General features: G+C 49.1%; 2 protein-coding genes across 2 annotated transcripts; both read left to right on the top strand.

Annotated features, from left to right (window-relative positions):
- The first annotated feature begins 46,587 nt into the window (after positions 1 to 46,587).
- On the top strand, positions 46,588 to 117,359 carry LOC144944714 (dual specificity tyrosine-phosphorylation-regulated kinase 4-like). Its single transcript, XM_078873072.1, has 14 exons — positions 46,588 to 46,693; positions 47,096 to 47,150; positions 47,825 to 47,924; positions 59,234 to 59,391; positions 62,769 to 62,905; positions 94,711 to 94,857; positions 96,134 to 96,272; positions 104,555 to 104,636; positions 110,410 to 110,582; positions 111,541 to 111,601; positions 113,139 to 113,256; positions 113,837 to 113,900; positions 116,016 to 116,214; positions 117,349 to 117,359. The coding sequence occupies exons 2-14, from the start codon at positions 47,148 to 47,150 to the stop codon at positions 117,357 to 117,359; spliced, it is 1,392 nt and encodes a 463-aa protein (XP_078729198.1). The 5' UTR covers positions 46,588 to 46,693; positions 47,096 to 47,147.
- Positions 117,360 to 122,218: 4,859 nt separating this feature from the next.
- Positions 122,219 to 141,567, top strand: LUC7L3 (LUC7 like 3 pre-mRNA splicing factor). The gene is made up of 12 exons (XM_078872993.1): positions 122,219 to 122,384; positions 125,593 to 125,659; positions 126,331 to 126,370; positions 127,568 to 127,718; positions 128,395 to 128,472; positions 129,501 to 129,605; positions 129,978 to 130,139; positions 130,815 to 131,036; positions 133,280 to 133,407; positions 134,222 to 134,772; positions 135,872 to 136,081; positions 140,948 to 141,567. Exons 1-11 carry the CDS (start codon positions 122,286 to 122,288, stop codon positions 136,042 to 136,044), a joined length of 1,776 nt encoding a protein of 591 aa, XP_078729119.1. The 5' UTR covers positions 122,219 to 122,285; the 3' UTR covers positions 136,045 to 136,081; positions 140,948 to 141,567.
- The last annotated feature ends 2,612 nt before the right edge of the window (positions 141,568 to 144,179 follow it).

Here is a 144,179-nt window from a genome sequence, read left to right as displayed (position 1 = left end):
AGGGTTGCGTATGATCAATAAGGAGGGCGGTACTGCGTGAACAATATTGAGTATAATCATTCATTAAAGTTAAGGTTTTTCTTAGCATAGTATTTGCATGTTTAACGACTCTCTCTCTCACTAACAACCATCGCGTTATGCGGGATCCATGTGCCGTTGTCAAAGTGAAATCAGACAATCATTGATGGTACTGTATTGATGCCGTGTTGACGTTCCGGGATTGAGAGTTCGCATACTATATCATAGTTGAGGTTGAATTAGTAATAAATTGATTAATACAGAAGTGGTTGTGTGATTCCTTCCTGAAATCTATGCATAAGATCTGCTTCTGCGTTGAGATCTGAACTTGGTGACCTTAATAAACACACTAATACATACTCAATAAATGTTAAAGCGATAACGGGGTGAACCGGGGACCTAAAAATATAAGCGAGAATGAGACGAACCTAGACAACGATGCCGAGTTAATCTAAGTTAATCTTGCATACTTACACCACACCTGCATAACTGCATACGATTAATTGCCTTATTCCGATCGATAACCCACCCTCGTCACCGAGGCGGGGTCTGGTTATCATAACGACTTGCATTATCATAATTACACCCACTCGCATAATTACTACGATTACCTCTCGAATTGGCATAATTAAATGTGCATAATTACATAAATTAACATAGTTCCGGATAATTACACATTTGGCCAAATTTCATTTGATTATTATTATTTTCACTGAATATTCATAACCCACATATACGACATAATAATTTCACCCACGCACGCATACAACACATCAAAATTTTGATACCCAACATATACAACAGTGTGTTGGTGACGCGCGCTGACGGTGAAGGATCATGGGTCAGCGCGGGGTCATGGGTTATGAGGCGGTGATTGGCTGGGTATCGGTGACGCGTGCTGACAGCGAGGGGATCGTGTGGCAGCGCGTGGGGATTGGTCAACTAAGGGGGTGCTCACGTCGCGGTCCGCATACGCTCCGTCTCCCGGGAGCGGAGGCTATATAAGGCGGTGCGCACAGGCGCACGGGGAGTTGGTGACCAGTGAAGACAGAAGACGGAGGAGGAAGAGATAGGGCCCTGAGGCACCTAGTCTCGCTGTCCTTGTGGGGACCGGGGCCCTGTGTGGCTCAGAGGCGGGACCTTGGGACCCGGGGCCGAACGTCCGTGTGAGGGCCGGCCCGCGGGACCCAGAGGTCGTGACCCACGCCCAAGCTGGGGTGGGTCTGTAGGCTCCACGGACGCTACGGGGCTGGAGTGCCCGTGAGCATGCACCGTGAGCGTGTAGCGTGAGCGTGAGCGTGCAGCGTGAGCCGTAGTAACCACACGTGTCAAGTGGAATGTGCAGCGTGAGTTGTAGTGACCACACGTGTCAAGTGGAGTGTGTAGTGTGAGAAATAGTGACCACACGTGTTATTGTGGAAAGACAAAATTTAATAAAGTGTGCTACCCGTCAAGTGGTTTCCCGCCGTCATTCCGAATACTTCACCTGTGTAGCGGCATTGTTATGCGCAACATGTTTACTTACCAGCGTATTGTATGGGTCACGTACGTCTAGTGGCGCCCTCAGTGTGTAGGGGGCACAGAACAGCGAAGGGGGCTGTTGAGTGACGGGTGTACGACCCAAGACTACAATAACCGTTGAGGGAGGGGGCTGGGGGGGCCAACGGTCAGACCCAGACCCTCTCGAGAGAAGGCGGGTGGGAGAGAGGAGTATAAAAAGGGCAGCTCTCCCAGCGTGAGTCAGTCCGCACTCACCTCAAGACCCGAAGACATCTAGATAGCGCCCTGGCACTTCCGACCCCCGGCCCTTGTCAGGGCCAGGTCTGAATGGCCCAGTGGCGGCACCCGTTACCCTGGCAAGGTCGGGTGAGCATAGGCTCCCCTAGGTCCCTTAGCGGAGGAATTCCCGATAGCAGAGTATAGTGTGAGGGCACACCAAGTGTGAGGACGTGTCAAAGATTGCTAAGTTAGAATTTAAGTGTGAAAATTCTCTCTTTGGAATTTTCACACTTAAACCTTGCGTCCGCCCTGGAGGACAAGCGAGCTGCCACCAACTCCCTACCACCCCCAGCAGCATCACGCCTCTTACGGACGACCTTTGTTCGCGAAGGGGCTAAACCACCGAAGAGCAGCTCTACACCATTAGAGCGAGACCAGCTGCGCTTGGCCCGCGACTGGAAAATGCTAGCTGACATTGGCCGGCAACTTGTGTTTCCTCCGGAGATCGCAACCACCACCCTAAGACCTGACATGGTGCTCTGGTCCCGTTCGCTCAAGAAGGTCTTCATCATTGAGCTCACAGTACCCTGGGAGGACTCACTAGATGAGGCTTATGAGCGAAAACATCTGCGCTATGCCGATCTAGCTGCCGAAGCACGGCACCATGGCTGGAACACAGAAGTCCGACCATTGGAGGTGGGCTGCAGAGGTTTTGTGGCAACATCTACAACCAGACTGCTTAGAGACCTGGGGATTAAGGGCCAGAGCCAGCGTTCGGCAATCAGAGCCGTATCGGAGGCGGCAGAAGGCAGCAGTCAGTGGCTCTGGATGAAGAGGAAAGACCCCAGCTGGGCCCCGAAGTGAGAGGGCCGGGAGGTATGCGGTCAACAATGCTTGACTCAGGGAGGACGCCCCTGCCATGCATAGTCCCATGGGATGTTGGCTATCAACAACAAGGCAACTCCAATGACTAATTGGGAATGGGACGCAAGCGTAGGATTGATCACCCTGTCGCTGGCCGCCTTTGGGGAGGGTGTATAGTGTGAAAGGCCGAAACACTCTAGGAACCAAAGGTACACTACTGACGATGCGCTCCCCAAATTTCACCAGGCTCACTGTTCATGAACTCTTGGAAGTGCTTGCACAAAGGATAGTAACATCTCATCCTGTGTTCTTGGAATCTGAATATCTGGACTTGTCCAGTGACTGCTGAGAAAGATCAGCTGACAACAGGGGAAAGTCCTTGTGGCGGCACGGAGAGACGGCTGACAGGAGGGAATAGACCCCACTGGGACAGTCATGGGTTAGCTTCCCATTTCTGTAGTTTCCCATGCTTCGCAGTATGTTGGAAACACCCGCTTTAGCTACAGAAAGTCAACATACGAGAATACCCCTAGAGTCTGCGAGAGCGGGGGTGGAAGATGACTCATCGGCTGACAACATGGTAACGACTGGACCGGAAACGACTACGAGTAATGAGAGCACAGCACAAGAGAACACCACATCAACTGTCACAAGTTCCACTGCAACAGCGGACCACAAACAGATGCAGGTATGTGTCTGTCGTTGGAGGAAAGTTACATCACACCATGGGTTGAGGATCCACCAGGGGAAGAAGGGTTGTTTGGGTAAAGAGAGACAGAGGCCTCGCATTGATTACTTTCTGCGAAAGCGATCAAATCAGTCGAATGAAGCACAGCAACTGGACGCAAACCATAGTTTGCAGTGCATCAGTACCACTGTCATGGAGGACGAAAACTCAAGCACCGAAGTAACAACTGAGGTGGAACCAACAACAGGAGTGGAACTCACCCAGCCTCCCAGACCTGCAGTCGAGAGGAGACTACCAGGGCACAGACCGTATGTGAAGTGGCCTGGCGCCAGTGACAAGAAGTTGTGGGAAACAGTGAATACTGACCTTACCTTGACCCTCGAGAAACTTCGAGGCACAGTGGAGAAGAAGTTGGAGAGGATGGGGGACATCATCTATGAGTACGGGGCAGAAAGCTTTGGAGTGCAAGAGGCAAAAGGCGGGAGAAAGGTTCCAACCCCACCAGTTTCCAGGAGGCAACAAGAAATCAAGCGCCTCGTTCAAGAAAGGAGACAACTTAAGAAACAGTGGAAGAAGGCCTCGGAAGTGGAAAAGGAGGGCATAGAGGCACTTCAGGCGGACATCAAAACCCGGTTGGCATCCCTCCGTAGAGCAGAGAACCTACGGAAACGCAGAAGGAAGAAAGTACAAACTAGAACTCGATTCTATAAAGATCCCTTCAAGTTCCTTAAAAGTCTCTTCACAAAGGAAAAAAGTGGAGCTCTAAAAACAACAAAGAAAGACCTAGAGGAGCACCTGAGAACAACAAACTTTGACTCAAAGTGACATGAACATCTGGCCATCCCATCAGATATCCCACCCATTGAACCCCCAGAACATCATATTGAGACCAGCCCTCCGACATGGAAAGAGGTGGAAAACACAGTTCGACGGGCAAGAACAGCATCAGCCCCGGGGCCAAATGGAGTCCTGTACAAAGTGTATAAGAACGCACCAGACGTCCTGAGGTTCCTCTGGAGGCTTATGAGAATAGCTTGGCAAAAGAAGATAATACCCAAAGTGTGGCGTCGGGCAGGCGGGGTCCTGATCCCTAAGGAGAAGGATGCAGTGAACATCTGCCAATTCCGCCCAATCTCCTTACTGAATGTCGAGGGTAAAATCTTCTTTAGAGTCATTGCCCAGAGGATGGCCGAGTACCTGCAAAGGAATGCGTACGTCGATACATCTGTACAGAAGGCAGGAATATCAGGGTTCTCTGGCTGCTTGGAACATTCCAGCATGATCTGGCACCAGATCCAAATGGCCAAGGTGGAGAAAAGGGACCTCCATGTAGTCTTCCTCGACCTCGCCAATGCATTTGGCTCTGTGCCCCATGAACTCCTGTGGTCTGCCTTCAGATTTTTCCACATACCGGACACCATCACAACCCTGGTGAAGTCGTACTTCCAGGATCTGCAGTTCTGCTTCACCACCTCAAAGTTCACCACCTCATGGCAGTGCCTGAATGTAGGTATAATGGAGGGATGTACCATTTCTCCGTTAGAATTCATAATGGCAATGGAGGTTATCATCAGATCCTCAAAATGGGTTGCTGGTGAACAGCGAGTCGACTCTGGTTTCTGCCTCCCTCCACTCAGAGCGTACATGGACGACATTACAACATTGACCACCACTGTCCCATGCACCAGGAGACTGCTCAGAAAACTCGAGGAGAACATCAGCTGGGCCCGTATGAAGATAAAACCATCCAAGTAACGCAGCATCTCGATTGTGAAGGGAGTACTCTCCGACCTGAAATTCTTCATCGGAGATGACCAAATCCCAACAGTGTCTGAGCAGCCGGTAAAAAGCCTTGGAAGGTGGTATGATGCAAGCCTGAAGGACAAAGACCAGGTGCAACAGCTGCGCACAGACATCAGTAGTAGCCTACAGTCCATCGACAACACCCAGCTACCTGGAAAGTTAAAGGCCTGGTGTCTGCAGTTTGGTCTCCTACCCCGGGTGTTGTGGCCCCTAGCAGTGTATGAGGTTCCAATCTCAACAGTGGAGAAGATGGAAAGAGAAGTCACAGGCTACTTAAAGAAGTGGCTCGGAGTTCCACGATGCCTTACCACCATAGGCCTCTATGGAGATGGTGTCCTCAAGCTGCCCCTCACCAGTCTAACAGAGGAATTAAAGTGTGCAAAAACCAGGCTCCAGATGTGACTGAATGAATCTCGAGACCCAGTGGTGAGCAACAACGCGCCGACCTTGGCAACTGGGCGCAAATGGAGGCCAGGAAAAGCAGTCCAGGAGGCAACAGCAGCCCTCAGACATGCTGACATTGTGGGTCATGTTCAGCAAGGGAGAGGAGGCCTTGGGCTAACTAGCCGAGCGGCGGAAGATGGTAGTGCAGGAAGTACGCCATCAGGAGGAGGCTGCAAGGTGGGCCAAGGCAGTCTCTCTTGCCAAACAGGGACAGTGGACTCGATGGGACAGTGTGGAGAAGAGGAAGATCAGCTGGAAGGATCTGTGGGCTATGGAAGCGAGGCGGTTGAGCTTTTCCATCAGAGCAACATATGACGTCCTTCCAACACCAGTTAATCTTCACCAATGGTATGGTGAAGATCCAGACTGTGCCTTCTATTCCATGCCAGCCAACCTCAGGCACATTCTCACAGGGTGTAAAACAAGCCTCACCCAAGGACGCTACACTTGGCGTCACAACCAAGTCCTTAAAAACCTTGCGTCCGCCCTGGAGGACAAGCGAGCTGCCACCAACTCCCTACCACCCCCAGCAGCATCACACCCCTTACGGACGACCTTTGTCCGCGAAGGGGCTAAACTACCGAAGAGCGGCTCTACACCATTAGAGCGAGACCAGCTGCGCTTGGCCCGCGACTGGAAAATGCTACGTGACATTGGCCGGCAAACTTGTGTTTCCTCCGGAGATCGCAACCACCACCCTAAGACCTGACATGGTGCTCTGGTCCCGTTCGCTCAAGAAGGTCTTCATCATTGAGCTCACAGTACCCTGGGAGGACTCACTAGATGAGGCTTATGAGCGAAAACATCTGCGCTATGCCGATCTAGCTGCCGAAGCACGGCACCATGGCTGGAACACAGAAGTCCGACCAGTGGAGGTGGGCTGCAGAGGTTTTGTGGCAACATCTACAACCAGACTGCTTAGAGACCTGGGGATTAAGGGCCAGAGCCAGCGTTCGGCAATCAGAGCCATATCGGAGGCGGCAGAAGGCAGCAGTCAGTGGCTCTGGATGAAGAGGAAAGACCCCAGCTGGGCCCCGAAGTGAAAGGGCCGGGAGGTATGCAGTCAACAATGCTTGACTCAGGGAGGAGGACGCCCCTGCCATGCATAGTCCCATGGGATGTTGGCTATCAACAACAAGGCAACTCCAATGACTAATTGGGAATGGGACGCAAGCGTAGGATTGATCACCCTGTCGCTGGCCGCCTTTTGGGAGGGTGTATAGTGTGAAAGGCCGAAACACCATAGGAACCAAAGGTACACTACTGACGATGCGCTCCCCAAATTTCACCAGGCTCACTGTTCATGAACTCTTGGAAGTGCTTGCACAAAGGATAGTAACATCTCATCCTGTGTTCTTGGAATCTAACTTAGCAATCTTTGAAATACGTGATCGACCAGGCAATGCGTTAATTGTGTGTTGACCGACTCTCTGTGTTGTATTACATAACATTTCGATATTTTGCTAGGTTATTTAATTTAGTGTGTTCTTTCTCCCTCTCTCCTAATGTTCAAGCTTACGTACTTTACCACGCGTCGCCATACTCATTGACATGTTGATTTTTTCTCTAACCCCTCCCTCTCTCCGCCCCCGCCCCCCTCTGTCTATTTAAGGCCTCGCCACAGAGACGATCTCCCTCTCTGTGCCTATGTGTTACTCTCTCTCTATGTATCTTGGTGATATCTGTCTGCTTATATGTCTGTCTATAGTTTTCTGGTTAGATTTTTGTTGCTATTTCATTTATACCTGATGATGATTGCTTGTGTTGCAATCGAAACGTCGTATGCTATTATTTAATTTATTATTTTATCTTTATACGTGACTTTACCGAAAGAACCAAAGAGTAATTCCTGCAGTCACGAAAGCTCCAAATTAAGATTGATGGGAATGTGTTCAGATCTTTGAAGGATTTATGTTCTCCTCACACAATTCAGCCTGGTTAAACACAAAATGGATATTTGGTTCTTTCGGTAAAGTCACGTAGGTGTTGCGCCATAACAATGCGCTGTAAGGAGCTTACCTGCCACCACGCTCACGGGCCGACAGGGGGCAGCCGAGAGAGAGCGAGGTGGGAGGCCCGTGATCGGAGGTTGACACCCCAGACCCCCCAGGGGCTGGGGGCTGGGGAGGATGGGCTCCCCCCACCCCTTCCTAAGACCCCTTAAGATTTAAGACCCTCTAAGACCTTCCAGAAGGTTCTGGAGGGGGGGTCATGAGGGGAGGGGTAAGCCCAACCTGGGGATAAAAAGCCGACCCTCTGAACGGGTCCAGCAGTGTTCGCCAACTCAAGCTTGAAGACATCTGAAGACCTGAAAACTGGACCAGCACCCGGGAACCCTCAACCGAGGCTCTCGTTAGAGCCGGGTTGTGGCGGACCCGAGGTAGCTCGGACACCCTGGGACCCTCCCCGAGGCTCTGGTCAAAGCCGCGGTGTAGCGGACCAGGGGTAAAGCCCCGTACCCTGCCTGGGACGGGTCGGTCCAGTCTTCCCTTAGCCGCCGTGGCAAGGGACCGGTGTGTAGAGTAGCCCGGAGTGTGTAGGACACGCTAGAAGGGAGTATGTACCTCCCCCTTAGGCTATCGGGCTGAAGGAGCCCACTTCAGCAATTGTTTCTTGCTGTGGTTGTCCCACCTGATGACGGATGCTTGTGTTACGCCCGAAATATCGTGATTTAATTTATTTTATTTTATACCTACGTGACTTTACCGAAAGAACCAAAGAGTATGGATCCCTGCAGTCACGAAAACTTCAAATCTAGATTGACAAAATGGATCATAGGCAGGCCATCCTGAAAATTTTGAACCAGTGCAGATATTCTATGAGAGGGGTCCACATTCCGCAAGCAAAGAGAAGGGCAAGACTGTTTCCGAAAATACCGGGATCTTCGTGTCGAGTGACAAACCAGGTAGCTTCCACGCAGCGTTAAGCAGCTGATCAAAATATAATGCCGCTCGACTGATTCGGAGTGAGAGCTCTGCTGCCAATCCGGAGTTGGTCATGAGCACACAGCCCAGGTATGGACACTTCTCTACTCTCTCCACAACTGCACCATCACGGTGGGGAGTTGACTCAGTGGAGTATTGGATTATACAAAATACTTGAGCAGGTGCTTAATTTGGTGGGGCTGATAGTAAGGCCTATCTCTTAGTGGCACACTGCAGGTTCAGCAGCAGAACCTTCAACTCATCAGCGGGCAGCAACCACCAGATCATCACTGTGCATAACATGGTTGACCAGGAGGATCAGCCTCCCATTGTATCTGTACCAGATTATAATTCCACAGGTACAGCCATGGAAGGCTTCTCGAATTACATGGTCGAACATGATGTTAACAATGTAGGAGCCAAATGAGATGCTGTCGCACCCCAAGATGAACAGGGAACGGCTGCGAATGGTGTTGCTAATGAGCGGGAATTTAACTCGTGTCGCCAGGTTCATAGCGCACACACATACTCATGCATGCAGTTGAGGTCACTTACTTTGAGAAGTCTCATGGAAGCTGCAACCAAAGTATGTTACCCGCACGGTCCCAGCCATGGGGTCCTTGACCAACATGTTGGCCTAGACCAGAGCACGGTAACGAAAATAACAAGATAAAAAAAATTATTCGGTAAAAAAAACTCAATCTTTCAAGAGCCGTAATGCACTGTGTGGTGAATACGAGATGGTGGTCCTGAATAAATAACGTTACGAAGCAGTCCTTAAAAAGCCACACACGGCTCCAGAGATGCAGGTTACCGATCCCTGCCCTAGATGAAGGGGCAGAAGTCGTTCACGCTCAGAGGTTACGAAAATCTAAATTTCCGGAAGCAGAGGATGAATCATTGTAAAGGTGTCCAATAAAGTGAAGGTCTGTCGACTTTAGAAAAGGGAATATATTTTTTTTCACTTGCCAGGTGACCTTTGTAGCAACTTGACGTTTGGCCGATAATACTCCGCACACGCTCGCAAAATAGCCTGTGCCGCTTACTTGACAGCGGACGTTAAAGATCCCACGACGTCACTCGTCACGGTCCAGGTTTGGCCCAAATATAAAAGGTTACACCAGAAATCACTCAATTGGGACAAAGATGAAGATCCCCGGAATGGAACAAGAAGGGCGTGAATGCCAAATGTGTTAAATTATTCGTGTTGATAATAATAAAAATTATAATTGTTATTGGCGAGATCACCTTCGGGCGAATTGTTGATGAGGGGCATGCGCGCACTGGACGGTTGATGATCGCAGTCCGGGTCACCTCCCTGCTCAGCTCTCCCAACAGCTGCTTTGGGTGGGGCTGCTCCATACACAGAGACAAAGGGGGCAGGTGAGTGATGGGTGAATGATGGGTGAGTGGTGAGTGATGGGTGAGTGATGAGGGGTGAGGGATGGGTGATGCTTGAGTGATTGGTGAGTGCGTGATGGTTACACGAGTCGTGAATGAGGGGTAAGGAAGGAGTTATGTTTTCGTGAATGGTGAGGGGTGAGTGACCGTTGGGTGATAGTTGAGGGGTGGCTGATCGTTGAGTGGTGAGAGATTGATAAATGATGATTGAGTGAGTGGTGATGGGTCAGTGAAGAGTGGGTGATAGTTGATTGATTGGTTGGTGAGTGAGGGCAGTTGATGGTTGGATAATGGGCGAGTGAGGGGTGAGTGATTCGTGAGTTGCCCCACCTCCAGCTCCTCCGTCTCCTGCTCCACCATCGCCATCTCTGTCTCGTTCACCACCTCCAGCTCCTCCTATACCATCTCAAGCTCCTCTACCACCTCCAGCTCCTCCATCTCTGATTATCCACCGTCTCCTCCCCTCCACCACCACCACAAGCTCCTCCATCCCCTCCCATTCCTCCTTCTCCATGTTCCCATCTCCCACTTCTCCATCATTTGCCACTCTTCAACTGTCTCCCCCTCTTCGGCTGTCTGCCACTCTTCCTCCGTATCGCTGCCCGCCCCCTAGAAGAGACTCAAGTGCCACACAGAGGAGAAGTGCCTCAGAGACAATTTACTCAAGAACCGCCTCATTGAAAAGCACCTCATTGAAGTGAAGTGCTTCAGTGATCAGAAGCGTCTTTGTAAGGTGAATTGTCTCGAGGAGAAGCATCGGGAGGAGAAGCGTCTTGCCAGGGTGAAGTACCTCGGAGAGGTGAAGCGTCTCCAGGAGAAGTGTCTCAAGGAAGCGGAGCGCATGACTGAAGAGAAGCGCCTCGTTGAAGTGAAGCGCCTCGCCAGGGTGAAAAACCTCACACAACAGAAGTGCCTCAGAGACAATCTCCTCAATAATGTGAAACGCCTCATGGAAAAGTGGCTCATTGAGGAGACCAGCTTCATGGAGGAGAAACGCCTTTGTGAGGTGAAGCATCTCAAGAAGCGTCTGGAGAAGCATTTCACCAGGGTAAATTACCTCACCGAGGTGAAGCGCTTTGCCAACATGAAGCGGGTCGAGGAGAAGCGCCTCATGGAGAAGACGCGCCTTGTTGAGGTGAAACTTCAAGAGGAGGAGGAGCGCTTCATGGAGGAAAAGCACCTTGTGGAGGAGCAGCGCCTCGCCAAGATAAAGCAACAGTGGCTCCGGACAGCTACCACTAGCACCCCTGCCAGCAGCACCGCAAGCAGCACCACCACTGCCGCCACCACCGCCGCCACTCTTATGCAGGGCCCGATTGCTCCGAGCTTTGGAGAAGAGGGCTTCCAAGAAGAGAATGCAAACTCTGGAGCCATTGAGCCACAGTAAATCACTCTGCATGTCCTATGTGTGTTTATTTATTTATTTTGATACTTGTTTTACTCAGGACGAGCCTCCCTAAGTATCAAGACTTTTTCTGCAGGGTCCTGCCAAGTTTGCTCGCAGTAGGGAATGAAGTTACTGTTTTGATCCAAATTAGGCGATTTGCATTGCTTATGTGGATCAGTTACAGGGAGAAAGGTGCAGCACCCTTCCAGAATAGGGGGCAACACACTCCACAGAGAGAATATAGCCAAACCTGGAAATCAAACCCAGGTCTCTCTTGCTGTGAGGCACAGATGCTCCAGCCCTGCCACGTTTACAAAATAAACAGACACAGCAAGCCCAACGCGTACATTCGGCTATACTGTGGACAGATTTATTTTCCATAATTGGTGTCTGGGTTAGACCACATAATGATTGCGGCCATATCTTCACCATGTAACCCTCCATCCATCGTGATATGTTGGCAGACTAAGGCCTGTTGTTTCCAGGCCAGCTGCCAAGTTGCCTTGTAATGCACAGAGACAGCTACCACTGGGGTGTCCAATTTCAAATGCATTGAGACGAGAGATGCGAGATGTGAGTGGCTCATCGCGTGCAAGCACTCTGAGATGCCTTCGATGTCAAGGGAGGCGGCTCTCTCTACCACAAATCACTGTCAGATATCTTTCCGAAATCGTGGATGAGTTGACGCGGCCAAAAGGTAGCACACTCATCGTTCACCACTTACAGTTCAGATCTTGCTTCTCGCCCTTGCTATTACTGCCACCGCATTAACCACAAAGATACACAGCCATTCCATCACAGTGGACTTTCAAAATATCCACCGATATGTTCAAGGGATTAATTAGAATATACATATAAACAATAATTTCACGACAAATGATTCAGCTAAATTTACACAGCAACGCCACCCAGTACTTTGAAACTACAGCAGTCTGTGTGAGACACAGCTGCACCTATCTCAAGGATAGCCTTGAGCTATGAGAATGACAGCGCCAATACAAGCATACTCACTGGCCATGTCGTTATTGCTGTTTATATGAAGCTCAGATAAATCCGCCACACATTCCACACACGGACGATGGAGAGATGGCGATGTCTGCCGTAGCAGGAAGGTGGAACGGTGCCGTATTTTGTCTCTTCACAGATTTGAACCAGCGCAGCCTTCCTCCTCACTCATCCAGGCCTTTGAAGCAAAGACAAAGGTTATGGAGGAGACAAAGGAAGAGGTGAAGGAGGAGGTGAAGGAAGAGATGATGGAGGATGAGGTAGAGGCAGAGGAGGAGAAATCGAAGGAAGAGAAGACAAAGGAGGACGAGATTGTGATGGAGACAATGGAGAACACAGAGGGAGAGGATAAAGACAATATGGAGGTGGAGCACCAGGACAAAACAAAAGATGAACAGATAGTTGTGGTGGGGGAGATGGAGGAGATGGACAAAGGGGAAACAATGGTGGTGGAGGAGGAAGAGAAGACGGTGGTGGAGATGGTGCTGCAGCAAGATGAAGAGATGATGAAGAGATGGTGGTCGGGAAGGGGGAGAAGATGGAGAAGAAGACAAAGGTGGAGCAGGAAGAGAAGAAGGTAGAGATGGTGGTGAAGGATGAAGAGAAGGAGATGGAGGAGGATGAGACAGAGGAGGAGAATATGTAGGAGGTGCAGGAGGTGGTGATGCACGAAAAGAAGAGGAAGCGAGGAGGCTTCGTTCACATGGCGAGAGCAATCACCTCACTCCTCCGCCGCGTGCTGCTTTGTGGCGGTAGGTCCACCGTCCAGTAGGGGTGGTCGTGGATTGGTGCCAACCATGACCGCTATCACCACACTACCCACCCACCCCATGATACACGCCACACACACACCACACGGTTCCCCAGAGAGACGTTGCCACTGGGACCACAGCTGGGAAATGAAGCTGAGCAGCCAGGATTACAGGGGAGAATGACTGCTACCAGGACACCTCACATTACACACACACACGGGACTATCCCAATAGCACAGCCAACCCCACACTGGGCCCCTTCCATGCTGGTTTTCATCCAGGCAGTCCTCATGGGATGACCTTGCCATGGTTTCCAGGACATGGAAGGAGCAGCTGATCCAGGGTGAGAGAGCTGGAGGGGTCAGATGCAGACAATGAACAAAACCTGCACGTGCCAAGTTTCAAGGCCACCCTGTTAAGAATTAGGATAAATACTATTGCTGTTACTATAAACTTTGTGAAATCAACCTTTGAGGACACAGCATAACGTTGCATTGCTTGTGAGTGCTTCCTGGGTTGGTTAAATGGGCCTTGGCTTGTGTGTGCAGTGTCCCGGCTGTGTGTGCGGCGGTACAAGGACACATATATAATGAGACGTTTTGGGAAATGGTCCTTCTTCAGAGCACATACAAGCGGTGATGGGAACACATTCAGGTGATTTGCCTTCTTAACGACAAATCCACCCCTCCTCTGCCCCATGAATCAACTGTTCCACTGCTCCACTGCCCCATTACTTCACTCTCCCATTGCCCCACGGCCCCTCTGCTTCATTGCCCTTCTGCTCCACTGCCCCACTGCTCCACCATCTGGCACAGCAGTTGAAACAAATTATTGAGTATCTTAAATCCCCCTGCCTGTCCACCAAGCAGTGAAAATGGGTGTGCCACAATCGTGCGGCAAGATGTGTGTGGTGGATTAAAGAGAAAGCGGATTTTCAAGTCTAGCGAGTTAATGGTCTCAGCCTGGTCGTCATTGACTGCACAAAATAAACCATCACCTGGCTGTAATGTGGTTCTCCATGAAATTGATAAATTCCAACTGTAAAATGTAACAACATTATTATAGATCAGTGTCTCTGACATAGACACTCATCCCAGAAACATGTCTGTACACATACAAAGACCCCTTATATAGCCCTCACGAGACTTTTAGGGAAAGTGTTGTTAGCAAGCACAACTACGAAGCGGGTGGCCAGCACAACGTTCGACCACCTTTCAATCACTAGTGGCGATGTTTACACAGCACGCGATGTACTCCTTTAAGGCTGAATCGACCTAGGGGAGACCCAAGACCAAATCAAATAATCGTCACTGCGCTTAGCCATGGGTGGGATCCAAAATCGGGTCAACGGGTTCGTAGCCCAGAGCAGTAACCGCTATGCCACCACTCCCTACATAGACACCCACAAACACAAAGATCCCCTTTATAGCTTTAACAAACTGTTGAGGCAAGTGCCTTTAGTGAGCAACACCTATGAAAGCTGAGACAGCACACGAAGGGGTGGGTGGACAGCACCACGCCCCACTGCCATTGTCGCCGGAGTGCTGATTGTTACACACCACACGTATGATAAGCCTAAGCCCAGTTCACATAAATCACCACCGAAATTAAACGTGAGCAGTGGCCAGCAATCAAACTTGGGCTCCCAGGTTTGTAGCACAGCACCCTACCACTGCACTACCGCTCTTCACGCAGACAACCGGGTTGGTGGGTCCAACCCGACTCGGAGTAAAACAAGTACCCGATGCGGTGCGTAAACATACGCACCTTCAAGATAAAGAAAATCTGGCGTAGTGCTGGCCACAGCTCTAATGCACCATGCCGGCCTTCATGGTGCTCGCTAACAGCACTTGCCAACTCAGAACTGCTGCTTGCATGCTCACCATGCCTGGGTACAGGGGGTGACACGCTTCATGACGCGGCTCCTCCGCCCGGCCCATCCAGCGCCCTGTGGGGCCGAGACTCGCGGCGCCGGCGTCACGCGATGCTCCGCCACCACCACCACCACCAGCTGTGCCAATGTGCGATTTGGGATGGAGTGGCAGAGGACCTAGGGCTTTGTTACAAACACACAGGGGGTTAATGTTCAGTAGCTGGTAAAATAAGTCAACTTTGCCATCATCATCTTCATCAACCATCATCTGCTGAATAAAGGCCTCCGAGTCATCACCATCTCTCATTGGTCCTGTGATGCAACACAGAACCATTTAGCTCCTGTACAGCAGTTAGCACACCGCCTTATGAACCCAGCAAATCAACGTTGGATTCTTGGCCAAGATCAACATCAGAGATGAGCGATGTCTAAACTGGTCCTGAGTCAGCAGCTTCCCTCACCATCCCGCAAAGAGTGACATGGCAACATTCAGTCAACTAACCTCGACCTGCACGGCGTGGGGAGGTCCACGTCAAACAATGGATTTACCAGGTCTGCAATGTGTACGCGAGCATTGGGGGGCCCTGCGCTTCAATATCATGGAGGAGTCAGATGCAATACTTCCGGTCGAGTTTGAAGGCGTCGGGGGGCCCACACTGTGATTTGCCCTAGGCCTCACAGCCTGTATGGACGGCCTTGTGTTTTATTTTTCAGTCTGTCACATGCCTTTGCCACACATATTATGGATAATGAAAATAAGACGCATCACAGGACTGTGTAGGGCCTGGAGTCTGAGCCGTGTTGCGTTCTGAAGTGCTTGCGGGTTGAACCGCGTGTTGTTCGGCAATACTTCAGTGTTGATGACGGGAGGATGAGCATCAACAGTGAGACAGACCCGGATAAGTGTGGGTAGAAGTGAATGTGACAGTGAGACAGACCCAGCTGAGTGAGTGTAGGTAGAGAGGTGAGTGTGACAGTGAGACAGACCCAGGTGAGTGCGTGTGGTAGAGAGGTGAGTTTGATAGAGACAGATCCAGATGAGTATGGGTAGAGACAGGTGTGTAAGTAGAGGTGAGTGTGATAAGGAGACAGACCCAGGTGAGTAAGTTTGAGTAGAGAGGTGAGTGTGACAGAGACAGGCCCATCACAACAGCAACATTCATCAGTCACCACCAACCACCACCACCATTGCGTCATCTCAATCACTGTATGATGTTAGTCATCACCATCATCACACTGGAGCACTATTAGACATCACCATCATGCTCATCATCATATAAAGAAAAAAGATACCCCGTATATACTTAACTAACAGACTGTTGAGGCAAGTGCTGTTCGTGATCACCTATTAATGCCGGCACGGTACACGACGTTTGGTGGCAAGCAACACGCCTTGACCGCATTTTTCTCCCCAGTGGAAATGTTTACACACCACACCACGTACTCATTGGAGACTGAGTCGACGTCGGGGAGGCCCAGGAACAGTTCAGATAATCGTCACTGTTGTTGGCCGTGAGCATAAATCGAATTCGGATCGATACATTTGTAGTACAGCGTGTTAACCTCTATACTACCGCTAGCACAACCATCAGCCACCACCATCAATATTAACCATCAGTCACCACGAAGTCACTATCACCACCAGTCACCTTCACTACCAATCACCCCCAGTCATCACCATCACCACCAGTCAGCAGCACCACCGGATGGCAACCAGGCTGAGATGCATTAGCACTGAACTACTCGGAGAAGTACGTCTTCCTGCACCGCCTGTGGGGGAGGTGGGCATCCTGCACCCGATCTTGCGGGGGATCGGTGGAGGAGGTGCAATGGGTTGGACCACCCCCACGAGTCACCACTGTCGGACCTCGCACCCGCATGGCACAGCCTGTCGCACCACTGCAACGACATCCTGGAGGGGAGGGCGGCGAGCTGGGACCCGTGGCAGCTGCGTGCCCCCTGGCGAGACTCAAGCTTGGGACCAGGATAAGGAGCTGGGAGAGAGCGAGCGAGGGAGCCAGGCTGCCCAATGTGGGGAGTGTTCAACATGGGGCTCACGGCCCGGCTGCTCGTGTCACTGCTGCTCAACAATGGCTTCAGCATGGAGGCGCTGTTGCGCCGCACGCGCGGTGAGGCCGAGCAGCTGGCGGCCAAGGTGCGCGTCCCCTTCTCCAGCAGCAACTGCATGGGCGGCGTGCCGCTCCACCACCTTGGGGACCTCATGCGCATCTTCAACCCACAAGAGCTCAGCTGTCAGATCGCGGTCAAGACCCTGGGATGAGTTCCCACTCGAAAGAGGTCCTCCCCTGGCTGCTGTATGTGCTGCTACTGGGCTATTTAGAATCGGTAGAGCAGACTGCTGCTTGTCTTCCACCCAGTAAATCAGCTGTCTTTTTACCCCATTGTCAGCCAACCCAGCAAACTCTCTGACAATGTGACCTCATTCATCAGACACAAAAAAACCCATGTACTTTCTCAAACAATGCATCTCCTATATTATGCTCATTTTGTTCTTGCAGTCTACAATATTCTACAATTCATGATATTCGTTTCATACGTAACCTCCTGTTACATGAAGCTTAAATATAAATCACAAACATGCCTCTCTACATGCCGAAAAACGCCATTTAGGACGGCACTCTAGTAGAAATACATTCTAAAACATTAAATGTTTACATTCTTGATTATGTTGGGAGTTGAAACCAATCCTGGTCGCATTAGTGACACACCATCCCCATCACTCACCATGTAACTTAATAGATTTCAAATACCGACAGGGTCTTGGCATTGCTCACATCAATATTAGAGGCCAGAAAGCAAAATTTGAGCAACTCAAGATTTAATTCAATCATCTTTATCCAGATATATTCTGTCTGTCTAAAACATGGCTTACCTCACGTATAATTCCCTAGCCTAATAGAAATTTAAGGATGGAATATATGTTGATGAGATGGGCAACCAAGAGGAGGTGGTGGCAGTATATTAGCAAAAGTGCAAGTAAATTGTCTGTGTGAGTGTCTATGGGTCTCTGTGAGTGAATGTGTCTGTGTGATTTTATGGGACGTGCAAGTAAATTGTCCCTGTGTGAGTCTATGGGTCTCTGTGTATGTCTATGGGTATTTGTTTGAGTCTATGGGTCTCTGTGTGAGTGTATTAGTCTCTGTTCGAGTCTATGGGTCTCTGTGGGATTTTTAAATCTATGTGTGTCATTGGGTCTCTGTGTATCTGTGTCTATGGGTATTCGTGCAAGTATATTGTCCCTGTGTGAGTCTATTGTCTGTGTGTGTCTTTGGGTCTGTGTGTCTATGGGTCTTTGAGCAAGTATATTGTCCCTGTGTGAGTCTTTGGGTCTCTGTGAGTCTATGGGTCTCTGTGTCAGTCTATGGGTCTCTGTGTGAGTCTATGGGTTTCTGTGTGAGTCTATCGGTCTTTGTGCAAGTATATTGTCCCTTTGTGAGTCTATTGTCTCTGTGTGTATCTTTGGGTCTATGTGTGTCCATGGGTCTTTGTGCAAGTATATTGTTTCTGCGTGAGTCTTTGGGTTTCTGTGCGAGTCAATCTGTCTCTATGCGATTCTATGGGTCTTTTTGTAAGTACATTGTCCCTGTGTGAGTCCATAGGTCTGTGTGTGTGTGTATGTGTCTCTGTGTTATGCAATGTTTTTTTGTGAAAGTATATTTTTCTGTGTGAGTTTATGGGTCTCTGTGTACAGTATGTCTATGGGTGTCTATGGGTATCTGTGCGAGTACGTGTCTCTGTGTGTGTCTTTGGATCTCTGTATGATCATATAGGTCATTGTACAAGTGTAATGCGAGCGTAAACTGGGTTCGCCACTGGGCTCTGGCCCAATCATACGGCCCGGGGTATATGGGAGGGCCCGCCGTTCACCTCGGGTCCAATCGGAAGCGAGGTGAGTGGGGGTGGAGCCAGCAGGGGGTGGAGCCAGCAGGGCGCTATGGGAAGGCCGGATCTGACAATCCGGAAGGGGAGAGGTCAGGATCACATGGTGAAGGGGATATAGGTGGGAGCCCGAAAGGGCTCCGCGTCAGTTGCTGGAGTGAAGAAGCTGAACCACGTTGGGTGGCCGGAGGGGATCCGCGCCATCAGCCACGTGGCTGGAGGAGCTTCGGCACACCGTCGGCCAGCGGTGTGCAGAGTGGGAGAGCGGAAGAGCCGACGAGGGAGCGCGTTCGGGGCGCGCACGAGGAGACGCTGGTATGCTGTCAGGACCAGCGGGGTGCGAGAAAGAAGCTAAATAAAAGAGCAACGGAGACCAGCAGTGTGTGACGAAGTCTTTTATTACATTGGGGTCAGAAGTGCTTCGAAATGTCAAAACATCTCAAGAAGAAAAATCTACCTACGCCTTCTTCAGAAAACGAGGAGGACCTTCCCCTCCAGCGGTGGCGGTCCCGAACCCTGAGGGCGCGGGCGGGTCGGCGGCGAGCGACACGACAGGGGTACAAGATGTCGTCGCGGGAGCCGGGCCGTCTACGTCTTCGGGTGGCGAGGACGGCTGGTGGCTCGTGGCGGAGCAAATTGATTCGCTGCGGGCCGTTTTGATGAACTTGGTCACCCTGGTCGCACCAGCGACGATGCCGGGACAGCCACGGGTCAGGCCTCTCCGGGGAGAAACTTCGGGTGGGGCCGAGACATCCGCCATTGCGACCTCTGCGAGGCTTCCCGCCTTCCCCGACACGCGGAAAGACGCCGCCATCTTGGGCGCGGCCATGACTGACTGGCGGGAAGCTGCCATCTTGTCACCGCCACGTGGGGCGCCCGCTTCGGGTGACTCGCAGCCACCGACTGACGACTATTAAAGAATTTCCCGTCGGCGGGGATTGGAGCGCATTCGCTTGGCGCTTTGAATCGGCTGTCCGCTCCGCCAAGTGGACGGATGCGGAGGCCTTGGAAGTTCTGCCAACACTCCTCGATAACAAGTCCTTAAAATTTTTCCGCTCCATCACGGCCGCGTAGAAGGCGATGCTGAAAGGGGCTTTCGACGAGATGGTGGAAGCATACGAGCCTCCGGACGACGCACACCGTCGATTTGTCCAAAGACAACGGGCACCGGAGGAATCACCTGTGGCCTTCCGTGGCGCTGTGGTTGCGCTGGCCATGGCCGCGTATCCCGAGACCGAGCCCGACTTGTTGGAGCCCTTGATACTGGGGATAATGTTGGAACTGTCCAAGGACCTGGGCATTCCACTGCCCGTGTGCGGCCACGAGCAGCTGACCTCCCGGTTGGCTGCCAAGTGCCTCGACGCGCAGTTTAACTTGCGCCGTTGGGTGCAGATGGCCACCTGGATGGGGGGTCCGACCACGGAGAAGGCCGTGGGTTGGACACCATCGAAGGCCGTATTCGTCCCGGACGAGGCGGGGCCTGGCGATCTCACTGCGGCGGCGGCCCAGTGGGTTCCACGGGGGGGAGCGGTGTCGCACTCGGGGCCCTCGTCGGTGGATCGCCGGGACGCCGGGGGAGCCGGGCGGTGGGCCGACTTGCCGTGTTACCGCTGCGGACCTCTCGGACATTTCGCGCATGACTGCCGGAGTCGCCCTCATCCACCTCTTCGCCCGGAGTCCCCGACCAAGGACGCGCCATCGACATCGGACGGTGACCCGTGTCAGGCAAGTCGGCACGCATCAGACACCCGCCAAGGCCTGTCACCTCATTCATCGTTGTCGGAGTACGTTCCGGGGCCTGTTCTAATGGGGGGACTCTAAGGGATCCGCGTCAGACGATGACACAGTGGCGAAACTAGCTCGCAGGGTCGTTGCAGCCGCCACTGGGTCTTCGACCGTGCCGGGCTCTATACAAGGGATTGACGTGCGGATTTTAGTCGATTCAGGCGCATCCGCCACTATCATCTCGGACGTTATATTCCATCTCCTATCCATTCCGCCGTCACGGGTACGTCCGGTTTTCGATTTGTGTGTTGCTGCTAACGGGGGGAGTATGGGCATCGTGGGTCAGGTGGAAGTACGCATTTCCGTTAAGGATGTGTCGGCTTCGGGGACGGTGTTGATCTCCAGGTCCCTCGATGTGCCTTGCTTATTGGGAACCGATTTCCTGGCGAAGATGCCGATTCAGAAAAGGGTCGATCTGAGTTGCATTGAGTTACCGGCGGGCCGTAAGATTTTCTTTTTGCCATCGCCGTGGGGCCGGTCCACCCCGGACCTCCAGGTGCAGGCGCTGTCCGACGTTTTGGTCGACATTCCGCCGGGCTCGCAGATGCTCATTCCGCTGCGCTATCGGAAGACCGTGCCTGGGGTTGAGGGGGCAGCAGGGTGTGTTGTTGTCGCCGTCCAACGCTGTTACGGGCGGCCTGGCGCTGGTCGCAGCCCGGACGATTGTTCGGCTGGGTCAGCCTCTGTTTTTGCAAGTGTTAAACGGAGGCGCGGACAATGTTGTGGTGCCGGCCGGTACGGTCCTGGCCCATGCCACGACCGCTTTCACGGCCCACGATGATCCAGATCGCCAGGGTCTCGTGGCGGGGGTTTCGGCCTCTACGTCGCAGGACGATCGATGGATCACGCGCTGCTGTCCAAATATTCCGACGTCTTTAGCAAAGATGATTTCGATCTGGGACGCACCTCGCTGCTCTCCCATCACATTGATACCGGGGATGCTAGTCCTATTCGGATGAATCCGCATGGGTTGAGCCCAGCGGAGAGGGATCATGTTCGCGCGCAGTAGATGATATGCTGGCCGCCGACATTATCTCTCCGTCCAACAACCCATGGGGGCGCTCCGGTGGTCCTGGATGATAGCCTGCAATTTTGTGTTGATTTTCGGAGGTTAAACAAAGTGTCGGTTGCAGACGCTTACCCCCTGCCGCGTATGGATGATTCCCTCGATGCCTTGTCTGGGGCGAATTGTTTTCGACTCTTGACCTCTCTTTGGGGTTCTGGCAGCTCCCCCTGGACGAATCGTCGAGGGAAAAGACGGCTTTCCGTACGCCGCAGGGCCTGTTTCAGTTTAATAGTCTCCCCATGGGTTTGAACGCCGCCCCCGCTACGTTCCAGAGGTTGATGGAACTCGTGTTGACCGGCCTGCAGTGAGACACGTGCCTGATATATTTGGACAACGTTATTGTTTTCAGCCGCACGTTTGAGGAGCATCTTCAGAGATTGGATGTTGTTTTTGCTAGGGTACGTTCCGCCAATTTGAAATTTAAGCCCAAGAAGTGTCACCTTTTGCAGCACTCCGTGCGCTATTTGGGTCACATTGTTAGCCCTGATGGTGTGGCCACGAACCCAGACAAAACGGCGTGCGTTCGGGACTGGCCGACTCAAGCCACGGTGATTTGTTCCAAATTTTGCTACGATCGCTAGGCCGCTGCACCTCCTTACGGCAAAGAACCAGAGGTTCAGATGGGGGCCGGCGGAGGAGGCGGCGTTTCACGGCCTACGCGATCACTTGGCGTCAGCGCCGACGCTGGATTACCCTGATTTTGCTCTGCCTTTTATTTTGGATACCGACGCTAGTGACACGGGTATTGGCGCCGTCCTATCGCAGTGTAAAGGTGGCGTCGAGCGCGTTGTGGTTTACGGGAGCCGCGTTCTCTCTCCGGCGGAGACCCGCTATTGCGTCACCCGGTGGGAATTGTTAGCTATTGTGCATTTTGTCCGACAATACCGCCCGTATTTGTATGGCCGGAAATTCATTGTGCACACGGACCATGCGGCCTTGCAATACTCCCTGAAAGTTGACTAGCCATCTGGCCAGCTGGCACGATGGCTGGAAACTTTGCAGGAGTTCTCGTTTGATGTTCAATACCGTAAGGGCTCGCGTCACGCTAATGCGGACGCGCTCTCCCGACTGCCACAGGGGTCCACCTGCGCGTGTTGCCTCTGGCTCGAAAAAAGTGCACGTGGGTGCCACAGCCCCCGCAGCCTGTCGTGTCCCCTGTGGAGATGCCCGTGGCTTCCACGTGTCCGGAACCGGCTGACGGGGTTTTGAATTTGCCGCGTTCCGTGTGGGTTCGTGAACAATTTCTCGATGACTTGCTTGGGGCCTTGCCGAGTCAGGCTGCGAAGTCGAAGGGGTTATCCGTCATCTGATGGGATGCCGGGTGCAGTTCTCCGTGACGGGTTGTTGATGTGGAGAGAGGGCTTGCAGGGTCGCTGGCGTCTTGTTGTGCCGTCGTCGTTGCGATACGAGTTGATTCGGATTCTGCACGCCGAGAAGTTGTTACATCTCAGGGTGCAGAAAACCTTGTTGACGTTGCAACGTCATTATTTTTGGCACGGCATGACGACTGACGTCGTCGGGCACATTCGGGCGTGCTCCGACTGGGCCCGGCAGAAGCCGCCCAAACAACCGTATGTTCCCCCGGTGCAGTCGATTAAAGTAACGCGGGTAAACGAATTGGTGGCGTTGGACATTCTGGGCCCCTTTCCCCCATCCGCTCGGGGGAACAAATTTTTGCTGGTTGGGGTCGAATATCTTTCACGATGGCCAATGGCTTGGCCTTTGCCCGACCAGTTGGCGTCGTCTATCACGGAGGCATTCCTGTTCGGGTACGTCATGGACAAAAGGGCGTCGGAAAGGCTGCTTACGGACCAAGGGCGAAGTTTTTCTTCACACCTATTGCGGGATGTGTGCGACGCACTGGGAACTAAGAAAGTTCGGACCTCACCCTACCATCCACAAACTGATGGGATGGTTGAACGGTTGAACCGGACCCTGTCGGCCATGCTCTGCCATACGGTTAGCGAGAAGCAGGCCGATTGGGATTTGCATATCCCGAGAGTGCTCTCCGCTTACCGGATGGCACCACATGCGTCGGCGGGGTATTCACCTTTCTTTTTGATGTACGGTCGCGAGAATGTGCCGCCTGTGGAGGTGCAACTTGACACGCGGGCGAAGGGTCCTGTTAAACCCCTCCCCGAGTATATTCGCGAATCCGTTCGGCGCGTGGCGGAGGCGCGGGACGCGGCCCGATTGGCTACGGCCAAGACCCAGGCCAGGAACGAACGGTGCGCCCGGCGCTCTCATCGTGGGTCCCCTTGGCGAGTGGGGGACATGGCCTGGCTCCACTGCCCACAGGTGCCGGTGGGGACCTCCCCTAAGTTGCACAAACCCTGGCAAGGGCCGGTGGTGCTGATTGAGGTCCCTAGCCCACAGTCCGCACGCGTTCGGGTCGGGTCGCGACGTTGGTAAGTTCACACGTCCCGATTGAAACCCTACATTGTCCAGCGTGTCGATGCGTCATCTCCTAACGTTGCCTTGCTGGTGTCTGTCGCGTCTGACGCTCCACTGCCCTTGCCTGTTCAACCTGCGAGCGCGCCTGTCGTGCCTCCTGTAAACGGGCCAGCGGTGATCCAGCCGGATAAAAGGATTTCTGCACTGGGTGGGCCTACCACGGCGACGGGGGCACCTGCTCCCGCTGCCCCTCCAACGCCGTCGAGGAAGGACAGGCCTCCACCAGTGGCAGATGATTCCGTTTCCGCCGCTCCTCAAACCCTGTCGGGACTGCGATCTCCGAGGGCGCCGCTTCTCGTGAAGGACAGGCCGGCGACCCGCACTCGTTCCAGATCCCTTCCCTTTCGTTGATTGTGTTCGTCGTTATTGTGCTCTCCCTTGTGTCGGTTGTGATTCATTAATGTGTTGCCGTGGCTCGCATTATTTTATCCTGGTTCAGCCAGGACGGCTGGTCTTTTACATCAGGGGGGGGGTTTCATGTAATGCGAGCGTAAACGGGGTTCGCTGCTGGGCTCTGGCCCAATCATACGGCCTGGGGTATTGGGGGGCAGAGCCCAGTATGGGGGGCATATGGGAGAGCCCGCCGTTCACCTCGGGTCCAATCAGAAGCGAGGTGAATGGGGGTGGAGCCAGCAGGGCGCTATGGGAAGGCTGGATCTGACGATCCGGAAGGGGAGGAGTCAGGATCACGTGGTGAAGGGGATATAGGTGAGAGCCCAGAAGGGCTCCGGGTCAGTTGCTGGAGTGAAGAAGCTGAACCACGTTGGGTGGCCGGAGGGGATCCGCGCCATCAGCCACGTGGCTGGAGGAGCTTTGGCACACCGTCGGCCAGCGGTGTGCGGAGTGGGGGAGCGGAAGAGCTGACGAGGGAGCGCGTGCGGGGCGTGCGCGAGGAGACGCTGGTCCGCTGTCAGGACCAGGGGGGTGCGAGAAAGAAGCTAAATAAAAGAGCAACGGAGACCAGCAGTGTGTGACAAACATATTTTATTACACAAGTATATTGTCTTTGTGAGTTTATTGGTTGGCGTTGAATATTTTACGCGATGGCCTATGGCCTGGCCCCTCATCAACCAGTCGGCAGCAGCCATCGCTGAGGCCTTTGTCTAGGGCTACGTCCTCGACAAGGGTACTCCGGAGCGGCTGCTGACCGACCAAGGGAAAAATGTATCCGGTAAACTTCTCCACGAGGTGTGCGAGCTCCTGGGTACGAAAAAGATTCGTACCTCCGCATATCACCCGCAAACTGATGGGATGGTGGAGCGTCTACATTGGACTATCACGTCCATGCTGTCTCACCAGGTATCTGAATCCCAGACCGATTGGGACCTTCATATCCCGGGGGTTTTGGCAGCCTACAGGATGGCTCCTCATGCGGCGACCGGATTTTCGCCCTTCTTCTTAATGTATGGTAGTGAGGCTGAACCGCCTGTCGCGACCCAGCTGCGCCGCATGCTAAATCCAAATTGGCCGACCATGTCAAGTTCAACATCTCTAAATTGGCAGAGGTGCGGGAGGCGGCCATCCAAAATTCAGACCTCCGCCAAAAGGCGAATGAAATGCTCAAGCTGGGCCGGGTACATGTGCACCGGTGGAAGCCGGGCGACAAAGCGTGGTTGCATTGTCCCCAAGTTCCGCTGGCAACCTCGTCGAAACTGTTGCTGCCATGGAGGGGGCCCGTGGAAGTGGTGTAGGTCTTGCGGCCACAATGTGTCCGTATTCAGTGGGGGAAGCGTCATTGGTTCGTGCACCCCTCGCGGTTGAAACCGTTCGTTGCGCCCCATGTTCCTACTCCACACACACATGGCCGAACATGTGAGGTGTCCACTGACTCCCGGAGTCCGACTTCGCTGCATGCGCCTGATTTACCATTGACTCTTCCACTTCCAGGTGCACCGGGACTGACGCGCTCGCAACTGCCAACCCCTCCCGGGGGGGGTCGGGGATCGCTCATCACTCGTCCGAAGCCAGACGCTCTCGCACCCGAACTGTGGACACGCACCGCTGGGCCGACCGGGGTTGCCCCTTGTGACGGTCCCGCTGCAAGAATGCGTGCCAAAACGCGCCGACTTTTATGAGGCCGGCCTCTTGTGTGGCCCTTGCTGCGGTCACGGGAGAAATCCGTTCGGGGTGGGAAGACTTGTATTGTATATATGTTAGTTTCTTTATGGGATGGGGTATTTATTGGGGGTACGTCGGTTTTGTTTCGGTGTTGTTGTTCTTGCTGTTGTTATTGTTGTTGCTGTTATTAATGCGAGGCACACACGGTTTTGGGGGGTTTCATCTTTTATTGTTGAATTTTGTTGCAGCCGGACAGGAGGGGGGGGGGTGATGTAGGGGTGTTACGCGAGGGCAAACAAACACACAAGTGATGTTTGCGCCCGCACGCGTAAGGGTGCCTACATCCACGTCCGCAACGGTTAGCCCTGGGGGGCTGTAACGGCGCTGTGATCCCCCACGGCCCCACCCCTCAGGGGGGAGTTGCTATATAAGGCGGGGAGCCGGTGGGCTCGGGGTCTAGTATTACAGCTTAACCAGCGAAGAATGAAGACCAGCAGGATAGGCCCTGGGACTCCCCTGGCTCGCTGTCCTTTTAAGGACCGACCAGGGCAAGCCAGCGGCGTGGCCCTGAGAGCCTAGAGCCGATGCTCTTGTAAGAGCCGGTCTGGTTGGCTAAGGGTGCCGAGATCCTAGCTTGGCCAGAGCTGGATCAGTTAGCCTCCCCTAGCTCTCTAGTGGAGGACCTGGGAGCAGACTAGCCGGGCTAGCGCTAAGGGTGTCTCCCTGTTAGACGGGTGAAGGGGCCGTTACCCCTTCAAGTATTGTGTTCTGCCCTTTGGTTGAATAAATAAGTGTGCCTCCGACTGTCGTCTACGTCTCCTTGAACTCACTACACTATTATTAAACTAATCAGTTGGCAAATCTTACTATAATGTTAGTGTGCAGATAATAACTCAGGTTCATTGTTTACTATTGTAGAGAAGTCCCGACGGACGTACTCGGAGACGGAGGTAAGTTAAGGGCTTCCTCCAGGGTTTATTAAAGCTTATCAATAATACACAGGGTACACAACTCCCAGGGTCTAGGGGTCCTACTCTGAGTCCGGGTCCCTGCCGGCTAGCTCCGGTTTCTCTCTCTCGTGTCGGATCGTAGACTCTGCCGACTCCACCGACCGGAGAGAGAAGCACCTCTACGGCTACCACCGGCTTCTCCCCAGACTCCCTATTCGATCCCTCTCTCTACCCTTGGTTCCTTCTTCACCCTGCTTACTTTACCCGTTCCCACAGTGACCCCGCTTACATCACGGGGTATCCCTTAAGTACCCTAGGAGACGTGACGTCATCGCACTGAAAGGCACACCTGACGTCACATCCCTATTTTACTCTCTACACTATTATGAAAGAAGTTGACAGATGTTACAATAATTATGTTTGTGTGCAGATAACAACTCAGGTTCATTGTTTACTATTATGAAACAAGTTGACAGATGTTACAATAATTATGTTTGTGTGCAGATAACAACTCAGGTTCATTGTTTACTATTATGAAACAAGTTGACAGATGTTACAATAATTATGTTTGTGTGCAGAAAACGAATATTTCATGATTAGGTTCCTAAATTTCTTCTTTTTTACCTGTGTTTTTCTTACGCTGCGACGGTGTACTGCCAGTCTGCGATGTGGCCTGCTGCCTGCTGATTAATTAACATCAGTGCACTGCCCATTATGAGTGTATGCCAGTCTATAATTTGTTGCCCGCTTCTTTACCTCACTAAGTGTACTGCCAACATTTCATGTCCACTGTATTCTGATTTTTCAGCTGCTGCCCGTATTGCAAGCTTTTTATGCCGATTGTAGCAATGCTTATGTCATTGAGTCGGCGTACTAGCAATCTATAATCTAGACTGTAGCCTGCTTCTCTACTTACCTGTGCGCACTGCTGCTCTTAAATTTACACTCATTTGAACTCATTTCTTCTATGCATTTCTATTTCGATTGCTCACGTCACGCTATTTACTCATACGTTGTACTGCGATGCTGATAGCTGTGCCATCGGGGATTGCTGTGCACGTCCATGTGTGTGTGTGTGAGTAGATGTGTGTGTGTTTGAGTCGATATGTGTGTGCATGTAGGTCAATACGTGTGTTTAAGTCCATGTGTGTGTCTGTATTTTTAGAACGAACAACGCCCAATGTGTGTGACTGTACGTCTAAGTGTTTGTGTGTCACAGTCCAAGTGTGCGTATCAGTCCATTTGTGTGCGTATCAGTCGCTGTGTGTGTGTTAGTGTGCGTATCAGTCGCTGTGTGTGTGTTAGTCCATGTGTGCATGTTCGAGTGGAGAGTTTCCCATACCTGGGCAGTGTGCTTATGACCGGCTCCAATTTTTTTCATCGGTTGCGTAACGCTGTGTGAAAGCTACCTGGTCTGTCGCTCCGCACGAAGCTTCAAGTCTTCTCGGCCACAGTCATTCCGTCCCTTCTCTACGCTTGCGAAACGTGGACCCCCCTAATGGAGCATCTTCGCCGGTTGGAAACATTTAGGCTGGCCTGCCTACGATCCATCCTGGGTTTAACCAGGCTGGATTGTGTGAGGAACTCACAAATCCTTGAAAGATCTGGGCAAAGTCCCATCGGTGAGCTCCTCCGGCAGGCAAGGCTGCGTTGGCTGGGTCATGTAGCCCGCATGCCCAGCCACCGCATGTCTAAACAGCTTTTGTTCGGCCGGATCAAGGGGGCTAAACGGGTGCGGTACGGGCTAGAGAAGCAATGGAGTGATGTGGTACAGGAGGACGTGGAGCTGAGTGGACTTGCCGATGACTGGTACCAGCGGTGTCAAGATCGGCCTCTGTGGAGGAGGCTCGTCAAGGACGCTACTGGGCAGTTGGAGGCAGTCGCCCTCCAACAACAACGGAGGGCGGAGGAGCGACGCGCACAACAACGAGCGGAGCGCCAGGTGACTAAAACACAGCAAGTTGGTACAGTAGCGGGCACAGGTGGTGCATCAGCCAGTCATCTCGGTCAGTCGACCCGTGGCACCTGGGTCTGCCCTGTGACCTCCTGCCAGCGGGCATTCGACACTTCACGTGGCCTCAAGGTGCACATGGCCTGGCACAAGCGTCGTGGTGACGTCACCGCCACTTAGTGGCGAATGGCGGTTGTTGTTGTTGCGTGTGTGTGCGGTCGATATCCCTGTACCGGTATTAGAATTATTCCTACCAGCCCACCCCGCAGGGTCCTGTTTACAATCCAACACTCCAACAGTCCTGATACTCTGTAACAGCCTAGGTACACAGCCTAGGTACACAGCCTAGATACACTACTCTGGCTACGCTCTAGAACTCGCCCTCACAAGGACGTAGAGCCGGGAGTTCCAGAGTCCCACCACTGGCCCTCACAGCGTCCCAGGGTCCTCAGATGGCTGGTCTTGGGTCTTGAGCTACAACTGGCCCTGATCGTCCAGGGAGCTCCCCTTTTATGCCTAGTCCCCAACAAGGGGTGGGGCCGTGTGCGCCCCCAGATATCCCACAGAGTACAAACAGCCCCCCCCCCCCCCCGTTGGTGGCGCCAAGGGGCTTAAGTGCCTGGGCCACCTGGGAACCCAACGCCTGGCGCCAAGGGGCTTAAGCGTCTGGGCCGCCTGGGAACCCAGCGCCCGGCGCCAAGGGGCCCAAGCGCCTGGGCCGCCCAGGGTCCTAGAGCCCCCCAGCAGCCCATCCCCTCCCATGTCACTACATTACCCTCCTCTATGTAGCCTCCAGCCGTCCCGGCTGTCAATAATTAGAAAGTTTAAATTAACGAAAGGGAGAGAAAAAAATACGTGAGCCTCAACAGGAAAAGAAAAGAGAACAAGAAAGCAACCATAAATACCCTAACCAACCTGTACAACCAAACACTATATACAAGCGTCAATCAACAAAAAAGGTGAAACAATGACACGTGAACAAACGACCCGCAGCACACCTAGCCCTCCTCGGGATCCGCATAGAAAACGGGGAATTAACAACAAATATACAGATTCCGACGCGTTGGATGCACAACCAACACCGGTAATCGAACCGAAATCACACAACCACCGCATGGATGGCAGGGATCCACACCACCCTGCCACCCTCCCATCCGTCAGGTGGTGAGAAGGCGAAGACCAACATGTCTAGCACCCCTCTACACACACTTATCCGGACGTCTGTCTACGTCCCGGGTCGAGAAGTCGTACTTCAGGGCCGACCCATGTACTGGGCAAAGAAGTCGCACTTCAGGGCTGCCCCAGTATCTACATTTTTAAATATATATATAAAATTGACATGACACAGACAAAATAAATCTGCCTGCTCCTGCCCAGAAATGGTGGCCGCACGCGCGAACCGCATCTCCAAGGCATCCCGTGCTTGCGTGCCAGCAGCCCTCAATGAGGACCACCACCGACATTACATGTCAACCGTTAGCACACCCCGCCTTTCCAACGTGGCGTCTCCATCCTAAAACCGTGCACGTCGGCCATATCGGGGGGGAATTTCCATGTTACCACCCCACCGCCTTTCCGACGCGGCGTCACAACCAGTAGCACGCGTCGGCCATATCGGATGGGGGAATTTCCATGTTACCACCCCACCGCCTTTCCGACGTGGCGTCTCCATCCTAAAACCGCGCACGTCGGCCATATCGGGGGGGGGAATTTCCGTGTTACCACCCCACCGCCTTTCCGACGCGGCATCACAACCATTAGCACGCGTCGGCCATATCGGGGGGGGTCTTCAACCCAGTCTCTCTTCAAGACTCGCATCGCAGCATATAGCTGTACCGACCGAGCTGAGACCCAGTCTCTCTCCAAGACTCGCATCGCAGCATATAGCTTTACCGACCGAGCTGAGACGACCCATCGTTCACTCTCTGCACAACATGCACCCTAACAACTGAGGGATACAGTCCCAACGTAACGGGACAACTACACCTGAACACTACGAATCTCCAGCCCACTGTTTCAACGCGCCTCGGAGTGTTTCAATCTCCGGGCCGTCAGGGCGAGCCTACAGCTCCAGACGCACCACGGAGGGTCTCAACCTCCGGGCCGTCAGGTCAAGCCGTCAGCCATTGCATGACGGGACCACACTGTCCGAGCCATGTGAGCGCACAGCCCACTAGGCTAGACATGCCACGGAGTGTTTCAATCTCCGGGCTGTCAGGTCAAGCCGTCAGCCATAGCATGACGGGACCACAACTCTCGTGTTAGACACGCAACACCCACTGGGCCATCCTGGTCAGGATCTGCACCACAAGATATTTGAGAGCCAGCACGACAATTCCAAATCCCTGGCAGCATGTCAACATCTCAAGATAAATGCCCCATACAGTCTATACATCGTTAACAATGACAGCACAAGCTATACATTAACAATCACGAACAAAGCTGCATACAAACTATACATTGTTAACAATCACTAAGCAAAGTTTCGCACACATATTGACAACACTCACGAGCGAAGCTCCACACAGTTTACCCAACAACATCATCTTAGGTTTTTTCGGTAAAGTCACGTAGAAAGTAAAATAAAATAAAAACAAAAATCACGACGTTTCGGAGGCAACACAAGTCTCCGTCATCAGGTGGGACCGTCACAGCCAGATTAGCTGTATCAAGTGAGGCAATGATTCAAGATGTAATCCCTTAAAAGCGAGTTGAGGGGGGAGGGAGAGGGAGGGGGGAGCTCATCAGACTATGGTAGCCAATGAAAGGAACGTATCGGGAGGGAGGGGGGGCGAGGCCAAAAGGGTGGGCGATGGACGTGGAAGCGCTTGTGCGCAAGCGGCCAATTACTGCACACGCCAACACAATGGAGCGATTGTGCGCAAGCGGCCAGCCACTGCACCCGCCAACACAATGGGCAGAGAGGAGGAGGGGAGGTCTAATACACATGATAGACAAAAGAACGAAAATGATGATGGGTACAAACTTAGGGGGAGCTCATCAGACTATGGTAGCAATGAATGGAACGTATCGGGAGGGAGGGGGGGGCGGGGGGGGGCGAGGCCAAAAGGGTGGGCGACGGACGTGGAAGCGCTTGTGCGCAAGCGGCCAATTACTGCACACGCCAACACAATGGAGAGAGAGGGGGAGGGGGGTCTGATACACATGATAGACAAAAGAACGAAAATGCCCATGTTTATACCAATGCTGGCTGAACAATGAAGAGAGTACTGTTAAAATAACTGGGGATGTTAACACTCGGTAAAGTACAGTAAAATAGTGCCTGTCAGATAAGATGGTCCAAAAAATTTGTGATTAAGTCTTTTTTGCGTGGTTGATAACATCTTTCCAATGATTACTAAGTTTGTACCCATCATCACGGTTGAAATTATGTCTGTGTTTGTATATTTGTATGGCTTCGTGTACAAACCTTTGATGGTAGCCGGGAGGTTTGCAGAGAACCTTGGTCTCGGAAAAGACAATTTCATAAGAGCCCACCGAGTTGTAGCAATGATCGGCCACGGCAGAAGAATCAGTTCTGCCGTGTTTCAGATCTGACTTGTGCTCGCGGACACGATCAGAAACATGACGTTTCGTTTCTCCAATGTAGCAATCACCACAAATGCAACTCAATTTGTAGACTCCAGGATACTGTAAGTCAGGAACGACATCCTTCACAGATGGAATCAGATCACGGATTGTATGCACTGTACTGAATCGGACTTGGATCTTATGTTTGTTTAGAATTTTGGAGATCTTTTTGGTCACGCCAGCTATGTATGGTAACGTGATGGTTTTGGTCGGAGTTTCATGTGGCTGTTTCTGTGTGGTGGGAGAGACAGCTTGGCGGATAGTACGGTCAGAGTATCCGTTCATCCTGAGGGCCCGATGTACATGTCTTAATTCACCGGTCAGGTGGTGTTTGTCAGAAATGCCATGTGCTCTGTGGTATAGCGTTTTGATGAGAGAGTTCTTTTGAGATGGGTGGTGGTGGGAATCCGGTTTCAAGTAGGAGTCTGTGTGGGTGGCTTTTCTGTAGACAGAATGTCCCAAGGAACCGTCACGATTACTCTCAAACAGAATATCCAAGAATGGTAGTTTACCGTCTTTCTCCACTTCCATGGTGAATCTGATGGATGGGTGTCTAGAATTGATGTGGTCCAAGAAGTGGTTCAATGCTGGGAGGCCATGTGGCCAGATGACGAAAGTGTCATCCACATATCTCTTCCACAGGGAAGGACGCAGGGTGGATGTCTGGATGGCGTCTGATTCAAACTTTTCCATGAATATGTTGGCTATAACTGGTGACAAAGGGGAGCCCATAGGGGTACCCTCATTCTGTTTGTAGAAGGTGCCATTCCAGGTAAAATAGGTGTTGGTGAGGCAATGCCCAACCAGCGCAGGTGCATCAGAATTCAATCCATGTTGGACTAAGTCCTCAATTATTGTTAGGGTGTCCGGTACTGGGACTTTGGTAAACAAAGATACTACATCAAAGCTGACGAGGATGTCATCAGGAGATAGTACCATGTCCTTAACCATAGAGACTAATTGGGTTGAGTTGAGTACTGCTGAAGAGGTCTTGCCTGTGAAAGGGAGCAGAGTATCTGATAGAAAACGGGCTATTTTGTACGTAGGAGAGTTTATCGTCGACACAATGGGTAGTAGCGGGGTGCCTTCCTTATGGATTTTGGGAAGACCATAGAGTCTGGGAGGTCTTGCCGCCGATGGTTTTAGAGAGGGACGTTTGCTTGGTTCGATTAGGGAAGTCGAACTCGTGATGATACTGTTGGTTTTCGTCGTTAGGCTTTTAGTGGGATCGTTTTTAATTTTGGAGTAACTCCCATCATTAAGAAGGTCCAGGATTTTGTTGTTGTATGAATCTTTATCCATGATGACCGTGGCATTGCCCTTGTCTGCCGAGAGGATGACTATATCATCTCTCTTTTTTAGGTCCGCGAGTTCAGAGCGTTCGTTTTTGCTGATGTTACTAGTGGGTTTCTTAGCATTCTTAAGAATAGTAGCTATTTCAGCTCTTGCTACATCCGCATGGATGTGTCCTATGCCTCTGAGGGCTACATCAATCTGGGAAATCATATCCTCTACTGGTATATATTTAGGGGTGACGGCGAAATTTAGTCCTTTGGCCAGTACCGTTTTTAGAGTGTCAGAAATTGGGATGTTACTCTGATTAATCACGGTCTTGTTAACATCTCTCGGCAGACAAGGGCAATGCCACGGTCATCATGGATAAAGATTCATACAACAACAAAATCCTGGACCTTCTTAATGATGGGAGTTACTCCAAAATTAAAAACGATCCCACTAAAAGCCTAACGACGAAAACCAACAGTATCATCACGAGTTCGACTTCCCTAATCGAACCAAGCAAACGTCCCTCTCTAAAACCATCGGCGGCAAGACCTCCCAGACTCTATGGTCTTCCCAAAATCCATAAGGAAGGCACCCCGCTACGACCCATTGTGTCGACGATAAACTCTCCTACGTACAAACTAGCCCGTTTTCTATCAGATACTCTGCTCCCTTTCACAGGCAAGACCTCTTCAGCAGTACTCAACTCAACCCAATTAGTCTCTATGGTTAAGGACATGGTACTATCTCCTGATGACATCCTCGTCAGCTTTGATGTAGTATCTTTGTTTACCAAAGTCCCAGTACCGGACACCCTAACAATAATTGAGGACTTAGTCCAACATGGATTGAATTCTGATGCACCTGCGCTGGTTAGACATTGCCTCACCAACACCTATTTTACCTGGAATGGCACCTTCTACAAACAGAATGAGGGTACCCCTATGGGCTCCCCTTTGTCACCAGTTATAGCCAACATATTCATGGAAAAGTTTGAATCAGACGCCATCCAGACATCCACCCTGCGTCCTTCCCTGTGGAAGAGATATGTGGATGACACTTTCGTCATCTGGCCACATGGCCTCCCAGCATTGAACCACTTCTTGGACCACATCAATTCTAGACACCCATCCATCAGATTCACCATGGAAGTGGAGAAAGACGGTAAACTACCATTCTTGGATATTCTGTTTGAGAGGAATCGTGACGGTTCCTTGGGACATTCTGTCTACAGAAAAGCCACCCACACAGACTCCTACTTGAAACCGGATTCCCACCACCACCCATCTCAAAAGAACTCTCTCATCAAAACGCTATACCACAGAGCACATGGCATTTCTGACAAACACCACCTGACCGGTGAATTAAGACATGTACATCGGGCCCTCAGGATGAACGGATACTCTGACCGTACTATCCGCCAAGCTGTCTCTCCCACCACACAGAAACAGCCACATGAAACTCCGACCAAAACCATCACGTTACCATACATAGCTGGCGTGACCAAAAAGATCTCCAAAATTCTAAACAAACATAAGATCCAAGTCCGATTCAGTACAGTGCATAAAATCCGTGATCTGATTCCATCTGTGAAGGATGTCGTTCCTGACTTACAGTATCCTGGAGTCTACAAATTGAGTTGCATTTGTGGTGATTGCTACATTGGAGAAACAAAACGTCATGTTTCTGATCGTGTCCGCGAGCACAAGTCAGATCTGAAACACGGCAGAACTGCCGTGGCCGATCATTGCTACAACTCGGTGGGCTCTCATGAAATTGTCTTTTCCGAGACCAAGGTTCTCTGCAAACCTCCCGGCTACCATCAAAGGTTTGTACACGAAGCCATACAAATATACAAACACAGACATAATTTCAACCGTGATGATGGGTACAAACTTAGTAATCATTGGAAAGATGTTATCAACCACGCAAAAAAGACTTAATCACAAATTTTTTGGACCATCTTATCTGACAGGCACTATTTTACTGTACTTTACCGAGTGTTAACATCCCCAGTTATATTAACAGTACTCTCTTCATTGTTCAGCCAGCATTGGTATAAATGTAATGTAGTAACTCGGCGGGAGACGACTTCACGGGGAGCACACTCTTTATTTTACCAAACTCGTTCACAGGTGACTAACACCCACTTAGTATCTCGGGTGACAAACACCCACTTAGTATCTCGGGTGACAAACACCCACTTAGTATCTCGGGTGACAAACGCCCACTGAGCTATTCTGGCGACTAACGCCCACTGAGCTACTCGGGTGACTAACACCCTCTTAGCTACCCTGGCGACTAACGCCCTCTTAGCTACCCTGGCGACTAACGCCCACTGAGCTATTCTGGCGACTAACGCCCACTGAGCTACTCGGGTGACTAACACCCTCTTAGCTACCCTGGCGACTAACGCCCTCTTAGCTACCCTGGCGACTAACGCCCACTGAGCTATTCTGGCGACTAACGCCCACTGAGCTACTCGGGTGACTAACACCCTCTTAGCTACCCTGGCGACTAACGCCCTCTTAGCTACCCTGGCGACTAACGCCCACTGAGCTATTCTGGCGACTAACGCCCACTGAGCTACTCGGGTGACAAACACCCACTTAGCTATCCTGGCGACTAACGCCCACTGAGCTACTCGGGACACTCCCTGCCCGGGGTGTCCGTCTTGACTGTGGGTCCCCAGCCCGACCCACGTGGGCGTCGGACCCCGGGTCCCACAGTCTCGCCTCCGAGCCACACAGGGCCCCGGTCCCCACAAGGACGGCGGGACTAGGGGTCTCGGGGCACTAGGTCTTCAGCTCCGTCTTCTGGTCTTCAACTGGGTAACTCTCCCCAAGTGCTCTCGCGCGTCCTCCTTTATACCCCACCTGCGGACGTCGCTGCGAGCACCCATCCTATTCGACCAATCACTGGGCGCTGGCTACGATCCTGTTTTCCCACATCTCAGCGTGCCTCACCACCCACGCCGCGCCGCCCCGTCATCTGTCACTCCCGGCGCGCGCGTCCACACCACGCCCACAACGCGTGCCCAACCCCGCACCCCGCGCCGCCCCGTGATCCATCACTGTCACAGTCGGCGCACGTCAACACCACCACTACATCACCCCCTACCACATAGCTCGCAGCCGACCCGGCTGCTATAAAAATATACAAACCCCCCTGTGTGCCCCGTAACACAACACAACAACAAGAACAACAACTAACGTAACAACACAACACGACGCGAACACTACCATCCGCAACCATCAACCAATGCCACCGCGACAACAGAACAATATATACAATCCGGCGAGTGACAATAGCAATGTGTATGCAGCAAGAAAAATAAATGGAAATTTTTTTTTTTTTTTTTCTCTCTCGACTCGTGCAGCGTCCCATTCTTTCCGAGCGTCCCTACAACGGGACATTACCCCGGCAGAGGGGAACACCGGGCGAGCTCGGTGTCGAAAAAAACGTCTTCATGAAAATTGTTGTGCCCTAGCCCGAGTCCGCCTTGCCGGTCCGTCGTACGGCACCAGACGCGGTTGAACGTCCGGTGGTGCCGGCGGTTCAGGAAGACATCGGCCAGGCATCGAGGACCCGTGCGTGCCGCGGGGTTCAGGCTCCCGACGGTCAGCAGCCGTCAAGCCCGAGGCACCTGGGGGTGGGTCAGGTGGAGACACGTGAGGAGCAGCCTGCGACACCTCCCTCCCCAAGTCGACGGTCACATCACACGCCCGGTCGTTACGGCACAGAACGGGGTCACACGGTGCCGCATAGGGCTTCAGTCGGGAGGGGTGCACGTACCAACGGCGTTTTCCCATTTAATCTGTATACTCTGGGGTCGTGCAACCCGCACAATTTCCACCGGTCCCCTCCAAGGTCTCAACAATTTGGGGGACGTAGCCAACGGTGCATGTGGACAATGCAGCCAGGCCTTATCGCCTGGTTTCCAATCATGCGTATGCACCCTCCGCCCATGCAATCTCTCGTTCGCGATTTGCCGAGACCGCGAATTCAACCTCGCCGCCTCCCGCGCTTCAGTCAATTTGGCGATATTTAATTTGATGTGGTCTGCCAATTTTGATTTTGCACGTGGCTGGGAAATCCCCAGTTGGACGTCCATGGCCGGATCGGCCTCCCGCCCATACATAAGAAAAAATGGGGAAAACCCCGTCGCCGCATGAGGGGCCATTCGATAGGCCGCGAGTACCCCCGGCACCTGTAAGTCCCAATCAACCTGATCGTCGCAGACCTGTTGGCACAGCATAGACGTAATCGTCCTGTTCAGACGCCCAACCATCCCGTCAGTCTGCGGGTGGAAGGGGGAAGTACGCACTTTCATTGTACCCAACAGGTCGCACACCTCGCGCAACAAAACGCTCGAAAAATTCTTTCCTTGATCCGTCAGCAAGCGTTCGGGGGCGCCCTTGTCCAAAACATAACCCTGGACGAAGGCGTCCGCCACCGCTGCAGCCGACTGGTTGGCGAGTGGCCATGCCATGGGCCATCGGGTGAAGTATTCTACGCCAACCAGCAGGAACCTATTTCCCCTCGGTGTAGCAGGAAAGGGCCCCAAGATGTCCAACGCAACCAATTCGTTTGTGCGCGAAACTTGAATGGATTGCAGCGGTGGATTAGCTGCCAATGGTGGCGGTTTTCTTTTGGCGCACCCTACGCATCCCTTAAGAATGTTCGCCACGTCGTTACCCATCCCCGGCCAATAATAGTCTCGCTGGATTAGGGCGAGCGTTTTGTGAAAACCCAGATGCATGAGCCGTTCATGAGCTGCCAGAACGACCCTACCCCGCATAGCAACAGGCACAACGAGCACGTGACGCCGGGACATGTTGTCCCACTTCATCAAAAGGCCCTGTCTGCACACCCAGGAACCGACCCGCGCATCCCCTACCTCGGGAGCGCCAACTTTTCGACGTAGCGTAAGTAGGGAGCTGTCAGACATTTGGAGACGGCCCCACTCAATGAGGGGCAACGACAACAGCGAATCCCTCCCCGTGGGAGCGTCGACTCCCAATTGCACTTTGGACAAGTTAGCAGAACCGGCACACAACGAGTCCAACCACTCTGTCCCCTCGTCACTTGGAGGATGCGACTCGACAGTGAAATCTGCTTGAGCCACGAGCCGTTCCTCAACGGGTAGCGGCGCGGCGTGAGCCAGCACCGTTCCCTGCGCAATTAGGGCCGGCCGCGACCCCGTATTCAGGACCATTACGAACGGCTCACTGTCCCCTCTCACCATGGTTTGAGCAACCGCTAAGTCGAGGCCCCTTCTGGCCCTGTTAGACGGCCCCAACAGCACCCCCTGTGCCTCCGCACCCACCTCGAGTGGTTTCCTCAACCGAAGGGGTACCAACATTTGCGATCCCGGGGGCACCCGTACAGTCTGAGTTGCCAGCGCCTGCACCGTCGCACAAACCGTGCGTATTTTGGTAGGGCTCGTCAAGAACGCAACCCGCCGACCTGACGGAAGCTCAATGCAGGCCTGATCTATGAGAATTTTGATGGGCATTTTGGACAAAAAGTCCGTACCTAGCAAACAGGGAACGGCCAGCGATGATACAAAAATAGGGCCCGCCAATTTGACGTCACCAATGCAAATAGTCGCCCGAATCTGGCCGATGATCCCCAGGGATCCCCCATTCGCCGCATAAAATGGCACGTCCACTGGCAGAAGGGGTCTGCTTTTGACGGGAAGAATGTTATAAATAAGGTCCGAAATGATAGTGGCCGACGCACCCGTGTCCACAAGCACCCGGACCTCAACCCCGTCAATAAACCCCGTTACCACGGACGACCCGGCCGACGCAGCCACTATCCTGTGGGCCAATTCGGACCATTCGACTGCTTGCGGGCCGTGTACGGACCCCCCTCGCCGAAATGAACCCCCGGCACCCAGCCGCGAACCCCCCACCGCCAAGCGGCGACCCGAGTGTGCCGTGTTTGTGGACCGAGCGTGTGAGGTGCCGCGACTTGCCAGGTTTTGTTGGGATGACTTGTGGGCCTGGTCGTCGTCCCGACGTGGTCCTGTGGCGCGCTGACGCGGGGCCCGGCACCCGGCTGCGACGTGACCCCGAAGGCCGCAGTTGTAGCAGACGACGAGGGACGTCGTAGGTTTCGGTTGCTCCAGCTTGCGGGATGAACGTGTGGGCGAACGACCTCCCGTTCTCCACTCCCCCGGACGCGATGCAGCGAAGGCCTGCTCCTGATCCGCAGCTGGCTGAGGTTCGGCGATCGTGGCGGCCAGTGCCGCGTTCCCCGCCAATTTGCAGACGACCCCCGGCTTGCGTTTGAGGACCTCGTACGCGTGAATGCTCGTGGCGATCACCAGGGAGCAGATATCCATTTCGTCCGCCACATTGATGGGGACCCCCAACTCGTGGGCCAACGCCAGCAGCTGCTCCGTCACCATGGCGTCCTTCCCCTCCTTGTCCATGCGGGGAAAAGCTGCGTCCGCCAAGGCGAGCAGCGCCGTGCGATAGGCGAGCGTCGTTTCTCCAGCCACCTTTCGCCGATCGTAGAACTGGTGGCGACAGGTGGAGGGCGGTCCGAACACCTTCGCCATCAGGTGTAGTGCGGCCTGGAGCGTAGAGCGGGACGACCTTGCAGCAGATGTGAAGGCTGCAAGCGCGTCGTCGTCGAGCATCGCTGGCAACGCATGCAGGGCAGTGGTGTCGGACCACCCCGACATCTCCTGATGAGCGAGGAACCTTCGTTGGAAGGCTCCCCAATCGCCCCCATCCGCCTTGAACGCCGACAGCGCGGGCAATCTTTGCTGGAGGACCCGATCGTCGTCGACGTCGGAGAGATTTTCCCGCGCTCCGCTGTAGTTGTGTAAAATGTCGGCTCGGTCGTCAGGCGCAAAATGGAGAGCTCCGGCGCGCTCTGATGACGTGGGCCGCGCTGAGCGGAGGTCTCCGGCCACGTGGTGTCCGTGCTTCCCGCCAATCGATGGCGGTCCCTCAAAAACGGCGGCAACTTCCAGACTTTTGGCGCGAAGCGCCTTTTGGCGGGATCCCTCCAACCTCGCTTTCTCCACCAACCCCGCAGCCGTTTTTTCGCTCGCCGGAACGGAGATGTCCGCCAAGACAGCGGCGGCGGCGAGTAGCAACTCCGCCAACCTGGAGTGTGCGTCTTGGAGGCTGGTGTCGGAGGCGAGCGGAGCGTCGGCCATCACCGCGAAGTGCTGCATCGGCGGCAACTCCTCGTCCTCTCCTCCCGATGTTGGTGTCCCCGGTACGCCGTCGTCTTCCCGACCTCGCTCGTGGGTACGGGTAGTCTTCCTCGTGTCCATTCTTCTTGAAGACAGGTTCACTTCTGACGCCAGTTGTAATGTAGTAACTCGGCGGGAGACGACTTCACGGGGAGCACACTCTTTATTTTACCAAACTCGTTCACAGGTGACTAACACCCACTTAGTATCTCGGGTGACAAACACCCACTTAGTATCTCGGGTGACAAACACCCACTTAGTATCTCGGGTGACAAACACCCACTTAGCTACCCTGGCGACTAACGCCCTCTTAGCTACCCTGGCGACTAACGCCCACTGAGCTATTCTGGCGACTAACGCCCACTGAGCTACTCGGGTGACTAACACCCTCTTAGCTACCCTGGCGACTAACGCCCTCTTAGCTACCCTGGCGACTAACGCCCACTGAGCTATTCTGGCGACTAACGCCCACTGAGCTACTCGGGTGACTAACACCCTCTTAGCTACCCTGGCGACTAACGCCCTCTTAGCTACCCTGGCGACTAACGCCCTCTTAGCTACCCTGGCGACTAACGCCCACTGAGCTATTCTGGCGACTAACGCCCACTGAGCTACTCGGGTGACAAACACCCACTTAGCTATCCTGGCGACTAACGCCCACTGAGCTACTCGGGACACTCCCTGCCCGGGGTGTCCGTCTTGACTGTGGGTCCCCAGCCCGACCCACGTGGGCGTCGGACCCCGGGTCCCACAGTCTCGCCTCCGAGCCACACAGGGCCCCGGTCCCCACAAGGACGGCGGGACTAGGGGTCTCGGGGCACTAGGTCTTCAGCTCCGTCTTCTGGTCTTCAACTGGGTAACTCTCCCCGAGTGCTCTCGCGCGTCCTCCTTTATACCCCACCTGCGGACGTCGCTGCGAGCACCCATCCTATTCGACCAATCACTGGGCGCTGGCTACGATCCTGTTTTCCCACATCTCAGCGTGCCTCACCACCCACGCCGCGCCGCCCCGTCATCTGTCACTCCCGGCGCGCGCGTCCACACCACGCCCACAACGCGTGCCCAACCCCGCACCCCGCGCCGCCCCGTGATCCATCACTGTCACAGTCGGCGCACGTCAACACCACCACTACATAAACATGGGCATTTTCGTTCTTTTGTCTATCATGTGTATCAGACCCCCCTCCCCCTCTCTCTCCATTGTGTTGGCGTGTGCAGTAATTGGCCGCTTGCGCACAAGCGCTTCCACGTCCGTCGCCCACCCTTTTGGCCTCGCCCCCCCCCCCGCCCCCCCCTCCCTCCCGATACGTTCCATTCATTGCTACCATAGTCTGATGAGCTCCCCCTAAGTTTGTACCCATCATCATTTTCGTTCTTTTGTCTATCATGTGTATTAGACCTCCCCTCCTCCTCTGTGCCCATTGTGTTGGCGGGTGCAGTGGCTGGCCGCTTGCGCACAATCGCTCCATTGTGTTGGCGTGTGCAGTAATTGGCCGCTTGCGCACAAGCGCTTCCACGTCCATCGCCCACCCTTTTGGCCTCGCCCCCCCTCCCTCCCGATACGTTCCTTTCATTGGCTACCATAGTCTGATGAGCTCCCCCCTCCCTCTCCCTCCCCCCTCAACTCGCTTTTAAGGGATTACATCTTGAATCATTGCCTCACTTGATACAGCTAATCTGGCTGTGACGGTCCCACCTGATGACGAAGACTTGTGTTGCCTCCGAAACGTCGTGATTTTTGTTTTTATTTTACTTTCTACGTGACTTTACCGAAAAAACCTAAGAAGATGATTCCTTGCAGTCACGAAAGCTTCAAATCTAGAATTAATACCCAACAACAATCACGACTCTCCGACGACAACGAAGAAAATGTCAACAAAAATCATTTATTCGGAGCGCGTAAATGGACGAAGTGTCAGGGGCCTGGTCTCCCGACCTCCAACCTTTGGCCAGAGCAAAGGCGACGACCAGCGTGTTGGTCGATGTCCCGGCCCCGGCGCCGGTTACAGTAAGAATGGCGCTCTCACTGTCCGGTCGCAGCGCTGATGACGCGGTATGCTAGGTTGAAGCCAGCTGTCGTCCAGCGGTGAAGGTCGCAGCGCTGATGACGCGGCTTTGTTTGGTTGGACCACGCTGGGCCCGGAAGTGACGTTGCTCCCAGCGGTCATTGCTCCCCCGGCGGAAGTGACGACACACCCGGAAGTATCCCCCACATTTGTGGCGGGAATGCCGGTGGCGTCCACCATGTTTGTGGCGGCGGCGGCGGCCGGCTCGGGCGAGCGCTGCTCCTCTTCTCTCCCTCCCGCCATCGCCTGTGAGCGCCGCATCTCGCCCAGGAGGGAGGCGGTGGCGCAGAGCAGCTCTGCGAGGCGAAGCAGCGCCTCCTACATCCCTGCTCCCGACGCTGGAGAGGGGACGGTCGGCGGAGCAGACAGCTGCTCAGCCGGCGGTGCGGCGTCGCCGTTGGCCGGCGGTGCAGCGTTGCCGTCGGCCGGCGGTGCGGCGTCGCTGTCGGCCGGCGGTGCGGCGTCGCTGTCGGCCGGCGGTGCGGCGTCGTTGTCGGCCGGCGTTGGCCGCCCCATCGCTGCTTGCTCCTCGACATCGCCGTCAGGACTGAAGGTATGTGGCTTACTTCTTGTCTCCATGGCCACTTCTGACTCCAAATGTAACGGGTTCCGGAGACACTTGTAGAGGTAACTTCTTTATTACAATCCAACACTCCAACAGTCCTGATACTCTGTAACAGCCTAGGTACACAGCCTAGGTACACAGCCTAGATACACTACTCTGGCTACGCTCTAGAACTCGCCCTCACAAGGACGTAGAGCCAGGAGTTCCAGAGTCCCACCACTGGCCCTCACAGCGTCCCAGGGTCCTCAGATGGCTGGTCTTGGGTCTTGAGCTACAACTGGCCCTGATCATCCAGGGAGCTCCCCTTTTATGCCTAGTCCCCAACGAGGGGTGGGGCCGTGTGCGCCCCCAGATATCCCACAGAGCACACACAGCCCCCCCCCCCCCCCCCCGTTGGTGGCGCCAAGGGGCTTAAGCGCCTGGGCCGCCTGGGAACCCAACGCCTGGCGCCAAGGGGCTTAAGCGTCTGGGCCGCCTGGGAACCCAGCGCCCGGCGCCAAGGGGCCCAAGTGCCTGGGCCGCCCAAGGTCCCAGAGCCCCCCAGCAGCCCCTCCCCTCCCATGTCACTACAAATACACTCGTACGCGCGTGTGCACACAACGTGGCCATACGGTTGTCGTAGCTGTACCTTGCAGGTCGGGCACACAAACTCGCAGCCCGCGCGTGTGCCTTTGTCCTGCAGGCATGCTCCACACAAGACGCGTGTCCGCACACCAGCAGGTAGGGGCGGCTGTGTAACGTCCCAGGCTCCACTGGGAAACAGACAAATTTAAAATCCCAACCAAGGCATGGGATCAGAACAAGTGCTAAGGCAGCACCTGACGCGCAAAGACAGCGTCGACTTTTCCCATTTGAAAGCGACGACTCCTCGTCATCATCACAGATTAAGGGGTTGTACTTATGACGATAGACCTTATTTTCATTCAATCAGGTCTACGATTGAATGACAATCGTAGACCTGATTTTCATTCATTTAGGATTTTCTTTGGACGTCAGCTAATAAAGTACAGTAGATTATCGATTATCCGTGCTAATGATGGGGAGGACAGCCGCGGATAATTCAAAATCGCGGACATTAGATTAAAACATTTGAACTATAAACTTCATACATTAATAGTACATCTAGCAACTAATTTACCCGGTGGTATTGAAACAATTCTTACCTGCTTGTGTTGAACCAATGCTGCTTGAAATGATACAATAGCAGGATTTGACGATGAGAAGTGTAAAAAAACTATTCTGAGTTTATTGTCCGCTTATTTTATGGCCTGCTCAGATCTTCTTTCGGGGACTCAATTCGCTACTTTTAGCTCTGAACATCAAGCGTAGTGAGTGAGCCTCTATGAAGGCCAGCAGCGTGCTGTTAGTGGTCGTGTAAGCAGCAACACATCCGTCTTTGTCTCCCATATCTACACTCGCAATGAACCGAGCACTCATTTAAGGTCGAGCTGACCTAAGGGAGGCTCCCAAGAATGGTTAATATTCGATTTGCCGCTGTTTCTCCCCGTCAGAAATTAAATTCCCTTCACGCATCTTCATGTGGCGTCTCCATGAGACGACTGTAAATGCACGAGCTAAAGGCGTGTCTTTCTGTAATCGCCACACTGCCTTACGCGAGACTTTAATTTTACATTTTACATCATCGACTCCTTTAACGGATGTAGAAACTTGAACTTCTTTCGCACCGTACGTAGCCAACGGTGCTAATCCGATGTGCGGAGCAAAAACACTAAAACACAAAACGCGCGCGCATGGAGGCCGTGCTATAAACAATTACCTTTGATTTCCTGTCCGGGCAAGGACGATACAGTCCACTAAAACTACGAGCACGCGGCACACCACCAGTGGACCGTCTCCTGCCGCGTGTGCAGGCGGTGCAACTGCACGGGCCAACACGGGTGGGGAGTTGCTGCGGTGCCATGCCACGTGAGCAGAGGGGGACATTGACAGGTTTCAGTCTTGTTTCTTGCACCAGGCCCAGACTCTCACACAGAGACCGAGACTCTCAGAGACCCACCGACTCGCCACATGTATAACATGGGCATTTTCGTTCCTTTGTTCTATCATGTGTATCAGACCTCCCCTCCCCCCTCTCTGTCCATTGTGTTGGCGTGCGCAGCAGCCGCGTCCAAGCCGTCGCCAAATTTTTTGTTGGCTCCCTCCCCCTCCCACCCCCCTCCCTCCCGATACGTTTCCATTCATTGGCTACCACATTCTGATGAACTCCCCCCCCCCTCTCCTCCCCCCCTTCAACTTGCTTATAAGGGATTACATCTTGAATCATTGCTTCACTTGATGCAGCTAATCTGGCTGTGACGGTCCCACCTGATGACGGAGACTTGTGTTGCCTCCGAAACGTCGTGAATTTTATTTTTGTTTTGTTTTATTTTACTTTCATTACTTTTAATGTTTTACCTACGTGACTTTACCGAAAAAACCTGAGAATATGAATCATTGCAGTCACGAAAGCTTCAAATCTAGAATTACCACACAGAGACTCACCACACAGAGACCCACAAACACACCACACAGAGAGACCCACAGACTCACCACACACAGAGTCCCGTGTAGGTACCTTCAGGCTGCGTCGACCTAGAGGAAGGCCAAATAGGGTTCAGATTTTCCCGCCACTGCCTCCAATCGCCCCGACCCGGAAGTAGAAGCGGGGTGGTGGGTGGATGCCCAGGGGAGGAGCTGTCGGTTGGGCGTGGTCGCGTTGTATGACGTCACTCGACGGGGCGTGGCTATAGGGGGCGTGGTCACGTCATTTACGCTATTACGTCACCTGTGACGTCACTTCAGAATTTGAGTGGGTGTGAAGGAGACGGCTGCTTCTGAATCTTCAAGCAGCTTCATATGACTTCATCATCCTCATCATCAACTTTCGAACGGCTTCTGCCGAAGCCATCCAATCGAAAATCTTTACGAGGTGAGCTGTGTGGGTTCGTGGTGAGTATGTGGGTCCGTGTTGCGGGTTCGTGGTGAGTGTGTGGGTCCGTGTTGTGGGTTCGTGGTGAGTGTGTGGATCCGTGTTGCGGGTTCGTGGTGAGTGTGTGGGTCTGTGTTGTGGATTCTTGGTGAGGGTGTGAGTCCGTAGTGAGGATGCGGGTTCGTGGTAAGGTTACAAGTTCGTGATGAGGATGTGGGTTCATAGTGAGTGTGTGGGTCCGTAGTGAGAATGTGGGTCCGTAGTGAGGATGTGGGTTGGTGGTGAGGATGTGAGTTTGTGGTGAATGTGAGTTCGTGTTGACGATGTGAGTCCACTTGTGATAGCGGTGACATCGCCCTCCACTGACTCTCTCCTCCGTCCCCCTCTCCACTCTCCACGCAGAGACGCTGAGAGATTTACGGAGCACAACAACGCTACTCTCAGAATTAGCGCCATGGTATGCGTGACCCCCTTCACTCAATATATGAACCACACCAGGACTTACAAACACCACCCACACCTACAAACACCACCCACACTTACGAACACCAACACTAACGAACACCACCCACACTTACGAACACTACCCACACTTACGAACACTACCCACACCTACGAACACCCACAATTACGAACACTACCCACACTTATGAACACCCACACTTACAAACACCCACACCTATGAACACATTTTTGTTACAGCCTCAAGGGGACCGTTGTCTTTGTGTGTGTGTTGACGAGTCTACTGCACATTTGTCTATGTGTGTGTATGTGTGTATGTGGGGAGCGGTAGTGTAGCCGTTTGCGCACTCTGCCACGAACCTGGCGACCCGGGTTCGATTCCCGCTCACGGCCAACACCAGTGACGATTATTTGAACCGGTCCTGGGCCTCCCCTAGGTCGACTCAGCCTCAAATGAGTACCTGGTGTGGTGTGTAAACATCGCCACTGTGGAGATAAAGGTGCTGCCCACCCACCCCCTAGTGTGCCGTGCTGGCCTTCATAGGTGCTCGCTAACAGCACTTGCCCCAACAGTCTGTTACAGGCTATACGGGGGATCTTTGTCTTTGTATGTGTGTATGTGTTTGTACGTGTGTGTGTATGTATGTGTGTGTATATGTATGTGTGTAGACGAGTCGAGCTGGAGCGAGTGGGAGGCAGCCTCCGTCTATCACCACGTGGAGTGCGTTCACCTCCGGGACCGGATTAATCCGCAGCAAATCACCCAAAGGTGAGAGAGAGAGAGAGGAGCAGGAACATCATCAAAGTCTAAAAATGATAGCAGCTCAAATAGCAGCAGCTCAACCAAGTGGCCTGATATCAAATCATCATCATTGTAATCGCTTGGAAATGCACAGCAGCAGCGAAAAACATATTCTTGGTTCTTTCGGTAAAGTCACGTAGAATGGAAATAATAAAATAATGAAAATTAAACATTAATCAAATGAAATTCTCACGAAGTTTCGGCCACAAAGCAAGCAGCCATCCTCAGGTGAAGAACAGAGCTGTTGGAAAGACAGCGTCCTAATGAACACTGCTAAGTTTCGATTTAAAGCTTTCATGACTGCAGGGATTCATCTTCTTGGTTCTTTCGGTAAAGTCACATAGAAGGAAAATAATAAAATAATAAAAAGAAAACAAAATTATTCTCACGACGTTTCGGCCACAACGCAAGCAGCCGTCTTCAGGTGGAGAACAGGTCTGTCAAGTAGACAGAGTCTGAAAACGGCTGCTTGTGTTGTGGCCGAAACGTTGTGAGAATTATTTTATTATGTTTAATTTTTATTATTTTATTATTTTCCTTCTACGTGATTTTACCGAAAGAACCAAGAAGATGAACACTGCTAAGCTTGGCAGCGTATTTTAAGCTGGGTGGGAGGAGGAGAGCGCCTTGACAAAGGAGTTTACATATCAACGGAGGAATTTAGCATATAGATGACAAATGCCGATATGGGGTTAGTCACTCCTTGTGGAATGTGTAGGCGGTGGGGGGTCTCAAAGTCATATTAATGCTTGTGTATTATGTAGGATGAGCAGTAATAAAGGGGAGGGAAATTTTAATAATAAATAACTGCAACAGCCCAAACCACCGCGTATCAAGCTAGTGCATTACGTGGAAAACAAAAAAGGAGTTTCTAAATAACTGCAAATACCCTACTACCATACAATAAACCGATGTGAAAAAACTAAATATAAACTACATCAATATAATCAATGTACTCAATATACTCTCCAATAAGCTGAGCTATTAACATTAAGTAACTGGGTATATACTACACTAAAAGATTACCATATAGTAAACTGATAAAAAACTAAAATATAAACTACATCAATATAATCAATAAGCTCAATATACTCTCCAATAAGCTGAGCTACTAACAATAAGTCATTATACATTACACTTCTATGTCGAAAAAAGTAGCGTTTTTTCCTTAACGTTAGCACCATGGAAAGCAGAGAGCGTTGTTCAGACGTACGAGTCCATCTATGCTCGGAATGGAGGAGGGGGGAGAGAGAGAGAAACAACCACGGTGTTGTGCTACTCTGTCCTGTGCTGCGTTACAACAATGCTATAAACTAGACTTCTATACATTACAATATTATACCTTCCAATCTAAACTACACTGTATAATATCGTATACGCAGCCCAATATACGCTCTAACATTATGCATTATATTGATATGCCTCCAACTAAACTTTTTTCTACATCACACGACTATACACCGTACTATACACTGCCATAGACAAACCCCAACATTGAATTATACACTGCGTTACTATACACTACCCTATAACTTAGACTATACATTGTAATATTACACTATGTATTATTCTACAAACCCTACTGTATACCACACTGCTGTCTATTCACGATACATTACGATACTATATATTACCTTATACATTCTATTAAACATTACACTATTGTACTATTTATTAATATACAATCTACTATACACCATACCATTGACCGTCGCGTGAAAGGTACTAAGAGGAGGCAAAGAAATATGTAAGTGGGAGAGTGGTAGCAGGAAACTTGCAGCGGAGCAAAGACTCCGATCCGTGAAGAGAATACAAAAGCTATATAGTCAATGCCAGCGAATTGAATGCGGTCTGAAAGTCACCGTAAACGTGAACACAATCAATCAAGACCCGAAATGGTTCATCACATCCTTCCAATGATTGCTGAGCCAGAATCCATCTTCTCGGTTGAAATTGTCTCTGTGTTTGTATATGTGGATGGCCTCATGAACGAATCTCTCATGGTAGCCGGATGACTTGAAGAGAACCTCCATCTTGGAGAAGTCAATGTCATATGAGCCCACTGAATTATAACAATGGTCTGCCACGGCTGAGGTGTTGGTCCTACCGTGTTTCAGGTCTGCTTTGTGTTCACAGATGCGGTCCGAGACATGTCGTTTGGTTTCCCCAATGTAACTGCTATGACAGAGGCAACTTAGTTTGTAGACACCAGGGTATGTCTGGAATCACATATTTTACAGACGGGACCAGATCACGGATTTTATGTACTGTGGTGAATCGGACCGGGATCTTGTGTTTATTCAGAATTTTGGAGATATTTTTTGTGACCCCCGCAATGTAGGGTAAGGTGATGGTTTTGAATGGCTCATCAAGATGGTCCTTCTTCATAGTTGGAGTGATGGCTTTGCGGATTGTGTAGTCGAAGTAACCATTCGCCTTGAGAGCTTGGTGTACGTGCTTGAGTTCACTGGCAATCTGTTCCTGGTCGGAGATGCATTGGGCTCTATGGTGTAGAGTCTTGATGAGGGAATTCTTCTGGGATGGATGGTGGTGGGAATCCGGTTTTAGGTAAGCATCCGTATGGGTAGCTTTCCTGTAGACAGAGTGGCTTATTGAACCATCAGGTCTCTTTTTTATGAGGACATCCAAAAAGGGTAGCTTGCCATCTTTTTCGACTTACATGGTGAATCTGATGGCTGGGTGTATGGAATTGATGTGGTCAAGGAATTGGTCTAGAGCAGGCCAGCCATGTGGCCAGATGACACAAGTGTCACCCACGTACCTCTCCCATAAGGTTGGGCGTAGAGTGACAATCTGGATGGTGTCAGTCTCAAATTTCTCCATGAAAACGTTGGCTACTACCGAAGATAGGGGGGGGCCCATTGGGGTGCCCTCAGTTTGTTTGTAGAAAGTTTCATTCCAGGTGAAGTATGTATTGGTTAAGCAGTGTCTCACCAGGGGGGGGGGTACCTCAGTTTTCAGTCCTTGATGAACCAAGTCTTCAATGATTGCGATGGTGTCAGGTACAGGAACTTTGGTGAATAACGAAACCACATAAAAACTGACAAGCAGGTTGTCTGGGGACAGGTAAATACCATTGATTGTCGATGCCAGGTGAGTAGAGTTTAGTACCGCAGAGGTGTTTTTTCCAGTGAAAGGCCGCAGGATTTCAGACAAAATACGAGCCATCTTCTTGGTTCTTTTGGTAAAGTCACGTAGAAGGGAAGTAATAAAATAATAAAAATAAAACATAACAAAATAATTCTCAAAATTATTTTGTTATGAACCAAGAAGATGAATCCCTGCAGTCACGAAAGCTTTAAATCGAAATAAAATACGAGCCAGTTCGTAGTTGGGGAGTTGATAGAGACGATGGGACGAAGGGGTGTATCTTCTTTATGTATCTTTGGTAAGCCATATAATCTTGGTAGCCTGGCCGCAGAAGGTTTCAACGAGAACTGTTTGCACCATTGGAACCTCATTTGCCAGTAAAATTATGATAATTGGTTTTTTACCCTTCTATCTGGCAACAAAACTGACACCTTTTTTTACAAGGAGTCATGTTTACATAGTCCACAATACCTGCAGTCATAATGCAAACAAAAAACATAACTCTGATAATGTGTACTGTCCTTGAAGTTGATTGGTCCACACCCGAGACAGCTTTCCTTAGAGCCTAGTCTCACATGGGTTGGACCAGATGACGCCAAAAGGCGCACAACTCAAAGACAATGCACCATCAGAGTATGAGAGCTCGGGGTAAGCATTTACACCATTGGAACCTCATTTGCCAGTAAAAATATGATAATTGTTTTTTTACCCATCTATCTGGCAACAAAACTGACACCTTTTTTACAAGGAGTCATGTTTACATAGACCACAATACCTGCAGTCATAATGCAAACAAAAAACATAACTCTGATAATGTGTACTGTCCTTGAAGTTGATTGGTCCACACCCGAGACAGCTTTCCTTAGAGCCTAGTCTCACATGGTTTGGACCAGATGACGCCAAAAGGCGCACAACTCAAAGACAATGCACCATCAGAGTATGAGAGCTCGGGGTAAGCATTTACACCATTGGAGCCTCATTTGCCAGTAAAAATATGATAATTGGCTTTTTACCCTTCTATCTGGCAACAAAACTGACACCTTTTTAAATCCTTTATATTAAGTTCGCGTGCTTGCTTGCTTGCGTGCTTGCTTGCTTGCTTAGGACCGTGCAAATCTTTCGGTCGTTTTTTAACCCACTTCCCGTGATCCAATCGAGCTGACATTTTCCACACAGACTCGTTGTGCCAGACAATTATTGTTCGTGAAAAAAAAATTCCCAAAATTTTACACTTTTTAGGCAAAGAAAATGTATTTTACATATATTCAAATAGAACGCATTCATGGCTTTGGCTGAACGTCAGAGTGTAAGAGCCCAGAGCGTAACCCCTCCACAGGCCGTGGCGGAGTAGCGCAGTTGGTAGCGCCCTCGCTTCCCATGCCAAAGGTCGCGGGATCGATCCCCGCGTCCTCCACAGGCGAATATATTTTTAAATCCTTTATATTAAGTTCGCTGCCACGCATATAAAGGATTTATAGTGAAAAACTTTGTTTTTACGGGTTATACTTATTTACATTGTCTTTGAGTACATGGCCCCGTCCATTGTCCCTTTGATGCGGTGAAGTTGTCCTGTCCCCTTCGCAGAAAAACACCCCCAAAGCATAATGTTTCCACCTCCATGTTTGACGGTGGGGATGGTGTTCTTGGGGTCATAGGCAGCATTCTTCCTCCTCCAAACACGGTGAGTTGAGTTGATGCCAAAGAGCTCCATTTTGGTCTCATCTGACCACAACACTTTCACCCAGTTGTCCTCTGAATCATTCAGATGTTCATTGGCAAACTTCAGACGGGCATGTATATGTGCTTTCTTGAGCAGGGGAACCTTGCGGGCGCTTTGTGTAGGTCTACAATCTTGTCCCTGACATCCTTGGAGAGCTCTTTGGTCTTGGCCATGGTGGAGAGTTTGGAATCTGATTGATTGATTGCTTCTGTGAACAGGTGTCTTTTATACAGGTAACAAGCTGAGATTAGGAGCACTCCCTTTAAGATTGTGCTCCTGATCTCAGCTCGTTACCTGTATAAAAGACACCTGGCAGCCAGAAATCTTTCTGATTGAGAGGGGGTCAAATACTTATTTCCCTCATTAAAATGCAAATCAATTTATAACATTTTTGACATGCGTTTTTCTGGATTTTGTTGTTATTCTGTCTCTCACTGTTCAAATAAACCTACCATTATAATTATAGACTGATCATATCTTTGTCAGTGGGCAAACATACAAAATCAGCAGGGGATCAAATACTTTTTCCCTCACTGTATAAGGTAATATATAGTATCGTAATGTATCGTGAATAGACAGCAGTGTGGTATACAGTAGGGTTTGTAGAATAATACATAGTGTAATATTACAATGTATAGTCTAAGTTATAGGGTAGTGTATAGTAACGCAGTGTATAATTCAATGTTGGGGTTTGTCTATGGCAGTGTATAGTACGGTGTATAGTCGTGTGATGTAGAAAAAAGTTTAGTTGGAGGCATATCAATATAATGCATAATGTTAGAGCGTATATTGGGCTGCGTATACGATATTATACAGTGTAGTTTAGATTGGAAGGTATAATATTGTAATGTATAGTAGCAGGGGCGGTTTCTTCATTAGGGCGATTGGGCGACGCACCACCAATGTCATTCAACCACAGAGTCACGCTAGCCGTCACTGTGCCTCTGGATATAGTCCAATCAGCGTCATGTCACGTTCTGTGGAGTACCGCCTCTTTTTGGGCGATTTCACTCCGGCTGAGAATCGCCCCGAGTGGCCCCATAGACTTACATTCAAAGATGTTTTTTTTCGAACGGGGGCGCTACAATGCATTCTCTATGGCTTCCGGGAGGGCTCGCCCTAACGTGCTTACGTCATCATACGTAAGCACGTTTCATCCAACAATATAATTTGTCGCCACCTAGTGGAATCTTTAATAAAAGAAACTTGAGTGGATTGTATATTAATAGTGAGTATAGAAACAAACAAGATGTATTGTAAGTCATTTTATTTTTCATTAATATTAAAGAAGTGAAGTTTCCTTTACATGCTTAAGCTGTTAATTTATCCATTGCATGGGTGGACCTCATCCTTATCAATCATCCAGACATTTGCCCCCCCTGAGAGATTTTGCAGGAGCCGCCACTGTATAGTAGTCTAGTTTATAGTATAGTTGTAACGCAGCACAGGACAGAGTAGCACAACACCGTGGTTATTTCTCTCTCTCTCCCCCTTCCTCCGTTTCGAGCATAGATGGACTCGTCCGTCTGAACAACGCTCGCTGCTTTCCGTGGTGCTAACGTTAAGGAAAAAAACGCCACTTTTTTCTACATAGAAGTGTAATGTATAATTACTTATTGTTAGTAGCTCAGCTTATTGGAGAGTATATTGAGTTTATTGATTATATTGATGTAATTTATATTTTAGTTTTTTTTTATCAGTTTACTATATGGTAGTCATTATATAGTGTAGTGTATACCCAGTTACTTAATGTTGATAGCTCAGCTTATTGGAGAGTATATTGAGTACGATTTAAAGCTTTCGTGACTGCAGGGATTCATCTTCTTGGTTCTTTCGGTAAAGTCACGTAGAAGGGAAGTAATAAAATAATAAAAATAAAACATAATAAAACAATTCTCACGACGTTTCGGCCACAACGCAAGCAGCCGTCCTCAGGCGAAGAATGAGACATTATCAAGCTAGGAGCTTATATAGGTGTAGCGAGGAGGAGCGCCTTAACAAAAGAATGTGCATATGAAGAGGAATTTTAGCATACCAATGGGCAATGCGTAGGAGGGGGGGCGGAGGGGTTTCAAAGTCCCATTATGCCCATGCATTATGCAGGATCAACAGCACCACGGGGGGGCGCAAGGAACAACGTTAATAAAGGAAAGGAATGTTAATGATATGTAGCTGCATTTACCAAACAACCACGTAGAAAACCAAAGTAAAAACTACATAAAAAACTAAAATATAAACTGATACTTACTATACTCTACAATAAGCTGAGTTACTAACAACAAATAATAAATTACAATTCTACGTCGTAAGAAGTATATGATATACTTCCATCTAAACTTTATTCTCTTAGCATATACAGTACTATATACTGCCATAGATAAACCCAACATTAAATTATATACTGTATTGCTGTAAACAACCCTATACTTTATACATTTTAATATAACACTATGTATTATTCAACTCACCCTAATGTGTATCGAAATGGTTTATTACGTCCTTCCAATGATTGCTAAGCCTGAATCCATATTCTCGGTTAAAATTGTCTCTGTGTTTGTATATGTGGATCGCCTCATGAACGAATCTCTCATGATAGCCAGATGGCTTGCAGAGAACCTCCGTCTTGGAGAAGTCAATGTCATGTGAGCCCACTGAGTTGTAACAGTGGTCTGCCACGGCTGAGGTGTTTGTCCCACCGTGTTTTAGATCAGCTTTATGTTCACGAATGCGGTCTGAGACGTGTCGTTTGGTTTCCCCAATGTAACTGCTACCACAGAGGCAACTTAGTTTGTAGACGCCAGGGTACTGTATGTCTGGAATCACATCTTTTACAGACGGTACCAGATCACGGATTTTATGTACTGTGTTGAATCGGACCTGGATCTTGTGTTTAATCAGGATTTTGGAGATCTTTTTTGTGACCCCAGCAATGTAGGGTAAGGTGATGGTCTTGAAAGGCTCCTCAACAGGATCCTTCTTAATGGTTGGAGTGATGGCTTTGCGGATTGTGTAGTCGGAGTAACCATTAGCCTTAAGAGCTTGGCGTACGTGTTTGAGTTCACTGGAAATGTGTTCATGGTCGGAGATGCATTGGGCTCTATGATATAGAGTCTTGATGAGGGAATTCTTCTGGGATGGATGGTGGTGGGAATCCGGTTTTAGATAAGCATTCGTGTGGGTGGCTTTCCTGTAGACAGAGTGGCTCATTGAACCATCAGGTCTCCTTTTGATTAGGACATCCAAAAAGGGTAGCTTGCCATCATTTTCGACTTCCATGGTGAATCTGATGGCTGGGTGTATGGAATTGATGTGGTCGAGAAATTGGTCTAGAGCAGGCCGGCCATGTGGCCAGATGACAAAAGTATCTGGCCACATGGCCGGCCTGCTCTAGACCAATTTCTCGACCACATCAATTCCATACACCCAGCCATCAGATTCACCATGGAAGTCGAAAATGATGGCAAGCTACCCTTTTTGGATGTCCTAATCAAAAGGAGACCTGATGGTTCAATGAGCCACTCTGTCTACAGGAAAGCCACCCACACGAATGCTTATCTAAAACCGGATTCCCACCACCATCCATCCCAGAAGAATTCCCTCATCAAGACTCTATATCATAGAGCCCAATGCATCTCCGACCATGAACACATTTCCAGTGAACTCAAACACGTACGCCAAGCTCTTAAGGCTAATGGTTACTCCGACTACACAATCCGCAAAGCCATCACTCCAACCATTAAGAAGGATCCTGTTGAGGAGCCTTTCAAGACCATCACCTTACCCTACATTGCTGGGGTCACAAAAAAGATCTCCAAAATCCTGATTAAACACAAGATCCAGGTCCGATTCAACACAGTACATAAAATCCGTGATCTGGTACCGTCTGTAAAAGATGTGATTCCAGACATACAGTACCCTGGCGTCTACAAACTAAGTTGCCTCTGTGGTAGCAGTTACATTGGGGAAACCAAACGACACGTCTCAGACCGCATTCGTGAACATAAAGCTGATCTAAAACACGGTAGGACAAACACCTCAGCCGTGGCAGACCACTGTTACAACTCAGTGGGCTCACATGACATTGACTTCTCCAAGACGGAGGTTCTCTGCAAGCCATCTGGCTATCATGAGAGATTCGTTCATGAGGCGATCCACATATACAAACACAGAGACAATTTTAACCGAGAAGATGGATTCAGGCTTAGCAATCATTGGAAGGACGTAATAAACCATTTCGATACACATTAGGGTGAGTTGAATAATACATAGTGTTATATTAAAATGTATAAAGTATAGGGTTGTTTACAGCAATACAGTATATAATTTAATGTTGGGTTTATCTATGGCAGTATATAGTACTGTATATGCTAAGAGAATAAAGTTTAGATGGAAGTATATTATATACTTCTTACGACGTAGAATTGTAATTTATTATTTGTTGTTAGTAACTCAGCTTATTGTAGAGTATAGTAAGTATCAGTTTATATTTTAGTTTTTTATGTAGTTTTTACTTTGGTTTTCTACGTGGTTGTTTGGTAAATGCAGCTACATATCATTAACATTCCTTTCCTTTATTAACGTTGTTCCTTGCGCCCCCCCGTGGTGCTGTTGATCCTGCATAATGCATGGGCATAATGGGACTTTGAAACCCCTCCGCCCCCCCTCCTACGCATTGCCCATTGGTATGCTAAAATTCCTCTTCATATGCACATTCTTTTGTTAAGGCGCTCCTTCTCGCTACACCTATATAAGCTCCTAGCTTGATAATGTCTCATTCTTCGCCAGAGGACGGCTGCTTGCGTTGTGGCCGAAACGTCGTGAGAATTGTTTTATTATGTTTTATTTTTATTATTTTATTACTTCCCTTCTACGTGACTTTACCGAAAAAACCAAGAAGATATATTGAGTACATTGATTATATTGATGTAGTTTATATTTAGTTTTTTCACATCGGTGTATTGTATGGTAGTAGGGTATTTGCAGTTCTTTAGAAACTCCTTTTTTGTTTTCCACATAATGCACTAGCTTGATACGCGGTGGTTTTGGCTGTTGCAGTTATTTATTATTAAAATTTCCCTCCCCTTTATTACTGCTAATCCTACATAATACACAAGCATAATATGACTTTGAGACCCCCCACTGCCTACACATTCTACAAGAGGTGACTAACCCCATATCTGCATTTGTCATCAATATGCTATATTACTCTGTTGATATGTAAATTCCTTTGTCAAGGCGCTCTCCTCCTCCCACCCAACTTAAAATACGCTGCCAAGCTTAGCAGTGTTCATTAGGATGCTGTCTTTCCAACAGCTCGGTTCTTCACCTGAGGACGGCTGCTTGCTTCGTGGCCGAAACTTCGTGAGAATTAAATTTTATTATGTTTTATTTTCATTATTTTATTATTTCCCTTCTACGTGACTTAACCGAAAGAACCAAGAATATGAATCCCTGCAGTCACGAAAGCTTTAAAGCGAAAAAACACTTTGAATAAAGCGTGGCGATGGTGATCCCTCAAAATGTGAAGGGGAACAAATCCACGCAGTGACCACCACAGAGACCCACAGAGACACCCATATATACAGAGACCCACAGACACCCAGACACCCACAGAGACACCCATAGAGACCCTTAGACCCACAGAGACACCTATAGACACATCGAGACCCACAGATATACCCATAGATACAGAGACACCCATAGAGACCCATAGACACACAGAGATACCCAAGGAGACCCCAAAGACACATAGAGACACCCTAAGAGACCCATAAACACACAGAGACACCCCACAAAGAACTAGCTATGTGCAGTGCGAACGAAGTTCATTATCCGTACATGCACCCTGTACCGCTCCGTGGGTCTCTGAGTATCAGTCTCTGTGGGTCTATATGGTTTTATATGAATATGGGTCTCTGTGGGTCCCTGAATATGGGTCTCAGTGGGTCTCTGAGGATCTTTGTGGTTCTCTGAGTCTCTACGAGTCTGTATCAATGTGCACTTAGAGCATATGGCTGCCACATGGGGATGACGATGATGACGACGACGATGATGCTGACGACGACGATGATGATGATGATGATGACGATGATGATGATGATGGTGATGATGATGACGACGACGATGACGTTGATGACGATGATAATGATGATGACAATGATGATAACGACGACGACGATGACGACGATGATGACGATGATGACGATGATGACGATGATGACAACAATGATGATGACAACGATGATCATGACGACGATGATGACAATGATGACAATATTGACAATGATGATGACAATGATGATGATGACGACGATAATGATGATGACGACGACGACGATGATGATTACGATGATTATACCAGCCACTTCGGTGGGGGGCTTAACCTGGTGTGTGCGTAAACAAAATTAGTTTAAAGTTTAAGTTGTTGTTGTTGTCACGTGTGCAGCGATCCTTAGTCTCTTCAAGCCTCACCTGACTGAGCGCCAGAAGCTGGAGCTGGCCGCCATGCAGGAAGTTTGGTTCTTTACTCTGGATGGGGAAAGAAGCTCACGAGGGGGAGTGAAGAACGGAGAATTTGATTACGACGACAACAACTACATCCTTGTGAGACTCACACACAGACACACACAAAGATACAGACACAGACAACAACAACAACCGCCATTCGCCACTAAGTGGCGATGATGTCACCACGACGCTTGTGCCAGGCCATGTGCACCTTGAGGCCACGTGAAGTGTCGAACGCCCGCTGGCAGGAGGTCACGGGACAGACCCAGGTGCCACGGGTTGACTGACTGAGACGACTGATTGATGTACCACCTGTGCCCCCTACTGTGCCAACTTGCTGTGCTTTAGCCACCCGGCGCTCCGCTCGTTGTTGTGAGCGTCGCTCCTCCGCCCTCTGTTGTTGTTAGAGGGCAACTGCGTCCAACTGCCCAGTAGCATCCTTCACGAGCCTCCTCCACGAGCCTCCTCCACAGAGCCCGATCTTGACACCGCTGGTACCAGTCATTGGCAAGTCCACTCAGTTCCACGTCCTCCTGTACCACATCACTCCATCTCTTTTCTAGCCCGTGCCGCGCCCGTTTAGCCCCCTCGATCCGGCCAAACAAAAGCTGTTTGGGCATGCGGTGATTGGGCATGCGGGCTACATGGCCCAGCCAACGCAGCCTTGCCTGCCGGAGAAGCTCACCGATGGGACTTTGTCCAGATCTTTCGAGGAATTGTGAGCTCCTCACACAATGCAGCCTGGTTAAACCCAGGATTGATTGTAGGTAGGCCAGCCTAAATGTTTCTAACCGGCAGAGATGTTCCATTAGGGGGGTCTACGTTTCGCAAGCGTAGAGAAGGGAGGGAATGACTGTGGCCGAGAAAACCTGAAGCTTCGTACAGAGCGATAGACCAGGTAGTTTCCACACAGCGTTAAGCAACCGATAAAAAGATAATGCCGCTCGACTGATTCGGAGTGAGACCTCTACTGTTAAACCGGAGTCGGTCATGAGCACACTGCCCAGGTATGGGAAACCCTCCACTCTTTCCACAACTGCCCTATCACCGATTGGGAGTTGTGGGGGTGGAGTGCCCGATGTTACAAAATATCCAGGCAGGTGCTTCGTTTTGGTGGGGCTGATGGTAAGACCCCACCTCTTAGTGGCACACTCCAGTTTCAGCAGCAGCACCTCCAACTCCTCCTCTGAGTGAGCCGCAATTACCAGGTCGTCGGCATACATAACGTGGTTGACCAATAGGGAGCCATCCCTTGACCGCATCCGGGCATCGATGAGCCTCCCATTGTATCTGTACCAGATGGAAATTCCTCCAGTACAGCTACTGAAGGCTTTACGAACTACGTGGTCGAAATAGATGTTAAATAATGTGGAGCCAGAGGACATCCCTGTCGCACCCAAGGTGTACAGGGAATGGCTCTGACTCCCGGCCACGTAGTTTTACCCAGGCCTGCTCACCATCATGAAGGTCCTTAATGAGCGTGAGCAGAGGGTCAGGGACTCCGAAAGCGCGAAGAACAACCCAGAGCCCAGGCCTACTGATGGTATCATAGGCCTTGACCAGGTCAATAAAGCAGAGATGTAAGTCTTGTTGGAATTCCCTACACCTCTGCTGTAGCAGACGGACAGAAAATATGGCATCTGTGCAGGACTGCCCTTTCCTGAAACCGCAATGGGGCTCTGCAAGCCTCTCCTCAGCGTGCCTAGCAAGGTGATGTTGAATAATCCTTGCCAGGAACTTTCCCGGCACACTTAGGATTGAGATGCCCCTGTAGTCCCCCTTCTTGAAGAGGGGGACCACCAGGGCATCCTTCCAATCCTGCGGAACCCATCCAGTGGCCCAGACTGTTGTGATGATGTCATGTAGGGCAGTCTGCGCATAAACGCCACCCTCCCTCAGCATTTCGCTTGGGAGATCATCTCTGCCCGGTGCCTTTCCTGATCTCAGACTCTGGATCGCCTTCAGTACTTCCTCAACGGATGACACCTCAGCCAGCCACTCACAGGGGGTGACTTCCTCCTTCAATATTTGAGGCACCGCAGCCTCAGCAGGGTCATCCCCACTTTGTCCCATGATGTTTTCCAGACTGAGGGATTCCCTCTCCCCCAGGACCTCACGGTAATGCTCAGCAAATCTGCAAACCTGTTCCTGGGGGTCACAGATTGGATCACCATTCTTTCCCCTAATGATGGTAATAGGTGTGGCACTGCAGGTTGCTTTTTTGATGGGAGTTAAATAGGGATTTGTGATCGCGGGCCATTGAGGCTGACTCTATCTCCTCAGCAACCCGCGACACCACCCATCCTTGCAGCGCCTCACGGCTCTCCGAACCTCCGAGCGAAGGCTGCGGTAAGCCTCCTCATTCTCTGACGTGGAATGCTTTAGACGATTAGAGTGGGCCTATCGCTTTTTCTCAACCATCCGGAACACCTCCTCTGTCAGCCAGGGTCTCTGGGGAGGTCTGGACCGCGTACCCAAAGCAGCCATTGCAGCTGCATGAGTCACAGTCCTAAACCTCGCCCATTTACCCTCGACATCAGGAGGAGTGGGGGACGATGGCAACCCCAGCCACAAGCGATGATGTAATTCTCGCTTGCAACTTCCATCAGCTAGCTGAGACCAGGCCACCTTAGGTTGGAATGGGGTCCTGGGTGTACACCCACCACCGGAGTGGAAGAATGGCAGGCGCATCTTACAGATAACAAGTCGATGGTCAGAGGGCAGATCAGCTCCACGTTAGGTCCTGGTGTCAAGGACATGGGCTCGCATCCACTGGTCCGTCAATATGTAGTCCAGCAGATGTTCTTGCTTGGATCCGGCATGCATCCATGATGTTGTGTTGATGCGCCGATGCCAGAACAGCGTGTTGGTAATTACAAGCCCATGGGCTGCACAAAAATCTATTAGCCTCCTACCGTTGTTATTGAGCTGATCTGGCCCATGCCTTCCAATCACTCCAGACATTGAAGTCAGCCAACACACTCACACAGACACACACACAGACACAGAGGCACACAGAGGCACTCAGACACACACAGACACAACCACACTCATTCTAGATTTGAAATTTTCGTGACTGCAAGAATCCATACTCTTTAGTTCTTTCGGTAAAGTCACGTAGGTGAAAAATAAAAATATAATAATAATAAATAACACACTCATACCCACACTCATACCCACACTCATACCCATTGAGACCCACAGAGACACCCACAAAGACCCACAGAGACCCAGACCCACAGATGCACAGAGACCCACAGTTGCCCACACAGAGACACTGATACCCATAAAGCACCACAGATTGGCTACGTACGGTGCGAAATAAGTTGAACATACACACATACAGAGACACCCAGACACATAGAGACACCCACAGACACTCACAGTGATCCACAGATTAGCACTGTTGGCTACGTGTGACCTCCCCGTGACCCCCACCCTGACCTCCCGTGACCTTCCCGTGACCCCTGCAGGTCCAGAACGAGCACTTCTATTACCGCTTCCAGCTGGACAGGAAGATTGGGCAGGGTGGGCAGAGCGTGGTGGTAAGGTGTCTGGACCACAAGACTCGGACGATGGTGGCTCTCAAGATCCTCGCCTCACCCTCCACGTGAGTGGGCCCTGGCGCAGCAGTGTAGTCAACAACAACAATAACACCACCAACAACAAGAACAATAAACAAACACACACTATGGGACTGCTGCTGGCTGTGAACCACAACAACAAACAATGACTGAACATCCTTTACTTGACTCTCCACCACCTCCCCACCACCACCTCCACCTCCCCACCACCCTCACCGCCACCACTGGTTGTGTGTTGGAGACTAACCCCACCACAACACTGACAATTGACTTTGACATTTTCCAACACAACAATCGGTTAAGTGCTGAGCAAGTAGCGAGCTGGCCAAGCATTTTTTGTTTAGGTGACAAACCACCTCAACCAATTGGGCGTGTGTCAGGTGGCGGGTTTAACAACACAACATTTATATTTACATCATCCAACCCAAACTCACCTCTATTGTGTATACTATTGGTCACGACAGACCCACGACGACTACTCAGTGTTATACACACAGATCCACTACTACTACTCAGTTTTACACACACAGACCCACTACTACTGCTCAGTGTTTCACACACAGACCCACGACGACTACTCAGTGTTACACACACAGACCCACGACTACTACTCAGTGTTACACACACAGACCCACTACTACTTCTCAGTGTTACACACACAGACCCACTACTACTACTCAGTGTTACACACACAGTCCCACTACTACTACTCAGTGTTACACACACAGACCCACGACTACTACTCAGTATTTCACACACAGACCCACTACTACTACTCAGTGTTACACACACAGACCCACTACGACTCAGTGTTACACACACAGACCCACTACTACTACTCAGTGTTACACACACAGACCCACTACTACTACTCAGTGTTACACACACAGACCCACTACTACTACTCAGTGTTACACACACAGACCCACTACTACTACTCAGTGTTACACACACAAACCCACTACTACTACTCAGTGTTACACACACAGACCCACTAATACTACTCAGTATTACACACACAGACCCACTACACCTATTCTTAGGTTTTTTCGGTAAAGTCAGGTAGGTAAAAAATTAAAATTAATAAAAGTTAAATAAAAATAAAAATCATGACGTTTCGGAGGCAACACAAGCTTCCGTCTTCAGGTGGAACCGTCACAGCCCAACAGCTGTATCATTTAATTTTAATTTTTTACCTGCGTGACTTTACCGAAAAAACCTAAAAATATTAATCCTTGCAGTCACGAAAGCTTCAAATCTACCACTACTACTACTACTCAGTGTTACACACACAGACCCACTACTACTACTCAGTGTTACACACACAGACCCACTACTACTACTCAGTGTTACACACACAAACCCACTACTACTACTCAGTGTTACACACACAGACCCACTACTACGACTCAGTGTTACACACACAGATCCACGACTACTACTCAGTATTTCACACACAGACCCACTACTACTACTCAGTGTTACACACACAGACCCACTATGACTCAGTGTTACACACAGACCCACTACTACTCCTCAGTGTTTCACACACAGATCCACGACTACTACTCAGTATTTCACACACAGACCCACTACTACTACTCAGTGTTACACACACAGACCCACTATGACTCAGTGTTACACACAGACCCACTACTACTACTCAGTGTCACACACACAGACCCACTACTACTACTCAGTGTTACACACACAGACCCACTACTACTACTCAGTGTCACACACACAGACCCACTACTACTACTCAGTGTTACACACACAGACCCACTACTACTACTCAGTGTTACACACGCAGACCCACTACTACTACTCAGTGTAACACACACATACCCACTACTACTACTCAGTGTTACACACACAGATCCACGACTACTACTCAGTATTTCACACACAGACCCACTACTACTACTCAGTGTTACACACACAGACCCACTATGACTCAGTGTTACACACAGACCCACTACTACTACTCAGTGTCACACACACAGACCCACTACTACTACTCAGTGTTACACACACAGACCCACTACTACTGCTCAGTATTTCACACACAGACCCACTACTACTACTCAGCGTTACACACACAGACCCACTACTACTACTCAGTGTTACACACACAGACCCACTATTACTACTCAGTGTTACACACACAGACCCACTACTACTACTCAGTGTTACACACACAAACCCACTACTACTACTCAGTGTTACACACACAGACCCACTAATACTACTCAGTATTACACACACAGACCCACTACTACTATTCTTAGGTTTTTTCGGTAAAGTCAGGTAGGTAAAAAATTAAAATTAATAAAAGTAAAATAAAAATAAAAATCATGACGTTTCGGAGGCAACACAAGCTTCTGTCTTCAGGTGGAACCGTCACAGCCCGACAGCTGTATCATTTAATTTTAATTTTTTACCTGCGTGACTTTACCGAAAAAACCTAAAAATATTAATCCTTGCAGTCACGAAAGCTTCAAATCTACCACTACTACTACTACTCAGTGTTACACACACAGACCCACTACTACTACTCAGTGTTACACACACAGACCCACTACTACTCCTCAGTGTTACACACACAGATCCACGACTACTACTCAGTATTTCACACACAGACCCACTACTACTACTCAGTGTTACACACACAGACCCACTATGACTCAGTGTTACACACAGACCCACTACTACTACTCAGTGTCACACACACAGACCCACTACTACTACTCAGTGTTACACACACAGACCCACTATGACTCAGTGTTACACACAGACCCACTACTACTACTCAGTGTCACACACACAGACCCACTACTACTACTCAGTGTTACACACACAGACCCACTACTACTACTCAGTGTTACACACGCAGACCCACTACTACTACTCAGTGTAACACACACATACCCACTACTACTACTCAGTGTTACACACACAGATCCACGACTACTACTCAGTATTTCACACACAGACCCACTACTACTACTCAGTGTTACACACACAGACCCACTATGACTCAGTGTTACACACAGACCCACTACTACTACTCAGTGTCACACACACAGACCCACTACTACTACTCAGTGTTACACACACAGACCCACTACTACTGCTCAGTATTTCACACACAGACCCACTACTACTACTCAGCGTTACACACACAGACCCACTACTACTACTCAGTGTTACACACACAAACCCACTACTACTACTCAGTGTTACACACACAGACCCACTACTACTACTCAGTGTTACACACACATATCCACTACTACTACTCAGTGTTACACACACATACCCACTACTACTACTGAGTGTTACACACACAGACCCACTACTACTACGCAGTGTTACACACACAGACCCACTACTACTACTCAGTGTTACACACACAGTCCCACTACTACTACTCAGTGTTACACACACAGATCCACGACTACTACTCAGTATTTCACACACAGACCCACTATGACTCAGTGTTACACACAGACCCACTACTACTACTCAGTGTCACACACACAGACCCACTACTACTACTCAGTGTTACACACACAGACCCACTACTACTACTCAGTGTTACACACACAGACCCACTACTACTACTCAGTGTTACACACACAGACCCACTACTACTACTCAGTGTTACACACGCATACCCACTACTACTCCTCAGTGTTACACACACAGACCCACTACTACTATTCTTAGGTTTCTTCGGTAAAGTCACGTAGGTAAAAAATAAAAATTAATAAAAGTAAAAAATCATGACATTTCGGAGGCAACACAAGCTTCCGTCTTCAGGTGGAACTGTCACAGCCCGACAGCTGTATCATTTAATTTTTTTTTACCTACGTGACTTTACCGAAAAAACCTAAGAATCTGAATCCTTGCAGTCACGAAAGCTTCAAATCTACCACTACTACTACTACTCAGTGTTACACACACAGACCCACTACTACTACTCAGCGTTATACACACAGACCCACTACTACTACTCAGTGTTACACACACAGATCCACGACTACTACTCAGTATTTCACACACAGACCCACTACTACTACTCAGTGTCACACACACAGACCCACTATTACTACTCAGTGTTACACACACAGACCCACTACTACTACTCAGTATTACGCACGCAGACCCGCTACTACTACTCAGTGTTACACACACAGACCCACTACTACTACTCAGTGTTACACACACAGACCCACTACTACTACTCAGTGTTACACACACAGACCCACTACTACTACTCAGTGTTACACAGACCCACTACTACTGCTCAGTGTTACACACACAGACCCACTACTACTACTCAGTGTTACACACACAGACCCACTACTACTACTCAGTGTTACACACACAGACCCACTTCTACTGCTCAGTGTTACACACACAGACCCACTACTACTACTCAGTGTTACACACACAGACCCACTACTACTGCTCAGTGTTACACACACAGACCCACTACTACTACTCAGTGTTACACACACAGACCCACTACTACTACTCAGTGTTACACACACAGACCCACTTCTACTGCTCAGTGTTACACACACAGACCCACTACTACTACTCAGTGTTACACACACAGACCCACTACTACTACTCAGTGTTACACACATAGACCCACTACTACTACTCAGTGTTACACACACAGACCCACTTCTACTGCTCAGTGTTACACACACAGACCCACTACTACTACTCAGTGTTACACACACAGACCCACTACTACTACTCAGTGTTACACACACAGACCCACTTCTACTGCTCAGTGTTACACACACAGACCCACTACTACTACTCAGTGTTACACACACAGACCCATTACTACTACTCAGTGTTACACACACAGACCCACTACTACTACTACGCAGTGTTACACACACAGACCCACTACTACTACTACGCAGTGTTACACACACATACCCACTACTACTACTCAGTGTTACACACACAGACCCACTACTACTACTCAGTGTTACACACACAGACCCACTACTACTGCTCAGTGTTACACACACAGACCCACTACTACTGCTCAGTGTTACACACACATACCCACTACTACTACTCAGTGTTACACACACAGACCCACTACTACTCAATGTTATACACACAGACCCACTACTACTGCTCAGTATTTCACACACAGACCCACTACTACTACTCAGCGTTACACACACAGACCCACTACTACTACTCAGTGTTACACACACAGATCCACGACTACTACTCAGTATTTCACACACAGACCCACTACTACTACTCAGTGTTACACACACAGACCCACTACTACTACTCAGTATTTCACACACACAGACCCACTACTACTACTCAGCGTTACACACACAGACCCACTACTACTACTCAGTGTTTGACACACAGACCCACTATTACTACTCAGTGTTACACACACAGACCCACTGTTACTACTCAGTGTTACACACACAGACCCACTACTACTACTCAGTGTTACACACACAGACCCACTACTACTACTCAGTGTTACACACACATACCCACTACTACTACTCAGTGTTACACACACATACCCACTACTACTACTCAGTGTTACACACACAGACCCACTACTACTACTCAGTGTTACACACACAGACCCACTACTACTTCTCAGTATTACGCACACAGACCCACTACTACTACTCAGTGTTACACACACAGACCAACTACTACTACTCAGTGTTACACACACAGACCCACTACTACTACTCAGTGTTACACACACAGACCCACTTCTACTGCTCAGTGTTACACACACAGACCCACTACTACTACTCAGTGTTACACACACAGACCCACTACTACTACTCAGTGTTACACACACAGACCCACTTCTACTGCTCAGTGTTACACACACAGACCCACTACTACTACTCAGTGTTACACACACAGACCCATTACTACTACTCAGTGTTACACACACAGACCCACTACTACTACTCAGTGTTACACACACAGACCCACTACTACTACTACTCAGTGTTACACACACAGACCCACTATTAGTACTCAGTGTTACACACACAGACCCACTACTACTACTCAGTGTTACACACACAGACCCACTACTACTACTCAGTGTTACACACACAGACCCACTACTACTACTCAGTGTTACACACACATACCCACTACTACTACTCAGTGTTACACACACAGACCCACTACTACTACTCAGTGTTACACACACATACCCACTACTACTACTCAGTGTTACACACACAGACCCACTACTACGCAATGTTATACACACAGACCCACTACTACTGCTCAGTATTTCACACACAGACCCACTACTACGACTCAGCGTTACACACACAGACCCAATACTACTACTCAGTGTTACACACACAGACCCACTACTACTACTCAGTGTTACACACACAGACCCATTACTACTACTCAGTGTTACACACACAGACCCACTACTACTACTCAGTGTTACACACACAGACCCACTACTACTACTACGCAGTGTTACATACACAGACCCACTACTACTACTACTACTCAGTGTTACACACACAGACCCACTATTACTACTCAGTGTTACACACACAGACCCACTACTACTACTCAGTGTTACACACACAGACCCACTACTACTACTCAGTGTTACACACACAGACCCAATACTACTACTCAGTGTTACACACACAGACCCACTACTACTACTCAGTGTTACACACACATACCCACTACTACTACTCAGTGTTACACATACAGACCCACTACTACTACTCAGTGTTACACACACAGTCCCACTACTACTACTCAGTGTTACACACACAGACCCACTTCTACTACTCAGTGTTACACACACATACCCACTACTACTACTCAGTGTTACACACACAGACCCACTACTACGCAATGTTATACACACAGACCCACTACTACTGCTCAGTATTTCACACACAGACCCACTACTACGACTCAGCGTTACACACACAGACCCAATACTACTACTCAGTGTTACACACACAGACCCACTACTACTACTCAGTGTTACACACACAGACCCATTACTACTACTCAGTGTTACACACACAGACCCACTACTACTACTCAGTGTTACACACACAGACCCACTACTACTACTACGCAGTGTTACACACACAGACCCACTACTACTACTACTACTCAGTGTTACACACACAGACCCACTATTACTACTCAGTGTTACACACACATACCCACTACTACTACTCAGTGTTACACACACAGACCCACTACTACTACTCAGTGTTACACACACAGACCCACTACTACTGCTCAGTATTTCACACACAGACCCACTACTACGACTCAGCGTTACACACACAGACCCAATACTACTACTCAGTGTTACACACACAGACCCACTACTACTACTCAGTGTTACACACACAGACCCATTACTACTACTCAGTGTTACACACACAGACCCACTACTACTACTCAGTGTTACACACACAGACCCACTACTACTACTACTACTCAGTGTTACACACACAGACCCACTATTACTACTCAGTGTTACACACACAAACCCACTACTACTACTCAGTGTTACACACACAGACCCATTACTACTACTCAGTGTTACACACACAGACCCACTACTACTACTCAGTGTTACACACACAGACCCACTACTACTACTCAGTGTTACACACACAGACCCACTATTACTACTCAGTGTTACACACACAAACCCACTACTACTACTCAGTGTTACACACACAGACCCACTACTACTACTCAGTGTTACACACACAGACCCACTACTACTACTCAGTGTTACACACACATACCCACTACTACTACTCAGTGTTACACACACAGACCCACTACTACGCAATGTTATACACACAGACCCACTACTACTGCTCAGGATTTCACACACAGACCCACTACTACTAATCAGCGTTACACACACAGACCCACTACTACTACTCAGTGTTACACACACAGACCCACTTCTACTGCTCAGTGTTACACACACAGACCCACTACTACTACTCAGTGTTACACACACAGACCCATTACTACTACTCAGTGTTACACACACAGACCCACTACTACTACTCAGTGTTACACACACAGACCCACTACTACTACTACTACTCAGTGTTACACACACAGACCCACTATTACTACTCAGTGTTACACACACAGACCCACTACTACTACTCAGTGTTACACACACAGACCCACTACTACTACTCAGTGTTACACACACAGACCCACTACTACTACTCAGTGTTACACACACATACCCACTACTACTACTCAGTGTTACACACACAGACCCACTACTACTACTCAGTGTTACACACACATACCCACTACTACTACTCAGTGTTACACACACAGACCCACTACTACGCAATGTTATACACACAGACCCACTACTACTGCTCAGTATTTCACACACAGACCCACTACTACGACTCAGCGTTACACACACAGACCCAATACTACTACTCAGTGTTACACACACAGACCCACTACTACTACTCAGTGTTACACACACAGACCCATTACTACTACTCAGTGTTACACACACAGACCCACTACTACTACTCAGTGTTACACACACAGACCCACTACTACTACTACGCAGTGTTACACACACAGACCCACTACTACTACTACTACTCAGTGTTACACACACAGACCCACTATTACTACTCAGTGTTACACACACAGACCCACTACTACTACTCAGTGTTACACACACAGACCCACTACTACTACTCAGTGTTACACACACAGACCCACTACTACTACTCAGTGTTACACACACAGACCCACTACTACTACTCAGTGTTACACACACAGTCCCACTACTACTACTCAGTGTTACACACACAGATCCACGACTACTACTCAGTGTTACACACACAGACCCACTACTACTACTCAGTGTTACACACACAGACCCACTACTACTACTCAGTGTTACACACACAGACCCACTTCTACTGCTCAGTGTTACACACACAGACCCACTACTACTACTCAGTGTTACACACACAGACCCACTACTACTACTCAGTGTTACACACACAGACCCACTTCTACTGCTCAGTGTTACACACACAGACCCACTACTACTACTCAGTGTTACACACACAGACCCATTACTACTACTCAGTGTTACACACACAGACCCACTACTACTACTCAGTGTTACACACACAGACCCACTACTACTACTACTACTCAGTGTTACACACACAGACCCACTATTACTACTCAGTGTTACACACACAGACCCACTACTACTACTCAGTGTTACACACACAGACCCACTACTACTACTCAGTGTTACACACACAGACCCACTACTACTACTCAGTGTTACACACACATACCCACTACTACTGCTCAGTATTTCACACACAGACCCACTACTACGACTCAGCGTTACACACACAGACCCAATACTACTACTCAGTGTTACACACACAGACCCACTACTACTACTCAGTGTTACACACACAGTCCCACTACTACTACTCAGTGTTACACACACAGATCCACGACTACTACTCAGTGTTACACACACAGACCCACTACTACTACTCAGTGTTACACACACAGACCCACTACTACTACTCAGTGTTACACACACAGACCCACTTCTACTGCTCAGTGTTACACACACAGACCCACTACTACTACTCAGTGTTACACACACAGACCCACTACTACTACTCAGTGTTACACACACAGACCCACTTCTACTGCTCAGTGTTACACACACAGACCCACTACTACTACTCAGTGTTACACACACAGACCCATTACTACTACTCAGTGTTACACACACAGACCCACTACTACTACTCAGTGTTACACACACAGACCCACTACTACTACTACTACTCAGTGTTACACACACAGACCCACTATTACTACTCAGTGTTACACACACAGACCCACTACTACTACTCAGTGTTACACACACAGACCCACTACTACTACTCAGTGTTACACACACAGACCCACTACTACTACTCAGTGTTACACACACATACCCACTACTACTGCTCAGTATTTCACACACAGACCCACTACTACGACTCAGCGTTACACACACAGACCCAATACTACTACTCAGTGTTACACACACAGACCCACTACTACTACTCAGTGTTACACACACAGACCCACTACTACTACTACTCAGTGTTACACACACAGACCCACTATTACTACTCAGTGTTACACACACAAACCCACTACTACTACTCAGTGTTACACACACAGACCCACTACTACTACTCAGTGTTACACACACAGACCCACTACTACTACTCAGTGTTACACACACAGACCCACTACTACTACTCAGTGTTACACACACATACCCACTACTACTACTCAGTGTTACACACACAGACCCACTACTACGCAATGTTATACACACAGACCCACTACTACTGCTCAGGATTTCACACACAGACCCACTACTACTAATCAGCGTTACACACACAGACCCACTACTACTACTCAGTGTTACACACACAGACCCACTTCTACTGCTCAGTGTTACACACACAGACCCACTACTACTACTCAGTGTTACACACACAGACCCATTACTACTACTCAGTGTTACACACACAGACCCACTACTACTACTACTACTCAGTGTTACACACACAGACCCACTATTACTACTCAGTGTTACACACACAGACCCACTACTACTACTCAGTGTTACACACACAGACCCACTACTACTACTCAGTGTTACACACACAGACCCACTACTACTACTCAGTGTTACACACACATACCCACTACTACTACTCAGTGTTACACACACAGACCCACTACTACTACTCAGTGTTACACACACATACCCACTACTACTACTCAGTGTTACACACACAGACCCACTACTACGCAATGTTATACACACAGACCCACTACTACTGCTCAGTATTTCACACACAGACCCACTACTACGACTCAGCGTTACACACACAGACCCAATACTACTACTCAGTGTTACACACACAGACCCACTACTACTACTACTACTCAGTGTTACACACACAGACCCACTATTACTACTCAGTGTTACACACACAGACCCACTACTACTACTCAGTGTTACACACACAGACCCACTACTACTACTCAGTGTTACACACACAGACCCACTACTACTACTCAGTGTTACACACACATACCCACTACTACTGCTCAGTATTTCACACACAGACCCACTACTACGACTCAGCGTTACACACACAGACCCAATACTACTACTCAGTGTTACACACACAGACCCACTACTACTACTCAGTGTTACACACACAGTCCCACTACTACTACTCAGTGTTACACACACAGATCCACGACTACTACTCAGTGTTACACACACAGACCCACTACTACTACTCAGTGTTACACACACAGACCCACTACTACTACTCAGTGTTACACACACAGACCCACTTCTACTGCTCAGTGTTACACACACAGACCCACTACTACTACTCAGTGTTACACACACAGACCCACTACTACTACTCAGTGTTACACACACAGACCCACTTCTACTGCTCAGTGTTACACACACAGACCCACTACTACTACTCAGTGTTACACACACAGACCCATTACTACTACTCAGTGTTACACACACAGACCCACTACTACTACTCAGTGTTACACACACAGACCCACTACTACTACTACTACTCAGTGTTACACACACAGACCCACTATTACTACTCAGTGTTACACACACAGACCCACTACTACTACTCAGTGTTACACACACAGACCCACTACTACTACTCAGTGTTACACACACAGACCCACTACTACTACTCAGTGTTACACACACATACCCACTACTACTACTCAGTGTTACACACACAGACCCACTACTACGCAATGTTATACACACAGACCCACTACTACTGCTCAGGATTTCACACACAGACCCACTACTACTAATCAGCGTTACACACACAGACCCACTACTACTACTCAGTGTTACACACACAGACCCACTTCTACTGCTCAGTGTTACACACACAGACCCACTACTACTACTCAGTGTTACACACACAGACCCATTACTACTACTCAGTGTTACACACACAGACCCACTACTACTACTCAGTGTTACACACACAGACCCACTACTACTACTACTACTACTCAGTGTTACACACACAGACCCACTATTACTACTCAGTGTTACACACACAGACCCACTACTACTACTACTCAGTGTTACACACACAGACCCACTACTACTACTCAGTGTTACACACACAGACCCACTACTACTACTCAGTGTTACACACACATACCCACTACTACTACTCAGTGTTACACACACAGACCCACTACTACTACTCAGTGTTACACACACATACCCACTACTACTACTCAGTGTTACACACACAGACCCACTACTACGCAATGTTATACACACAGACCCACTACTACTGCTCAGTATTTCACACACAGACCCACTACTACGACTCAGCGTTACACACACAGACCCAATACTACTACTCAGTGTTACACACACAGACCCACTACTACTACTACTACTCAGTGTTACACACACAGACCCACTATTACTACTCAGTGTTACACACACAGACCCACTACTACTACTCAGTGTTACACACACAGACCCACTACTACTACTCAGTGTTACACACACAGACCCACTACTACTACTCAGTGTTACACACACATACCCACTACTACTGCTCAGTATTTCACACACAGACCCACTACTACGACTCAGCGTTACACACACAGACCCGATACTACTACTCAGTGTTACACACACAGACCCACTACTACTACTCAGTGTTACACACACAGTCCCACTACTACTACTCAGTGTTACACACACAGATCCACGACTACTACTCAGTGTTACACACACAGACCCACTACTACTACTCAGTGTTACACACACAGACCCACTACTACTACTCAGTGTTACACACACAGACCCACTTCTACTGCTCAGTGTTACACACACAGACCCACTACTACTACTCAGTGTTACACACACAGACCCACTACTACTACTCAGTGTTACACACACAGACCCACTTCTACTGCTCAGTGTTACACACACAGACCCACTACTACTACTCAGTGTTACACACACAGACCCATTACTACTACTCAGTGTTACACACACAGACCCACTACTACTACTCAGTGTTACACACACAGACCCACTACTACTACTACTACTCAGTGTTACACACACAGACCCACTATTACTACTCAGTGTTACACACACAGACCCACTACTACTACTCAGTGTTACACACACAGACCCACTACTACTACTCAGTGTTACACACACAGACCCACTACTACTACTCAGTGTTACACACACATACCCACTACTACTGCTCAGTATTTCACACACAGACCCACTACTACGACTCAGCGTTACACACACAGACCCAATACTACTACTCAGTGTTACACACACAGACCCACTACTACTACTCAGTGTTACACACACAGACCCACTACTACTACTACTCAGTGTTACACACACAGACCCACTATTACTACTCAGTGTTACACACACAAACCCACTACTACTACTCAGTGTTACACACACAGACCCACTACTACTACTCAGTGTTACACACACAGACCCACTACTACTACTCAGTGTTACACACACAGACCCACTACTACTACTCAGTGTTACACACACATACCCACTACTACTACTCAGTGTTACACACACAGACCCACTACTACGCAATGTTATACACACAGACCCACTACTATTGCTCAGGATTTCACACACAGACCCACTACTACTAATCAGCGTTACACACACAGACCCACTACTACTACTCAGTGTTACACACACAGACCCACTTCTACTGCTCAGTGTTACACACACAGACCCACTACTACTACTCAGTGTTACACACACAGACCCATTACTACTACTCAGTGTTACACACACAGACCCACTTCTACTACTCAGTGTTACACACACAGACCCACTACTACTACTACTACTCAGTGTTACACACACAGACCCACTATTACTACTCAGTGTTACACACACAGACCCACTACTACTACTCAGTGTTACACACACAGACCCACTACTACTACTCAGTGTTACACACACATACCCACTACTTCTACTCAGTGTTACACACACAGACCCACTACTACTACGCAGTGTTACACACACATACCCACTACTACTACTCAGTGTTACACACACAGACCCACTACTACGCAATGTTATACACACAGACCCACTACTACTGCTCAGTATTTCACACACAGACCCACTACTACGACTCAGCGTTACACACACAGACCCAATACTACTACTCAGTGTTACACACACAGACCCACTACTACTACTCAGTGTTACACACACAGACCCACTACTACTACGCAGTGTTACACACACAGACCCACTACTACTACTACTACTCAGTGTTACACACACAGACCCACTATTACTACTCAGTGTTACACACACAGACCCACTACTACTACTCAGTGTTACACACACAGACCCACTATTACTACTCAGTGTTACACACACAGACCCACTACTACTACTCAGTGTTACACACACAGACCCACTATTACTACTCAGTGTTACACACACAGACCCACTACTACTACTCAGTGTTACACACACAGACCCACTACTACTACTCAGTGTTACACACACAGTCCCACTACTACTACTCAGTGTTACACACACAGATCCACGACTACTACTCAGTGTTACACACACAGACCCACTACTACTACTCAGTGTTACACACACAGACCCACTACTACTACTCAGTGTTACACACACAGACCCACTTCTACTGCTCAGTGTTACACACACAGACCCACTACTACTACTCAGTGTTACACACACAGACCCACTACTACTACTCAGTGTTACACACACAGACCCACTTCTACTGCTCAGTGTTACACACACAGACCCACTACTACTACTCAGTGTTACACACACAGACCCATTACTACTACTCAGTGTTACACACACAGACCCACTAATACTACTCAGTGTTACACACACAGACCCACTACTACTACTACTACTCAGTGTTACACACACAGACCCACTATTACTACTCAGTGTTACACACACAGACCCACTACTACTACTCAGTGTTACACACACAGACCCACTACTACTACTCAGTGTTACACACACAGACCCACTACTACTACTCAGTGTTACACACACATACCCACTACTACTGCTCAGTATTTCACACACAGACCCACTACTACGACTCAGCGTTACACACACAGACCCAATACTACTACTCAGTGTTACACACACAGACCCACTACTACTACTCAGTGTTACACACACAGACCCACTACTACTACTACTCAGTGTTGCACACACAGACCCACTATTACTACTCAGTGTTACACACACAAACCCACTACTACCACTCAGTGTTACACACACAGACCCACTACTACTACTCAGTGTTACACACACAGACCCACTACTACTACTCAGTGTTACACACACAGACCCACTACTACTACTCAGTGTTACACACACATACCCACTACTACTACTCAGTGTTACACACACAGACCCACTACTACGCAATGTTATACACACAGACCCACTACTACTGCTCAGGATTTCACACACAGACCCACTACTACTAATCAGCGTTACACACACAGACCCACTACTACTACTCAGTGTTACACACACAGACCCACTTCTACTGCTCAGTGTTACACACACAGACCCACTACTACTACTCAGTGTTACACACACAGACCCATTACTACTACTCAGTGTTACACACACAGACCCACTATTACTACTCAGTGTTACACACACAGACCCACTACTACTACTCAGTGTTACACACACAGACCCACTACTACTACTCAGTGTTACACACACATACCCACTACTACTACTCAGTGTTACACACACAGACCCACTACTACTACTCAGTGTTACACACACATACCCACTACTACTGCTCAGTGTTACACACACAGACCCACTACTACGCAATGTTATACACACAGACCCACTACTACTGCTCAGTATTTCACACACAGACCCACTACTACGACTCAGCGTTACACACACAGACCCAATACTACTACTCAGTGTTACACACACAGACCCACTACTACTACTCAGTGTTACACACACAGACCCATTACTACTACTCAGTGTTACACACACAGACCCACTACTACTACTCAGTGTTACACACACAGACCCACTACTACTACTACGCAGTGTTACACACACAGACCCACTACTACTACTCAGTGTTACACACACAGACCCACTATTACTACTCAGTGTTACACACACAGACCCACTACTACTACTCAGTGTTACACACACAGACCCACTACTACTACTCAGTGTTACACACACAGACCCACTACTACTACTCAGTGTTACACACACAGACCCACTACTACTACTCAGTGTTACACACACATACCCACTACTACTACTCAGTGTTACACACACAGACCCACTACTACTACTCAGTGTTACACACACAGTCCCACTACTACTACTCAGTGTTACACACACAGACCCACTACTACGACTCAGCGTTACACACACAGACCCAATACTACTACTCAGTGTTACACACACAGACCCACTACTACTACTCAGTGTTACACACACAGACCCATTACTACTACTCAGTGTTACACACACAGACCCACTACTACTACTCAGTGTTACACACACAGATCCACTACTACTACTACGCAGTGTTACACACACAGACCCACTACTACTACTACTACTCAGTGTTACACACACAGATCCACTATGACTCAGTGTTACACACAGACCCACTACTACTACTCAGTATTTCACACACACAGACCCACTACTACTACTCAGCGTTACACACACAGACCCACTACTACTACTCAGTGTTACACACACAGACCCACTTCTACTGCTCAGTGTTTCACACACAGACCCACTACTACTCCTCAGTGTTACACACACAGACCCACTACTACTACTCAGTGTTACACACACAGAGCCACTGCTACTACTCAGTGTTATACGCACAGTCTCACTACTACTACTCAGTGTTACACACACGGACCCACTACTACTTCTCAGTGTTACACACACAGACCCACTACTACTACTCAGTGTTACACACACATACCCACTACTACTACTCAGTGTTACACGCACAGACCCACAACTACTGCTCAGTGTTACACACACAGACCCACTACTACTGCTCAGTGTTTCACACACAGACCCATTACTACTCCTCAGTGTTACACACACAGACCCACTACTACTACTCAGTGTTACACACACAGACCCACTACTACTACTCAGTGTTACACACACAGACCCACTACTACTACTCAGTGTTACACACACAGACCCACTACTACTACTCAGTGTTACACACACAGACCCACTACTACTCCTCAGTGTTTCACACACAGACCCACTACTACTACTCAGTGTTACACACACAGACCCACTACTACTACTCAGTGTTACACACACATTCCCACTACTACTACTCAGTGTTACACACACAGACCCACTACTACACAGTGTTACACACTCAGACCCACTACTACTGCTCAGTGTTACACACTCAGACCCACTACTACTAATCAGTGTTGCACACACAGACCCATGACTACTACTCAGTGTTACACACACAGACCCACTACTACTACTCAGTGTTACACACACAGACCCACTACTACTGCTCAGTGTTACACACACAGACCCACTACTACTACTCAGTGTTACACACACAGACCCACTACTACTACTCAGTGTTACACACACAGACCCACTACTACTCCTCAGTGTTTCACACACAGACCCACTACTACTACTCAGTGTTACACACACAGACCCACTACTACTCCTCAGTGTTACACACACAGACCCACTACTACTACTCAGTGTTACACACACATACCCACTATTACTACTCAGTGTTACACACACAGACCCACTACTACTCCTCAGTGTTACACACACATTCCCACTACTACTACTCAGTGTTACACACACAGACCCACTACTACACAGTGTTACACACTCAGACCCACTACTACTGCTCAGTGTTACACACTCAGACCCACTACTACTACTCAGTGTTACACACACAGACCTATGACTACTACTCAGTGTTACACACACATTCCCACTACTACTACTCAGTGTTACACACACAGACCCACTACTACTCCTCAGTGTTACACACTCAGACCCACTACTACTAATCAGTGTTGCACACACAGACCCATGACTACTACTCAGTGTTACACACACAGACCCACTACTACTACTCAGTGTTACACACACAGACCCACTACTACTGCTCAGTGTTACACACACAGACCCACTACTACTACTCAGTGTTACACACACAGACCCACTACTACTACTCAGTGTTACACACACAGACCCACTACTACCCCTCAGTGTTACACACACAGACCCACTACTACTACTCAGTGTTACACACACATACCCACTATTATTACTCAGTGTTACACACACAGACCCACTACTACTCCTCAGTGTTACACACACATTCCCACTACTACTACTCAGTGTTACACACAGAGACCCACTACTACACAGTGTTACACACTCAGACCCACTACTACTGCTCAGTGTTACACACTCAGACCCACTACTACTTCTCAGTGTTACACACACAGACCTATGACTACTACTCAGTGTTACACACACAGACCCACTACTACTACTCAGTGTTACACACACAGACCCACTACTACTACTCAGTGTTACACACACAGACCCACTACTACTACTCAGTGTTACACACACAGACCCACTACTACTACTCAGTGTTACACACACATTCCCACTACTACTACTCAGTGTTACAGACACAGACCCACTACTACACAGTGTTACACACTCAGACCCACTACTACTGCTCAGTGTTACACACTCAGACCCACTACTACTTCTCAGTGTTGCACACACAGACCCATGACTACTACTCAGTGTTACACACACAGACCCACTACTACTCCTCAGTGTTTCACACTACTACTCAGTGTTACACACACAGACCCACTACTACTCCTCAGTGTTACACACACAGACCTACTACTACTACTCAGTGTTACACACACAGACCCACTATTACTACTCAGTGTTACACACACAGACCCACTACTACTCCTCAGTGTTACACACACAGACCCACTACTACTACTCAGTGTTACACACACCGACCCACTACTACTACTCAGTGTTACACACACAGACCCACTACTACTACTCAGTGTTACACACACAGACACACTACTACTACTCAGTGTTACACACACAAACCCACTACTACTACTCAGTGTTTCACACACAGACCCACTACTACTACTCAGTATTTCACACACACAGACCCACTACTACTACTCAGCGTTACACACACAGACCCACTACTACTACTCAGTGTTACACACACAGACCCACTACTACTACTCAGCGTTACACACACAGACCCACTACTACTACTCAGTGTTACACACACAGACCCACTACTACTACTCAGTGTTACACACACAGACCCACTACTACTGCTCAGTGTTACACACACAGACCCACTACTGCTACTCAGTGTTACACACACAGACCCACTACTACTACTCAGTGTTACACACACAGACCCACTACTACTCCTCAGTGTTTCACACACAGACCCACTACTACTACTCAGTGTTACACACACAGACCCACTACTACCCCTCAGTGTTACACACACAGACCCACTTCTACTACTCAGTGTTACACACACATACCCACTATTACTACTCAGTGTTACACACACAGACCCACTACTACTCCTCAGTGTTACACACACATTCCCACTACTACTACTCAGTGTTACACACAGAGACCCACTACTACACAGTGTTACACACTCAGACCCACTACTACTCCTCAGTGTTACACACTCAGACCCACTACTACTTCTCAGTGTTACACACACAGACCTATGACTACTACTCAGTGTTACACACACAGACCCACTACTACTACTCAGTGTTACACACACAGACCCACTACTACTACTCAGTGTTACACACACAGACCCACTACTACTACTCAGTGTTACACACACATTCCCACTACTACTACTCAGTGTTACAGACACAGACCCACTACTACACAGTGTTACACACTCAGACCCACTACTACTGCTCAGTGTTACACACTCAGACCCACTACTACTTCTCAGTGTTGCACACACAGACCCATGACTACTACTCAGTGTTACACACACAGACCCACTACTACTACTCAGTGTTACACACACAGACCCACTACTACTGCTCAGTGTTACACACACAGACCCACTACTACTACTCAGTGTTACACACACAGACCCACTACTACTACTACTCAGTGTTACACACACAGACCCACTACTACTCCTCAGTGTTTCACACTACTACTCAGTGTTACACACACAGACCCACTACTACTCCTCAGTGTTACACACACAGACCTACTAATACTACTCCGTGTTACACACACAGACCCACTATTACTACTCAGTGTTACACACACAGACCCACTACTACTCCTCAGTGTTACACACACAGACCCACTACTACTACTCAGTGTTACACACACAGACCCACTACTACTACTCAGTGTTACACACACAGACACACTACTACTACTCAGTGTTACACACACACACCCACTACTACTACTCAGTGTTTCACACACAGACCCACTACTACTACTCAGTATTTCACACACACAGACCCACTACTACTACTCAGCGTTACACACACAGACCCACTACTACTACTCAGTGTTACACACACAGACCCACTACTACTACTCAGTGTTACACACACAGATCCACTACTACTATTCTTAGGTTTTTTCGGTAAAGTCACGTAGGTAAAAAATTAAAATTAATCAAAGTGAAATAAAAATAAAAATCATGACGTCTTCAGGTGGAACTGTCACAGCCCGACAGCTGTTTCATTTAATTTTTTTTACCTACGTGACTTTACCGAAAAAACCTAAGAATATGAATCATTGCAGTCACGAAAGCTTCAAATCTACCACTACTACTACTACTCAGTGTTACACACACAGACCCACTACTACTACTCAGTGTTACACACACAGACCCACTACTACTACTCAGTGTTACACACACAGACCCACTACTACTACTCAGTGTTACACACACAGACCCACTACTACACAGTGTTACACACACAGACCCACTACTACTACTCAGTGTTACACACACAGACCCATGACTACTACTCAGTGTTACACACACAGACCCACTACTACTACTCAGTGTTACACACACAGACCCACTATTACTACTCAGTGTTACACACACAGACCCACTACTACTACTCAGTGTTACACACACAGACCCACTACTACTCAGTGTTGCACACACAGACCCATGACTACTACTCAGTGTTACACACACAGACCGACTACTACTACTCAGTGTTACACACACAGACACTCTACTACTACTCAGTGTTACACACACAGACCCACTACTACTACTGCTCAGTGTTACACACACAGACCCACTACTACTACTCAGTGTTACACACACAGACCCACTACTACTACTCAGTGTTACACACACAGACCCACTACTACACAGTGTTACACACACAGACCCACTACTACTACTCAGTGTTACACACACAGACCCACTACTACTACTCAATGTTACACACACAGACCCACTACTACTCAGTGTTACACACACAGACCCACTACTACTGCTCAGTGTTACACACACAGACCCACTTCTACTACTCAGTGTTACACACACAGACCCACTACTACTACTCAGTGTTACACACACAGACCCACTACTACTATTCAGTGTTACACACACAGACCCACTACTACTGCTCAGTGTTACACACACAGACCCACTACTACTATTCAGTGTTACACACACAGACCCACTACTACTGCTCAGTGTTACACACACAGACCCACTACTACTATTCAGTGTTACACACACAGACCCACTACTACTGCTCAGTGTTACACACACAGACCCACTTCTACTGCTCAGTGTTACACACACAGACCCACTACTACTACTCAGTGTTACACACACAGACCGACTACTACTACTCAGTGTTACACACACAGACCCACTACTACTACTCAGTGTTACACACACAGACCAACTACTACTACTGCTCAGTGTTACACACACAGACCCACTACTACTACTGCTCAGTGTTACACACACAGACCCACTGCTACTACTCAGTGTTACACACACAGACCCACTACTACTACTCAGTGTTACACACACAGACCCACTACTACACAGTGTTACACACACAGACCCACTACTACTACTCAGTGTTACATACACAGACCCACTACTACTACTCAATGTTACACACACAGACCCACTACTACACAGTGTTACACACACAGACCCACTACTACTACTCAGTGTTACACACACAGACCCACTACTACTACTCAATGTTACACACACAGACCCACTTCTACTACTCAGTGTTACACACACAGACCCACTACTACTATTCAGTGTTACACACACAGACCCACTACTACTGCTCAGTGTTACACACACAGACCCACTACTACTATTCAGTGTTACACACACAGACCCACTACTACTACTCAGTGTTACACACACAGACCCACTACTACTGCTCAGTGTTACACACTCAGACCCACTACTACTCAGTGTTGCACACACAGACCCATGACTACTACTCAGTGTTACACACACAGACCCACTACTGCTACTCAGTGTTACACACACAGACCCACTACTACTACTCAGTGTTACACACACAGACCCACTACTACTGCTCAGTGTTACACACACAGACCCACTTCTACTGCTCAGTGTTACACACACAGACCCACTACTACTACTCAGTGTTACACACACAGACCGACTACTACTACTCAGTGTTACACACACAGACCCACTACTACTACTCAGTGTTACACACACAGACCAACTACTACTACTGCTCAGTGTTACACACACAGACCCACTACTACTACTGCTCAGTGTTACACACACAGACCCACTGCTACTACTCAGTGTTACACACACAGACCCACTACTACTACTCAGTGTTACACACACAGACCCACTACTACACAGTGTTACACACACAGACCCACTACTACTACTCAGTGTTACATACACAGACCCACTACTACTACTCAATGTTACACACACAGACCCACTACTACACAGTGTTACACACACAGACCCACTACTACTACTCAGTGTTACACACACAGACCCACTACTACTACTCAATGTTACACACACAGACCCACTTCTACTACTCAGTGTTACACACACAGACCCACTACTACTATTCAGTGTTACACACACAGACCCACTACTACTGCTCAGTGTTACACACATAGACCCACTACTACTATTCAGTGTTACACACACAGACCCACTACTACTACTCAGTGTTACACACACAGACCCACTACTACTGCTCAGTGTTACACACTCAGACCCACTACTACTCAGTGTTGCACACACAGACCCATGACTACTACTCAGTGTTACACACACAGACCCACTACTGCTACTCAGTGTTACACACACAGACCCACTACTACTACTCAGTGTTACACACACAGACCCACTACTACTGCTCAGTGTTACACACACAGACCCACTACTACTGCTCAGTGTTACACACACAGACCCACTTCTACTACTACTACTCAGTGTTACACACACAGTCCCACTATTACTACTCAGTGTTACACACACAGACCCACTACTACTACTCAGTGTTACACACACAGACCCACTACTACACAGTGTTACACACACAGACCCACTACTACTACTCAGTGTTACATACACAGACCCACTACTACTACTCAATGTTACACACACAGACCCACTACTACACAGTGTTACACACACAGACCCACTACTACTACTCAGTGTTACACACACAGACCCACTACTACTACTCAATGTTACACACACAGACCCACTTCTACTACTCAGTGTTACACACACAGACCCACTACTACTATTCAGTGTTACACACACAGACCCACTACTACTGCTCAGTGTTACACACACAGACCCACTACTACTATTCAGTGTTACACACACAGACCCACTACTACTGCTCAGTGTTACACACACAGACCCACTACTACTGCTCAGTGTTACACACACAGACCCACTTCTACTACTACTACTCAGTGTTACACACACAGTCCCACTATTACTACTCAGTGTTACACACACAGACCCACTACTACTACTCAGTGTTACACACACAGACCCACTACTACACAGTGTTACACACACAGACCCACTACTACTACTCAGTGTTACATACACAGACCCACTACTACTACTCAATGTTACACACACAGACCCACTACTACACAGTGTTACACACACAGACCCACTACTACTACTCAGTGTTACACACACAGACCCACTACTACTACTCAATGTTACACACACAGACCCACTTCTACTACTCAGTGTTACACACACAGACCCACTACTACTACTCAGTGTTACACACACAGACCCACTACTACTGCTCAGTGTTACACACACAGACCCACTACTACTGCTCAGTGTTACACACACAGACCCACTACTACTATTCAGTGTTACACACACAGACCCACTACTACTACTCAGTGTTACACACACAGACCCACTACTACTGCTCAGTGTTACACACTCAGACCCACTACTACTCAGTGTTGCACACACAGACCCATGACTACTACTCAGTGTTACACACACAGACCCACTACTGCTACTCAGTGTTACACACACAGACCCACTACTACTACTCAGTGTTACACACACAGACCCACTACTACTGCTCAGTGTTACACACACAGACCCACTACTACTGCTCAGTGTTACACACACAGACCCACTTCTACTGCTCAGTGTTACACACACAGACCCACTACTACTACTCAGTGTTACACACACAGACCGACTACTACTACTCAGTGTTACACACACAGACACTCTACTACTACTCAGTGTTACACACACAGACCCACTACTACTACTGCTCAGTGTTACACACACAGACCCACTACTACTACTCAGTGTTACACACACAGACCCACTACTACTACTCAGTGTTACACACACAGACCCACTACTACACAGTGTTACACACACAGACCCACTACTACTACTCAGTGTTACACACACAGACCCACTACTACTACTCAATGTTACACACACAGACCCACTACTACTCAGTGTTACACACACAGACCCACTACTACTGCTCAGTGTTACACACACAGACCCACTTCTACTACTCAGTGTTACACACACAGACCCACTACTACTGCTCAGTGTTACACACACAGACCCACTACTACTACTCAGTGTTACAAACACAGACCCACTACTACTATTCAGTGTTACACACACAGACCCACTACTACTGCTCAGTGTTACACACACAGACCCACTACTACTATTCAGTGTTACACACACAGACCCACTACTACTGCTCAGTGTTACACACACAGACCCACTACTACTGCTCAGTGTTACACACACAGACCCACTTCTACTGCTCAGTGTTACACACACAGACCCACTACTACTACTCAGTGTTACACACACAGACCGACTACTACTACTCAGTGTTACACACACAGACCCACTACTACTACTCAGTGTTACACACACAGACCCACTACTACTACTGCTCAGTGTTACACACACAGACCCACTACTACTACTGCTCAGTGTTACACACACAGACCCACTGCTACTACTCAGTGTTACACACACAGACCCACTACTACTACTCAGTGTTACACACACAGACCCACTACTACACAGTGTTACACACACAGACCCACTACTACTACTCAGTGTTACATACACAGACCCACTACTACTACTCAATGTTACACACACAGACCCACTACTACACAGTGTTACACACACAGACCCACTACTACTACTCAGTGTTACACACACAGACCCACTACTACTACTCAATGTTACACACACAGACCCACTTCTACTACTCAGTGTTACACACACAGACCCACTACTACTATTCAGTGTTACACACACAGACCCACTACTACTGCTCAGTGTTACACACACAGACCCACTACTACTATTCAGTGTTACACACACAGACCCACTACTACTACTCAGTGTTACACACACAGACCCACTACTACTGCTCAGTGTTACACACTTAGACCCACTACTACTCAGTGTTGCACACACAGACCCATGACTACTACTCAGTGTTACACACACAGACCCACTACTGCTACTCAGTGTTACACACACAGACCCACTACTACTACTCAGTGTTACACACACAGACCCACTACTACTGCTCAGTGTTACACACACAGACCCACTACTACTGCTCAGTGTTACACACACAGACCCACTTTTACTGCTCAGTGTTACACACACAGACCCACTACTACTACTCAGTGTTACACACACAGACCCACTACTACTACTGCTCAGTGTTACACACACAGACCCACTACTACTACTGCTCAGTGTTACACACACAGACCCACTACTACTACTCAGTGTTACACACACAGACCCACTACTACTACTCAGTGTTACACACACAGACCCACTACTACACAGTGTTACACACACAGACCCACTACTACTACTCAGTGTTACACACACAGACCCACTACTACTGCTCAGTGTTACACACACAGACCCACTTCTACTACTCAGTGTTACACACACAGACCCACTACTACTACTCAGTGTTACACACACAGACCCACTACTACTACTCAGTGTTACACACACAGACCCACTACTACTACTGCTCAGTGTTACACACACAGACCCACTACTACTACTGCTCAGTGTTACACACACAGACCCACTACTACTACTCAGTGTTACACACACAGACCCACTACTACTGCTCAGTGTTACACACACAGACCCACTACTACTCAGTGTTACACACACAGACCCACTACTACTACTCAGTGTTACACACACATTCCCACTACTACTACTCAGTGTTACACACACAGACCCACTACTACACAGTGTTACACACACAGACCCACTACTACTACTCAGTGTTACACACACAGACCCACTACTACTACTCAGTGTTACACACACAGACCCACTACTACTACTCAGTGTTACACACACATTCCCACTACTACTACTCAGTGTTACACACACAGACCCACTACTACACAGTGTTACACACTCAGACCCACTACTACTGCTCAGTGTTACACACTCAGACCCACTACTACTACTCAGTGTTACACACACAGACCCATGACTACTACTCAGTGTTACACACACAGACCCACTACTACTACTCAGTGTTACACACACAGACCTACTACTACTACTACTCAGTGTTACACACACATTCCCACTACTACTACTCAGTGTTACACACACAGACCCACTACTACACAGTGTTACACACTCAGACCCACTACTACTGCTCAGTGTTACACACTCAGACCCACTACTACTACTCAGTGTTGCACACACAGACCCATGACTTCTACTCAGTGTTACACACACAGACCCACTACTACTACTCAGTGTTACACACACAGACCCACTACTACTGCTCAGTGTTACACACACAGACCCACTACTACTACTCAGTGTTACACACACAGACCCACTACTACTACTCAGTGTTACACACACAGACCCACTACTACTCCTCAGTGTTTCACACACAGACCCACTACTACTACTACTCAGTGTTACACACACAGACCCACTACTACTCCTCAGTGTTACACACACAGACCCACTACTACTACTCAGTGTTACACACACATACCCACTATTACTACTCAGTGTTACACACACAGACCCACTACTACTCCTCAGTGTTACACACACATTCCCACTACTACTACTCAGTGTTACACACACAGACCCACTACTACACAGTGTTACACACTCAGACCCACTACTACTGCTCAGTGTTACACACTCAGACCCACTACTACTACTCAGTGTTACACACACAGACCTATGACTACTACTCAGTGTTACACACACAGACCCACTACTACTACTCAGTGTTACACACACAGACCCACTACTACTACTCAGTGTTACACACACATTCCCACTACTACTACTCAGTGTTACAGACACAGACCCACTACTACACAGTGTTACACACTCAGACCCACTACTACTGCTCAGTGTTACACACTCAGACCCACTACTACTACTCAGTGTTGCACACACAGACCCATGACTACTACTCAGTGTTACACACACAGACCCACTACTACTACTCAGTGTTACACACACAGACCCACTACTACTGCTCAGTTTTACACACACAGACCCACTACTACTACTCAGTGTTACACACACAGACCCACTACTACTACTACTACTCAGTGTTACACACACAGACCCACTACTACTCCTCAGTGTTTCACACACAGACCCACTACTACTACTCAGTGTTACACACACAGACCCACTACTACTCCTCAGTGTTACACACACAGACCCACTACTACTACTCAGTGTTACACACACAGACCCACTATTACTACTCAGTGTTACACACACAGACCCACTACTACTCCTCAGTGTTACACACACAGACCCACTACTACTACTCAGTGTTACACACACAGACCCACTACTACTACTCAGTGTTACACACACAGACACACTACTACTACTCAGTGTTACACACACATACCCACTATTACTACTCAGTGTTACACACACAGACCCACTACTACTCCTCAGTGTTACACACACATTCCCACTACTACTACTCAGTGTTACACACACAGACCCACTACTACACAGTGTTACACACTCAGACCCACTACTACTGCTCAGTGTTACACACTCAGACCCACTACTACTACTCAGTGTTACACACACAGACCTATGACTACTACTCAGTGTTACACACACAGACCCACTACTACTACTCAGTGTTACACACACAGACCCACTACTACTACTCAGTGTTACACACACATTCCCACTACTACTACTCAGTGTTACAGACACAGACCCACTACTACACAGTGTTACACACTCAGACCCACTACTACTGCTCAGTGTTACACACTCAGACCCACTACTACTACTCAGTGTTGCACACACAGACCCATGACTACTACTCAGTGTTACACACACAGACCCACTACTACTACTCAGTGTTACACACACAGACCCACTACTACTGCTCAGTTTTACACACACAGACCCACTACTACTACTCAGTGTTACACACACAGACCCACTACTACTACTACTACTCAGTGTTACACACACAGACCCACTACTACTCCTCAGTGTTTCACACACAGACCCACTACTACTACTCAGTGTTACACACACAGACCCACTACTACTCCTCAGTGTTACACACACAGACCCACTACTACTACTCAGTGTTACACACACAGACCCACTATTACTACTCAGTGTTACACACACAGACCCACTACTACTCCTCAGTGTTACACACACAGACCCACTACTACTACTCAGTGTTACACACACAGACCCACTACTACTACTCAGTGTTACACACACAGACACACTACTACTACTCAGTGTTACACGTGTAGTGGTGATACGCGCTGGGTGTATATGTCGTGTGCCAGCGCGTATGTACGGGTGTGTGTGTGGTGACGCGCGCTGACGGGGAGGAGCAGGCGTCAGTGCGCGGGTGGGGGTAGTGCTGCTGATTGGCTGTGTGCCGGTGACGCGCCCAGAGGGAGTGATCGGGTAGCAGCGCGGTGTGATTGGTCGGGGAGTGGAAACACGCGCTGAGCGGAACCGGATCGTAGGGATAGCGCGTGGGGATTGGGTAACTGAGGAGCGGTGCCGACGTTGAGGTCCGCATCCGCTCCGTCTCCCGGGAAGAAGAGGTATATAAGGTGATGCACAGAGGAGCAGGGGGCAGAAGTGGAACCATCTAAGAATGAAGACGAAGGTGTAGAGATAGAGCCCGGAGAGGAGAGTAATGGAGAGTAGAGGAGAGTAAGGTATAAGTGTGTAGCCAGAGAGAGAGAACGGTCTACACGAGCTGAGTAATGTATAGTGTGTAGCCAGAGAGAGAGAACGGTCTACACGAGCTGAGTAATGTATAGTGTGTAGCCAGAGAGAGAGAACGGTCTACACGAGCTGAGTAATGTATAGTGTGTAGCCAGAGAGAGAGAACGGTCTACACGAGCTGAGTGATGTATAGTGTGTAGCCAGAGAGAGAGGAAGGTCTACACGAGCCGAGTATGCATACGGTGTAGCCAGAGAGAGAGAAAGGTCTACACGAGCCGAGTATGCATACGGTGTAGCCAGAGAGAGATGCAAAGTCTACACGAGGCGAGTGGAGAGTGTAGCAGAGGCGCAGAGTCTACACGAGACGAGAGAAGAGTGTAGCCGAGGCGCGGAGTCTACACGAGGCACAGAGAGCCAGCAGCACAGAATCTAAGAGAGTCAAGAGAAGCGTAAGGCGGAGAGAAGAGGTCACGAGTTGTACCGTTGTATGGTGACCGCATTGTGAAGAAGAGAGGCCACGCGTTGTATTGTTACAAGTCAAGATTTAATAAAAGAAGTGTGTTCCCGTCAAGGAGTTTCCTGCCGTCATTTTCCAATACTTCACACGCATAGACCCACTACTACTGCTCAGTGTTACACACACAGACCCACTACTACTACTCAGTGTCACACACACAGACCCACTATGACTACTCAGTGTTACACACACAGACCCACTACTACTACTCAGTATTTCACACACACAGACCCACTACTACTACTCAGCGTTACACACACAGACCCACTACTACTACTCAGTGTTACACACACATACCCACTACTACTACTCAGTGTTACACACACAGACCCACTACTACTATTCTTAGGTTTTTTCGGTAAAGTCACGTAGGTAAAAAATTAAAATTAATCAAAGTGAAATAAAAATAAAAATCATGACGTCTTCAGGTGGAACTGTCACAGCCCGACAGCTGTATCATTTAATTTTTTTTACCTACGTGACTTTACCGAAAAAACCTAAGAATATGAATCCTTGCAGTCACGAAAGCTTCAAATCTACCACTACTACTACTACTCAGTGTTACACACACAGACCCACTACTACTACTCAGTGTTACACACACAGACCCACTACTACTACTCAGTGTTACACACACAGACCCACTACTACTACTCGGTGTTACACACACAGACCCACTACTACTACTCAGTGTTACACACACATACCCACTACTACTACTCAGTGTTACACACACAGACCCACTACTAACTACTCAGTGTTACACACACAGACCTATTACTACTACTACTACGCAGTGTTTCACACACAGTCCCACTACTACTACTCAGTGTTACACACACAGACCCACTACTACTGCTCAGTGTTTGACACACAGACCCAGTGCCCGCATAATTGTGGCCATTTGTATATTAAAGTCTAAACTCTCTGTGTCTGTCTGTCTGTCTCTCTCTCTCTCTGTGTCTTTCTCTGTCTCTCCGTCTTGATCTCTGTTTCTTCATGTCTCTGTCTCTTTCTCTGTCGCTCTTTCTCTCTATTTGTTTCTCTGTCTCTCTCTCGTTCTGTGCACTCGCTCACTCGCTCGCAGCTCCAGGGAAGAAAAGCACCAGAGAACGGAGCTGCAGATGTCCATGGAGCTCCAGAGCGACCGTAGCAACGTGGACTATAACGTAGCCAGGGTCCTGGAGACTTTCTACTTTCGAGGACACAAATGCCTTGTCATGGAGCTATTGAAGTACGCACACCACCAGTACCGCTACTACCACTCACTCACTCATTCACTCGCCACCAACACTCACTCACTCTCCCACTCACTAATTCACTCACTCATCATCACCCACTCATTCACCACCACCACCGACTTACTCACCATCCCCACCTCCACCCACTCACTCACTCACCACCACTCACCACCACTCACCCACTCACTCACCGCCACTCACCACCACTCACTGACTCACTCACCACCACCACTCACCCATCAACCCACCCACTCAGTCACCCACTCACCCTCCACCACCCACCCACCACACTACCCACCCAACCACCCACCATCACCACATCCACACCCACCCCCCACCACCCATCCACCACCACCCACCACCAAACACCACCAAACACCACCACCACAACACCACCACCACCACAACACCACCACCACCCATACAGACCCATAGACACCCATGCCCATACATTAGCACAGTTGGCTACAAATGGTGCAAAATAAGTTCAAAATTCGAACATAGAGACCCACAGACACCCAGACCCAGAGACCCACAGACACTAACAGAGACCCATAAAACCACAGAGACACCCATAGAGACCCATACATTAGTACGGTTGGCTACGTATGGTGCAAAATAAGTTCTGCATACGTTTACACACAGAGATCCACAGACAACTAGACACAGAGACCCATTGAGACCCACATAGACACCCACCCAGACACCAATAGAGACCCACACATTAGCACGGTTGGCTACATATGGTGCGACAGAAGTTCAACATATGCACACACACAGAGACACACAGACACCCAGACCCACAGAGACCCATAGAGACCCACAGAGACACCCACACAGACACCCATAGAGACCCACACATTAGCACGCTTGGCTACGTACGGTGTGAATGAATTTCAACATACGCACACAAAGATCAAAGATCCCCCATATAGCCTTAACAGACTGTAGCGGCAAGTGCTGTTAGTGAGCACCTATAAAGGCTGGAACGGCACACGAGGAGGTGGGTGGTCAACACCACGCGTGGCCGCCTTTGTCTCCCCAGTGGCGATGTTTACACATCGCACCAGGTACTCATTTGAGGCTGAGTCGACCTAGGGTAGGCCCAGGACCTGTTCAGATAATCATCACTGGGTGTTGGCCATGAGCAGGAATCGAGCCCGGTTCGCCAGGTTTGCAGCGCAGGACGCTAACCGATGCTGTCACTGATGTCGTCGCTGACGTCGTCGCTGACGTCACTGACGTTGTCGCTGTCTCTCCACATGGCAGGGCGAAACTCCATTGCGTGCTCAGAGAGATGACGCTGTGGCAAAGTTACGAGGACGCGGTGAGGTCGTACACTAGGTCAATCCTCCACTTCTTGGCCCACACCAAGTCCCGGGGCATCGTACACGGGGACATCAAGCCCGTGAGTGGAGTGCTCGCTGTGTATGGGTGTCTGTGTGTATGGGTGTCTATGTGTGTGGGTGTCTGTGTGTGGGTGTCTGTGTGTGGGTGTCTGTGTGTGAGTGTGTGTATGTGGGTGTCTGTGTGTGTGGGTGAGTACACGCTGGGGCGCTGATGCTTGCTCTGCAGATTTAAATGCCACTGGTTCTTCACGTTCTGCAGATGTAGATTCCACTGGTTCTTAATGTTCTGCCAATGTAAATGCCACTGATTATTCAAGTTCTGCAGATGTAGATGTCACTGGTTCTTCATGTTCTGCAGATGTAAATGCCACTGGTTTTTCATACTATTTGGGTCTTTCGGTAAAGTCACGTAGATAGAAAAAATCAAATATTAAAAAATCACGACGCTTCGATCGCAACAGAAGCAATCGTCTTCAGGTGAAAAAATACAGCCGGCGGACTGCTGAAGCAGGAAGAAATATAGCGAGAGAGCTATTGCAGCCATAGGTTATAAAGGTTTGAGATCGGTACTACCCAAGGGTAAGTGGGCGGGGCTAGAGATGGAATTTGCAAATAAATGTAAGATCGCAGAGCTAGGTAAACCTCGGCCATTGCATTGCTAGAGATTAGCATGTCAATCTGTTAATGTAACCCCACGGTTACGGTGCTGAAGAAGCCATTGTTTTGCTCGAGATTAGAGATTAGCATGTCAATGTGAGACGGTTCTTCACGTTCTGCAGATGTAGATGTCACTGGTTTTTCACGTTCTGTAGATGTAGATACCACTGATCTAGATTTGAAGTTTTTGTGACTGCAGGGTTCGATACTCTTTGGTTCTTTTGGTAAAGTCACGTAGATATAAAATAAAATAAATTAATTCATGACGTTTCGATTGCAACACAAGCAATCATCAGGTGGGAAAACCACAGCAATAATTTTTTTTGCTAAAGTGGGAGAGAGAGTTGCCGTGGTAAGAGGTTATACAGGTGTAGAGGTGTTACGGGAGGGCGAACAAACACACCAGGGGTGGTTATGCCCGCACGCGGAAGGATGCTTACATCCACGTCCGCATCGTTTAGCCTGTGGGGCTGAAACGGCGCTGTGATCCCCCACGGCCCCACCTCTCGGTGGGGGAGTTGCTATATAAGGCGGTGAGCCGGTGGGCTCGGGGTTCAGTGTTTAGCTTAAACCAGTGAAGAAGGAAGACCGGCTAGATAGGCCGTGGGACTCCCCTGGATCGCCGTCCTTCTAAGGACCAACCAGAGCAAGCCAGTGGCGTGGCCCCGAGAGCCCAGAGCCGATGTTCTTGTAAGAGCCGGTCTGGGGACTCAGGGTGCCGTAATCCCAGCTTGGCCAGAGCTGGGTCAGCTAGCCTCCCCTAGCTCTGTAGTGGAGGACCTGGGAGTAGGCTAGCCGGGATAGATTGTGGGATCTCCCTGTTAGACAGGTGAAGGAGCCGATACCCCTTTGAGTGTTGTATACCTTGGCCTGTATAGAGTGGAATGGTTAATAAATAAGTGTGCCTCCGACTACGTCATCCAAGTCTCTTTGAACCTACTACACAGGCAAGATTGGGGGAGGAGCAAGGGGGGAGAGGTAGGGGTGGGGGTTTGTGGTAGGGGGAGGGGAAGCTCTGCGTGGACACCAGGAGAGGGATGCGAGGCTGGGGGGGAGGGAAGTGGGCGGGGCTAGGAGTGGGAGGCCGTGAGAGCTGGGGACGCGGAGGGGAACAAAATAGAGTAGTAGTACCCGACAGATATGATAGACGATAACCACTACAAAGCAGTTAGGGTTTTACCTGGTTAATAACATCCTTCCAATAATTGCTCAATTTGTATCCAACTTCTCGGTTGAAGTTATGTCTATGTTTATATATCTGGATGGCTTCATGAACAAACCTTTGATAGTAGCCCGAAGGTTTGCAGAGTACCTTGGTCTCGGAAAAAAACAATATTATGTGAGCCCACAGCGTTATAACAATGGTCAGCTATGGCAGAGGTATTGGTTCTGCCGGGTTTCAGATCTGCATTGTGTTCGCGAACACGGTCCGAGATATGTCGTTTCGTTTCCCCAATGTAACAGCCACCACAGGTGCAACTTAGTTTGTAGACTCCATGATATTGCATGTCAGCAATGACATCCTTCACAGATGGGATTAGATAACAGATTTTGTGTACTGTATTGAATCGGACCTGGATCTTGTGTTTGTTTAAGATTTTGGAAATCTTTTTGGTAACACCTGCTATGTATGGTAACTTGATGGTTTTGATTGGCATCTCAGGGGGTTGTTTCTCCATGGTTGGAGAAACAGCTTTGCGAATAATGTGGTCCGAGTACCCATTCATCTTGAGGGCCTGGTGTCCGTGTTCCAGTTCACTGGCTAGGTGGTGTTGGTCAGAAATGCAGTGGGCCCTATAGTGTAGTGTTTTGACGAGGGAATTAGTCTGTGCCAGGTGGGGGTGGGAATCAGGTTTCAGATAGGAATCTGTGTGGGTGGCTTTCCTGTAGACAGTGTCCCAACGAGCCGTCAGGCCTCTTCTCAAACAAAACATCCAGAAATGGTAGCTTAACATCCTTCTCCACTTCCATGGTGAATTATATGGATGGGTGTATGGCTGTTACATTGGGGAAACGAAACGACACATCTCGGACCGTGTTCGCGAACACAAGGCAGATCTGAAACACGGCAGAACCAATATCTCTGCCGTAGCTGACCATTGTTATAACGCTGTGGGCTCTTGTGATATTGTTTTTTTCCGAGACCAAGGTACTGTACAAACCTTCGGGCTACTATCAAAGGTTTGTTCATGAAGCCATCCAGATATATAAACATAGACATAACTTCAACCGAGAAGATGGATACAAATTGAGCAATCATTGGAAGGATATTATTAACTACGTAAAACCCTAACTGCTCTGTAGTGGTTGTCGTCTATCATATCTGCCGGGTACTACTACTCTTCTTTGGTTCTTTCGGTAAAGTCACGTATAAAGATAAAATAATAAATTAAATAATAGCATAATACGACGTTTCGATTGCAACACAAGCAATCATCATCAGGTATAAAAGAAATAGAAACAAAAATCTAACCAGAAAACTATAGACAGACATATAAGCAGACAGATATCACAAAGATACACAGAGAGAGAACACGTATCGGCACAAAGAGAGAGGTCGTCTCTATGACGAGGCCTTAAATATAGAGAGGGGGCGGGGGCGGAGAGAGGGAGGGGGCAGAGAAAAAATTAGCATGTCAATGAGTGGACAACGACGTGGTACGGTACACAAGCTTGAAAATTAGGAGAAAGACACACTAAAATTAAATAACCCAGCAAAATATCGAAATGTAATGTAATGCAACACAGAGAGTCGATCAACACACAATTAACGCATAGCCTGGTTGATTACGTATTTCAAAGTTTGCTAAGTTAGATTTAAGTGTGAAAATTCCAAAGAGAGGACAAAGGCAGAGAGAGAAAACAAACAACCGGAGAGAGAGAAAAAAGATAAGCTTAAAATTAGGAGAAAGACACACTAAAATTAAATAACCTAGCAAAATATCGAAATGTAATGTAATGCAACACAGAGAGTCGGTCAACACACAATTAACACATAGCCTGGTAGATTACGTATTTCAAAGATTGCTACCACGTCGTTGTCCACTCATTGACATGCTAATTTTTTCTCTGCCCCCTCCCTCTCTCCGCCCCCACCCCCTCTCTATATTTAAGGCCTCGTCATAGAGACGACCTCTCTCTTTGTGCCGATACGTGTTCTCTCTCTGTGTATCTTTGTGATATCTGTCTGCTTATATGTCTGTCTATAGTTTTCTGGTTAGATTTTTGTTTCTATTTCTTTTATACCTGATGATGATTGCTTGTGTTGCAATCGAAACGTCGTATTATGCTATTATTTAATTTATTATTTTATCTTTATACGTGACTTTACCGAAAGAACCAAAGAATAATTCCTGCAGTCACGAAAGCTCCAAAATTAAGATTAATACTTCTACTCTGTTTTGTTCCCCTCCGCATCCCCAGCTCTCTCGGCCTCCCACTCCCAGCCCCGCCCACTTCCCCCCCCCCCTGCCTCGCGTCCCTTTCCTGGCGTCCACGCAGCGCTTCCCCTTCCCCTACCCCACATGCCCACACCTCCCTCTCCTCCCTTGCTCCTCCCCCTTTCTTGCCTGGAAAACCTCTTACGACAGCAACTCTCTCTCCCACTTCAGCAAAACATTTTCTTGCAGTGGTTTTCCCAGCTGATGATTGCTTGTGTTGCAATGGAAACGTCGTGATTTCATTTATTTTATTTTATACCTACGTGACTTTACCGAAAAAAACAAAGAGTATAGATACCACTGGTTCGTTACGTTCTGCAGATGTAGATGCCACTGGTTCTTCATGTTCTGCGGATGTAGCTGTCACTGGTTATTCATGTTCTGTAGATGTAGATACCACTGGTTCTTCACGTTTTGTAGATGTAGATGCCACTGGTTCTTCACGTTTTGTAGATGTAGATGCCATTGGTTCTTCACGTTCTGTAGATGTAGATGCAACTGGTTCTTCACGTTCTGTAGATGTAGATGCCACTGGTCCGTCACTTTCTTTAGATGTAGATGCCACTGGTCCTTCACGTTCTGTAGATGCCACTCATTCTTCACGTTCTGTACATGTAGATGCCACTGGTTCTTCGCGTTCTGTAGATGTACATGCCACTGGTCCGTCACTTTCTTTAGATGTAAATGCCACTGGTTCTTCACGTTCTGTAGATGCCACTCTTTCTTCACGTTCTGTATATGTAGATGCCACTGGTTCTTCATGCTATGTAGATACCACTGGTTCTTCACATTCTACAGATGTAGATGCCACTGGTTTTTCATGTTCTTTGGATGTAGATGCCAATGGTTCTTCACGTTCTGTAGAGGCCACTGGTTCTTCACCTTCTGTAGATGCCACTGGTTCTTCACGTTCTGCAGATGTAGATGCCAGTGATTTTTCACGTTTTGTAGATGCCACTGGTTCTTCACGTTCTGTAGATGTAGATGCCACTGGTTCTTCACATTCTGCAGATGTAGATGCCACTGGTTCTTCATGTTCTGTAGATATAGATGCCACTCATTCTTCATGTTCTGCAGATGTAGATGCAAATTGTTCTTCATGTTCTGCAGATGCAGATGCCACTCGTTCTTCATGTTCTGCAGATGTAGATACCACTGGTTCTTCACGTTCTGTAGATGTAGATGCCACTGGTTTTTCATGTTTTGTAGATGTAGATGCCACTGGTTCTTCCCGTTCTGTAGGTGCCACCGGTTTTTCCTGTTCTGTTGATGTAGATGCGACAGGTTCTTCACGTTCTGCAGATGTAGATGTCACTGGTTTTTCACGTTCTGTAGATATAGATGCCACTGGTTCTTCACGTTTTGTACATGTAGATGCCACTGGTTCTTCACGTTCTGTTGATGTAGATGCCACTATGTCTTCACGTCCTGTATATGTAGATGCCACTGATTCTTGACGTTCTGTAGATGTAGATTCCACTGGTTCTTCACGTTCCGTAGATGTAGATGCCACTGGTCTGTCACGTTCTGTAGATGTAGATGCCACTGGTTCTTCATGTTCTGTAGATGTAGATGCCATTCGTTCTTCATGTTCTGCAGATGTAGATGCAAATTGTTCTACAGTTTCTGCAGATGTAGATGCCACTGGTTCTTCACGTTCTGCAGATGTAGATACCACTGGTTCTTCACGTACTGTAGATGTAGATGCCATTGGTTCTTCACGTTCTGTAGATGTCGATTCCACTGGTTTTTCCTGTTCTGTTGATGTAGATGCCACAGGTTCTTCACGTTCTGCAGATGTAGATGCCACTGGTTCTTCGTGTTCTGCAGATGTAGATGTCAATGGTTCTTCACGTTCTGCAGATGTAGATTCCACTGGTTCTTCACATTCTGCAGATGTAGATGTCACTGGTTCTTCACGTTCTGCAGATGTAGATGCCACTGGTTCTTCATGTTCTGCCGATGTAGATACCACTGGTTCTTCACGTTCTGTAGATCTAGATCCCACTGGTTCTTCACGATCTGCAGATGTATATGTCACTGGTTTTTCACGTTCTGCAGATGTAGATGCAAATGGTTCTACATTTTCTGCAGATGTAGATGCCACTAGTTTTTCACGTTCCGCAGATGTAGATGCCACTGGTCCTTCACGTTCTGTAGATGTAAATACCACTGGTTTTTCACGTTTTGTAGATGTAGATGCCACTGGTTCTTCACGTTTTGTAGATGTAGATGCCACTGGTTCTTCCCGTTCTGTAGGTGCCACTGGTTTTTCCTGTTCTGTTGATGTAGATACCACAGGTTCTTCACGTTTTGCAGATGTAGATGTCACTGGTTCTTCATGTTCTGCAGATGTAGATGCCACTGGTTCTTCCTGTTCTGCAGATGTAGATGCCACTGCTTCTTCATATTCTGCGGATGTAGATGTCACTGGTTCTTCACGTTCTGCAGATGTAGATTCCACTGGTTCTTCACATTCTGCAGATGTCACTGGTTCTTCACGTTCTGCAGATGTAGATGCCACTGGTTCTTCATGTTCTGCCGATGTAGATACCACTGGTTCTTCACGTTCTGTAGATCTAGATCCCACTGGTTCTTCACGATCTGCAGATGTATATGTCACTGGTTCTTCACGTTATGCAGATGTAGATGCCACTCGTTTTTCGTGTTTTGCAGATGTGGATGCAAATGGTTCTACATTTTCTGCAGATGTAGATGCCACTGGTTCTTCACGTTCTGCAGATGTAGATTCCACTGGTTCTTCACGTTCTGTAGATGTAGATGCCACTAGTTTTTCACGTTCCGCAGATGTAGATGCCACTGGTCCGTCACGTTCTGTAGATGTAGATGCCACTGGTTCTTCACGTTCTGTAGATATATATGCCACTGGTTCTTGACGTTCTGTAGATGTAGATGCAAATGGTTCTACATTTTCTGCAGATATAGATGCAAATGGTTCTACATTTTCTGCAGATGTAGATGCCATTGGTTCTTCACGTTCTGCAGACGTAGATACCACTGGTTCTTCACATTCTGTAGATGCCACTGGTTCTTCACGTTCTGTAGATGTCGATTCCACTGGTTTTTCATGTTCTGTAGATGTAGATGCCACTGGTTCTTCCCGTTCTGTAGGTGCCACAGGTTTTTCCTGTTTTGTTGATGTAGATACCACTGGTTCTTCACGTTCTGGAGGTGCCATAGTTTCTTCATGTTCTGTTGATGTAGATGCCACTGGTTCTTCACGTTCTGTAGCTGTCGATGCCACTGGTCCGTCACGTTCTGTAGATGTCGATGCCACTGGTTGTTCGCGTTCTGCAGATGTAGATGCTACTGGTTTTTCACGTTCTGTAGATGTAGATGCCACTGGTTCTTCCCGTTCTGTAGGTGCCACTGGGTTTTCCTGTTCTGTTGATGTAGATGCCACTGTCCGTCACGTTCTGTAGATGTAGATGCCACTGGTTCTTCACGTTCTGTTGATGTCGATTCCACTGGTTTTTCATGTTCTGTAGATGTAGATGCCACTGGTTCTTCCCGTTGTGTAGGTGCCACAGGTTTTTCCTGTTTTGTTGATGTAGATACCACTGGTTCTTCACGTTCTGGAGGTGCCATAGGTTCTTCATGTTCTGTTGATGTAGATGCCACTGGTTCTTCATGTTCTGTAGATGTAGATGCCACTGGTCCACCATGTTCTGTAGATGTAGATTCCACTGGTTTTTCACGTTCCGTAGATGTAGATGCCACTGGTTTTTCATGTTTTGTAGATGTAGATGCCACTGGTTCTTCCCGTTCTGTAGGTGCCACAGGTTTTTCCTGTTCTGTTGATGTAGATGCCACTGGTCTGTCACGTTCTGTAGATGTAGATGCCACTGGTTCTTCACGTTCTGTAGTTGTAGATGCCACTATGTCTTCACGTCCTATAGATGTAGATGCCACTGGTTCTTCACGTTCAGCAGATGTAGATGCCACTGGTTCTTCACGTTCTGTAGATGTAGATGCCACTGGTTCTTCCCGTTCTAGAGGTGCCACAGGTTGTCCGTTTTCTGTTGATGTAGATGCCACAGGTTCTTCACGTTCTGCAGATGTAGATGTCACTGTTTTTTTTGCGCATATCTCTGAAACGTTCGTAAGTCCAACGTCTGTGAGCGGAGGCAGTCCCTCTGCACAGATGCTCGGTCGTAGACGACACTCACCGCCATGACCATTCTGGGTGTGAATCCCCTCCCTGCCGCTCGCTCCCTGTCCAGAGCAACGTTCTATTGACGAACATCGCGGACGGCATCGTCAGGGTCAGGAACTTCGCCTCAAGCTTCTTTGTGGACGGCAAAAGTGAGTGGACACCCTCCACACGCACAAACATGTGTGAGTGGGTGTGGTTTGGTGGAGACACCCACACACACCCACCCATCCATCCACCCACTCACTCACCCACTCACCCACCTACTCATCCACCCACTGACACCCCCACACACCCATCCACCCACCCATCCACCCACCCATCCACCCACCCACCCATCCACCCAGCACATCCACCCACTAATCCACCCACCCATCCACCCACCTACTGGCCCATCCACCCACCTGCTTACCCACCCACCCATCCACCCACCTACACATCCATTTGCCCATCAACCCATCTATCCACCCACCCATCAACTCACCCACCGACCCACCATCAAGCCACCCACCCACCCATCCACCCACCCATTCACCCACTCATCCACCCATCCATCTATCCATCCATGCACCCACCCACCCAGCCATCCACCCACCCAGCCACTGACCCATCCACCCACCCACTTACCCACCCACCCACTCACCCACCCATCCATCTATCCATCCATGCATCCACCCACCCACCCACCCATCCACCCACCCACCCACCCATCCACCCACCCACCCACCCACCCATCCACCCACCCACCCACCCATCCACCCACCCACCCACCCATCCATCCACCCATCCATCCACCCACCCACCCACCCATCCACCCACCCATCCAGTCACCCACCCACACACCCATCCACCCACACACCCACTCACCCACCCACTCACCCATCTATCCATCCACCCACCCATCCATCCACCCACCCATCCATCCACCCACCTATCCACCCACCCACCTATCCACCCACCCATCCACCCACTCATCCACCCACCCACCCATCCACCCACCCATCCACCCACCCATCCACCCACCCACCCACCCATCCACCCATCCACCCACCCACCCACCCATCCACCCGCTCAAACCCGCCCATCCACCCGCTCACCCACCCACCCACACATCCATTCACCCATCAACCCATCCACCCACCCACCCACCCATCCACCCATCCACCCACCCATCCACCCGCTCAAACCCGCCCATCCACCCGCTCACCCACCCACCCACACATCCATTCACCCATCAACCCATCCACCCACCCATCCACCCACCCACCCAGCCATCCACCCACCCACCCACCCAGCCATCCACCCACCCACCCACCCAGCCATCCAGCCACCCACTCACCTACCCACCCACCCGGCCATCCACCCACACACACACACACCCAGCCATCCACCCACTCACCCACCCACTCACCGACCCACTCACCCACCCAGCCAGCCATCCACCCACCCACGCAGCCACTGACCCAGCCACCCAGCCACTGACCCAGCAACCCACTCACCCACCCACCCATCCATCTATCCATCCATCCATCCACCCACCCACCCACTCATCCACCCACTCATCCACCCACCTATCCACCCACCCAGCCATCTACCCACCCACCCAGCCATCCACCCACCCAGCCACCCACTCACTCACCCACCCACCCAGCCAGCCATCCATCCACCCACCCACCCACCCATCCACCCACCGACCCCCCCATCCAGCCACCCACCCACACACCCATCCACCCACTCACTCATCCATCTATCCATCCACCTACCCAGCCATCCATCCACCCACCCAGCCATCCAGCCACCCACTCACCCAGCCATCCACCCACCCATCCAGGCATCCACCCACACTTCCACCCAGCCATACACCCACCCACCCATCCATTTATGCACCCACCCACCCATCCACCCACCGACCCATCCAGCCACCCACCCACTCACCCACTGACCTGCCCATCCAGCCACCCACTCACCCACCCACCCACTCACCCACTCACCCACCCACCTATTTATCCATCCACCCACCCAGCCATCCACCCACCCATCCACCCAGCCAGCCATCTACCCACTCACTCACTCACCCACCCACTCACCCACCCAACCATCCACCCACCCACCCAGCCACCGCCCCAGCCACCCAACCCACCCACCCACCTACAACAACAACAACCGCCATTCGCCACTAAGTGGCGGTGACGTCACCATGACGCTTGTGCCAGGCCATGTGCACCTTGAGGCCACGTGGAGTGTCGAACGCCCGCTGGCAGGAGGTCACGGGGCAGACCCAGGTGCCACGGGTCGACTGACCGAGATGACCGAGATGACTGGCTGATGCACCACCTGTGCCCCCTACTGTACCAACTTGCTGTGCTTTAGCCACCCGGCGCTCCACTCGTTGTTGTGAGCGTCGCTCCTCCGCCCTCCGTTGTTGTTGGAGGGCGACTGCCTCCAACTGCCCAGTAGCGTCCTTCACGAGCCTCCTCCACTGAGGCCGATCTTGACACCGCTGGTACCAGTCATCGGCAAGTCCACTCAGCTCCACGTCCTCCTGTACCACATCAATCCATCTCTTCTCTAGCCCGTGCTAGATTGATGTGTACCACATCAATCCGGCCGAACAAAAGCTGTTTAGGCATGCGGTGGCTGGGCATGCGGGCTACATGACCCAGCCAACGCAGCCTTGCCTGCCGGAGGAGCTCACTGATGGGACTTTGCCCAGATCTTTCAAGGACTTGTGAGCTCCTCACACAATCCAGCCTGGTTAAACCCAGGATGGATCGTAGGCAGGCCAGCCTAAATGTTTCCAACCGGCGAAGATGCTCCACTAGGGGGGTCCACGTTTCGCAAGCGTAGAGAAGGGAGGGAATGACCATGGCCGAGAAGACCTGAAGCTTCGTGCGGAGCGACAGACCAGGTAGCTTCCACACAGCGTTACGCAACCGATGAAAAGATATTGCCGCTCGACTGATTCGGAGTGAGACCTCTGCTGATAAACTGGAGCCGGTCATAAGCACACTGCCCAGGTATGGGAAACTCTCCACTCTCTCCACAACTGCCCCATCACCAATTGGGAGTTGTGGGGGTGGAGTGTCCGATGGTACAAAATACCCAGGCAGGTGCTTAGTTTTGGTGGGGCTGATGGTAAGGCCCCACCTCTTAGTGGCACGCTCCAGTCTCAGCAGCAGCGTCTCCAACTCCTCTTCTGAATGAGCAGCTATTACCAAATCATCGGCATACATAACGTGGTTGACCAATAGGGAGCCATCCCTTGATCGCACCCGGGCGTCGATCAGCCTCCCATTATATCTGTACCAAATGGAAATTCCCCCGGTACAGCTATTGAAGGCTTCACGAACTACGCAGTCGAAATAGATGTTAAATAATGTGGGAGCCAGAGGACATCCCTGTCGCACCCCAAGGTGTACAGGGAAAGGCTCCGACTCCCGGCCACGTAGTTTTACCCGGGCCCGCTCACCATCATGAAGGTCCTTAATGATTGTGAGCAGAGGGTCAGGGACTCCGAAAGCACGAAGAACAACCCAGAGCCCAGTCCTACTGATGGTATCATAGGCCTTGACCAGGTCAATAAAGCAGAGATGTAGGTCTTTTTGGAATTCCCTACACCTCTGCTGTAGCAGACGGACAGAAAATATGGCATCTGTGCAGGACCGCCCTTTCCTGAAACCGCATTGGGGCTCCGCAAGCCTCTCCTCAGCGTGCCTAGCAAGGCGATGTTGAATAATCCTTGCCAGGACCTTACCCGGCACACTGAGGAGTGAGATGCCCCTGTAGTTGTTACAATCGGCACGGTCCCCCTTCTTAAAGAGGGGGACCACCAGGGCATCCTTCCAGTCCTGCGGAACCCGTCCAGTGGTCCAGACTGTTGTTATGATGTCATATAGGGCAGTCTGTGCACAAACGCCACCCTCCCTCAGCATTTCGCTTGGGAGATCATCTCTGCCCGGTGCCTTCCCTGGTCTCAGACTCCGGATCGCCCTCAGTACTTCCTCAACAGCTGGCACCTCAGCCAGCCACTCACAGGGGGTGACCTCTTCCAATGTTTGAGGCACCGCAGCCTCAGCAGGGTTATCCCCACTTTGTGCCATGATGTTTTCCTGGCTGAGAGATTTTCCCTCCCCCAGGACCTCACAGAAATGTTCAGCAAATCTGCAAACCTGTTCCTGGGGGTCGGAGATTGGATCACCGTTTTTTCCTCTAATGATGGTAATAGGTGTGGCGCTGCAGGTTACTTTTTTGATGGGAGTTAAATAGTGATTTGTGATCGCGGGCCACTGAGGCAGACTCCATCTCCTCAGCAACCCGCGACCACCACCCATCCTTACAGCGCCTTACGGCTCTCCGAACCTCCGAGCGAAGGCTGCGGTAAACCTCCTCATTCTCTGACGTGGGATGCTGTAGGCGATGAGAGTGGGCCTGTCGCTTTTTCTCAATTAACCTGAACACCTCCTCTGTCAGCCAGGGTTTCTGGGGAGGTCTGGACCGCGTACCCAAAGCAGCCATTGCAGCTGCATGAGTCACAGTCTTAAACCTCGCCCATTTACCCTCGACATCAGGTGGAGTGGGGGACGATGCCAACCCCAGCTGCAAGCGATGATGAAATTCTCACTTGCAACTTTCATCAGCTAACTGAGACCAGGCCACTTTTGGTTGGAATGGGATCCTGGGTGAACACCCACCACCGGAGTGGAAGAATGGCAGGCGCATCTTACAGATGACTAGTCGATGGTCAGAGGGCAGATCAGCTCCACGGTAGGTCCTGGTGTCAAGGACATGGGCTCGCATCCGCTGGTCCGTCACTATGTAGTCCAGCAGATGTTCTTGCTTGGACCCGGCATGTATCCATGATGTTGTGTGGATGCGCCGATGCCGGAAGAGCGTGTTGGTAATTACAAGCCCATGGGCTGCACAAAAATCTAGCAGCCTCCTACCGTTATTATTGAGCTGATCTGGCCCATGCCTTCCAATCACTCCAGACCAGGTGCCACCATCATGACCAACTCGGGAATTGAAGTCACCCAACAAGATGACTCTGTCCCGAGTGGCCACTTTAGCCAGCACCTGTGACAGGAGGTCATAGAAAGCGTCTGACTCATCGGCTTTGCCTGCATCCCTCCACGGATGTTCGTCTTTGGTGGGGGCATAAGTAACCACGACCACCACTCCTCGCCTCTGATTGATGGGAAGGCGAGCCCAAAGTATCCTGGGGCTTACAGCTTCCCACACCTCACCGCCACGCTCCCACGCCCCTTCATTCTTTTGTTCAGAAGAAGAGCCACACCCTGTTGTTTGGCAGTCTCCTGCCCCGAGTAGAGGACTGTCCACCCCTCATGGTGGCAGGATCCAGAACCGGTCCACCGGACCTCCTGAATGCCACAGAGATCCAGGCGGTACCGGTCCAGCTCCCGACAGAGGAGTGGCAGCCTCTCCTCCGCAGTGAGCGTTCGAACATTGCACGTGGCCATCCGCAATGGTTTTTCGTTGTTTCTGGAGGAGCCCCGAGGGTGAAAATTCAATCTCCTGGCTCCGCCAAATGGGGTTTGGCCAGGAGACGTCATAAAAGCCTGACCCCCCGGGGCCTCCGGCACAAGCTTATTAGTTACAGGTTTATGTTTAATTCGTAGTTTAGTGGTGGTTAATTGAAGGTGGAGGGGTTACCAGCCCCTCGCACCCGTCCAGTGCCCCCGTTTAGCCACTGTGGTGGTCACAGACGCCATGAGGGGAGAGGCCAATGGGCATTGGCCCTCCCCCCACAGCACTGCCCACGACAGTGTTGCCCGTCCGGCACCGCGAGGAGGTAGGAGGTTGTTTTGCCGGACTACACCCACCTACACACACTTACCCACCTACACACACGTACCCAGTCTACATTCATCATCATCATCACCACTGCTGTTGTTGTCGTCTGCACAGCCTCGCACGTGGGAGCAACCCTCGCATACGTGGCCCCTGAGGTGCTTCTCGGCTACCCGGCGACCTGTGCTGTGGACACATGGTCGCTGGGATGCACCGTAGCCAAGTTGGCCACCGACAGGGACCTCTTCCTCTCGTTCAGCCGCGACGACCACCTGGCATGCTGTATCGAGGTGACTGGAGAGCCTCCCTGGGGGGCCTCGAGCGACGACCTGGCCCACAGCCAGCCAGTCACCCAGCTAGTCACTCAGTCACCCAACCCTGTCAGCCAGTCACCCAACCAGCCACCCAACCACCCACCCTCCCACTCACCTACCCACCCACCTACCTACCCATCCACTCACTCACCCACACACCTACCCACCCACCCATCTACCTACTTACCCTCCCACTCACCCACCTACTTACCCAGCCACCCACCCACCTACACACCCACGTAACCACCCACTCACCCACCTACCTACCCACCCACTCATTCATCCACCTATCCACCCACTCGCCCACCCCCTCACCCACCCACCCACCTACTCATTGACCCACCCACCTACCCACCCAGTCACCCACCCACCTACACACCCACCGACCTACCCACCCACTCACTCACCCACCTACCCACCCACTCACCCATCCACTCACCCACCCACTCACCCACCCACTCACCTACCCACTTACCCACCCACCTACGCACCCATTCACCCACCCCCCCATACCCACCCACCCACCCACTCATCCCCCCACCCACCTACTCACCCATGATGCTAGATGTGCTGAGCAACAACGATAATGTCACGTTCAGGTCTTCCGTCGTACGGCCGATGAAAAACGTAGCTCAGTGGGGCCTTTCCTGGTGAAATAAAAACAATTCAGTTTTAGTGTGGGTCTCTGTGGATTCCAATGATTATATATGAGTCTCTGGACCTCTATGGGTCTATGTATGGGTCTCTGTGTGTCCGTATGGGTCTCTGTATGGGTCTCTGTGAATCTGTATGGGTCTCTATGAGTCCCAATGGTTCTATATACGTCTCTGGATCTCTATGGATCTCTCTATAGGTCCCCGTGTGTAACACGCGTGTAACATCCGTGTAACATGCGTGTGTCTCTCTGTGTCTCTGTCTTGAAACGGTTGCACAGATCCTGGGCATGCCTCCAAAAGAAATGGTGGAGAAAGCTCGCAAAAGAGCGGCCTACTTTGGTGAGTTGAAGGGTGGTGTGATGGTGGTGTGGTGATGGTGTAGAGGTGGTGTGGTAGTTGTGGTGGTGTAGAGGTGGCAGTGGTGTGGTGGTGGTGAGGTAGTGGTGAGGTCGTGGTGGAGAGGTGTTGGTGGTGGCGATGGTGGTGGTGGTGTGGTGGTGGTGAGGTGGTGGTGTGGTGGTGGTGAGGTGGTGGTGTTGTAGGGGTAGCGGTGTGGTGGTGAGGTGGTGATGGTGTGGTGGTAGTGTGGTGGTGGTGAGGTGGTGTTGTAGGGGTAGCGGTGTGGTGGTGAGGTGGTGGAGAGGTAGTGGGGGTGAGGTGGCGATGGTGGTGTTGTGATGGTCCTGGTGGTGGTGTAGAGGTGGCAGTGGTGGTGGTGAGGTGGTGGTGTAGTGGTGGTGGTGATGTGGTGGTGTTGCAGGGGTAGCAGTGTGGTGGTATGGTGGTAGTGGTGGTGTAGAGGTGACAATGGTGGTGGCGAAGTGGTGGTGAGGTGGTGGTGTAGGGCTAGCGGTGAGGTGGTGGTGGTGTAGGGCTAGCGGTGTGGTGGTGAGGTGGTGGTGGTGTGGTGGTGGTGAGGTGGTGGTCGTGGTTTGGTGGTGGCGTAGAGGTGGTAGTGGTGAGGTGGTGGTGTTGTAGGGGTAGCGGTGTGGTGGTGAGGTGGTGGTACTGGTGGTGAGGTGGTGGGGTGGTGGTGAGGTAATGGTGGTGAGGTGTTGGTGGTGGCGATGGTGCTGGTAATGGGGTGGGGGGGCCTGGGGGGAGAGAGAGGGAAGAGCTGGGGGTTTGGGCCCACTCAGTAACGACCTGGGTGGGTCGATTAAGAACCGTCGTGTGGGTGGGTAGATGGGTAGATGGGTAGGTGGGTAAGTGTGTGCGTGGGTGGGTAGGTTGTTGGTAGGTTGGTGAGTGGGTGGGTAGGTGGGTGAGTGGGTGGGTGGGTAGGTGGGTCAGAGGGTCGGTGGATAGGTGGGTGAGTGGATGGGTAGGTGGGTAGGTGGGTGAGTGTGTGGGTGGGTAGGTTGGTGAGTGGGTGGGTAGGTGGGTGAGTGGGTGGGTAGGTGGGTGAGTGGGTGGGTAGGTGGGTGAGTGGGTGGGTAGGTGGGTGAGTAGGTGGGTAGGTGGGTAGGTGGGTGGGTAGGTGGGTGGGTAGGTGGGTGGGTGAGTGGATGGGTAGGTGGGTAGGTGGGTAGGGGGGTGAGTGGGTGGGTAGGTGGGTGAGTGGGTAGGTGGGTGAGTAAGTTGGTGGGTATGTGGGTGGGTATGTGGGTGGGTGAGTGGGTAGGTGGGTGAGTGAGTTGGTGGGTATGTGGGTGGGTATGTGGGTGGGTGAGTGGGTGGGTGATGTGGTGGTTGGTGACACTGCGTGGCTCTCTCTGTGTGTCTCTCTTTCCGTCTCTCTGTCTCTATTTCCATCTCTCTGTCTCTGTGTGTATGTGTCTCTGTCTCTCTTGCTCTTTCTCTGTATCTTTGTTTATCTCTCTGTCTCTTTCTCTCTCTGTGTGTATGTATATCTATCTCTGTCTCTGTCCTACAGACGAGGCCGGCCAGCCTCACTGCCCGGCCAGGAAACGACTCCCGGCAAGTGTCCCCCTGCATTTGGTGCTGCGGGGATGTGGAGCTCAGCTGGTGGCCTTCATTAGCAGCTGCCTGCAGTAAGAACCTAGACAAAGACCCCCGATGTAGCCTCAAGCAGACTGTAGGGGCAAGTGCTGTTAGTAGTAGCGAGTAGCAGCATCTATACACAAAGATCCCCGTGTTGCCTCTAACAGGCTGTAGGGGCAAGTGATGTTATCAGTAGCGAGTAGCAGCACCGCCTATGAAGGCTACTGGCACTGTGGCACACACAGAGGAGGTGGATGGCCAGCACCACCACGCCCGGCCACCTTTGTCTCGCCAGTAGCGATGTTTACAGACCGCTAAACCAGGTACTCATTTGAGGCTGTGTCGACCTAGGGGAGGCCCAGGACCGTTTCAAATAATAGAATCGCTGTCAATGGTGTTGGCCGTGAGCAGGAATCTAACTCGGGTTTCTGCCAGGTTCATAGCACCACCGCTCTCCATTACACACACGCACGTACACGCACGCACACGCACGCACACGCACGCACACGCACGCACACGCACGCACACGCACGCACACGCACGCACACGCACGCACACGCACGCACACGCACGCACAGATGGGAACATCAAATCCTCACCTCCCCTCTCACCATCCCCCCGCCCCCCCAGGTGGGATCCAGAACTCCGCATGACACCGGAGCAGGCACTGAGTCACAGCTGGCTCCAGAACGAGGCCACCCCCACCACCATCGAGGCCACCCCCACCACCATCCAGACCACCCCCACCACCATCCAGACCACCCCCACCACAATCGAGGCCACCCCCACCACCATCGAGGCCATACCCACCACCATCCAGGCCACCCCCACCACCATCCAGGCCACCCAGACCACCATCCAGGCCACCCCCACCACCATCGAGGCCACCCCAACCACCATCGAGGCCACCCCAACCACCATGGAAGCCAGCCCCACCACCATCGAGGTCACCCCCACCACCATCCATGCCACCCCCACCACCATCGAGGCCACCCCCACCACCATCGAGGCCACCCCCACCACCATCGAGGCCACCCCCACCACCATCGAGGCCACGCCCACCACCATCGAGGCCACCCCCACCACCATCGAGGCCACCCCCACCACCATCCAGGCCACCCCCACCACCATCGAGGCCACCCCCACCACCATCGAGGCCACCCCCACCACCATCGAGGCCACCCCCACCACCATCCATGCCACCCCCACCACCATCGAGGCCACCCCCACCACCATCGAGGCCACCCCCACCACCATCCATGCCACCCCCACCACCATCCAGGCCACCCCCACCACCATCCAGGCCACCCCCACCACCATCGAGGCCACCACCATCCATGCCACCCCCACCACCATCGAGGCCACCCCCACCACCATCCATGCCGCCCCCACCACCATCGAGGCCACCCCCACCACCATCGAGGCCACCCCCACCACCATCCATGCTACCCCCACCACCATCCAGGCCACCCCCACCACCATACAGGCCACCCCCATGACCATCGAGGCCACCCCCACCACCATCCAGGCCACCCCCACCACCATCGAGGCCACCACCATCGAGGCCACCCCCACCACCATCGAGGCCACCCCCACCACCATCGAGGCCACCCCCACCACCATCGAGGCCACCCCCACCACCATCGAGGCCACCCCCACCACCATCGAGGCCACTCCCACCACCATCGAGGCCACCCCCACCACCATCGAGGCCACCCCAACCACCATCGAGGCCACCACCATCGAGGCCACCCCCATCACCATCGAGGCCACCACCAGCGAGGCCACCCCCACCATCAGCGAGGCCACCCCCATCAGCATCGAGGCCACCCCCACCACCAGCGAGGCCACCCCCACCACCATCGAGGCCACCCCCACCACCAGCGAGGCCACCCCCACTACCATCGAGGCCACCCCAACCACCATCGAAGCCACCCCCACCACCATCGAGGCCACCCCCACCACCATCCATGCCACCACCACCACCATCCAGGCCACCCCCACCACCATCCAGGCCACCCCCACCACCATCCAGGCCACCCCCACCACCATCCAGGCCACCACCATCGAGGCCACCCCCACCACCATCCAGGCCACCCCCAACACCATCGAGGCCACCCCCACCACCATCGAGGCCACCCCCACCACTATTGAGGCTACCCCCACCACCATCGAGGCCACCCCCACCACCATCGAGGCCACCCCCACCACCATCCAGGCCACTCCCACCACCATCCAGGCCACCCCCACCACCATCGAGGCCACCCCAACCACCATCGAGGCCACCCCCACCACCATCGAGGCCACCCCCATCACCATCGAGGCCACCACCAGCGAGGCCACCCCCACCATCAGCGAGGCCACCCCCATCAGCATCGAGGCCACCCCCACCACCAGCGAGGCCACCCCCACCATCAGCGAGGCCACCCCCATCAGCATCGAGGCCACCCCCACCACCAGCGAGGCCACCCCCACCACCAGCGAGGCCACCCCCACCACCAGCGAGGCCACCCCCATCACCATCGAGGCCACCCCCACCACCATCGAGGCCACCCCCACCACCATCGAGGCCACTCCCATCACCATCGAGGCCACCACCAGCGAGGTCACCCCCACCACCATCCAGGCCACTCCCACCACCATCCAGGCCACCCCCACCACCATCGAGGCCACCCCAACCACCATCGAGGCCACCCTCACCACCATCGAGTCTATCCCCACCACCATCGAGGCCACCCCCATCACCATCGAGGCCACCACCAGCGAGGCCACCCCCACCATCAGCGAGGCCACCCCCATCAGCATCGAGGCCACCCCCACCACCAGCGAGGCCACCCCCACCACCAGCGAGGCCACCCCCACCACCAGCGAGGCCACCCCCACCACCAGCGAGGCCACCCCCACCACCAGCGAGGCCACCCCCACCACCAGCGAGGCCACCCCCACCACCAGCGAGGCCACCCCCACCACCATCGAGGCCACCCCCACCACCATCGAGGCCACCACCAGCGAGGCCACCCCCACCACCATCGAGGCCACCCCCACCACCATCCAGGCCACCCCCACCACCATCGAGGCCACCCCCACCACCATCGAGGCCACCCCCACCACCATCGAGGCCACCCCAACCACCATCGAGGCCACCCCCATCACCATCGAGGCCACCACCAGCGAGGCCACGGCCACCACCAGCGAGGCCACCCCCACCACCATCGAGGCCACCCCCACCACCATCCAGGCCACCCCCACCACCATCCAGGCCACCCCCACCACTATCGAGGCCACCCCAACCGACATCGATGCCACCACCATCGAGGCCACCCCCACCACCATCGAATCTATCCTCACGACCATCGAGGCCACTCCCATCATCATCGAGGCCACCACCAGCGAGGCCACCCCCACCATCAGTGAGGCCACCCCTGTCAGCATCGAGGCCACCCCCACCACCAGCGAGGCCACCCCCACCACCAGCGAGGCCACCCCCACCACCAGCGAGGCCACCCCCATCACCATCGAGGCCACCCCCACCACCAGCGAGGCCACCCCCACCACCAGCGAGGCCACCCCCACCACCAGCGAGGTCGCCCCCTTCACCATCACCATCGAGGCCACCACCAGCGAGGCCACCCCCACCATCAGCGAGGTCACCCCCATCAGCATCGAGGCCACCCCCACCACCAGCGAGGCCACCTCCATCACCAGCGAGGCCACCCCCACCACCATCGAGGCCACCACCAGCGAGGCCACCCCCACCACCAGCGAGGCCACCCCCACCCCCAGCGAGGCCACCCCCATCACCAGCGAGGCCACAACCACCACCAACGAGGCCACCCCCACCACCATCGAGGCCACCCCCACCACCAGCGAGGCCTTTGGAGCTATGGATCCACGGTGAGACGCCCTCTGTATGCTCAGTGCAGGGTCTCTGAGTATGGGTCTCTGTGGGTCTGTATGGGTCTCTATGAGTATGGGTTTCTATGCATCTATATGCATTTAGAGTATTTTGGCTGCCGCTATGAATCCCCACGTGACGATGATGATGATATCGGCCACTTGGTTGAGCTGCTTTCATTTGTGATGGCCAGGTCCACTTCTGGCCGTGGGGACCGACTGCGACCGACTGCGACCTCTGGTTGTAGTAGCAGTGTGACGATGATGATGCGCCGCTGTGGTGCTGCTGCCTCTCTCTCCACAGAGCTGAGTCGGAGAAGAAGCCCCCATCATCATCATCACTGGAGGAGGATGAGACAGAGGAGGTGGAGGATAAGGAAAAGGTGGTGGAGGAGGTGGAGGTGGAGGAGGAGGTGGAAGAGGAGGTGGAGGAGGAGGTGGAGGAGGATCAGACTGAGGAGGAGGAGGAAGAGGATCAGACTGAGGAGGAGGAAGAGGAGGAGGATGAGACGGAGGAAGAGGAGAAGATGCAAGTGGAGGAGAAGACAGAAGAGGAGGAGCAGATGGAAGAGGAGGAAGTTCAACAGCAGCAGGAGAAGAGGAAAAAGAAGCGAGGTGGCCTGGCCCAAATGGGCAGGGCGCTCCGCTCACTCTCCTCGATCTTCCACCTGCTGCTGTGTGGTGGGCGGCCCACGGCAGAGTAGCGGTGTGGTGGTGGAGTCGGTGCCAACCACCACGATCACGAGCAGCAGCACCGCACCACCCACCCAGCCACACACACACACTCACCCCACACTCTCACCCCACACTCACCCCACACACACACTCACTCACCCCACACACACACCCACTTACCACACTCACTATCGTGGGGACCAGCTGTGGAAGACGACTGAAGAGCGGCCGCCAGACATGGACTGGACACAGCCACTCACTGCACTCACCACACGCTAACCCCACCACACACTCACCACACGGGACTAAGCCCAGTAGCTTACCCAGGACCCCCCTTATCTCATGCTACAACCCTTCCACGTGGTGTGTGTTAAAATAGAATTGTATGTGTGTAGTTGTTTTGTATGTTATTATTGTAAATATGATTGTTATCATTATATATGAAGTCACCAGGATGTGAAAAAACGTTGCAGACGATTTTTTTGTGGGGTTTGGTGCCTTCGATTGTCAGTGCCGTGTGGGTCTGGGTTCATAATGTCCAGGTAGGGTGGGTTATAATGGCCAGGTAGGGTGGGGTTGTAATGGCCAGGTAGGGTGTGTTCATAATGGCCAGGTAGGGTGGGGTTATAATGGCCAGGTAGGGTGGGGTTATAATGGCCAGGTAGGGTGGGGTTATAATGGCCAGGTAGGGTGGGGTTATAATGGCCAGGTAGGGTGTGTTCATAATGGTCAGGTAGGTGGGGTTATAATGGCTAGGAAGGGTGGGTTCATAATGCCCAGGTAGGGTGGGCATCATGGTGGTTGGGCACCTTCCCCACGTAAGATGGTGGTAGGGCAACGTCCCTACCTAAAATGGCAGTTGTGCGGCTTCCCCACACAAGATGGTGGTGGGGCAAAGTCCCTACCTAAGATGGCGGTTGGCCACCTTCCCATCGTAAAATGGTGGTTGGGCGCCTTCCCTACGTAAAATGGCGGTTGGGCGCCATCCCCACATAATATGGCAGTTGGGCACCTTCCCTACATAAGATGGCGGTTGGGCACCGTTCCTATGTAAAAATGGCAGTTGGGCGCCTTCCCTACGTAAGATGGTGGTTGGGCGCCTTCCCCACGCAAAATGGCGGTTTGCTGTTTTCCCTACCTAAGAGGGCGTTTGTGCGCCTTTCCTACATAAGATGGCAGTTGGGCGCCTTCCACACGCAATAATAGCGGGTGGCCGCCTTCCCTACCTAAGATGGTGGTTGGGCGCCTTTCCCGTATATACGCTAGATCAGTAGTTCTTAACCTGGATTCGATCGAACCCCAGGGGTTCGGTGAGTCAGTCTCAGGGGTTCGGCGGAGGTTAAGACACACACCCGACTCATATGATTCGTGATGACACGTCCGGCTTGGCCATCATTAGCTGCAAGTGATCACGCTACATCGCTTGGCCTATCTGTGCTGCAGGGAATTTGGTGCGCTCGGTAGTCGACTTGTGACTGTCGTGATGGTACGTCGTGTGATTTCTTTCTTAATATTTTAATCCCTTCATACTATGTCGAGCAAAAAAAGAAAGTGGTCGGACGAATATGTACAATAAGGATTCACATGTATAACGGAACGTGATGGGAGTCACCGTCCTAACTGCATGATTTGCAATGCCAAGTTGAGCAATTCTAGTCTAGCACCGGCAAAACTAAGGGAGCACTTCCTTAAGCTGCATGGAGATGGGGAATACAAGAACACAACGCTCGCTGAATTCAAGGTGAAGAGAGCCAGATTCGATGAAGGCTACCCTGCCTGTTCTCGGCTTTGTACCAATCAACAAACCGATCCTCACAGCATCGTACGAAGTTGCTTACCTGATCGCAAAGCAGGGCAAACCACACACCATTGGTGAAACACTCATAAAACCAGCTGTGTTGAAGATGGCGAATATCATGCTGGGAAAAGCGGCTGAAGTTAAGTTATCCCAAATTCCTCTTTCAAATGACACCATCAGCGACAGAATAGAGGACATGAGCAAAGACATCTTGGCTCAAGTAATTGCAGATCTGATTTCAAGCCCGGCAAAATTCAGCCTGCAACTCGACGAGACCACAGACGTTTCCAATCTAAGCCAGCTTGCTGTATTCGTGCGCTATGTGAAAGACGACGTGATAAAGGAAGATTTTTTTATTTTGTAAGCCTCTTACAACAACAACTAAGGCAGCTGATGTGAAGAAACTTGTGGATGACTTCTTCAAAGACAACAATCTTTCGTGGGATATGGTTTCTGCAGTTTGTTCGGACGGAGCTCCAGTCATGCTGGGAATAAAGTCTGGTTTTGGTGCGCTAGTGAAAGCCGATGCACCACACATCATTGTTACGCATTGTATTCTGCACAGGCATGCGTTGGCAACAAAAACCTTGCCTCCAACTATTAAAAATTGTAGTGGAATGCGTGAACTATGTGCGAAATAGTGCTCTGAGGCACCACATCTTCAGTGAGCTGTGTAAAGAAATGGGCTCTGAATTCGAGGTACTTCTGTACCATTCTAACGTTCGGTGGTTATCCCGGGGGCAGGTGCTGAATCGTGTTTTTGCCATGCGTGTGGAATTAGCCCTGTTTTTGCAAGAGCACCAACATTGTCATGCAGATTGCTTCAAAAATTCTGAGTTCATTCTCATTTTAGCGTACATGGTTGATATCTTCGCAGCTCTCAATCATCTCAATCAGCAGATGCAGGGCGTTGGAGTTAACATCATTGAAGCGGAAGAAAACCTGAAGGCTTTTCAAAAAAAGCTACCGTTATGGAAACGACGAACAGAGAACGATAACTTCGCAAACTTTCCCCTGCTGGACGACTATGTAAGTAAGATCGAAGATGTATCTGGAATCGGAGACATTTCTGTACTCGCGGAACTGAAGCAAGCAATTGCCACGCACTTAGATGAGCTTGCAAAGTCTTTCGACGGATACTTCCCTACAAGAGAGTCATATCCAGCATGGGTGAGACAGCCGTTCACGTTTAGTGTTGAGACAGCAGATGTCAATGATGAATACCTCGACGAAATCATTAAAATTTAGCAGAGCCAGGTTCAACAGCAACTCTTCAGAACAACAACGCTCTCAACGTTTTGGTGTCAACAAATGGTAACGTACCCTCTTCTTGGTTCTTTCGGTAAAGTCACGTAGAAGGGAAGTAATAAAATAATAAAAAGAAAACATAATAAAATAATATTTTGTTTTATTTTTATTATTTTCTTACTTCCCTTCTACGTGACTTTACCGAAAGAACCAAGAAGATGAATCCCTGCAGTCACGAAAGCTTTAAATCGAAAGGTAACATACCCTGTTATTGCTAAGAAAGCCCTGGAGATTTTCATACCGTTTGTTACAACATATCTTTGCGAGCAATCCTTTTCGAGGATGCTGGACATAAAAACGAAGAAATGGAACAGACTTTGTTGCGAAAATGACATGAGAGTGGCACTTGCCAAGGTGAAGCCGCGCATTTCTGAACTGGTCTCTGAAAGGCAACAGCAGAAGTCACACTGATTTGCAGTAAGTATTCATTATTATGTTTTTGTGTGATACAGCTGTCGTGGCTGTGACGGTACCACCTGAAGACGGAAGCTTGTGTTGCCTCCGAAACGTCGTGATTTTTATTTTATTTTACTTCTTAATGTTTTTTTACCGACGTGACTTTACCGAAAAAACCTAAGAATGTGAAAATCATGTTTTGCTGGTTTTGTTCTTTAAACACAGTGATGTTGATGCACGGTTCATTTTGTGCACCAGTAAAACATATACCTATGTTTTGAATTTGAAAAAATCATATTTTATTTTTCCAATTAAGAAGGGTTCGGTGAATGCGCATATGAAACTGGTGGGGTTCAGTACCTCCAACAAGGTTAAGAACCACTGCTCTAACGGAAGATCGCATCGATACGGGGAGCGCTCCACCTCGTCGGCATCCCCCTCCCCCCAGGAGGAATCCCAGTCGGGTCATGCAGGAGGCGCTCAGTGACCACCGCTCCAGCCTCCAGCAAGCCCGTGGGTGGCGCCGGTGGTCGTTGTAACGACGCCCCGCTGTGGTTTTGCGTGGATTTTTCGCTGCTGAAATAGTCACAGTGGCTGACGCCTCCCCCTGCCGCGTACTGACGACTCGTAGGGAGCATCGGCAGGGGCGTGATTCACGTCCTGGGTCGTTGTTTAAAATCAGAAAACGTCACATTATTGCGTTTTGGGCTCCTTAAAAAGCGCGCAAAAATAGTTTCCGGATTTCATTCTGAAGTCAGACCCCGGAGGCAGTTTGTGTGTGCGGGTTTAGCTCTGGAACCCGTCAATTGAGCTCTCTGGGAGTCTGTGTGCTGTGAAAGGGCAATGGCCCAAAACGTCGCCAGTTACGCCCACGGTGGGGGGGACCGGATCCTGCAGATTTACGGAGCCGCATGGGGAACCGGATCCTTCTCACCCGCTAGGGGAACCGGATCCTCGCAGCCGCCATTTCGCTATCGCCTGGGCCTCGCCGCCGCTGCCGTCTTCGCGATGCTGTCCAACGCGCAGCTCTTGGATGAGCTGATGGGGCGAGACAGAAACCTCGCCCCCAACGAGAAGCGCTGCGATGTCCACTGGGACGACGAGAGGGTGAGGAGCAATGCGGCGCTTGAGATTCCAGCGTGTTTGTTCGCTGCTGCATGCGTGCGGCGGTGGCCAGGCCTGGGCCAGGCCTCGCCCCGCCGCCGAGGGAGCTCGCGGAGAGAGGTCGGCGTGGTCCTCGCGCCCCGCTGCGGAGTCGCTCCTGGCGGACGCGCCGTGTCTCCTGCGCGTGGTAGAGCCGTGGCGGCGGGGTGGTTGTTGGTGTCGAGCGGCTGGGGGGCGCCTCGAGTCGCCACGCGGCTTCGCGTGGCGAAGTGCCGAGGAGCTCCCGAGCTGCGCGTCGGCGGCTGTGACGCTTCCATCAGTGGGGAATGTGACGCCAAACGGCACCATTAGCGGGTATACTCAGGGTCGATGCGGTTTTTTTAATTGAGCAAAGTTTTAATAGCTCGGGGAACAGGCGATTAGGATGGAATCCAAAGAGTGTAGCGGTGCGAGGGAAGAGACAGAAGAAAGGTGCGTTGCGGCAGTTTAGTGGTTCAACCACTGGATGACGAAACGGGTAGACCGAGTAGTCCTCAACATTTGGAGTGGAATCGTTGACGTTTGCGAGAACAGTTACCATGGTAGTAGCGATAGAAGAGATGAGGTACACTGGGAAATATGTTAATATACTATGGTCGTCTGTGAACGTGTGCGCACGTATTAAAAGTAAATATGTATATAACATGGAATTTGTATGACTGCGCGTGCCTGTAAACTTGCAGGGCATGCGTATACTGTGAAAGTATTTATGTATGTAAGCTTATACGTGTTGTCAGTGTAACGATTCACTGATGTCGATTATCTAGCTTCATAGTGCGTTCAATATGTCAACGTTTTTCGTTGTGTGTCCTCATCTATTGGGATGGGTTTACGTGACTCGCGACATTCACAATCCTAAATGGTCATTTTTGCAGATAACCAAATAAACTGTAACCCCTCTATTTTTGCAGACACAACATCTAAAATAGTTTTTTTCCCCGATGTTCATGATTTGGCGTTACTTCCAAGTCTGCACCATCAAAATCGTCAGACAACAACTGGACTAGCGGCCTGGCTTCAAAATGAGCATTGGATGTTTTTTATATTGCAGAATCAGATGCAGCTAATAAAATGTGATGTGTGAATAAAAGTGGGTTGCTTCAATGAACAAATTCAATATATGAAAAGGACGTTTGCCCTCGTAGCGAGGCGCGACCGTTCATGATTTAAAAAAGGGGGATACGAGTATTATTAAAATTAAGTAAAAAACACGAATGATGCCACGATTGGAATCTGGACCGGTTTTTGAATGAAATCTTGAATTGTCACGTGAGATGAGTAGAACATTTCAGATCGTTAGGCTTCGTCGGTCCGAAGATATTAAGCGTGAAACATGTCAAGTTAAATAAAAGTCTAACAACAAGTTCGAACTTGTAATTTAACATTATCTCTGTCGATCCCTAACTGTATTGAAAGTCTCCTTCCCCGTGTACGTCATGTAGGTTATTCGATCATGATTAATTGTGTTGGTCACTGCAGTGGTAAAAAGGTGGCAGCCCTAACCCGGTCCAAATCTCATTCGCCACTGCTCTTAGCCATAGCCGGGAATCGAACTCGGATACCCGAAGTGCATAGTTGCCGTGTGTTATTAAAGCAGCTTAAACTCTCCACCAGCTCTCCCACACCAATAGTGGGGGGCAATTACAAATGTTCCATACCACCGTATACAGGATTAGAACACATGTGCGCAGATCAGGGTATAGCGCACATTTGCGTGATGTCACCTACATCCCGCTGTTGGTCAGGGTTTGTGCATGGCGACGTTACGCATATCCCCCACTTACCTAACTTTTACCTAGTAAGGTAAAAGTTAAAAGGTAAAAACAACGAGCCTACCTTTACCCTACCTTTTACCTTACCACAATACAATCACTCTACCCTTACCTTTTACCCTTTAGCAGGTAAGATAACAGGTAAAAAGCAATGAGCCTACCTTTACCCTACCTTTTACCCTTACCCCATACAAATTACCCGATTACAGGGTACTTCCTGGGGTACTACACATGACAAAGGTTTAAAACGGTAAATGCTAGGTAGAGCGCTTTATTCATATAGAATACTCTCCATGATTCCAATTATACACGCTTGTTGTCATTGTCGTATCCTCAAATCTTGTAACTAAATTTTAACCCACTTCCCAATGTGGTATCGACTGCAAACTTGGTATACTTATGTCATACTGATGACAACACTATATTCTATCATTAAAAATATATATTTTTAAACAATCTTTTTTATATGTTATGTTTCGGCTTGGGTCTAATTGTCCACGCTCAACTGACGTTGGCTGTAATTGGCCACGGCCCCTTCATGGCAAGCCACTTCCTGGAGTCGTGGAGTTTTGCATTACTCGTACATTTCATAAAAGCGTGTTTAAAAAAAAGTTTTTGTTTAATTTTACTTATTAAATGGAGGCCACGGACTGCGCCACGGAGCTTTTAGCGGTAAACAAGGCACCGTATTTACCGGGTAATACTTCGCGCTTCCTTTACCCTACCGGGTAATTCTTCCAAGCTATCTTTATCCTACCCTTTACCTTACCCCTTGGCATGTCGACATCTTTACCTTTTAGCCGGTAAAAAGGGTAAATTACCTTACCTTGCCGAGGCCTACCTCCACCCTGGCTGTATATGAACCTTATGGCGGGACCCCGGGGTCCCATAAGCCCCCGGCTCTCGCATAAACTGCGTTGCGACGTCATTTTATGTCTTGAAGGCAAACGATACGGCAATCTATTCCTCTCGATGAGCTCAACACGATGCGCTAATCTCAAGTTTCAAAGTTGTGTTTCTTTCTGCGCATTCGTCCTCGCTGCGCTTGGACGACATGACAACAGAATGATCCGCACCAGGTGGGTTGCGGCGTTTATGTTTGCGGTGGGACGGAGTCGCCATTAAATAATTACGATTTTGACTACCATTTATTCGGGAGCCCGGGGTCACGCCATAAGGTTCATATGTTGCACACATGCGTTACTAGGCCTAGTACAGTTTAATATAGACACTCTTAATAGCTATCGATACCCTGTTCCTGATGGAAATCCAAGCTCATAATGATCTTTTCTCATTTGCCAATGACTGCCTTATGGTACCATTGTTTTTTACAGTCTTGAGATATGGTTGCGTATAGACACCCATGTTTATTGTAATTGTTACACTTGGATTGTTTTCAGGTTTGCAAGCACTATCTGGTTGAGTACTGCCCAGCAGAGCTCTTCGTGAACACTCGAGCTGATTTAGGTAAGTTCAAGAGTTAAAACCTACCTTGCAGGGAGATGAAATGCACACAACCCGGTGGTTTCCAGCTAAAATGAGATGTTGATGTTTTATTTAAAAAATAAATTGCAAAATTACGTGGAAAGAATATTTAAACTGTCTCATCGGTGAACCTTCTTGATCAATGTAACCCATTGTTTGTTTAAACAAGGTAAAACCTGAACCCATTTGGTGCTCTCTTTGTTTTGTAAAATAACACTTGAATAATCCTTTGGATCACGATCATATCTGGCTGAGTACTGCTTTGTGGGAAGTCAAGATTTGCTCATCCTGTGGAGGTAGTTGCCTCCACTGTTTGACTATGTTCAATTGCTGCTACAGGGTTTCCATTTGAATTAAGGACAGCACAATTGTTTAGAGTCGAGAGATATTTAGATATTTTTTACATATGAAAGTCACCACATTGAAGCTTTCCAAATCCTTGCTGTGAATGTAAATTTACCTGATAAGTGCTACCCAAATGCTCATCTGAGCATGGATATACTTCATCTTCATTTTAAGGCTGTTAAAAACGAATATTGCAATGTTTAAAAAGTACGAATATTGCACTGTTTAAAAAGTTATAAGTCTGATGCTGTGAAATGTCACATGGTGCAATACCGGTGTTTGTAATAGTTGTTATGCTTGTGTTGCAGGTCCATGTGACAAAATCCATGATGAGAATCTAAAAAAATTGTGAGTTTCGCATGCACACATGCTATTCTACCAACAACATATCGCTGTTTTTGCGGTGTGTTGATGGTTCCATGGCCAGCACTAGGCAACCGCCAATGGCCTGCTGTTGTAATTCTCACAGTATTGGCAGCCTTCGCTTGGAAAGTGGGTCAGCGAGCATCACATTGGGCAACATAAACTGGCAAAATATAGAATGCACGGATTTATATATCGCAGTTCTTCTGTGTATCAAATTTTAGGCTTAGAAAGTGTCAATTTATAGTTTTGTGCTTTAAATATTAATGTTTGCAGCCAAAGTTGCACAGTATATATTAATAAGTATAATTTTAAAATGTTCCCACTTTTGTGTGATGACATGCATAATCATAAAAACGTGAAGAAATATGTACCAAGTTTTAATTTATCAGGAATATTTGGCATTGCACATCTCCATTATCCTTCCAGTCACTGATTGAAATTCCATGTTGTTGTGGCACTCATCTCTATCCTTAAGTTACATCCATTGTTGACTTCCCACAATGTAACTTCCCTCCGTCATCTTACCTGCTTCAGCAGAATGTTTGTTTACTCCAGCTGAGTTTTTAATATGTCATTCTTGGATCTTTACTGCTAGTTCAACTGATCTATACGTCCCTGACTTCATAAGAGTGTGACAGATGTATATGGCCAGGCAGTACATCCAACTCAATCCTGGTCATGAGTGAGTTCATTATCTTTAGCCTGGAGTCTATAGAGCAATGACCATTTAGTGGGATGTCATTTGAGTGAAAATGATGACATGCCTGATAATGATAATTAATTCTAAAAGAGTGGAAAAGGAGCAAAAGCCTTTGACCAGATTTTGGGATTCAAAAGCAAAATAAAAGAATATGCCAGAACAAATGTAGTCTGCATGCATTGACATGTGCAGTTGTGTGTGTGCGTGATTTTGCACATACACTGAGCAGTCATTGCTTATGCACTGTTACATTCATGAAGACTTGGTTTTTTTCTAGCCACATAGTATCTGAACCTTTCCTTGGCTTAACCATAGGTTTTCAGCTTTAAATAGACATGCAAATAGCAAATGGGAGACATGTGGTTAGACACAGTGCTAGCCACAAAATTCACCTTGTGCGCAATGTTCATATGAACATCACTTTATTCTTGTGGTCTACGAGGTTAAGAGGGGAATGCATGTGTTGTGTGTGCATGCAGGTACGAGAAGAGCTCTCGCTTCATGCGCATGGGCTATGAGCAGGACTTCCTGCGCTACCTGCAAAGCATCATGGCCGACGTGGAGCGCCGCATACGAAGGGGTCACGCGCGGCTGGCACTTGCGCAGACCGGGGGGCCGATGGTTAGCAATGTAAGGGGCTGCTCCCTCACACACACACATACTACAGACAGCAAACACAGCCAGATGTACACATACACACATTACAAATAAGCACTGAACACCCCTGCCATGTGGCTCGGCGATAGATCCAGCAGATTTCAATCCGGAGGTTGAGAGTTCAAATGCTTTTGTTCTGGTAGTCCCTTAGCCATTGGGGAAACTCCTCATTCCAAGTAAACTACTATTTTCTTCTTACAAATGTGAAAACTCGTTATATCCACAGAGTGTTTATGGGTTTTATTACCTTAACTTACCAAGCATTGAATTACCAAAGAGCTATCAATTTCTGTTTAAACAATATATGGGGTTGCAGTGTTTGTTGGCAGTGGTGCACAAGCACAACAAATATTCATGGTTCTTTTTAAGGCAGTATTATTGATGAACGTTCAGCGTTATGTTAATTTATAACCTGTGTGCGAAAAAGGTTTTGTTAGTGGGATCTTACAGACTCAGGTTGACTTCTCATGATGACTTTTGTTTTTGGGTTGCTAGATTGTAAACTGGTATCTGTTTGTGGTGGCAGGTTTAACGACGCATTTATATTTACGTGATCTCACCCTAAATATCTTTATTGTGGATTTTCTCTTGCGGGTTACCGGTCACGGACAAAACCGATTTTAACAACCTTACATGTTTCTTATCTCAGCCCGGAGGAGCCTCCATGACCAAGAATGACGAGAAGATCAAAGTCCTGACGGAGCGCATTGAGGAGCTGCTGGACGACGTAAGCTGCAACGTAGCAGTATTGTCGTTCTACATTTTGCTTTGTGTTTACAGTTTAACGTCAAATGGGACAGTTGCATGTGGCAATTGATTTAACTGTCTAGAGATGCACATTTGAAAGTGACAATTCATTTGTCTCTGCCGAGTAAAGTTGAAGGGTGACAATGTGATAAACAGTTGACTGTGACGGCTAATTGACCTGTGTGAGCTATGTGGTTCATGTAACAGTAAAACTGTGAGATAGACAGCTGTACTTGGCATGGTTATTTTAAGTGTGATACATATTTGACCTTGGCATGCTTAATTCAGCTGCTGCATACATTTATAAAGTACTGTGTTATGTGCACGTTAGGCGGAGGGTTGCGACATTTAGAACTAACGCGATCTAACCCAAAAACCTTTATTATGAATAATATTGGTCACCAAAGCCTACGTGTTAAACTGATACATATTTACAGTCTGTTCTATAATACCACGTGTTTTCATAATAAAAATTGAATAAAACGCGATTGAGTGAACAGAACTACGCCTCGAAAATAGGAACCAGCAGTTGTACGGCTGCCTCGGTGTAGCATCACTCAAGGCATTCGGATGCTGCTGGATGCTTCTAGATGGTAGCCACGCGTCTCAACGTTTGTTCAGCCTGAATGCACACCTCGCATGTTATCGCGGATTGTCCTTTACCCTATATTATTTATTACAACACAATCATTCAATAACAGTGTTTTTCAGGAACACAACTATTGTGTTATAGCAGAACAGACTACATACATTGAACATTGTCTTTATCTAGATAAGGCTGAGACAAATCTTTTAGATTACACAATATGTACATTTAATTGCTCTATGGCAATAAATAGCATGAAGAAGGAAAAATGGGGCCATGTAACATGACCGGGAAAACAGTTTGGCCGACAGTTTTGAAACACACCGATTAAGGACCTTTAACGCAATGACAAATACTTAATTCTAGGAACTCAACGACTGACAAATGCCTCTTCCTCCAACTTGTGTCTGTGTTGTTTATAGATAGAGCAGATGGGCTGTGAGGGACGCGTGGAGGAGGCCCAGGGCATGATGAAACTTGTGGAGCAAATCAAGGATGAGCGTGACCAACTACGTGCCACCGCCTCTGTGAGTGACCCTCTTGCCTTCAGACCCAGACTCCCTTCCTGGCGAGGCCCTTTGCCAGCCTGGAGGGAGGTGGAAAACCCTCTGGCATTCAGACTAGGCCTAGGAATGGCCCAGTTTCATTGTACAATCAGTGCCACGGTATGTGTCCCCGACGGTTGTGAGCCATGATCCTTCATAGGGTTGGCCCATCTCAAATATAGAGCTAATGCTACAGGTTACCTGTTGAGTTTAAGTGTTCTTCACACATATTCATGAGTTTTGGCCTGCCAATCCGCAACAAATGTCCACATTAGGACCCTGCCTACACGAGTCGTTGAGGCTCGCAGAAGCGTTCGGAGCTGATGGGCACACCTGGGTTTGGTTTCCACACAGACGATCGAGACATTTGCGGCGCAGGAGAAGCAGATGGAGGTGTGCGAGGTGTGCGGCGCATTCCTCATCGTAGGCGACCCACAGTCGCGTATCGACGACCACCTCATGGGCAAGCAACACATGGGCTATGCCAAGATCAAAAGCACTATCGAGGAGATGCGGGTATGCAGCCCTTTCTTGTTTGCACCCTACAAAACAAATATGCCAATGCAGACATAACTCAAATGGTTGTACACAACACACAAAGGGCGATAAAAACATCTCTCCGTAGTTTGTATGCCATATGTTTTGGAAACAAATGCACCATATGTTGTTAAATTTGTTCTAACATTGGGGGGGAGATTTGTTTTTAGTTGATGATTCATCAATTAAGTCTGTTCATTGACTGAAATATATATCGACTCCTTTTTTATGGTCTATTATTGGGGCCCCTTTATGAATGACATCCACCCCCACATTTTGAGCAGCAGGTTGGCACAGTGGTAACATGTGTGCATTGCAAGAAGAACCTGGGTTTAATTCCGAATTCAGGTTCCGTTGTGTGCTTGTCAGTTTATGTTCCCACTGTTCTTTGGGTTTGCTTCAGGGTCTTGAGTTTCCCCTCCTCTAAAACACACAATGTAACTGGTGTTGGCCAAACATCCCAATGCTAAAGGATTACCTGCAAAGTACTCAATTGGGAGTACGTATAGCAACACTCCCTACTGTGAAAACTTGAAGGATGTTGAGAATCGGTGAAGCTTTCCTGGATAAACAAGCATAAATCAGTTGTGCGCAGCATGAGCCAAGGTATCACACCTGTATGGACACACTCGCACGCTTCTCTCCTAAATGCAGGAGAAGCTCCGCAAGAAGTATGAAGAGCCAGAAAAGGAGCGCGAGGAGAAGCTGAAAAAGGAGCGTGAGGAGCGCGAGAAAGAGCGTGAGAAGGAACGCGAGAAGGAGCGCGAGAAGGAGCGCGAGGAGAAGGAGAAGCGGGAGAAGGAACGTGAGGAGAGGGAGAAGCGAAGGCGCGAGGAGGAGGAGAAGAAGGAGAAGGAGCGTGAGAAGGAGCGTGAGGTGAGACATGGTGGCTTGGGACATGGTGGTCAGGTCGTTTTGGAGTCTCGAAATGGCCTTGTCTGAGCACTGAACCAGCACCACAGATATCCTGAGGGTTTGCAATGGTAATGATCTGATTGGTCTCATCTGGTCATCAATGACTGCACAATTGACCATCCTGTTAAACTTGATTTTCTGCTGAAGTTACCTTGTTTCAGGTCCTGTGGACTAAATATTTAGTTTATTTCCACGTGACAAACACTTTCCTCAGGTCATGTGTGGACACTACATAGTGGTTAATAAGAGGCTATTTAAGGGACATGACCATCTGTCTCTCCCAGCTGAATAAAATTAACCCTATCCACCTTTTTCTTGCATTATCGGTGCTGTATATCCAAATATATCCCAATGTCTCACTTTGTCACTTGTTTCTCTATTCCTCTGTCCCCTATTACTCTCCCTCTGTATTCTTCTCCCTTCACTGTATCTCACCTACTTCCCTCCCCCTATCTCTCTCCCTGTTTCTCTCACCCTTGCTCTCATTATTCCTACCACTCCCATTCCCATCTAAATATATCTTCTCCCTAATAATCCCACTGTCGCTTTCCCTCGCTCTACTTTTTTACATATTGCTCTTCCATTTTTGTTTCACACCCTTTGACTCTCTCCCTGCCCCTCTCTCCGTTCCTCTCGGTATCTTCTGGACATCTTTGAAAATACTGGATATCTGTGAAAAAGAGCTTTATAACCCATTGGATTTCTCCAGTATAAATACATATTCTGATTCTTCCTTATATATCCCTCCCTTCTCTATCTCCCTCCCTCACATCCCTCTTATCTCCATCCCTCACTTCTCTCTCGCTCTGTCCTTTTTCGCATTTGCATGGTATACATGGCCTTGGTGGAAGGTGGGTTGGGGAGGAGGCCTGATGTCAGTGCATATGACTGGACCCATCACTGTGGGATGTGGGTGACATCATCATGCGGATGTGCGCGGTGATGTCACCACCGCATGCGCATTTGGTCATGTGCGAGCCAGAAATCCAGGCAGGAACCTAGCCAGCAAAACTTTTTCTAATATAGTATTAAAAGTTGGAAATAATGAACAATGTTAGAAAAAGTTTTATGTCTGAATCCATGGTTGGATTCATCACGTGCCCAAGTATTTGTGCACGATGGTGATGTCACCGTGCTCATCTGCATGGTGATGTCGCGCACATCCCACACGGTTGAGCCGGGTTCCTGCATGCTGACATCACGCTAACCTCACCCACCTTCCACCTCAGATGTGTATCCCGTGCACATACCAGAGAGGAGAGAGGGAGGTGAACGAGGGAGGTGAGAGAGGTAGTCAGAGGGAGAGATGGAAAGGAGGTACAGGCAGAGAGTGAAAGGGTGGGAAACAGAGGAAAGATGAGAGCGAGGAAATGTGACAGTGGGAGGATTGGGAAGAGGCAAGTGAGATTGAAACGGGAAAGGGAGAGGTGGGAATGAGGAGAGTGAGAGGTGAGAGAAACGGGGAGAGAGATGGGGTGGGGGGGTTCAATTGGATGAGATAGAGTCGAGGGACGATAAGAATAAAGAGGGAGGGAGAGCTAGAAGTGGGAACATGGGAATAGAGAAACGGACAAAGCGAGAAATCGAGATAAATTTGGATATACATTGTAGAGAAGGTAAGAGAAAGGTAGAGAGAGATGGTCATATAAAAGTTTTTCTGGATGCGAGAGACGGAGAGTCGCATCCAAACGAAGTTACAGTTCCTACTTTTTAATATAAATAAAATACGTTGTTATGAAGATAAAGAACACCTTAGATTTTAACGTTTTTTTGTAAACCTTTATTTTTGTAAGGTGCTTGATTTTGTGTTCCATGTCCCCTAAGCTGGTTGCAAATTCTTACCTAGTTCGCCTGCTTAATTGACATATGCATTGAGTTTTTTTTTGTTATTTGTGTTTTTTACAACACTGCCAATGCAGTATCGCCAAATAATCTGTTGCATTTAGGGGAGCGTCATGGACCGGGCTGCCCAGACATGAAGGGAGGCTGGAGATTTGTTTGCCAGTGTCGTATTCATGTGCTTTGACCGTAATGGTTCAATAATGTGTATCTGTGTTGCAAAGCGGCGTTAACAAAGCTGCCGAGTGGAACCTAGGCTTCCATGCAGCATGTTTGAAGAGCGTTCTTCACGGCTCACGTGCTGATCTCGTCACGTTCCTCATCTTTTGCTCGTGTCGTCCGCCACAACACCGCCTCCATTGCAGAGGGACAAGGACCGGCGGCGGCGGAGTCGGTCGCGGGGCCGCCGCAGCCGCTCGCGTGACAAGCGATCTGCACGCTCCGGGGAAAATCGGCGTTCACGTAGCCGCGACCGCGACCGCCGGCGCAGCAGGTGACGGCCGCTGCTCTTCATTCACATAGACCGACTCGAAATAGAAAGATCATTCAGATGAACAAGACCGATTGAGACTAGATGAAACCAAATCTTGCATTTATCTGGAGAAGATTGAGAACAATCATAAGTTTCTCGGTTTTTGTTTGCCCCCCCCCCCCAAAATGTTGGTGCAGGTGTTCATTTAGAACTTTTTAATGGCTAACTCGAAATGGATAAAATAAAAAAAAATCTGAAAATCATAATCTTAGGTTGTGTGACCTGTAACGTTTCTGAAAATAAATACGTTTTTTGGTTTTATTGACTAAAAGTTTGTTTCAGGAGGTGCTGATCCCAATTATAAAATCTGAATTTGTTTGGTTAGTTTATAAAAAAAGTCTGCTAAATTCAAGATAATTTTCAAGTGCACTATCGGTGACTCGTACATACGGGCGTGTTTTAAGTCTAATATAAGTGTGTATGTTTAAATTATTTTGCACCGTACATAGCCAACCATGCTAATTGGAGGTATGGGGGGGAAGGACAACAAACGGAACACAAAAAGCAGTTTTAGATTTAAAAGTGCATGGCTCCAGTGGCTTTCTAATATCGGAAGGAAGAGCGTTCCAGACGGCCACAGAAGCGCATCTGAAAACACGCGATACAGTGACCGTCTCTGTTCGATGGCTCGCCAAAAGTCTGATTTGGGTAATGTGTTTCTAGCTAGAACATCCCCTCGTGCAGTACTCATCTTAATAGGTGCTAACGAACAACACGCAGCCTGTAGACTAAACAGGGGAACGTGTGTGTGATTGTGTGCGTGCACGTCCTGCAGGAGCAAGGACCGGCGGAGCAGCCGCAATGATGACAAGAAGCGCTCGCGTAGCCGTGACCGCAAGCGGCGCTCGCGTAGCCGGGAACGGTCGTCGCGCGACATCGACTTGCGCAGCAAGGACAAGGATCGCGAGCACAGCAGCAGGGAAAAAGATCACGAGCGCAGCAGGGACAAGGAGCGCAGCAGCAGGGACAAGGAGCGCAGCAGCAAGGACAAGGAGCGCAGCAGCAGGGACAAAGAGCGCAGCAGCAGGGAAGAAGATCACGGGAGCAAGGACAAGGATCGTGATCGCAGCAGCAGGGAGGAGGAACACGAGCACAGTAGGGAGCGAGGCAGTGGCAGCGAGAGGGGCAAGGATGGCAGCAGTAAGGAGCACAGTAGTAAGGAGGGCAGTGTCAAGGAGGAGAGTGCCAGCATGAAGGAAGGCGGTGGCGGCAGCAGCATCAAAGAGGAGAGCAAAGAGAGCGAGCCGGAGCAACAGAAGGGGAGTGAGAACCTGCTGACAGAAGAACCCACGGAGAAAGAAAAGGAGGAGAGCTCCAAGGATAAAGGTGCTTTTACATTCGCTTATCATAAGTGTCATGAATGCCGGGTGCCAAACTTGGTGACAGGTGAATAGTGCCTGGAACTTGGTCTACCCCTTGTCAGTGGAGATGAGCACTCCCATATTGCTGAATGAGGGAGGCAATGAGACTGGACTACACCTTCAGAATTATATGATGCAGACAGAAGCACTCATTTGTTGTAAATTACACTCCTTGCTCTTAATAAGCATATGGAACCAATTATCAGGAAATTCCTAATTCCCTTATTGGTGGCCGTAACCCCCATGGAAAGTTTACTGTTGACTTCCAACAAAGTGATATTAATTTGAATCACCTCATATGGGTGATGGGCTCAATTGAACAACCCCCATTCGTTTATTTGAGCTCACAAGTTTCCACTTCTGCATCGCCAAATAGTTATTGTATACACTCGTGGACTATGTTATCATGGTGATACTTGTATCTTACAGCATGTATGCCTACTCCACTTGGGTTTGTCACCTCTACATGGTTAGTGGACCACATGCTATTACATTTTATTATTCAGGAAAGGCTCACGAAGTATTACATCTGTTGCAGAAGGTACCTTCAATTGGATGTTTGGCAAATTTCAAAAGTAATTTGTGGAGGTGTCATTATACACCCCTTCCACGGTTCAGTTACAAGTTTAAATTACATTTCACGAATCAATGTTTGTTCTTGCTTGTTGCATGTATAGTGTATACAACGCTGTAAATAGAATATCCAGATCCCTTTCACCTGGTTAAATAAGTAAATTTGAACTTTAGTTCTTCCATGCACAAAGATGATGCATGGATCATCAGCATAAGAATTAATTAATATTGTTATACGTGGGAGGAAACCAAGTACATCAGAGTCCCTTTTATACAGATGGGTCATTAGCCTACTTGCCTTACCCCTGTTTACCGCCCACTTCACAAGCCACACAGTTTTCGGTTTCTGCATGATCCACGAAACCCCAAATGCCTTATTTTGAGCAGGACAACGCTCCCCGTTGAGCGACCATTACACGCTCCCCTTAGCAGAAGCGTGTGGATGCATGACGTCGACTGATGGAGGTTTGTGTTTTGTTTGCATCTCGCAGAGACGGAGAACTCTGGGGGGGAGCTCAGGGACGTGGGCAAGAAGAGGCCCCACAGCGAGAGTGCCGGTGTGCCAAGCAACAGCGACGTTCCGTCCGACGCCAAGAGAGTGTGTGTTAACGGGAGTGAGGAGGAGACGGAGGCCGCCCCTGAAGGTGACACTCACCCCAATTAGACAGTGGTCTGAGTAGCTCTCCCAGACCGCCGGCAGGGTGAGTGCTTTTCATCTTTTTGCTTTACCGTTATCACTCGTGTTTATTTTTGCTTAATTTGTATTTTTTCCACGCAGTTTCTTAAGAATGGGGAAAAAGGAAAATAAAAATTGGTGACACTTTTTTTTTTAATAAAGAAACGACTGGCTTTGCAAAGTGTAACCGAAGCGTTAATCAGCGTTTTGACCAAGTAAACATTTAAACTTGGGTGCGATTTATTCCACTGAGCCATTCATATTTACAAAGGTCCTGGCTTCAATGCACCCTGCCTCTGATTTTTTTTGTGCGCCGGAAGATTTGACAGCGAGCAATTGATGGTCCAGCTGCTGCTTACATGCCAGTGATGACTACCTGTGTGGGAAGCCAACTTTCTGCCTGTGGTCTCTCCTGAAGGTGAAGCACAGAAGGGAGCGTATCAGGCCTGCCGTGGCACAAGCTAGACTTGTCTAGAGGGTTTGAAGATTCTAGGTACCTGTCATGCCCCTCCTGTGTCATCCATTTCTAAAAAAACACATCACTCAAAGCATTGCCTCCCTTCTGCACTCCCCAATCAGTGTTGAGTGTTGTGTGTGTTTGCATCAGTGTTTGTTTTTTATATTTTCTTCTTGCTCTTATTTGTTTCTGTCCAGTAACGTTGCAGTATGTTGCACATTTCTGTAACCACCAAAATGTTTACAGTGCAGTTTTGTTTGCACACTGCCAGCTACAGAGCATTACACTATCTTGTTGCTTTGTTGGCCCAACATAATTTAAAATTATCATTGAAATCTTAAAATGTTTGAAATAACGATTTGTAATAGCACACATGTAAAAATTTGCCGACAATGGCTTTGTCTATTTTCTCTTATCAGTCCCCCCTGACTTTAACGATGGCAATGAACCCAGGTAACTCTGCCTAGTTAGGTGAACTTACCAGCATCACGGCTAGAACCTTTACTGTAATCAGATCACCAAAGGTACGAGTAATCCCACATTGCTTTGTTTTCGGTGTGTATTCGGTTTTCAATAATTTTGCATGTACCTCTTGATTATTTTCTATGATTTCATTTATTGAATACTAGGAAATAATTCCAAAAATTATATTAGGTGAAATTATCTTATCAGCAGCTTGAGTTGATGCGAGGACAAGATCAGACAACATCAAGATTACACAATATAGCCACATTCATAATTCTATTTGCATGGTTTTATCATAAAATAAACTACATTATTATGTTTTATTGCAAAGTACAGCAAAAGCTCTGTTATCTGACATCCATGGGGGAATGGAGGGTGCCAGTTAATAACATTTTTGCCAGTTATCTGACAGTTATATTTATGTTTCGATTTAAAGCTATCATGACTGCAGGGATTCATCTTGGTTATTTCGGTAAAGTCACGTAGAAGGGAAATAATAAAATAATAAAAATAAAACATAAAATAATTCTCATGACGAGGTTCATTCAGACGCTGTCTTTCCGACAGACCTGTTCTTCACCTGAGGGGGACGGCTGCGTGAGAATGATTTAATAATGTTGTATTTTTTTAATTTATTTTTTTCCCTTCTACGTGACTTTACCGAAAAAACCAAGAAGAGTTATATTTATGGTTCACATTTTCCAAGCACATGCAACTTTTAAATAAAAAAACTAAGCCTACATTTTAACCATGATATAAGAAAATACTATTTTACAGATGTACACGCCAGTCAGTTGTAGAGCATTCTACGTTTTGTTAAATTTTTATTTCATTTTTTACCTACGTGACTTTACCGAAAAAACTAAGAGTATGAATCCTTGCAGTCACGAAAGCTTCAAATCTAGAATTTATTCTACGTTGATTGTAGAGAAGCAGTGGGGCCGTTTAGAGTACAGTATACCATGGTACAGTACTGTCTGTACAGACTGCCGCTCCACTAGCGCCACCACTTGGCAGCCACATGAAGCTTCTGTAAACGACAGATCTACGATAAGTGCACGGCAAGATGCCAGTTGGCTGTCAGGATTTTTCCAGATACGTGAAGGAAGATTTGTATTGCCTTCTATGACAGACGCCGTTTAATAGAGCATTCCGATTGGCAAAGTGCTGAATAACATAGCTTTTGTTGTATATCATTACATTCTGTCTGAAACTCCGAATAATTGGTTATCAGAAACTGGAAAATAATTAAGTCACCCAACACTGACTCTTGTCCGGTTGCATCACAACCCGTTTTACTGTTACATTACATGCCACGTTCAGCATGGATGCTGAAGAGCTAAAGGCTCGAGCCACCAGAGAACACTGTCTTCCACTTGAGAGTGAGTCTTGGGGGGTCTACAGTTGAGTCCTGCAATGCTGAAATTAATTCAACATATATAATTTAGTTTTTATACACCTGATTCTGATTGTTTCTGGCAGTTAATGGATTGACCACTGAGGTATCTCACAGCAAGGGTTTTTGGTGGGTCAGATATTTTAGGACACCCATGAGATCTCTTTTTAAATGTTACCATCTGCTGGAAATCAGACATGAAGACCCCGGGTAATTATGAGCAGCAGGACACTTAATCACAACTCAAAAGGAAAGCGAGTATGTGGTGATGCTTAATTGTATTGGTGGCACTTCGCCAGCAGTGGGAACGCCACATTGCCATATGTCACCATGGCATGACTAGTATTGACTTTATGCAAAGTACGAATTTGATCAACCGTAGGGGGGAAGATGGCTCGAGTCAACCCTTGACCGGCATTTGAATTCAGGATCTTGTGATTGTGATTCACGTAATTTAAATGTGGCCATCTTGGCTGTATTTTAACCCAAGTTCTCAAAATGTTGAGGTTGACACATTTTACTCTTAAGTATAAAAGTCAAAACGCCACTTTTAACTCTTAGGTTAATATGTAATTCGTGCAAATAAGAAATCCCATCACCCAAGCCGTCAAGACAGTGATGTTCACATCTGTTGCAATTTCCATTTAAATCTTGAAAATACTCTTTAGAAATTCCATGCAAGTGAACATACTTGCATATCTGGCCATCCTCAGTGTCGACCCATGTATTTTAATTTAACTTCACAAAAAGTCAGCATTGTAGTGATGAGGCATCTCAAGTGATTGCACGATGAAGAAGTTGTGTTTTACACAACATTGCTAACTGTTACGTTGTGTGCGTTTGTTTTAATCCTTACAGCAGTTGATGTTATTGTGAACAAACGTAGCATCATTCAGGCCTGACATGTTTTCATGGCGTGCTGCTCATTTCCTGGCATAGATTTTGCATACATTTGTGGTGTGCTTGGCTCACACTCCCTGCTTGGTTATAGTATAGAGTCAATGTGTCTACATGCTCAAGTGAGTATTGCGGGGCACTGTTCTCTCTTGGCAGCCCTTGGCCAGCATTAGAATTTCCACATCATGGCAGTGGCCATTCTCATTATAGGGCACCTCCTGTTGACTTCCCACAAAGTAGTACTTATTTGACTGATTCTGGAAAAATAATGAGCTAAATCGACATGACAGAAATCACGACCTTCAAATTTTTGATCACTTTACCAACAGCACCACTCAGTTGGATAATGGTCAAGTATTCAATCAGTGGTGGAAGTGCCTTATTCCTATAGCAGTGACCAATCCAAGGTTCAATTTTATTCACCTAGCTGTGAACACTTCTGCATTACTCCCCAGTGGCAGTCTTTTGTCAGTTATGATTTTCAACTCCTGACCCGGCGCCATTTGTCTTGCCCTGAATGACCCGTTTGTGAACAATTTTCCACTGCTAGGGGAGCAGTTGCTCACCAACACTGTGTGTCACCACTGAGACATTGTTGTTGATGATGATGCTAATGATGATCCTGATGCAGCTGTGTGTCCTGCTCAAATGCGTTTTGATTTTCTTTACGACTCGGCCTGGCAACTGTAGTCACCCCGGTAAATGAATAATTTGCTTGGCCCCCCCACCACGAGCAGCAAGCCTTGTGCATCGCTCGCGTCGATGTGAGCAGCCCGCAATGTTAACAAGATACTCTCTGTGCAGGTATTCCAGAGGTACCCGTTTATAAGTCTATCCCGCCCGTACGCCTTGTGTTGAAGCCCAGCTCAGTGTAGCTAGTGACAGAGCCGCTGCTTGTGTGTGTGGTAGCCGTGTTATTGGTTTCTTATTTTTGTATCATTCCAGTGACCTTCGGTGACCAGTTAGTTGATTTGTGAAAAGACCTCTTGAAAAGGCACCTTGGTGCAGTGGCTATGCCTTAATATATAGTGCATTACTGCATTAAAAGATATGAGTAAATAATAATATATTTTATGCGATATGCATTTTGAGTATTTCAATTATATCAAAATAATTTGGCAGATTTAAATAATATAAGGAATGATAGCTGTTGTGTTTGGGAACTGGAATGTGACTGTTTTTTCTGGCAAAAGCACGTTTGCTAACTGTAGCTTAATTCTTTTGAATGTCAAAAACTTGATTACGCTACTTGGGAAAAGGTTGAAAAATAATCCTTTGAAGAGGTATATTAATCATTACAGTACTTGCTAATGCATGTGCATGTTGCAAATCACGTTGATAAATTAATCAATTCCTCGTTACGATCTTATTTATTGGCTTGGGAATATTGTAGATTGCTTTGGTGTATATCCACTGGGCTCTACCAGTCAATACTATAATTTGCTTCATATGTGACAGTATGTTATATTTGTATCTACACTGCAGCCAAACCCGCCAAACAATTGTGCTAACTGACTGGCAGATGCAGCGGCATCTGCCAAAGTAAGCGACCTGCCAGGCGTGCCCAACAGAAAACCAGCTGGGAAAAAACGTGGTTTTGCCAGAGCCAACATTTCTCTCGGAAAGCAGTCACAAGCGTTCGGTTCTAATTATCCAGCGCTTCTGTGTTTGAACAGCGCACGGAGTGGAAGACTCGCCCGACCACAGCTCGACGCTTAGAAGATTGCCTCCTTCCCCCATCAAGCCTCTGCCCACCGGTTACGAGGTGACCACAGATAGCCAACCAGTCGTCGTTGAGTGTATTTGGCGGACGGTGCATATCGGGTCTGATGCATTAGACGTGCCCAGTAATGCTCTAAAACCGTCAACCACAACAACCTATCACCATATAACGTCCATTTCACCCCCACTCGCCTCGGTGCATACGCTTGAAGTTTTGGGGCTAAACTGGGTTTGAGTTTATAGATGCAGCAGTGAATTGTTATGACTTTTGTTAATTTTTAAAGCCTTTTTAATTTCTATTACCAATATTGCAATTCACTGATTGTAATGCACGAGCCTGTAGACCTGGTCCTCCCACAATTAGGGGCTTTCTGAACAGCGCTGCTGTTCACTAGCGTAGGCCTCTTGGTGCCGTTCAAAGTCTCGCCAACCGAGGCTGTCGAAGGGCACCCTCGTGGAATCTGGTGTTTGTCGATTCACCATAGAATCTGGTGTTTGTTGATTTGTTATTTTTTGTTTTGTTTTAATATGTATCATCCACGATGTGAATAAATACCGTTTGCAAAAAATATAATTTCTGTTGTACACAGAGGTGGCGTGTTTATTGTCTTACCAGATGCGAGCCTTTAGAGATGGTTTGTCTTTTTGCAAGGTATTCAACAAAAGAGCATTGTTGAAGTGGCCTCATGTTTACACCACTGAATGGTGATCATCAATTAAAATCAATTGTAACGTTAATTATAAATGCATAAAATAATGTGTGAGAACCAATTACTGTAAACGATCTGTATTTTGTATAATTTTACATGACGCCTGTGGCCACGAGGTGCTATAATGTACACACCATGTTAAATGACTGGATTCTTGATCTGAATTGCAAACCCCACATCATGACAATTCATTCAATCGCGTGGCAGAGAATTGCTACAGGCCTACACAAAAGCGTGCCCATCTGTTGGTATTTCTGAGCCACTTCTGGAAATTCCACGTATCCAATATCGACACTGGCAATCGGTGTTGGTGGCTTTACGAGTGCCTTTTTGAACGTGTATTCCAGTAATACCCAGATGTACGTTTGCCCCCCCCCCCCCCCCCCCTTTTACGTTTCACAAATATCATCACTTGATTAATACCACGACGCGATTTGCGTCGCCTCGACCCACACGTCGCTGACATCGTCCTTTCTCGTGTCCAGCGCCTTCAACTCTACCTACCCTGTACACAAACTACTTTGTGTCGCGTATAAATAAATTGACTGTATATCAGTCCCTCCAGAAAAACGAGGAGTTTTTTGGTGATTGTTGCGGGCAAAAATCGTTGATTATGCGGCACGTTTTCTTAAAAAATGCGATGGAATATGCGGGATATTTATGCAATTTTATGCGATTAAATTGCGGGAACTTGCAAAAATTGCGGGAACTTGCAAAAACTGCGGTTTGATGAAAAAGAGAAAAAAAAGTGATTCCCCCAACACCCTATTCACTAGGCTACTACTTTAATGTAAAGAGTCATTTCTTATTACTTCCTATGATAAGCAAGCATACTACATCACAGAAAGTGCTGGGAATATTTAAGTTCTCATCTTGTTTTATTTCAGACCTTAACAAACAGATGGCTCAAACTTACAAAACATTGAGTCGAACAAGTTCTGTAGCTTTACAAAATGAATATGCTACAACTTCTGTAAAAATGAATAAATAAAATATTAAAAAATAAAATGTGTGCTTCCTGTTGTACAGAGGTAGCTATACAAAACAGACATCTGTTAAAATAAGTGTTTTCAGTGCACAGTAACGTAAGCAATACAGTAACAGTACAGTCTTACAGTAATGTAAATTTACATACTACTAACAAAAAGTGCAATCTTACAACTGTAAAGTTGCATAAACTCCTGAATAAAACTAACTACATAGCCTCTAACACTGGCCAATCATTCACCATTCTCATCCTCCATCCTCTCTCCCTCAGTGTCCATCTCCTCCCCCTCCACCATCTCCTCCCTCTCAAATGCTCCACTGCGGACTCGTTGGTTATGGTAAAGGAAGACCAAGGCTTTGAGGTTTTGGTTGGTAGTTGATCTTCGGTTAGACAACACTAGTTTGTAGATGCTGTTGCTGCATTCAGCATCAGCTGAGTTTGAGACAGCATCTTTGTACCGCTTGGCCAAGGAACTCAGCACAGGAAGTCTCTCCTGTAGGCCATCCCAAAACATCCAAATCCACCACGCCGAATGGTGCAGCTCTGAGTGCTGCTGGACCAAGAGTCTTGAAGTAAGAATCAAATTCATCACCCTGCACTTCAGTGAAACCTGGAATGGCCTTGTAGCTTGCTACGGAGTCATCTAGGAATGCAATGTGGCGAGGGTCAAACACCCTAACCTGGAGAAACTCAATGGCCGGCTGCCCATGTAACATGTACTTGGTGAGCTTTTCTTCAGCGTTTTCATATGCCTGACCAACTGTGCAGAGGATCTGTGTCTTTGTGGTGTAAGGTAAGTTAAACCCTTCAAAGTATTCGGCACACGCCTCATACTGCAGCTCTTTGTTGGCAGCAAAGACCACCTGCAGATCCTCCAGATAAGTGAAGATCTTTGTGGTCACAGGACGTCTGCTCTGGAAGATATCGAGAAGACTTAGGAAGCGTTTGCACTTGTCAGCCATGATGTTGATCTGGACATTCAGGGACTGAGCTAGGTCTTGGTCTTGAAGCATCTCGTGGAGTCTCTCCACAGACTGGAGCACTTCTGCTACACACCTATAAAAACAAATAGAAAGAAAGGAATTAGGTCAAACATACAATATGTTCAATGCAATTAATTTTTTTACTTTGATCTTACTAAACTATTCATGTTTGTATGTGCAAAGGGGGTTAACTGATTAAGAAAAGGAAGTGTTAATTGTATTGAGGAATTATGTGAAGGAAGTTTTTACCTCGATTTCCATCTCTATGAACTCCTTGTACAGTCCAAAGTGCTGTGCGTGGTACTGCACTGCAGAGAACCAGGAGTTCCAGCGTGTTGCACAGGGGTTTGGAGGCATGACCGCCTTTTTTCTAGGCAGCTTGTTTGACAAGAAGCAGAGGTATCTTCTCTTGCGTGATCCAGCATTGAAGAACATCTGGGAGAAACTTAGCATGAAGCTGTTCAACTGAACAAAAGGTTTGCGGAAGGCATTGCCAATGAGATTC

This window comes from Lampetra fluviatilis, chromosome 35 (assembly GCF_964198595.1).
Source record: "Lampetra fluviatilis chromosome 35, kcLamFluv1.1, whole genome shotgun sequence".
Taxonomy (NCBI): domain Eukaryota; kingdom Metazoa; phylum Chordata; class Hyperoartia; order Petromyzontiformes; family Petromyzontidae; genus Lampetra; species Lampetra fluviatilis.
The sequence above is the reverse complement of the archived record's forward strand: the minus strand, read 5'-3'. Positions and strand labels throughout refer to the sequence as shown.

Bases quoted from the DNA above. Each gene is read 5' to 3' on its own strand.
- LOC144944714 (XM_078873072.1), top strand. The intron at 111,602-113,138 runs GTGAGTTGAAGG...TCTGTCCTACAG, and splicing joins CAAAAGAGCGGCCTACTTTG to ACGAGGCCGGCCAGCCTCAC. The intron at 113,901-116,015 runs GCCACCCCCACC...ATCAGCATCGAG, and splicing joins ACAGCTGGCTCCAGAACGAG to GCCACCCCCACCACCAGCGA.
- LUC7L3 (XM_078872993.1), top strand. From the start codon at position 122,286: ATGCTGTCCAACGCGCAGCTCTTGGATGAGCTGATGGGGCGAGACAGA. The intron at 129,606-129,977 runs GTGAGTGACCCT...GTTTCCACACAG, and splicing joins AACTACGTGCCACCGCCTCT to ACGATCGAGACATTTGCGGC. The intron at 134,773-135,871 runs GTGCTTTTACAT...TGCATCTCGCAG, and splicing joins GGAGAGCTCCAAGGATAAAG to AGACGGAGAACTCTGGGGGG.